Source organism: Lithobates pipiens, unplaced genomic scaffold (genome assembly GCF_037356315.1).
Source record: "Lithobates pipiens isolate NorthernLeopardFrog02 unplaced genomic scaffold, aLitPip1_a1.2 Scaffold_13, whole genome shotgun sequence".
Taxonomy (NCBI): domain Eukaryota; kingdom Metazoa; phylum Chordata; class Amphibia; order Anura; family Ranidae; genus Lithobates; species Lithobates pipiens.
In genome coordinates this window covers 406,237,191-406,381,369 of record NW_027507718.1, presented here as the reverse complement: position 1 = coordinate 406,381,369, position 144,179 = coordinate 406,237,191, and the positions used below count along the sequence as shown (strand labels likewise).

Sequence of the window (144,179 nt, the reverse complement as noted above, 5' to 3'; positions counted from 1 at the left end):
AGTAGGACCGTTATCACTGTCGAGGTTTCATAATCATAAGCCTTGACAGGAATCTTGGAATGAAAGGCCGTGGAGGGAAGGCATAGGCCCGATTGCATGCCCAGGGGGCTGAGAGGGCATCTAATATCTCCGCTTGGGGTTGAGGAAGCCTTGAGATGCACCTTGGAAGCTTGGTATTGAGTGCTGTTGCAAATAGGTCTATCTCGAGGGGACCCCACTGGTTCACTATCCAGTCGAAAATCTCCGGGTGTAGAGACCATTCGTTGGCATCCGCAAACTTGCGGGAAAGGCGGTCGGCCCTCAAGTTGAGATGGCCGGGCAGATAAACTGCCCTCAGGTCCTTTAGATTCCTTTCTGCCCAGAGTATTATGGGTTCCACCTCCTTCAGGAGGGACCTGCTGCGTATCCCCCCTTGCCGGTGTACATAGGATACCGCAGCCCTGTTGTCCATTCGGAGGAGAACAGGTTTCCCTGTAATCTCGAACCTTAGGGCTAGTAACGCAAGGTAGGCCGCTCTGACCTGCAGGACATTCGACACCAGGCCTGTTGTATGGAAGGACCATCTACGCTGCACTGAGATCCGGTTGCAGTGTGCTCCCCAACCTGCTGCACTGGCATTGGTATTAACTGTGATCCAGTCGACATGCCCTAACGGGCGTGATTTCAGAAGTGTCTGTTTCTTCATCTACCAATGCAGACTCCTGAGCATCAAGGTCGTCAAGTGTATGGGTTGGGATAGATACCACCTGTTCCACAGTCTTTTGCCAGCAGTAGAAGGTCGTCCAAGTAGTGGCATACCCGAAGCCCCAATTCTCTCAGAGGGGCTATGATGGCAATTGGGGTCTTTGTGAAGACTCTTGGCGATGCGCAGAGGCCCAATGGAAGACTCTGGAATTAGAGATGTACCTGCCCCACCGCCAATCTCAGATACTTCTGGAAAGGAGGGAGTTTGGGTATATGCAGGTAAGCGTCCTGCAAGTCTATTGACAACATCCAGCCCCCTGATTGGTCTACACAAATAATCGTTCGTAGTGACTCCATTTTGAATCTTACTAGGAAGAAATAACGATTTAGACTTTTTAGGTCTATCACGGGTCTCCACCCTCCATTTCTCTTGGGGACTGGAAACAGGGTTGAGTAAAAACCCGAAAATCTCTCTGATGGAGGCACTGGAACTACCGCTTGCTGTTACTGCAAGGAGAGAAGAGATTGCTGTAGCACTTCCGTTTTTTAGGGGGGAACCTTGACACCCTTGTCAGGGAGAAGAGGACCTTGGGAGGTTTGTCTAGGAACGGCCCAAAAAGGCCATATTTGACTGTGGAGACTACCCAAGAATCCCTGCACTTTTGCTCCCAGATCTTTGAGAAGTGTTTTAGCTTGGCCCACACAGGAATCGCTTGGGCTGGCCAGGCGTCGAAAGGATATAGTAGAATCCTGTGGGTTAGGCATTGGTCTCTGTCTTCGGGTTTTGAGGAACGTGGACTGTGTGCTTTCCCAATTATGCCTGAAGCCTTTTCCCTGCCTGGACTATCGGTAATCCTTATTCTTGGAGTATTGGAATATAGGTGCGATTGTCCTGGAGCGCCTAGATCACCTGTCTTGGGGTAGCAGGCCTGATTTTCCACCAGTGACTCGAGAGATGTCCTTGTCCAGTTTTTTTCCCCCAAACAAGGCTTCACCATCAAATGGTATCTTGCACCAGTTCTGTTTGGAGGCGATATCTGCTGCCCACGGTTTCAGCCACAAGGCCCATTTGGCCATAACTGTGTGGAGCATTGCCCTTGCGGAGCAACGAATTGAATCGATGACGGCTTCACCAATAAAGTCTGCTGAGAACTTCAGCTCATCCAAGGCCTTGATTATATCCTCCTCTGGGATGTCCTGTTGGACTGCTGACTCTATATTATCTGTCCAGACGCGTAGCGCATTGGACACTGATGTCAGGGCTATGACAGGTTTACAGGCGTTGTCTGCCATCTGGAGTCTTAAAAGAAGTTGAGTCTTCCGGGGGCAATGTGACATTCTTTGCCAACCTTACCACTGCTGCATCGACCACTGGAGAACCCTCCAGCATTGCGGAATCAGGCTATGAGAGAGGGAATAACTTTCCCAACCGATTAATAGAGAACATTTTCTCTGTCTTTTCCCACTCTTCCTCAATCACATCCCTGATCTCGTCCATGAGAGGAAAAAACGGAGATCTGACGTTTGAGAAAGGGGAAGTACGATTTAGACTTCTTAAACCTTTGTGTTGGTCTCTCCCAGCCGATCGCTTGTTTAGCTGCCTGTACATAAGGCTGGACCATAGCGAAAGCAAAGCCAGAGGCATCTAGGTCATCAGATGATTCCTCTGAGATGGCATTCTCTTCCTGATGTTTAGAGGAGGATGCCGGCGACAGACGAAAAATTCCACTTGTGGACATCCCCGGGATGGAAGCCTCAGCCTCAGCCGTTTGCTCCTGAGGAGGAGACGCTGGTTGTTGCGTCGTCATTGTGGCTACCAATTCCGCAAGGGAGTCCTTTACTGCTTTCTTAAGTAGGTCCGCCATTTGCAGACCTTCAGCTGCATCGTCCCTGAGGCAATCTCAAACAGATCAGTTTGTCTGAAAGTGGGGCAGCTCCACATGCCTGACATCTTGGAGATCTAGGTCTCGGGGAGCATGAGTGATGGCGCCTTTTTGGCCGATGCTTTCTGCCACTTCTATAATCCCCATGCCAGGACGACCTGTCTCTGCTGTGACTAGAGTCATCATCGCCTTCATGTCGCCTTGAGGTCCTCTTAGACATCTTCTGGCGTACAGGACTGAAATACATAAAGTACCAGCCTGAGTGCACTCTTTTTTTTTTTTTTAAAGTGTATCAACTTACCTGGACGTAGGTCCTTACCTCAGGTGTAGAGTAGGATCTTGTGCGGGTGGCGAATGGCTCATACTAGACGGATTAGCAGAAGCAGCAGCTAAGAAAAGAGTTTTAGAGGAGAAAAAACAACCAACCGTGTCCTTGACTGGAAAAAAGGGACTTTAATAAATACATCTAAAATACGTCTAAATCTACATTTTGTCCTCCTGTCCTTTTTTTTTTTTTTTTTTTTGGGGGGGGGGGGATTTAAATTATATATATATTTAAAATTTTTTATTTATTTATTTATTTATTTTTGTAAATAAAATAACTTATTTAATTATTATTATTATTTTTTTTTTGTAAATAAAATAATTTATTTAATTATTTTTTATTAATTTTATTTAATAATTTAATGTTTATTTAATTTTATACTATTTAATTAATTAATCCATCTTCTCTTTTTTTTTTTTTTTAAACTCAGAGTTGCAGTTCTCCCTGCAGCCACAGGCGTTCCACTGAGGCCATCAGGGAGATAAACAGTAGAACAGGAGAGGCAGGGCACGCCTCTATCCTGTCTTTGAGATTTTGAGGGCACAGACGTCACTGTGCCCTTATCAAAGATGGCCGCCGCGGCCTCCGAATCCACTGCGCATGCGCCGATCGGCGGACCAGTAAGCTAGAAGCCTCACGCCGCCGGCGCATGCGCAGAGCACGGCGGGGAACGCCGAAAGTTAAATAAAACGCCGGCGCTGAGCGCGCGCGGCTCCTATGGAGCCGGGAATGGCGACAGGGGCTAAGAGGGAGATTGTCTGAGAGAAACAAACAAATGGGAGGTCAAAAGAAAAGAAACAAAGAAAGAAATGGAAGGTTGGGGAGGGGAAGAGAGCAAAAGAGAGAGGGAAGAGAAAAGGGAAAAGATAAAGATATAAAACCTAAAAAAAGGGAAAGGAAAGGAAGGAAGAAAAGAGAGAAGGGGAAAAAACAAAGAAATGTAGAAATAGCTGCTGCCTCCGTTACCATGAATGAGCTGGTGCCTGATCAATTTGCAGATAAAGCTCTTACTTAAGAGACAAACTGCTTGTCCCAAAAGATCCTACAGAAGGGACTTCCAACCTTATAAGCGCGTTTAGCTGCCCAAGAGAAGGAACTGCGTCCGGGAGAGGCTTGAACCCGGACGGACGCTGCCGAATGCAGAAGGTAAGGACGCCGACCAGGATTCACTGCCATGAGGTATGAGGAAAAAAAGGAGAATGCGGGGGCTGTACTAACCTTTTCTTTTATAATATTCACTAGTCCTGAGGGAGGAGCCAAGGCGGAGCTTGTCACAGGTATGCTGCCATGGAGGCACCAGGAAAGATCAAGTTCTTCACATTTGGCTTTATCTGGAGACGTAAGAAAACTCAGGGTTGTCTCCATCTTACAGAACTGTAAAAATCTGTTACTAAAATTCTCCTTTGCAACTGCTATAATGCTAGAAAATTCCTTGTAGATTTCACAATGGTTTGGATTGTCTGTAAATGTAGAATTTTGCATTTTTAGATTTGGAATATATTTCAGCTGCCCACTTTCAAGGTCTCTTTCAAAAACCTGCAGTTTTCTCTCAAATGTTCTGATATCAGAAAACATCCTTTCTGCTGTTTTCCCTAAACCTTGCAGTTTTTTGTTCAGTACGTTGAAGTGTATTGTAAAATCAGTAAAAAACATGAGGTTGGTGAGCCAGGTCATATCAGTGAGCCTAATTTCATCCAAGCAGGCTACAAATCTCTCCAAGACCCGTCCTCTGCTTAGCCACCATACATTATTGTACATAAGTAAAGTATTATCAAGAAGTGCTTGAAACTGTCGACAATTAAAGTGGTTGTAAACCCTTACAACCAACTTTGACCTACAGGTAAGCCTAGATTAAGGCTTACCTGTAGGTCCAATAAATATCTCCTAAACCTATATGGTTTAGGAGATATTTACACGAAGACAGCCGCCGCTGTCTACGGCGCATGCGCCACAGACAGCGGCGTGCAGGCGCACTGGGGCAGGCCGCAGCTCGCGGCGATATGCCGCGAGTGTCGGCTCCTGTGCGCATGCGCGGGAGTGACGTCATCGCGGCTCTGGCGAATCACAGCACCGGAGCCGCGAGACCCGGAAGTCGCTCTGGGATCCATGGCAGCGGCGAAGAGGAAGACGGAGGACCGCTTCGGGGGCTTCGTTCTCAGGTAAGTTATTCATAATGAGCTAGTATGCTATGCATACTAGCTCATTATGCCTTTGCCGTACAGGGTGTACTTTAAAAAAAAAAATTGCCTTTACTTCCTCTTTAAGAGCATGAGCCATGATGTAATTCACCATTTTTGTGACATCCTTGAGAATATCCTCTAATTTTTTGCTGCTTTCCTTGGCACAAAGAGCTTCTTGATGTATAATACAATGAAATTGAATGACTGGATGCTTTGCTTCTTTAACAAAAAACTGTATGAAACCAGATGTTACTCCCACCATGGAAGGTGCCCCGTCACTAGTAACTGAAACCACTTTTTCTGGCCTTATGTCTTGTGACAAAAAAGCCTCCATCACAGCATTGTAGATATTCATCCCTTGTGTTCTTCCAGGCAAAGACACCAGTTTCATGAGCTCTTCTCTCATGGTGTCCCCAACAGCATAACGCAAAATTACTGCTAGCCTTGCATGATTATTTATATCTGTGCTTTCATCAAAGTACATGGAGTAACAGGCTGCCTTTTGTAAGTCAGTGGTGAGCTGCTGACTAACATCAGTTGCCACACGCAGGACTCGATCTTTAACAGTATTTCTGCTAAGTGGCATTTCAGAGATTCGTTGTTTAATTTTGTCCTTGTTTGGGAAATCATAAAAAAGGGAATTACTCACAGCCAACATGGCCGTTTTGATAAAATCGCCATCAGAGAGGGGCTTCCCGTGTTTTGCTATGCACAGTGAAATTTCAAAGCTGGCAGTTGCCAGATAATTTGTTTTAGAATGATAGTTGCAAAAACTACGACTACTTTTAATTTCCCATCAAGAAACTCTTTTCTTTCAGCTTTACCAAGTTCCACAACACTTTTATGGTTGGTATCAAAATGACGTCTGACACTTGATGTGCGAGATACAACACTTTCACTACACAGAACACATAACGCTTTCCCATTGTGTTCAATCACTCCAAATGACTGTGTCCAGGCCTCTTGGAATGATCTTCCACTATCTGTTTTTAATTTTGCTTTCTTTGATGTACTCATTTTTGGATGTTCAAGTCTACAAAAAACACAAAATTTATAAAATAAAGACGGATGAAGCACCCAATACAAATCTATCCCTACCTACCTATACCAAAAATATTATTGCAACATTTTACAAAAAAGGTACATAATAAACACAGAATTGTAGAAGAGCAACTCACAGTTTTGTAGACAGATATGCATCAGCCAATGTCTTGTGAAACTGCTGACACCGCTCTGTTGGGTCTGAAAGCTGCTGTAGATACAAAGGGCTTGAATGAAAAAAAAATGTTGTCCATAGGCCAGGACACGGGTTCAAATAACTACCATATGTTATATATATAGCGCCACCTTAAGGTGAACTGGACTTTAGGCCATTGGTCTCCAAACTTATGGCCCGCGGGCCAGATGTGGCCCTCGTCTTGCTGTTATTAGGCCCAGGGGGCACTGATTTATCCACTGATACTAACAATAGGTTATAATCCCCCCCACTCACACCAATAAAGGGGCACATTCCTCTCAATGACACCAAAGATAGGGGCACAATTCCCCCACAATGATGTTTCCCGATGACACCTATAATGAGGCACAATTACACCAATGAGGGGGGAAAATGTTTAACAATGACACTAATAATGAGCCCCCCCTTTTTTTTTAGATAGAGCAGCGCCGCTCTAAGCCCTTGTACACACGGTCGGAGATTCCAACGGAATGTTTCCGATCGGAGCGTTTTGTCGGATATTCCGACTGTGTGTGGTCTGCATCGGACTGTTTCCGTCGGAGTATCCAACGGACCAACTTTTCCAACTTACCGGTAAAATTTTCCGACAAAATGCTTTGATCGGACATACTCCGATCGTGTGTAGCCTACTCCGACGGACAAGGTGCCACGCATGCTCACAATCAAATTTGGACACGGAAGCGCTCGCTCAGGTAAAACTACTGCTCTCAATCGATATAGCACATTCGTCACGTTGCAATGTTAAAAAATCTTTCATGAAGCAAATTCTCTTGTTCTTTACAATGCTGCAAGAAGGAACTTCTTTTGATGCTCATAGTCACACACACTTCTCCCGAACGTATTTTTCTGACTCTTTTTTACTAATTTCAGCAATACAATTTTTGAAATCGTCACATCTACACAATTTTATTTTTTGTTTATTGTTTTTTGGGTGAATTTTGTGGTTTTTTTTTTCATGAACTAATTATCAAAAGAAAAATTGGTGGCCTGAGGAGTACATATCTCAGGGAGAGAAGTCTGGTCCAGAAGTCCTAGAGATCAGGAAAAGCAGATGCCATCTATGTCCCCAGGATGTGGTTCTTCAAGAGGCTGCATCTTCTGTTAGACCAGACTGAACCCTGGCTATCACTCTCTCGTCTTCCTTAGGCACTTCCCACCAGGCGTCCTTCCAGGCTGTGGCTGAGCTCCTGTAGTTGTGGCAGGAGGAGGAGAAGGAGGGCGTTGGTCGACCTCCTGGCTGCCACTTGCCACAGCCTCCCCCTGGCTGAGGTCTTCCTGTGTATGAAAATGGGACATAGTTTTTGTTTTTTGCTCATCAATCACACCATTTTTAGCTCATGACTGTTGCAAATTGAATGTTACCAAATAGAGCAGACTATCATTTTGAGCCCAGCATTTTTCATTCTCGTCCCAATCATTTTTGGTCACTACTGTCTATTGATATGTAAACCACTTTGTTAAATCACAACTTATTGATCAATAAGAACATTTAGTTAACATCATTAAATGTACGACAAGAAATATGTTCAACAATGCAATACCTGTCTCAAGCTGGGCCCCACCACATGTTGCTGCCTGGAAGGCCCAGGTTGGACATTGGAAGCCTCAGCTGGGGGTGAAGGAAGCCTTGAAGGAAGACTGGAGAGTGGTGGCCTGGATTCCCCCTAGTCTACCAGAAAATGCAGCCTCTCGAAGTAAACCATCCTGGGGTAATAAATGGCATCTGGATCTCCTGATCTCAGGGACTCCAGGTGCTTCTTTCTCTCACTGAGATATGTACTCTTCATGACACCAATTTTCCTCTTCACATAGGCCATGTTTGCCGTGGGGACCATGATCCGCACCAAAGAAAGAAGTTTCTCCAGCGCTGCGTTCCTCTTTCTTCGGTCGTGATAAAACGGGTTGTTGATCTGCCACAGGCAGGGCAGCTCCCTGTACACTTCCAGGAATAGCCCCATACAATTGGGGTTTTGGAAGGGATCCATCTTGTCTGCAAGACACAACACAAGACAAACCTTAAAATACTAATAATGCCATGATAAACCCTCCTAATCTTGTCCCAACATCGACCTAGACAGAAGCAGTCTAGTCTAGTGATGTACCAAGTTCAAAATTTTACCTTCGTTTGCACGATCGTCGCGTCAGCTCCTTACTCTGTTCACAGATCGTACGGACGACACACGCGCGTTGCGTTTTATATACAGTGCGCATGCGTGAAACTCCACCCGCCCCTGACGTTCTTTCTAGACTATTCCCTGCCCCTTCGCTTTCGGCACAGTGGGGAGAGCACATGCCGGAGTGAACGCAGGTGCGCAATCAGAGTTCCACTAACGAGGAGGAGGGTGAGGAAACCCCGGAGCCTGAAACATCTCGATCCAGGAAGAGAAGATTTAAGGCCTCAAATATGTCTTTTGTAGAGATATTGGAGATGGTTGACATATTGAACAGGACCGACTATGATGGGAAGTATGGACCTTACCCAAACCCAAATATCAGAAAGGCCAAGATCATGCTAAAGTTGTGAAGAGTCTTCAGAAGAATTTTGGGGTACGCCGATTCAAGGATCAACTGAGAAAACGCTGATCAGACCTGAAACTGAGGGAGCACGATCAGTACAGAAGGATCAAGCGTGTTCTTCAAAAAAGTAAGTAGTTTTCGTGTGTTCATATGATTATTCTTGCTTGCATACTGCTCCATGTGCTTTGATTTCATGTTGTGCAGTTTAAAATGGCCACTTTCAAGTTCATGGTTTCATTCGTTTGTAAGAAACATCGTTCTGCAGGTAAGTATTCCAGCTTAACAAAGTGTCCACAATAATGTTCTCACCGTTGAACTCGGCCAAAAAACACAATTGTACAACACTTCCAAGCATGTTTCATATTCCTATTTCTGCCCTCTGTGTGCCAATTATTCCTTTTTAACATTCTCATAGGGGAGAGAAGACTCGGCAAGTCTGAGGACACCAGGGACCACACCCCTCCCAAAGAAGGCAACATTCCAAAACCAGAAGCAGAGGAGCAGGAGGAGGAGGAGGAAGGAGAGATCGTTGAAGTTGGACAAATTGTCACCACAACAGGTGAGTGTCGGAGAACACAGCTTCCGGTAAGCTCATCAATGTATGTCGTCAAATTTATAATACATGGTGTGTTTTTTTTGCTTTGTTTTGTAGGTGATGTGGAAGAAGAATCCCATTTTACCAGTGAAAGTGCCCAGATCCTGATTGGGGAGATAATGGGGTGCAATCGGGATTTAGAAAATATACAGCAAAACATCAATGATGTTAAAAATAAAATGAAGAACATCACTGATGTTTTGGGGAGAGTGTGAAACAGCCCAAACTAGCTAGGGTTTTATTTTTTTGCTTTTAAACCACAACTTTTGTATTTTATAAAAATCCAAATTTGGAAGATGCACACAGTGTGTCAACATGCGCTATCTCCCATCATGGGGGATCAATGTACGTGTTTTGTGGAAAGTGGCTGAGATGAAGGGGTTGCAGCCCCAAAACATGTACATTGATCCCCCATGATGGGAGATAGCACATGTTGACACACTGTGTGCATCTTCCAAATTTGGATTTTCCAGGGGTGACACCCCATGTGATGAAGGCAATATCAGCCCAGTTTGTACATACTCATGTCTGATATTGTCTTCACTTTTCAAAGTTGAACTTTGTAAGTTCCTGCGTTCTGCATGTTATGCTTTGATACATGCCTGTTTACACAAAAACACCAAGTAAAAAAAAAATTACCTGAAATAATGTTTTTGATACACCCAATTTGTTGGTTTGTTGTAAAACCCTTTTCTAAACGCACATGTGAATGCGCTTTGATTAAAAAGTTAAATTATCAACAATGTGTGGCTTCCTTTTTCAATGCGCAAAAGCAGTATTTGAAGTAAAATTGTTTTCGGTGACAATGGGTGTTATTTACTAAAGGTAACTTCACTTTGCACTCCAAGTGCAGTTTCAGGTGTACTTTTGCAGTGCACTTGTAGTGCATAGTGGATGTGCCTTTAGTAAATAACACCCACAGTGATGTATTAATTTTCACAATCATGCCATTTTCCTGCCATGGTGCTGAAAATGAGCAAGATTTTGGTCAGTAATGCAATACACACATTAGTAAACAAAAACAAGGTGTGTGTGTGTAGCAGACCCACAACATAAGATTATCTGAAGAAGAGACTGTCGCCTCATCTTGCTCAGAACTTTGGTTTGCACTGTTGTTGAAAAAGGCACAACAAGAAAAAACATAAATTTACCTAGGAGACACCTAAAACCAAGCCAAGCAGTAAATGAAAACAAAGATTGCAGTTTCTGTTGAAAAATTTATTCCCAAAAATGCCTCTCAGACATTGTCTGGCATATGAATGGCCCCCCTACCCACAAAATACTCCATGTATTGGGTTCGGACCTCACGGGCGCTTTGGGGGGGCAAGCCAGGACGAGCAGCTTCAAGGCCCGTGACGTTCTCATTTTCAAGCAAGTCTGCTTCTTGGACAACTGAGACCGCATAGTTTGCAGAATGTCTTTTTAAGAAATTGTAAAGAACACAGCAGGCCAGCACAATGTGATTTATTTTGTATTCCGCCATGTGGATAGGCGTTAAAAAAAGGCGGAACCGGCGGGCCAGTATTCCAAAGGTGTTCTCCACCACTCTTCGGGCTCTGGACAGCCGGAAATTAAAAATCCTCTGGTCCGGGGTGAGGGTCCTCATCGGGAAAGGCCGCATCAGATGGTTTGCCAGGGCAAACGCCTCATCCGTGACGAAGACGAACGGGAGTCCTTCCTGATTCTCCTCTGGGGGTGGCAAGCCCAGACTGCCACTCTGGAGACGCCAGTAGAACTCCGTCCGTGCGAACACTCCACCATCCGACATCCGGCCATTTTGCCCCACGTCCACATACAAGAAGTCATAGGTCGCAGACACCACCGCCAACATCACGATACTATTAAACCCCTTGTAGTTAAAATAATACGACCCCGAGTTGGGTGGTGGGGCGATGCGGACGTGTTTCCCATCAATTGCACCTCCACAATTGGGAAAGTCCCAACGACTGGCAAAGTGGGAGGCCACAGTCTGCCATTCCTGTGGCGTTGAAGGACACTGTGGAGAGAAACAAGACAAAAAATTAGTAATTTAGCAAATCAACATTGCAAACAGATTAGACACCAACATTTTTGGCCAAGATCAGTATAACATTTTGGGAACTGAGTATTTAACCACTTGCTTACTGGGCACTTAAACCCCCCTCAGTCCCAGACCAATTTTCAGCTTTCAGCGCTGATGCACTTTGAAGGACAATTGCGCGGTCATACAACACTGTACCCAAATGAAATTATTATCATTTTTTTCCCACAAATAGAGCTTTCTTTTGGTGGTATTTAGTTACAGCTCGGAGTTTTATTTTTTGCTAAACAAACAAAAAAAGATGCAAAAAAAAAAAAATCATGTTTTAATAGTTTGTTATAAAATTTTGCAAACGGGTCATTTTTCTCCTTCATTGAAGTGCGCTGATTAGGCGGCACTGATAGGCTGCATTGGTGGGCACTGATGGGCTGCATTGGTGGGCACTGATAGGCTGCATTGGTGGGCACTGATAGGCTGCACTGGTGGGCACTGATAGGCATAGTTAAGGCGGCACTAATAGGCACAGATAAGGCGGCACCAATGGGCACAGATAAGGCGGCACTGATGGGCAAAGATGGGTACAGATAAGATGGCACGGATGGGTGGCACGGATAAGTGGCACGGATGGGTGGCACGGATGGGCACTGATAGGTACCACTGATAGATGGGACTGATGGGCACTGATAGGTGGCACTGATAGGTGGCTCTGATAGGTTTCACTGCTGGGCACTGATGGGCGGCACTGCTGGGCACTGATGGGCGGCACTGGGGTGCAGCACCTTTGAGGCAGATTGTGGGCACTGTGGGTGGCACTGTGGGTGGCACTGCTGGGTGGCACTGTGGGTGGCACTGTGGGTGGCACTGTGGGTGGCACTGTGGGCACTATGGGCACTGCTGGGTGGCACTGACGGGGGCACTTACTTTTATTCAGGATGGCACTGCAGGCGGCAGGTGGGCACTGGCAGGGGGCAGGTGGTCGCTTGTATTGCTGGCCGTGATCGGGACTGATGTCCCGATCACGGCCGCTGGTGATCGGCTTTTTTTTTTTCTCCTCGCGCTGTCAGCGCGAGGAGGAATAATAGCCGATTACCGGCTCCGTTCTATCACATGATCAGCTGTCATTGGCTGACAGCTGATCACATGATAAGGGGTCGGGATCGACCCCTTGCACGGATCGGTGATCAGGCGAGTCTCATGGACTCACCGATCACAGAGCGCGCCGCGCGCGCCCCTCAGGGGGCGCGCAGGCCGCTCGTACACGGGACGACGTCAATAGACGTAGTCCCGGAAAAGTAGGTCCGCGCTAATGCCGTCATTTGGCAATAGCGCGGATCCCAAGTGGTTAAAGCCTAAAGTATAAGTTCCCCTTATCAGAGTCATCACCCCCCCCCCCATCCCTCCCCCACCCCCATCCCCCCATCTGATGTGCCCTTTGTTAAAAAATGAGGGGGTGATGTTTTGGACAGGTACCCCTCTCCACTTGATTGAGAGCTGAATGCCTAAATAATGTGTGATACTTTGAGAAGCCCCTCCTTACTTACACTATTGGCAGCCCACCGGACAGGTAAGAAGTGTCACAATACCAAAAAAAAAAAAATGGAAGCACATTTTGACATTCTGCTATTACATATCAAGATAATAATAGGGGAAAAACCAAAAAAAAATGATAGCATTTGAAAGTATTGAGGCAGGCCCTTGCATTACATGCTTTGGTGAATTCGTCCATAAATGTGACCATCAAAAAGGTAGATATAGTGTGTATTGGGTTTGGTAAAGTCAGCAGATAGAGGATTGCTTGCAGCTGAGCTAGCAGTTGGGGGGAGGGGGGTTCCTAATGAGTTTGGCCCAACCAAAAAAAAATTTCACTCTGCATGAATTGAAGCACACACATCACATTTGTAGACATTTTAGGGGGTGTTTATGGGAAAGCAATACTATGGAGCTGACAAAAGACATTGGTAAGTGACTAGACTATAGTTTTATGGGCCAAGAAGAGCATGGTGGGGAAGTTAGTGAGGCAAATATGCATGAGGACAAAGGGGCAGAGCATATGAATTAGAGCATATTGCAATGATGGTAATTAGGGAATGAGGAAAGAAATGCAAGACATTAGCAATCATTAAATATATATAATGTGATGTTAAATGATCAAACTTACCTTCATATAGTCCTTCTGCAGGACCTGAATGATGGCAGAACAGGTCTCTGGAATAATGATCCCCAGAGCCTGGGGGAAGATGCCTGTAGAGAACTTGAGGTCCTGAAGGCTTCTCCCTGTCGCCAAGTAGCGCAATGTGGCGATGAGCCTCTGCTCCGGAGTGATGGCTTGCCGCATGCAGGTATCCTGCCTGCTGATATAAGGGGTCAGCAAAGCCAGCAGATGGTGAAAAACGGGGTCCGTCATCCGGAGATAATTCCTGAAATCATCAGGATTATTCTCCCGGATCCCGGATCTCACGGAGCAAAGGCATGTGCGAGAACTGGTCACGCTGGCGCAACCAATTCTTGGTCCACAAACGCCTCCCCTCCCTGTTCATGGACCGGGCTTGTGTCAAAGTAAGAACCCCAACACGAAGCCCCTGCACAGCACAAACTCTACGACGAGTACGTAGATGAAACATGGTTTGAAAACGGTCCGCTGGTCAGAACGGACAACAGAAAGCACTGATAAACAGCAATGCCTGAAAGAACGACCTGAATAGCAGAAACAAGCAGACAATAAGCAATGCAAATGAAAGCGTACTATACCAAGATATCATCCACAATGAGAAACAAATACTTACTGACTACACGCACTGATTATCAGATACGCAAAGACAAGCAGAAACTGAAGAGCAGTAGCGAACTGAATCACAAATCTGAAAAGCGCGAATCGTCTCTCACCAAACTTCTACTAATACGCGATACACACGAGATCAGTAGAAGGAGCCCAAAGGGTGCTGGACATGGTGCTGAACTTCCCTTTTCTATTCCCGTCGTACGCGGCTTACGTCACGCATTCTTGGCAACCCAAAATTCCGACAACTTGGTCCGACCGTGTGTATGCAACATCACTTCCGGACCTCGTCTGGAATTAATCCGTCGGAATAACTCAGACGGATTTGGTTGTCGGAATCTCCGACCGTGTGTACAAGGGCTAAGAGTAGTAAGTTAGTTAAAAAAGGCTTTATTCAGTTTATGGGCAGAATACTGCAGAGTATTGCATAGTATGGGCAGAGTACTTGTCATAGGATGCGCACGGTTAAAGCACTCCGGCGCACAGCTGTGTGCAAGAGGAATAAACGAAAGCACACAAGCACACACACACAGGGTGTGACCCCTCGCTGACCTATAAAGGAAGTGAGGTCATCCAAACACACTGCTGGTTTGTCTTCAGCTTCCTGTGATTCCCACGTCTGCTTCTGTTATCTGTATTACCCGTTGTGACCCGGATTGCCTTATCGACCTCGCTGATCTTCTCCTGACCCGACCTCTGGCTTGATCTTGGACTCCTGCTTTCTAACGTGTTTGACCCTCAGCCTGCATCTGGACTTACCTGCTGTCTCCTGTGTTCGACCCCCGGCTTGTCTTGGATTATCCTTCTGTCTCAGCGTTCCTGGTACTTGTCTTCTGATCTGGACTGTGTTTGACCCCTGGCCTGTCTCCTGGATTCTGTCTTTGCCTTACGGACTTGCTACCATTGCTTTCGGACCTTCCCACGGGACATCAGCTCTCAGCTCTGCTCAAGCTACCTGCTGATCTGCTAGCAAGTGACTGTCCTACTGGTAGCTTGTGCCTCTTGGTGCAACCACTCTCTGTGCCACTTTCAGGGGTGGTCTGCGCCGAGTCGCAACAGCGACCGCTCTCGGCATCTTGGCCTCGGTGAGTACATTTATATGATAGTACAAACCAGCCATGACAGAGGCCAACAGAGCGGGTTCGCCATTAGAAGTCCTGTGCCAACAAGTCTCTGCACTCACAGAAGCAGTACAGAGACTACAGGATGGCTATGCGCAGATCGACAGCAGGCTTCAGCGACTAGCCACAGCTCCGGCACCCACAAATCCTACGCAGGCCTCAGTCAGCGATGCCTCCACACCTCATGTCCAGCCTCCACCCGGTATGATGATGGCAGTACCCGAACCACGAGTACCCACGCCTGAGCGATTTTCAGGCGACCGAAAGAAATTCAGAGCCTTTAAAAATGCATGTTCCTTGTACTTGGCTTTGCAACCCAGGACCTTTTCTTCAGAGATTGTCAAGGTCGGGTTTATTATCTCTCTTCTGGCTGAGGAACCCCAGGCCTGGGCCCATAGCCTTATGGAACAGAGAAGCCCCTTGTTAAACTCCACGGACACCTTCTTTGAGGCTATGGGACAATTACATGATGACCCTCAGCGTACTGCCACGGCTGAGGCTACCCTGCATGCTCTCTCACAGGGGAGAAGACCGGTGGAGGATTACACCGTTGAGTTTCGCAAGTGGTCAGCTGACACCAGCTGGAACGAGGCGGCCCTGCGTTATCAATACCGGTTGGGGCTCTCCGAGAACCTAAAGGATGAGTTGGCCCGAGTAGAGACTCCTGCCTCCCTGGAGGAATTAATCCAGTTGGCTACAAAACTGGACAGACGGATGCGCGAGAGGCGCTCCGAACGCCTCCAGGCCCCTCGGCCTAGTTGGATGCTTCCTAAGGCCACTATCCCGTATCCGCCCATCCCGGTTCCTTCGGGTCCCTCAGCTTCGGAAGGGGAGCCCATGCAGCTAGGTTTGGTCCGTCCTCGTCTCACCCCAGAAGAGCGACAACGAAGACGCCAAGCCAATCTGTGCTTATACTGTGGGGGGCTTGGACATTTCATTCACAGCTGTCCCGTGAGACCCCGTAAGTTGCCCCCACGGTGTGTAATGAACTACCAGAGTGTTGGTCCTGCTCAAACTTATGTGACTCTCTCTGTTTCCCTACAGCTGGCAGAAGAGAAGATCCCACTCCCAGCCGTGATTGATTCAGGGGCATGTAGTTGCTTTTTGGACATCTCCCTCGCACAGCAACTACGCATTCCAAGCCAGAATAAAGCAACACATCTTCTAGTCCATTTAGCAGATGGATCTCTGCCACTCTCAGGTCCAGTAACACAGGAGACACTACCTTTGCTCACTATTACAGACTCTGGCCATAGAGAACTTCTACGCTTCGACCTAATATCATCTCCCATGTTCCCTATCATCCTGGGACTTCCTTGGTTGCAGGCTCATGATCCCCAGATCAGTTGGAACAAGAAGGAAGTGTCCTTTACATCCGCTTACTGTATGCAGCATTGTTTTGATTCTGTTCCAGCTCCTTGTATGACCGTGGCCCCCACCACTGATCACCTGCAGCACATTCCTCAGGTCTATTCCGAGTTTAAGGACGTCTTCGATAAAAAGAAGGCTGACCGTCTACCACCACACAGACCATATGACTGTCCCATTGAACTGTTACCTGGTTCTGAGATCCCTTTTGGACGAATTTTCCCCTTATCCGAGACTGAACTAAAGGCTCTCAAAGCCTACATTGATGAAAATCTTGAAAAGGGGTTCATTCGCCCATCTTCTTCGCCAGCAGGGGCAGGTATTTTCTTCGTGGGAAAAAAGGATGGATCCCTTAGGCCATGTGTTGACTACAGGGAACTTAATAAAGTCACAATCAAAAATCGCTACCCACTTCCACTCATCCCTGAGTTATTCCAGCGCTTAGGATCTGCCAAAGTATTTTCCAAACTGGACTTGCGGGGGGCCTACAATCTCATTAGAATCCGTGCTGGGGATGAATGGAAGACAGCCTTCAGATCAAGATTTGGCCACTATGAATATCTTGTTATGCCCTTTGGCCTGTGCAATGCCCCGGCCACATTTCAGCATCTAGTAAATGACATCTTCAGAGACTATCTTGATAATTTTATAGTGGTATATTTAGATGATATCCTTATTTTCTCTGCTTCTCTTGAACTCCACAGGGTCCACGTGCGGAAAGTCCTCACCATCCTCCGACAACATCGGCTGTACCTTAAGGCGGAGAAATGTGAATTTGAGATAACTACAGTTCAGTTCTTAGGATTCATCATTTCTACTGAGGGCATCTCCATGGACCCCCAAAAGATCAAGGCAATCTTGGAATGGCCTGCTCCAAGGGATAAGAAAGCCGTGCAAAGGTTTATAGGCTTCGCTAACTTTTATCGCAGATTCATCGCCGCGTTCTCTTCAATAGTCGCCCCCATTACTCAGCTGACCCGCCAACATACCCGATTTCAGTGGTCTCAAGAAGCCCAAGTAGCCTTTACCAAACTAAAGACCTTGTTCACCTCAGCTCCTATTTTACGGCATCCCGATCCAGTATTACCATTCGTACTGGAAGTAGATGCCTCAGAGACAGCCACAGGAGCCATCCTCTCTCAACGACAAGGGCCTAAAGCTTTGTTACACCCGGTGGCTTTCGCATCTCGGAAGCTAACCCCACCGGAGAGGAATTATGACGTAGGCGACCGAGAACTATTGGCCATCAAGTTCGCCCTGGAGGAGTGGAGATACCTCTTGGAAGGAGCCACTCATCCCATCACAATATTCACAGATCACAAAAATCTTGAATATCTGCGGACTGCCAAACGCTTAAGACCCCGTCAAGCCCGTTGGGCGCTTTTCTTTTCAAGATTCCAGTTCCATATCTCGTACCGGCCCGGATCCAAGAACAACAAAGCGGATGCGCTCTCGCGCATGTTCCCTGAGTCTTCCCAGGTAACGGAGCCTAGTACGATCTTGTCTCCTCACAACTTCCTTCTACTCCCACAGCCTGACTTACTTACGGCCATCAAAACAGCTTCAGTCCATTGCAATGACCCAGTCCTATCTACCTTGGAAAAACGTGACAATCTGTTTTGGGCCCGAAACAAGGTCTTCGTTCCCCTTGAGATTAGGACTCAAGTTCTAAGGATTTGTCATGATCACAAATTGGCCGGCCACTTTGGGACACAGAAAACAGCGGAACTGATCTCTCGTTCTTTCTGGTGGCCATGTTGGAGACAGGACTGCCAGACTTACATTGCCTCTTGTGTACCGTGCCAGCGTAGCAAGGGTCCCAAGATCAAGCCCTGGGGTCTGTTAAGGCCTTTGCCCATTCCTGACCGACCTTGGGCAGACGTGTCAATGGATTTTATTGTGGAGCTACCGCCCTCGGAAGGTTTCACCACAATTCTGGTAGTAGTCGACCGTCTTTCAAAGATGGCCCATTTCCTACCTATGGTCGGTACTCCCTCTGCTCTGGAAACTGCCAATCTCTTTATTAAGGAGGTTGTCAGGCTCCATGGGGTTCCCAGCAGTATCACGTCTGATAGAGGTCCACAGTTTACCTCTAGATTTTGGAGAGAACTCTGCAAGATACTGGAAATCAAGATCTGTTTGTCATCGGCATATCATCCCCAAAGTAACGGGCAAACGGAACGGACAAACCAAACCCTTGAGCAGTATCTTCGCTGCTTTTGTTCAGGATCTCAGAATGATTGGTCGGCCCTATTGCCATATGCAGAATTCGCCTACAATAATTCTATTCATACAACTACCAACCAGACTCCCTTTTGGATCAACTGTGGGTTTCACCCTTCTTTCCTCCCCAACTCCATCCCAGAATCCACTGTTCCTGCGGTCCAAGATCGGATAGCCGCCATCCAATCTAATTTCCAAAGGATCCAGGAGACCATACAGAAGGCCCAGGATGATTACAAAAAATACCATGATAGGGGAAGGAAGGAGAACCCTACCTTTAAAATTGGCGAGGAAGTCTGGCTATCTGCCACCAATCTCAAACTTCCTTGTCCCACACGCAAGCTGGGTCCCAGATTCATAGGACCATTCAAAATCAAAAGGGTAATAAATCCTGTAGCCTTTGAACTAGCCCTCCCTGAATCATACAGGATACACCCTGTTTTCCATGCCTCCCTTTTGAAGCCATTGGTTCCTAGTCCTTTTCCTGGAAGGGAAGTGCCTCCTCCTCCACCCATCAAGATCGATGGAGAAGATGAATTCGAAGTAGAAGCTTTACTAGGATGCAGGAAAGTCGGTAGACAAATACAATACCTGGTAAAATGGAAGGGGTATCCTTCAGAAAATAACTCCTGGGAACCATCCAAGAACCTTCACGCTCCCAAATTAATAAAGACATTCCATCAGCAACATCCGGAATTGATGGCTAGCTTGGGCGTCCGGAGGCCGCCCCTCGGGGGGGGGCACTGTCATAGGATGCGCACGGTTAAAGCACTCCGGCGCACAGCTGTGTGCAAGAGGAATAAACGAAAGCACACAAGCACACACACACAGGGTGTGACCCCTCGCTGACCTATAAAGGAAGTGAGGTCATCCAAACACACTGCTGGTTTGTCTTCAGCTTCCTGTGATTCCCACGTCTGCTTCTGTTATCTGTATTACCCGTTGTGACCCGGATTGCCTTATCGACCTCGCTGATCTTCTCCTGACCCGACCTCTGGCTTGATCTTGGACTCCTGCTTTCTAACGTGTTTGACCCTCAGCCTGCATCTGGACTTACCTGCTGTCTCCTGTGTTCGACCCCCGGCTTGTCTTGGATTATCCTTCTGTCTCAGCGTTCCTGGTACTTGTCTTCTGATCTGGACTGTGTTTGACCCCTGGCCTGTCTCCTGGATTCTGTCTTTGCCTTACGGACTTGCTACCATTGCTTTCGGACCTTCCCACGGGACATCACCTCTCAGCTCTGCTCAAGCTACCTGCTGATCTGCTAGCAAGTGACTGTCCTACTGGTAGCTTGTGCCTCTTGGTGCAACCACTCTCTGTGCCACTTTCAGGGGTGGTCTGCGCCGAGTCGCAACAGCGACCGCTCTCGGCATCTTGGCCTCGGTGAGTACATTTATATGATAGTACTGCAGAGTATTGCACAGTATGGGCAGAGTACTGCAGAGTATTGCACAGTATGGGCAGAGTACTGCAGAGTATTGCATAGTATGGGCAGAGTACTACAGAGTATTGCATAGGATGGGCAGAGTACTGCAGAGTATTGCATAGTATGGGCAGGGTATTGCAGAGTATGGGCAGAGTATTGCATAGTATTGGCAGAGTATGGGCAGAGTACTGCATAGTATTGGCAAAGTATGGGCAGGGTATGGGCAGGGTACTGCAGAGTATTACATAGTATGGGCAGAGTATGGGCAGAGTATTGGCAGGGTACTGCAGAGTATGGGCAGAGTATGGGCAGGGTAGTGCAGAGTATTGCATAGAATGGGCAGGGTATGGGCAGAGTACGGGCAGGGTACTGCAGAGTATTACATAGTATTGGTTGGCAGAGTATGGGCAGGGTACTGCAGAGTATTGCATAGTATTGGCAGAGTATGGGAAGGGTACTGCAGAGTATTGCATAGTATTGGCAGAGTATGGGCAGGGTACTGCTGAGTATTACATAGTATGGGCAGAGTATTGGCAGGGTACTGCAGAGTATGGGCAGAGTATGGGCAGGGTACTGCAGAGTATTGCATAGTATGGGCAGGGTATGGGCAGAGTATGGGCAGGGTACTGCAGAGTATTGCATAGTATTGGCAGAGTATGGGAAGGGTACTGCAGAGTATTGCATAGTATTGGCAGAGTATGAGCAGGGTACTGCAGAGTATTGTATAGTATTGGCAGGGTACTGCAGAGTATTGGCAGAGTATTGGCAGAGTATGGGCAGGGTACTGCAGAGTATGGGCAGAGTTTTGCATAGTATGGGCATAGCATTGCATCTCTATCCCTCTTCCCCTCGCACTGTAGGGTGCGCGGGAGCAAGATTTATGGACGCCCTCTCAGAATAAGCCGACCGTGCTGTAGCCATCTTTTGGCTATGGCCCAGTCGGCAATTGGTTATAAAACTCATATTTGAGAAATTGGTGTGGGGTCAGGCTCCAGTCGCTCGGGTGGTGTCAGGAGATTTCCCACGCAGGCACGTCAACAGATGCGTCAGATGTTTGAGAACGGGGGCGTGGCTTCAGCGTTCGAAGCATGCGCCATGCCCACTCGGACACGTCACCGCTATCCCCAGAGGATTGTGGGAGATGTAGTTCGTGGGAGCGGACGATTTAACGATGACAGTGTAATTGTCACGGCGTGCCCACAGAGATGGCTCAGCGTTCGCCATCACTGGTATAGGCTCATTGCTGTTTGGTCTGCAGATTCTGTGTGTCATTCCTGATACCTGTGTTGACCTCTGATCCGGCTTACTTCTGGCCTGTGTTTGTCTGCTACCTGCCCCAACCTCTGCTTGTCTTCAGATTCTGTTTCTGCTTGATCAATCTCCCATTGCTGATTTGGCTTGGTTTACTTGATGGGGAAGTTTTTTGCTGGGGGGGGGGGCTAGGCATAAAGTTGTAAAGCTCTGAGTTCAGCAAGCTCTCATCTGGCTCCTGCTTCTAGCTGCCTACTACAGTCTGCTGCTGGCCAAGCTCTGTGCCAGCTCATCTACTACCAGCCTGCTCTGCTGCCACATCCACCTGCTGACTGCTGCCACATAGAGTACTGGACTGATTACAGGCACTCATACCTTGCCGTACTAATGTGGCTGCTGTCTCACACATCAGGCTCACTGACTAGGTATGTGACAGAGCTGCACCACTGAACGCAGTATTTTTTTTCCAGCACACCCCATTGCAACACAATGGTGTGAACTGATTTCCTAGGAAACAAGGAAAATTGCTTTTTCTTTGTGTTGGCACTATGCTGGGCAGAGGCATGGTAATGTTTTAAACATTGCTAGGAGAAGGAGTTTGCTTGCTTCTGCTAAAAGCATCTTTTCTCTTCTTCCATAACAAGTTTTTAATTAGTGTACACTGCCTGTGGCACATGTGCCATCCAAAAGCAATAGTGGAGTGACATGGAAACCAGACAAAGTGGCAAAAAAGATGGAGGCACTAAAGGAGGAAGCAAAAAAGCTTCAGCTCTGTCCTGTCATTGTTGACAGGGCAAACAGGCAAGTGTGTCTGCCATAATCTGCAGGCTACTCAGTGCCATGCAACTGCACCTTTGTCTCAAGTAATCCTGACCTCTACACTCTGCATAGTAGACTGTACGTACATAGCATATGTCTAACCACTACACTCTGTACATTACATACTCCTGATTCGTTTACTCAGTACATTACATTACATACTCTTGACCCTTGCACTCTGAACGTAGGCTTAAGTTTTAAAGCCCTCCTGCTGTTAGTGATGTTTTTCCACACTTACATTACGCAGCAATGTTGAGTGTGCCACCTCATTCTTCTCCTTTGCATCCCAAGTGTGCGTATGTGTGTGTGTGTGGGGGGGGGGGGGGGGGGGGGTCAGGGCGTCTGTCAGGTATGTGTTATGGGACACCATGATTTGTAATGGCAGCCCTCCATATAGTGTTTCTTTCTTAATATCACTTAAATTAAATTAGCGCCTATTGTGCATGATGTAATATTGTACAATACGTATTGCTAAAAGAATGAAGTACGTGTTTATTTTTCAGAAACACAGCTGGGCAGTAACAATGTCCAGGTGTTTTTAATGGTTATGTCCTATAATGATGACATTTATCCTTTGGAATTGTGCTTCAACTTATTTCTGTTTTGGGAATCATCTGGGAATCTCATAATAAACCCTGCCATATGGAGAGGTACCTGGATTTTTTTTACAATGCCAGGTTAATTAGACATCAGACATTGCATTTTACTTAAAACAATGTGACTGGGACGGAAGCTTTTTTTTAAAGCTACTGTTCAGTATTTAAGCTGAACTCCGGGCAAGCGGCTAAATACACAGTTGGAAAACATACCCAGGGACAGTTTAACCAACAGGAGGACCAGACACTGGCAAACAAAAAATCTGTTGGCCAGCCCAGGATAACTCCCCCTATTTCCAGCATGGGTCAGTTTGTAGCAATACCAAGCGCATGATCATAAATACAAAGTACCTTAAGTTCCCTAATTGAGCCCAAAATAATTTTATGGTGAGTAAAAAAAATCCTATTTTCTTTCTGGTCTATTGAGGGACACAGGAAGTTTTTAATTTTTGGTTCTCTACTCCCAAATTCTGAGTTGATACCAGAACAGTCATAGAGGGGAAATCTTCCAATGGGTACATTAGTTCCTGTGAGCTGTTGTTGCCACGGGATACCCTCACTTTGAAGGGATTTCCTCTCACTTTCTATTTTAGTTATGGGACAGGACGTAAAAAGAAATCTCCCCTATGGGGTACAGATGGCAAAAAAAAAAAAAAAAGTGGTTATAACCCTCCCTTACGCTATCCAAAATAAAAAATACATTTTGCTTTTAGTTTTACTTTACCGGGGAAAAAGTGCATTCTTCGTGAATATCAGAATCCACCAATAAAGAGGACCTAACCCCAGGTGAACAGATTCCATAAAGTCAATCAGGCATTCCCTGTTCATGTCAGAGGATACTTGCAGCAGGAGACTTTTTTGTTCTATCTGCAAATAGTCCAGAGTGACACAGGGCCCTCTGACATTCTTCAACTGTAATGCAGGTTCTGAGATGCACTTGGTGCAAGAACCTCACTTCTATGTTCAGAAGCTACTAGTTGGTAAGAACTGGCCTCCATGGGATCACCGTTAAGAGATTAGTGCAGCTAAGACTAAGACTAATTGTATCATTCACAATAGGAACCAAACTACCTCTCCTGGTGCAGGAAGGACACCCATTCCTCTTTGTTAATGAAAACACACCAGTATCTAGATGGTGTCCCATTGTGTCTGAACCAAAAGGCTTGGTCAAGGAGGGATCCTGCGATGTATACAGGACCACCAGTGATGCAGATCCAGAATTAAGCACAGAAAGCAATAATTCTCCAATGAGGGGAAGCCACCAGAAATGAGGAGAGACGTCCTTATCAGCTGTCTGACTGGGAAACTAAGTGATCAAGCCAGGAACTACTTGACCCTTAGAGGTGGACACATAGGTCTTCTTAGGAAACCCAAAACAGAATAAGGGGTTGAGGTAGACTGAAAAGGAATAAGAAAATTAGAAGAGCCTTGGAGAGTATTGTCTTTCAAAACCTGATGCTCCTGCAAAGGTTGAGGGATGGGTAATTACAGGCTAATGTTGATGGCATGAGCTCAGACCTACTGTAGATCCCTCTACCAATGAACCAGACTGGCCAATATTACCAAGTGACAGACAGTTTCCAGTGCCAATACCAGAAAAAAACAGACAATTAGCCCTTGGGGAAAAATTGCTCACTAGCAAATAGTAATTGCTCTTTTTACAGGAGGTTACCTGAGTGTCCTACATTGACAATGCCATGAGAAGGAACTACATCAGACTCTAAAGTCAACATCCTTAACAGTACTTAATGTGCTTATCAAAACGGAAGATTCAGAGCCCTGTTATGTAAGAGACAACCATTGCTGACCCCAGTTAACCAGGCAGGCCAGTGGGTCCCTCTGGAGAAGTAAAGGACTGATGCCATTGATGGATATTAGGTCCCACTGTTGACATTAAATTCTCCCAAGGAAGAGAGTTGCTCTGAAGGAGAAGGTATTGGCCAGTGTGGGAAACAGTTTCTGAGGTCAAGCTAACACAAGAGTTAGAGCACGGACCCCTGGGTTGAAGAGCCCCTAAGGGAGTAGAGGAAATGTCTGTTAATTTGTAAAGTGGAGTGGAGGGTAGAGGGTAAGCAACTGAAAAGAGTGTCAGAGGCAAGAGATTACCCTGTAAACTTAAAGGGGCAGTCTCTGCACCTGGTTGCCTTAAGGGAAAACTACCCAAGGATCCACAAGAATTAGCAATCATGCACCCAATTGGAAAAGCTGAGGTCCATCTTCCTGCTGAGGATGCCTCTGAAAGCTTAGGGGGTTTCTTACTTTCAGCCTCAAGAGTAGGTGAAGGAGAAGAAAAAGGATGGGACTGTTCTTTTCAAAAGGTCAAAATGTGCCCTACAATGCCAATGCCATCAGAAGGTATTAGGACAGACACTGGAGCCAACACCCTGAGGAATACTTGGGGTGCAGAGCAACATTAGGAATTCAGAGCCCTGATAGGTAAGAGAACAATCAGAACTGATCCCAGCTAACCAAGCAGGATAGAGGGTTCCCTCTGGAGAAGGAAAGGGCCGATTACATTAATGAGTATCTGTCAGAAACCATGAATCAGACCGAGACAGAAGTACAATTAAATCACACTTGTTTATTAAATAAAAATAAAAAGGTAAATAGAAAAAGCGTAGTCAAAGCATAGCCAGAGTCCAGTAACCGTTTAGAGTAGTCAGCCAGGCCAGAGTTCAATAACCAGATCGGGTAATCAGCCAGGCCAGAAGTTAGGGATCCAAGTAGAGCAACAGCAAGCAGGATAAGGAGCCAGAAGGGATGTCAGCAAGCCAGTCTTTAACCACTTGCTTACTGGGCACTTAAACCCCCCTCAGTCCCAGACCAATTTTCAGCTTTCAGCGCTGATGCACTTTGAGTGACAATTACGCGGTCATACAACACTGTACCCAAATGAAATTTTTATCATTTTTTTCCCACAAATAGAGCTTTCTTTTGGTGGTATTTAGTTACAGCTCGGAGTTTTATTTTTTGCTAAACAAACAAAAAAAGATGCAAAAAAAAAAAAAAAAAAAATCATGTTTTAATAGTTTGTTATAAAATTTTGCAAACGGGTCATTTTTCTCCTTCATTGAAGTGCGCTGATTAGGCGGCACTGATAGGCTGCATTGGTGGGCACTGATGGGCTGCATTGGTGGGCACTGATGGGCTGCATTGGTGGGCACTGATAGGCTGCACTGGTGGGCACTGATAGGCATAGTTAAGGCGGCACTAATAGGCACAGATAAGGCGGCACCGATGGGCACAGATAAGGCGGCACTGATGGGCAAAGATGGGCACAGATAAGATGGCACGGATGGGTGGCACGGATAAGTGGCATGGATGGGTGGCACGGATGGGCACTGATAGGTACCACAGATAGATGGGACTGATGGGCACTGATAGGTGGCACTGATAGGTGGCTCTGATAGGTGGCACTGCTGGGCACTGATGGGCGGCACTGCTGGGCACTGATGGGCGGCACTGCTGGGCACTGATGGGCGGCACTGGGGTGCAGCACCTTTGAGGCAGATTTTGGGTGGCACTGTGGGTGGCACTGCTGGGTGGCACTGTGGGTGGCACTGTGGGCACAGCTGGGTGGCACTGTGGGCACTGCTGGGTGGCACTGTGGGCACTATGGGCACTGCTGGGTGGCACTGACAGGGGGGCACTTACTTTATTTCAGGATGGCACTGCGGGTGGCAGGTGGGCACTGGCAGGGGGCAGGTGTCCGTTTAAATTGCTGGCCGTGATCGGGACTGATGTCCCGAACACGGCCGCCGGCGATCGGCTTTTTTTTTTTCTCCTCGCGCTGTCAGCGCGAGGAGGAATACTAGCCGATTACCGGCTCCGTTTTATCACATGATCAGCTGTCATTGGCTGACAGCTGATCACGTGATAAGGGGTCGGGATCGACCCCTTACACGGATCGGTGATCAGGCGAGTCTCACGGACTCGCCGATCACAGAGCGCGCCGCGCGCGCCCCTCAGGGGGCGCGCAGGCCGCTCGTAACCGGGACTACGTCAATAGACGTAGTCCCGAAAATGTGGGTCCGCGCTATTGCCGTCATTTTGCAATAGCGCGGATCCCAAGTGGTTAAACAGAACCGCAGGAGATGGTTTCTTGTGATGTGACCAAGGCGAAGGCAGAGGTGAAGTCAGCTGGACAGCTTTAAGTAGGCAGGTCAGACGAGCATGATCAGGAACAGCTGGTAACTGTGGAGAGAGATGAGAGCTGGAAATTAGCCGACAGCTGAGCAACCAGCCCAGAGAAGGAAGGGCTAAGCCAGCCCTGACAGTACCCCATTCCTCAATGACCCCTCTCCCTCGGAGGGCCACCGGGCTTGAGGGGAAACTGTCTATGGAACTCGCAGAGGAGGACAGGGGCATGTACGTCCGAGGATGAAACCCAGGAGCATTCCTCCGGACCGTACCCCTTCCAATGCACCAGGTACTGTATGCACCCACGGAACCTACGAGAGTCAACAATGGATTATACCTCATACTCCTCATAGTTCTCAACCTGAATAAGGTGAGGGCGTGGCACCGAGATGGTAAATTGGTTACATACCAACGGTTTCAATAAGGAGACATGAAACACATTTAAGATGTGCATACTAGGAGGAAGGTCCAACGCGTAAGCCACTGGGTTAATCCTGCAAAGGATATGGAAAGGCCCAAACTTCAGTGAGGGAACACGAAGCCGGAGGTTGCGAGATGACAGCCAGACCCTGTCCCAAACCTGGTAGGAAGGTGCAGGCAGGTGTCTGCGGTCAGCATGGAGTCTGTACCTATCCTTAGCATGAAGCAAAGCCTCCTGGACTTGTACCCAAGTGGAACGAAGACCACGGAGATGCTCCTCTAAAGCAGGAATACTCTGCGGAACAAATGAGTCAGGCAACATGGAAGGTTGGAAACCATAATTCGCCATAAATGGACACAATCGGGAGGCAGAATTCAAGGCACTGTTGTGAGCAAACTCTGCCAATGGTAATGGGTCTGACCAGTTGTTATGGTGGTCAGAAATATAGCAACGTAGGAATTGCTCCAAGGACTGATTGGCTCGATCGGCTGCCCCATTAGACTGCGGGTGATACGCAGAAGAGAATGCAAGCTGGATTCCCAACTGTGCACAAAAGGCTTGCCAGAACCAGGAGACAAACTGACTGCCCCTGTCCGAGACAATCACCTTGGGTAGCCCATGTAAGCGAAAGATCTCCCGAGCAAAAATGGAAGCCTTTCCTTAGAGGTAGGCAACATCTTAAGTGGAATACAATGACACATCTTTGAGAACCGTCAACCACCATAAGGATAACAGTGTTGCCTTAGGAGTTGGGCAACTCCACAATGAAATCCATTGACAGGTGAGTCCAGGGCCTCTCTCCATTCGGTATGGGTTGTAGGAGGCCCACTGGAAGGTGTCGTGGAGTCTTACTCTGAGCAAGCTGGACAGGCAGCTATGAAGGCAGTAACATCAGCCCTTAGACTAGGCCACCAGAATTGTTGGGAAATGGCCCAAATAAGTTGATTCTTACCAGGGTGGCCAGCTGCCTTGGAAGAATAGTAAGTCTGGAGCACAGCAGTACGGAGACTCTCTGGGACAAAGCAGCGGTCACAATGTTTCTCAGGAGGAGCATGGACATGAGGAGCAAGAATTTTGTCACCCAAAGGAGAAGTAAGACTGGTGCGAACCGTAGCCAAGATATGATCAGGAGGAATCATAGGAACCGGAACCGACTCCGACTTGGAAGTGGGGGAAAATTGTCGTGACAAGGCATCAGCCCTTACATTCTTAGTACCGGGTAAGAATGAGACAATGTAATTAAAGCTCAACAAGAAAAGAGCCCATCGCGCCATTCTGGGAGAGAGTCACTTAGCCTCAGACAAGAATGTAAGATTCTTATGGTCAGTAAGAATAAGAACAGGCACAGTGGTACCTTCAAGGTGATGTCTCCATTCTTTCAGGGCTAAAATGATCGCCAACAGCTCTCTGTTACCAATCTCATAATTGCACTCAGCAGGTGCCAATTTCTTGGAAAAGTAGCCACACGGATGCATAGCGCTCTCAGAGTTAGGACGTTGAGACAGAAGGGCGCCAACTTCAGTCTCAGAAGCATCAACTTCTAGGATAAAAGACAATGTAGGATCAGGATGTGCCAACACAGGAGCAGAAACAAAGGCAGCCTTGAGAGTCTCAAAGGCCTTAATGGACTCCAGAGACAACTCTGTGGGTTACCGTCCTTTCTGGTCATATCAGTCAGGGGCTTGACCAGAGACGAGAAGTTACGAATACATTTCCGATAGCAGTTGGCAAAACCCAGGAAACGCTGCAGAGGACGTAAACCCACAGGTCAAGGCCACTGTAGGACTGCCGAAAGTTTCTCTGGGTCCATCGAAAAACCAGCAGTGGAAATGATATAGCCCAGGAATGTGACCTGTTCACGATGGAACTCGCACTTCTCCAGTTTACAATAGAGATTGTTCTCTCTTAGCTTCTGAAGCACACAACAGACATCTGTGTGGTGGCTCTTCAGGGACTTGGAAAATATGAGGATATCATCGAGATAAACCACCACACATATCTGTAACAAATCTCGGAGGACATCGTTAATAAATTCCTGGAAAACTGCCGGGGCGTTACAAAGGCCAAAAGGCATTACCAGGTATTCATAATGACCTTCTCTGGTATTAAACGCAGTTTTCCACTCGTCGCCCTCCTTAATGCACACGAGATTGTATGCCCCTCTCAAGTCAAGCTTCGTGAAAACCGTTGCTCCCTTGAGGCGGTCAAATAACTCTGCAATCAATGGAATCGGGTAGGCATTCTTAATCGTGACACGATTGAGACCCCTGTAATCTATATAAGGTCTCAGTTCACCGCTCTTCTTCACAAAGAAGAAACCAGCACGAACAGGAGATGAGGATTTGCAGATGAAACCTCGAGAAAGTACATCAGCAACATACTCCTCCATGGCCTTATCCTCCAAGAACGACAAAGGGTAAACCCGGCCACGAGGAGGTATGGCACCAGGTTGAAGGTCAATTACGCAAGCATAAGACCGGTGTGGAGGCAAACTACCGGCTTGACCTTTATCAAAGACATTGCTAAAATCGCAGTACTCCTCCAGCAGGGAGGGGAGTGAAGAGGTGCACAGGACCTTGGATACCTTCAGGAAGCATGTCTCACTGCATTGTGGTGACCAGGAGAGAACCTCAGCATGGAGCCAATCAAAAGAGGGGTTGTGCCTCTGTAACCAAGGATAACCAATAACCAGAGGAAACCTGGGTGAGGAAATAACTTGCAATTGGATTATCTCATGGTGAAGAGCCCCTACAGCCATGGATAACGGAACCGTCTCATGAGTCACATGGGCAGGCTGTAAAAGTCCCCCGTCAAGAGCCTCAATGGCAAGTGGAGTGTCACGCAGCTGCAGCGGAATCGAGTGCTGCGAAACAAATGCAGCATCAATGAACAGGCCTGCAGCCCCAGAGTCGATTAGAGCCTGTATCACGATGGACTACTCAGCCCAAGTAAGGGTGACCAAAACCAGGGGCTTATTATCCTTCTGGATAATTGGGGACGAAACAACACCAACTAAGGTCTGTCCATGACAGAACCTCAAGTTTCGGGCGTTCCCTGGACGGGTAGGACAAGACTTCAAAAAGTGACCTGCCTGGCCACAATAAAGGCACAATCTCTCCCTCCCCCTAAAGGCTCTATGATCCGCAGACGCGTGAAGCCCAGGTGCATGGGTTCATCTTCACAGACCGACTTGGTACCAGGAGGCATGGGAGGTGAGGGAGGCATGGGTGGGACTACAAAGCTCGGAGGCAAGCGTACAGGAGGCTTCCGCCAGCGCTCCTTAAGAGAAAGTCTTTCTCTGAGTCTGGAGTCAATGAGGATGGCAAAAGAGATCAAGCTCTCCAGCTCAGTGGGTATATCTCGGGCTGCTATCTCATCCTTGATGGAATCCGAGAAATCATGAGAAAAAGCAGCCATGAGGGCCTCATTGTTCCAAGCAACCTCTGCTGCCAGAGTACGGAATTCAATGGCGTAGTCGGCAACAGTTCTTGTACTCTGTTTGATGGACATGAGGCATTTGGCAGCAGAAGCGGAGCGTGAGGGAATGTCAAATACCCTTTTAAAGGAGGCCACAAACTGAGGGTAACTCAAGACAACAGGTTTTTGCGTCTCCCATAGAGGGTTAGCCCATGCCAAGGCTCTCTCAGAAAGCAGATATCACAAAACCTACTTTGCTTCTGTCCGTGGGAAACGCCTGGGGCAGGATCTCAAAGTATATCTCAACCTGATTGAGAAACCCTCTGCATTGAACGGGATCACCCCCAAATCGCTGGGGAAGCGGAGCAGAACCAGACAAACCTCTTATAGAGGTAGTACTCGAGGCGGGTGCCTGCACAGAGACTGGCGCAACAGCAGGGATGGCCTGCGACTCAGGTTGTACCGGAGCAGCCACCTTGGGGGATTCCAGGTGAGCCGTGTGACTCAGGAGCGTTTGTAACGCCATGGCAAACTGATCCATGCAGTGATCTTGCTCATCCAATCTGGAAAAAATATTACCAACAAGTGGATTGACTGTATCTTCTGAATACATGGCCTTCGCCTACTGTCAGAAACCATGAATCAGACCAAGACAGATGTATAATTAAATCACACTTGTTTATTAAATAAAAATTAAAAAGTAAATAGAAAAAGCGTAGTCAAAGCATAGCCAGAGTCCATTAACCAGATAGAGTAGTCAGCCAGTCCAGAGTTCAATAACCAGATCGGGTAATCAGCCAGGCCAGAAGTCAAGGAGCCAAGTAGAGCAACAGCAAGCAGGATAAGGAGCCAGAAGGGATGTCAGCAAGCCAGTCTTTAAACAGAACCGCAGGAGATGGTTTCTTGTGATGTGACCAAGGCGAAGGCAGAGGTGAAGTCAGCTGGACAGCTTTAAGTAGGCAAGTCAGATGAGCATGATCAGGAACAGCTGGTAACTGTGGAGAGAGATGAGAACTGGCAATTAGCCGACAGCTGAGCAACCAGCCCAGAGAAGGAAGGGCTAAGCCCGCCCTGACAGTATCAGGTACCATTTTTGACCCTACATGCTCCAAAGGAAAAGAGTTTTTCTGAGGGAGAAGGTGGTAGCCAGGGTGGGGCGCAGCTTCTGAGGTCAAGCTGACACATGAGTTAGAGCAAGTGACTCCCAAGGCAGCAGAAGGAATGTCTGCTTATTTGTGCAGTGGCATGGGGTTTAGAGGGAGAACAACTGAAGAGAGTGCCAGGGTCAAGAGATTAGCCTGTACAGGCAGTCCCCAGGTTACAAACATGGCTCTGTAGGTTTGTTCTTAAAATGATTGTATATATAAAAAAATAACAAGCATGTCTATACTTACTTGCTCTGTGCAATGGAATTCCACAGAGTGGCTGCAAACCTCCTCTTTTCGGGTCCCCCGTCAGTGCTCCTGGACCCTCACTTCTGTCCAGTGCCCCCATGGTAATCCATTTCCCATGGGGGCACTCGTGTGTGCTGGCACTCGACCCTGCTCCCTCGCCACTGGCTTTGAATGACAACACTGCTAGCCAATGGCTCCCAGTGCCCCTGCAGAGCCAGTGAGACCCGGAAGTGAGTGGAGAGAAGAGCTGTAGATGTGCACGGTGTTGGCTCAAATGAGGGCTCAGGAAAGTAAAAGAGGGGGTGGGGGGGTGCTGACACCTAAACATTTTTTACCCTAATGCAAAGAATGCAAAGGTAAAACATGTTTAGGCTTTACAACAACTTTAAGTTGAATTTGTATGTAAGTTGGAACATGTAAATTTTTAAGTGTAACTCCAGCCAAAGAAAAAACGAATTGGTGTTGGAGGGATTCTAGCTGTTGGTCAATTGAATCCTTAAAGGTTAGAACACCCTCTATTGGCTTTAACGGTTTCCCTGTTAAGGTGCGTCCCTAAACAAGTGGGAGAGGATAACAGATGGGACTTCAGAGGGTTGCCATTAAAAGATAAGTGTGTAGATGATAATTTAAGCATGTGAGCATGTTAATTTCATCACTAGGTAAGGTTGGGTGCTGAGGATTGCATCAATGGAGGTTGTAGTTTATTTCCACTTTAAGGCTGGCTATCCAAGTGGTGGATCATTATTAGAATTGGGAGGTTTCAAGGGAATGAGCAAGCAAAACTTTTGCTTTAGCCTCTTCCTATGCCCCAAGTCTTCTTATTAATCCTAAAGCAGAACTCCAGTAAACTGTTGTACATTCAGAAGTTTCATTAAAGCTACAGAGAGAGATGAGGATTATTGCATGCATTAAAAACAGCTGTCATGATAGCAATCTGTGCTAGATTCGTTTTGCAAACAGGAGTTCTGCTTTAAGGCTGACTATACCATTAGTTGATTAAGATGTTGTAGGGGCATGACCAAGCTTGTTTTTTTAGATTAAAAGTTGTACTTGCCTCTTCACATCTACCGAGTTTCCTTTTCATTTTTAAATCCTATCTAAACCCAAAAACGTAACATAAATACAGTATATATATTGCATCTTACACGCTCATAAAGTTACAACAATCAAGTTCTATATCTGTCCTTTAAGTTTAATAATTCAAAAGGATAAATATAATTTCACCAGTATATTGTCATTTCTATAGTACTGTATACCATGCACATTGTACATTAACAGGTCAGGAAACATTTTTTGTAAAAATAGTTTATTCCATCTTTAAATTCAAACTAATTATACATTGTACATATTAAAAAAAAATAACAAAAGAAAGTTGATCTAAATATTCATTAAATAGCTTATTTTAAATTTGAATTGAGAATTTTTAAGGCTTTCTCATCCATTAAGTAATATGCAGCATGTCAGCACATTCATACGCTCATTTATTGACCATAGACTTAAAATAAAATTGTTCTACAAAATTAGTGTACCAATAACATTCATTAATATAATATTTTACAATTCATACTTGAGCTGAACAGAGCCATATATTAGGTAACAAACATTTTAGATGGTCTGTAAGAGTCTTATTACAGTCACAAGCCTTCTCTGCATAGGAAAAAAAGGTTCCTTACACACACACATATATATATATATATATATATATATATATATATATATATATATATATATATATATATATATATATATATATATTATACAATCAGCAGTTCACTTCAAATTCCTTCAACTGTAATACCCCCATTTTGTCTATTACAGACATGTTTGTGAACCTAAAAAATTAGAGTTTCTACTTATTTATATGTTGGTGCTTTCCCTTGTGGTGAAAAGATGCATCTCCTTTTTTGCATGGGGACTGTATGAATTGTATAGACATTCATTCGGTACTTGGTGCAGGTCACAAATCTACAGGAAAAATGCTTGCATTTGGAACACATAAAGGTATAATCAATACACAGCCAATGTTAAAAGCATGGCTGCATCTATCAATGCAACCATAATGCATTCACTACCCAACAAACACATCTTTCAGTACATGCACAACCTTAATTGTTAATTTATCCTTTAAAGGTAAACTGTGGCTAGATTATGGACATTTGTGTATTTACATATTCTTAACAAGCAGTATATAAAATTTAAACCAAACCCTCACTGATCCCTTCAACTGTAAGCACTCTGGAGTAAATCATTCTCAAAGATCACAGCAGGGACACTGAAATAATTTTGATAAATCTCTCAGCAGTTCAGCTCACCCTCTCCTTTCCTCCCAGAGCTCTTGCTCTGTGCTTACATTAGAGAGTAACAGCTGCTTAATCACTGCTGGGTGGGGGTAACAAGGGAAGTTGAAAATATGTGAACACTTAAATGCCCATAGCCTGACCACAGATTCACTTTAAAGCAGACATCTAGGATTCCACAAAGAACGTGAAATAAAAATACATTACAGCTGTTGATGATTTAAATGTAAAATTTGTTTATCTTGATACACAATTAAGACATTGTAGTCCACATAGTTATAAATAACATATATTACATTTGTTTCCATTATGTTGCTATAAATAGGTACAACACTGTGTTCTTAATGACTTTACACGAAAATAATTACAAGCTATATACAATTTATTTGATCTCTATCAGTGTTAATACTACATCTGATAAGTGTGTGTCTGTGGATTGATTTAGACTGTTCACTTAGCAAAGTGAATTTTCACTTTCAGTGGAATTTTTCAATAGCTTAGTGAATGAAGTGATGCAAAGTGAGTTTTCACTTTAAATGTGTTCTAGTCCTTTTGTAGATCAACCCCTAAAAATGTGGCTGTAAAAAAAAGCGCAGATCTCAGTTTAGTACTAAGTGTACAGGCATACCCCACTTTTAATTACACAATGGGGTTTATTTACTAAAACTGGAAAGTGCAAAATCAGGCTCACTTCTGCATAGAAACCAATGAGCTTCTAACCTCAGCTTGTTCAATTAAGCTTTGATAATAAAACCTGGAAGCTCATTGGTTTCTATGCAGAAGTGAGAATGATTTTGCGCTTTGCGGCTTTAGTAAATAAACCCCATTGTGTACTTAAAAGTGGGGTATGCATGCCTGTATATATATTTAAATGTTAAACCATTTGTATTGCCCCCTAGTGAGACAATATCCCAAATAGGTTCTTGGTGATGGTATAAGTTGGTGCATAATGGGTGATGCACACTTCTTTGGACCCATAAATCTGTACAAACTGAGCTTGCGTAGTATTAAGGTGCCAGGTTTGCATTTTTGAATACAGCAAACAAAACAGTTACTGCAGAGTTAACTCCATATGTTACATGTCTCTTATTGACTTATTGTTTATTATTACAATACAGATTGCACAGGCATAAAACATAATTAATAGACCAAGCTTTGGCAACTAATATATAACAAGTAGCCAGTGTATTATTTATTGACTCCTGTTCTTCAACTGACATACAATTGGGCTTATTCAACAACTGAGATCAATAGTGAACCTTTGACTACACTACCCAGTCAAAATTAGACTTTGGGCCAATCTCAGATTTACAGCACAGATATCAAGATGTACTTTTCTTGCCATCAAAAGGAGCTTCAGATAGGGCTACAAACTGAAATTTATTTTGTTTCATCTATGAAACAATTTTGTACAATTGTCTCAAACAAAGATACACAGTACTATAATGTGTATCCATTTAATACTGGAATAGATTTGGGCATATTTGTAATCGGATATACAATTACATGTCAATAACATTCAAAATTCTGCATGTAACATGATTATCATATTTAGATTTCCATGGAACCCAGTACAATTCCATCAGTGATGTTCTGGCTGTGTCTTCTTATAAATCCATACTGCCATTAACAACTGTAGATCTGTTCCCAGGCTTGGCATTGATAGAAGGCATGCAGGTACACTACCAACCTCAAAAGTCTTTAGGAACTCTAGCTGCGAGTCACTCAGTGTCCAGATATGACATATGGCTCCCAATGATCCATACCCTGTTTCTGTAACAGTATAAAACTTTAAATTTTCAATAATTTTGAGGCCAAGCTATTTATGACTTGGTACGGAAACATCCAGGGAACTTAGTTCTGTAGAGAACTCAAATACTGTCCTTCAACGGTGCTCATGTAGAGCAGATTTCCATATTGTCAGTCTCTATTAGTGCATTGTGTGATGTTAACAGTTCTGAGTGTCTATACCTCAGTGCTCAGTTCGATAACAGCTTGATGTGTTTTTTTTTCCATGCAGCAGATATCAAGTGAACTTTCCCTTTTTAGCAGCTGTGTTTTTTCATTAGTGTCGTGTGCAGTTTCCGTGTCATCTGAGTGGTATCCAGACTGGTAATCACTAGTTTGGTTTGAGGATCCAGATGTGACTGATTCTTTGCTTTTACTTGGCATCAGACTACTAAAATGAATTAGAAATACAATAATTGCAACTGCAGTTGAGGTTTAATAAACAGCATACTATGACCAAAATTACTAAATCGGTAAACTTCACAAAACTACCTTTTTGAGTGGTAAGACCCTAGCAATTATTACAGACGTAAATATAGCTTTTTAGTGTGATTAAATTTGTCACAGTTAGGGGTACATGTACCGCTAGTGATGTTGTTGGTAGTACATTGCAGGGTTTCTGTGCAAAACTGTTCAGTGGTACCATATATTCTCTACAATAGAGGCATAACACCTGGATGCAAATTACTATAAACAAATAGTCCAAAAAACACAAAACGTAAGATTCATATTGTAACTTTTCATATTTTCAACAATACTGATAGGCCATTGCAAATTAAAAAATGAACTCAAAGTATAGCTTTCCATAAAGTAAGGGTCATGAATTATGAATGGCCATTATCTGGGTCCAGACATTTAAAAATTCCAGATTTAAGTTGGCCACAAAAAAGGTAGCTTTCAATGAGTGCTGACTATACGCTACTGAAACTCGTGCACGCTGAAAGGAGTTATTTTTTTTATGGAAAAGGGTCAATATCTTTATAGATTTTACACTATGTAGGCAAACTTGCTGTGAAGGAGTTAAAGTGATTGTAAGGGTTTTTTTTTTTTTTTTTTTAATAATAAACATTAAATAAATAATCATACTTACCTCCACCTGTGCAGCTTGTTTTTCGAGTGGCCCCGATCTTCTGGGGTCCCCCGGCAGCTCCCGCGGCTCCTCCCTACATCAGATAACCCCCTAGAAGTATTGCACTCCTGAGGGGGTTACTTTGCGGGAGCGCTCCCGAGTCCATCATTCGGCGTTCACAGCCGCAGAATCTATGACTTGGCCCCTGCCCCCGCCGCCCACATTATTGGATTTGATTGACAGCAGCGGGAGCCAATGGCTGTGCTGCTATCAATCTATCCAATCAAGAGCCGAGAACCCCCTGCAGAAAGAAAGCGCGTCACCGCCGGGCCAAGTTCCAGGGCTCAGGTAAGTAAAATGGGGGGGCTGGGAGGCCGTTCAATGCCAGGTTTTTTTTCACCTTAATGCATCCTAAACACAAAGGTTTACAACCCCTTTTTTGGACATTTTACCTGTTACACCAGTATTTAGGGTGTATTATGTAACATGGTGCAAATGTGATAACCGCACTCGTAATTGATTGACAATTCTTAGCCCTTGTACACACGGTCGGAGAATCTGACGGAATGAGTCTTATCGGACCGTGTCATCAGATAATCCGACTGTGTGTGGTATGCATCGGACTGATTCTGTCCGAATCTCCGTCCGACCCAATTTTCCAACATGTTGGAAATATTTCCCGACCAACTGGGCCGGACGGACCTAATCCGATCATGTGTAGAGCATTTTCACCGGACCAAGTGCCACGCATGCTCAGATCAAATTCCTACATCAAAGCTATTGGCTACTAGCCTGAATGTAGTCCCATCGTAACGAAATTACGTCATCACGTTCTGAAAGATCGGATTTTTCGCCAACTTGGCCCGACCGTGTGTATGCAACAGTTTCGGACACAATCCGTCGGACTAAATCCGACGGCCAAAATCCGACGGATTTGGTTGGCAAAATCTCCGACCGTGTGTACGTGGGCTTACAGCTCTCTAACTGAAAGTCCTTACCTTGGTATGGAGGAAGAGTCTGCACAAGCCTGGCTTTGCATCCGCGATCCACCAATCACTGTTGCAATGCTTTGCAGGTAAAAAAATATAATAAATGCACATTTTTTTCTGCAAATATATATGCATTTATTATTTTTTGTAAAATCTGGACTTAGCCTTTAACCTCCTTAGCGGTAATCCCAAGTGTGGCTCGGGTTGAATTTTCATTACCAAAAGCGGTGACCCTGAGCCACACCAACCCTGCATCGCATACTAGTCCATTATGTGACACTTACCTGAAAACGAAGCCCGCGCTGTCCCCTGTGCAGGCTGAGTCCATCTTCGCCCCTCTTCCTTTCCGGGGGCCACGGACTCCAGCTCTGTGACTGGCCGGAGCCATGTGTGGGAGCTGTCAGTCACGGCACATGCTGGGAAAGAAATGGCACAGTGGTCCGTTTCTTCACAGCACATGCGCCGATGATGACATTGGCACACTACAAGTGAAATATCTCCTAATTGGGCACGTTTAGGAGATATTTCCACTACCTATAGGTAAGCCTTATTCTAGGCTTACCTATAGATAAAAGTAAGACAAAAAGGTTTACAACCACTTTAAGTAATATTAACTATAATTATAGTATATTCACATATAATTCTGGGTGATATCATTAAACAGCAGGTCAAATAACTCATATTGTAGTTACTGGTTATTTGCAATCATTTTTTTTTGTGGTTTTAAGTAAGAACTGTTCATGTTACCCAATAACCACCAATCAGATTAGAATTTGAATTGGAAAACAGCGGGAGAAAAAAGAAGAGAGATAATTCAGCTGGTAGATGTGGAACAACACAGAACAGTTCTTTCCAAATAAAAGTGAAACATGAGGTCAAATATAATGAAAGAAAAGCCATTTAATCTACCTAAATAACTGTGCTTCCGTTTGTGTGCTCTCCAGTGTCCTCAACTCTTCTGATGCAAGTATCATCCCACTATCTGTTTGGTTATCCTAAAATACAAACAACAGTTTTAATACTTGGTGGACCATTCAAAGAATATTGCATTATATGAATCAGCATGCAAATCATCCTTACATCAGGGGCTACTCTCACTGCGGGCTCTACAGGGATGTCGTCAAATGTCTTCACACTGACAGGCCGGCTATTTCTCTTTGTATTTTGGATTATCCTGTAGACAATGATTGATGTTAGATATATTTTAAAAGAGCAAATAAAATCCAAACAAAATATGATCTGCTATTGCCTGCACACTGCGTCATGATAGAACAGATCATTATGAAGGTACAGTCATGGGGACAGGAATAAAAAGACAAATTCATTTCACGAAGCCCAAACTGAAAACAGTCCATCTGATCTGCATAATTCTTCTCTGTCCTGGGTCGCTGGCTCCCAAAGTATTGAAGCCATTCGATTATCATGATAGAAAGCGGACCTGCATTTTCAGAAGGGGCGGTCAGCAATAGCAGCCTACATAACGCCCCAATGTAAATTATCTTAAAAGCCTAAAAATTGTTGGCCTTATTTATTTCTGTTTGTGACCCCGCTGGGGATTTCGTCCTTCACTTATTATGATTGCTATGTGTTACAAGAAATGAAAGAGCTACCAGGATAACAAGACATGGACATTAAAAGCGACGTCAGAATTTCTAATCTTTTCACACGCACATTGGAGTAAATGCCTCCAACAGGAACACAGACAGTAAGGCCCCATGTACACGGGACGCTGCTAAACGTACGTTCAGAGGCAATTGGACGCTTTTTACAACTGCCCCTGAACTCATTCAATGTTATCCTATGTGACCATGTACACAGTCTTGTTTATTGCTGTTTTAGGCAGTTGCATTCAACGGTGTTTCTTCAAAAGCAAAAAGATGGGTTCAGACGCCGCAGATCTCTACGTTTCAGATGTCAATCGTGACTAAACGCGGTACCGGTGTTTAGATGCGTTTTCGTTTATAAGCGTTTTTAAAGGTACCCTATATTTTTATATTTTTATTTTTGACCTGATATGATGGAAAACAATGAAAAAACATAAAAAAAATAGTTTGAAATGTTTTAATTACTTGCGATAATTCATAGACCATATATAGCCCTTGATGCAATGCAATACACCACTAGCATTGCTGTATCCAAATATTAATTGGAATGTGGCAATGGACATGCGTGTGAAATTAAAAGAATTGTCAGGGTAGGTATGCAGCTGTACGTACATTTTGGAAAAATATCCTACCAACATTCGCTGCGCAATCAATGGATGGGTCCAATAGCGACCAACTCTGACTCTGGACCTCACATGCAATTTTCTATGTCGTTCTAGCCTCATCAAGAGCAACATCAGGAGCATTTCCTCACATATACTCATTATGGGATCCATTGCAAAAAAAAGCACAGAAATAGAGACAAATACAAGTATACAGCTGCTCTCTCTGCTGCTGCTACTCACTCTGGCCAAAATGGCTGAAATAGTTAAATAGCAATGTTTTTTGAGCTTGGGGAGGGTCTTAATGAGGTTATCTTAATAAATGCTTCTAGACGCAAATGCGGTAAAACGCTGCTAAACGCAGCATGCACATGCGGCAAAACTGGAGTTTCTAAACGCCAGTTTTAAGTTCATTCAGAGGAGTTTGTTCCAGCGTCCCGTGTACATGGAGCCTAATAACAACATGACAGAGGCTCTAACTAGTTCCTACTCTTTGCAAAACAAAAAATTTTTTTTAACTGGAGCCAGGCTTTAATGTAATCTTTTTTGACTTTTGAATTTCTCATAAAAAACAGGACTCCGCTCTATATGTTACTACATCCAAACAAGAGGCGGCATCAAAATTATAAATCTGAAAAAAATTATTTATACATATGTCATGTTTGTAGGAAATACAGGTTATAAATAGGTCAGTACCGTATTCCGGCTGTGCTATCATAGTGGAATTTTGCATCACACATTTCCTCTCCTTGCATACAGGAAACAGGTGAGGTCGGCATTGAGAGACATGAATCTTCTTCAATGTTCAAAGTCACTAATATTGGAATGTAGTCTTTTCCATCCTAAGATTAAAAATGGAAGCAGCTCTTACAAATGGCACATGGTAGAGTGTTAGGTTCTTACAGTAAATTGCTTTTTTGAATGCTATTGATCATTTTTGGAAATTTGTTCAAGTGAGGTGAAAACAAGAGAAAATTATTTACCAATTGCACATTTCTTTGCAAAACATTTCCCAGATGTTCCACTAGTTCAGTAAAGGTGGGTCTCTGTAGGGGATCTCCATGCCAGCAGTCTAGCATTGTTTGATATCTAGTGCCAAAAAAATGAAGTCAGTAGGTGAAACCCTTTTTACTGTTAGGTCTACCTGATGTTCCTTCTGCTGTGTGGGTGACTTACATTTCCACAGTTGCGTAATCTGGAGCTCTCATCCGTGTCCCCTCTTTTAACCTTCTGCAGAAATATTCATCAATCTGGACACCAGGATATGGGGATCCACCTAAAAGAAAGATGTTGTTCATTTAGGACCCATTCAGATGGTTGTGTTGCATAAATGTATTTATTTTTTTTCATTTGTTAACCCCCCTGACGGTATTCCCGAGTCTGGCTCGGGGTGGAATTTTTATACCAAGAGCGGTAACCCCGAGCCAGACTCGGGACTGCATCGCTGGATCCAGGAGGAGGTTTACTTAGCTTCTCCCTCGGATCCAGCGTTGTCTCCCCGCTGTACGAGCAAGCCGTGTCTCGCTCGATCTATCACGGAGCCGATCTCCGTGCCCTGCAAGCGTTGCGACGCACGGGGATGGAGATCGGCGCCAAATTCAAAAAGTGAAACAGACAGTATACATACAGTATAATGTAATCTTACAGATTACATTGCTGTATGTAAATATTTCACATCCCCTTTGTCCCTAGTGGTCTGCCCAGTGTCCTGCATGCAGTTTTATATCATAAAAACTGTTCTTATGCCTGGAAACTGGAGATTGTCCATAGCAACCAAACTGTCATTTTACATCAAAAATGGTTTTAGACCAGCTAGAAAACAGCGATAATAAATTGTAATCACTCGCAGAATTGAGCGATAGCGATTTGTGGGGAGATCCGTCATCAAATACTGAAAAGTAATGACAGTGACAATTCTGCAACTGAGCAAATTTCAGTGTTTTTGATTTGATTACATTATTGAATAATTTTTATTATTGTTATATTATTATTTGGTACAATTATTTATAGTTATTTATTATATTATAATTTATGATTTCATTTTTCAAACTTTATCATACCCGGGATGTCTGCTAGACTCTGGTTTGGACAGATTTAAGAGAGTTATTCCTAAGAATTACAGGACTACAATATAAAACGCCAAATTTGCATGCAAAATAATGGTACCGCTTTTAGCACCTAAAATCCGAAAATAATCGTACCGCCAGGGAGGTTAATGTGTATTATGTTATGCCCCGTACACATGATTGGACTTTCCGACAACAAAACCGTGAATTTTTGTTCGAAGGTTGTTGGCTCCAACATGTCTTGCATACACATGGTCACACAAATGTTGGCCAACAATTACGAATTTGGGAACCTGGTGACATTCAAGACGTACGACGAGCCGATAAAAAGGAAGTTCAATAGTCATGTGATATCTCCATTATGAATGCTAGTTTTACAAGACCAAGCGCTTCTAGCTCATACTTGATTCTGAGCATGAGTGAACTTCTGACACTGAACTTCTGAAGTCTGACAACCAACATTTGTTGGCGGAAAGTCCAACAACAAATGTTCGATGGAGCATACGCATGGTCAGACTTTCAGCCAACAAGCTCACATACAACATTTCCCGTCGGAAAGTCTGATCGTGTGTACGCGGCATTAATGTTACGTTGAAAAAACCTATTCATTTTAAATATGCTCTCAGTGCACTTCAGTACACAAAAAACAAACAAAAACAAAACACAAGCACTATTTGTGGCAGCACATCACATAGTAATCATATAATAATGGCTTTGACAGACTGGAGTTGGATCAACTTATTCGAATTAGCCAATAAAAATGATCTGTAAAGGGTTACAAAATAAATAATTAATAGTACACTATATCCAGCAACTTCTATGATGAATCATTAGGATTGGCATCATGGTCAGATTACTAATACGGATTTCCTGTGTATTTATTTTCCTCCACGAAAGCGGAAATATATTTGTGTGACTCACCTAATGAGAAGATTTCCCATAGTAAGACCCCAAATGACCACACATCGCTTTGTGTAGTGTAGACTCTGTCAAAAATGGTCTCTGGCGCCATCCATTTGAGAGGAAGACGAGCCTTCAGGAGGAAGTTGAGCAGTTAGAAGCAAATAATTAAAAACAAGATAGCAGTAGAAAAAATATATTATATTCTAGAACTCTAATTACTTACATCCCCTTTCCGTACATAATCAGGATCTTTATAGACATCACGTGCCAAGCCGAAGTCACAGATTTTGACCACGTTGTTGTCAGCCAGAAGTATATTACGAGCTGCCAAATCCCGGTGAATGCACTGTAAAAACAGCAGTATAGAGTATTAAACTATTTGTGTCTACAACTTATTAAGATTGAGATAAACAAAACATTCTGTTTTAGGCTCAATCCACACTGCTGCGACATGGGATCTGATTTGTGAGACCCCAAGTCGCATTCAATTATGAGAGCCATCTTAACTGATACAAAACAAGATGCTCCAACTTCGGAGAAGGTTTCTGCACTACTTTGGTACAACTTGGGTGCAATGACAGCCATTGAAAAGGCTCCTAAATAGCATCCAAGTTGGATCAGGAAGAAAGTCGCAGGGAAAAGTCGCAGGCAAAGTCGTACGACTTTGTCACTGCAGCAGTGTGAACCAAGCCTAACAGGATATTTTGTAGCAATAGCATATTTTATATCAGTTTAAGGAAGACTTTCATATACAGTAAAACCTTGAATTAGTTCTGGAAACGTGCTTGTAATCCAAAGCACTTATACAGTATACGAAAGGGAATTTCTCCATAGGAAATAATGGAAACTCAGATGATTCTTTGTACAACCATTTATTCATAAGTTCTTCAGTCTGTAGGCTATTTAAAAAGATTATAGCAATGTGACTTCAAGGCAACTTCAGGGAAGGCCTGGGTAATCTTCCTGTAATGTCGGATCCAAATCACATCAATTAAGATGAGGAATCCGACTTAGAGCTCATGCACACTGCAGCTCAAAAATAAAAGCTGCTTTTGCAGACATTTGAGTTTTTATTTCAGCCTGAAGAAGCTTGTGCTTTTTTGTGTTCTTGTGCACGTTTTTATTGAGCTTCTGCAAGCTCTTTTGAGCTCCTTTGAGCTTTTTTGAGCATAAACGGAATATAAAAGGAAACTTTTATAAAGTCAGGGCGACTTCAGTAGTGCTAATTAAGACAGCTCTCTCATTGACTAAAATGGGACCTGATCCTACTTGTATTGATAGATATCGCTTGTTTATCAAGTTATAATGTATAAAAAAAATTTGCTCCTCACAATCCAAGGTTTTACTGCATGTCTATTAACCATTTCAGCCCCGGAAGGATTTACCCCCTTCTTGACCAAGCCATTTTTTGCGATACAGCACTGCATCACTTTAACTGACAATTGCGCGGTCGTGTGATGTTGTACCTCACAAATAGAGCTTTCTTTTGGTGCTATTTGATCACCTCTGTGGTTTTTACTTTTTGCGCTATAAACAAAGAAGTACGACAATTTTGAAAAAAGCTAAATATTTTTTACCTTTTGCTATAATAAATATCCCAATTTTAGGCCGATATATTCTTCTACATATTTTTGGTAAAAACAATCGCAATAAGCATATATTGATTGGTTTGCACAAAAGTTATAGCGTCTACAAAATAGGGGATAGATTTATGGCATGTTTATGTATATATATATTTTTTTTTTTTACTAGTATGGCGGCGATCTGCGATTTTGTATTGGGACTGCAAAATTGCGGCAGACAGATCAGACAATTTTGACACACTTTTGGGACCATTGACATTTATACAGCGAACAGTGATATAAAAACAACTGATTACTGTATAAATGTCACTGGCAGGGAAGGGGTTAACACTAGGGGCGCTCAAGGGGTTAAATGTGTTCCCTCAGTGTGATTTCTAACTCTGTGAGGATGGGATTGACTTGGGGAGGAGAACGATCGCTGTTCCTATATACTAGGAACAACAGATCAGTCTCCTCACCCCTGGCAGAACGTGTATTTGTGTGTTTACACACACAAATTCCCTTTTTCGTTCTGTCAGGGACAGGGCGGGCACGCACACGCCCCCTATATTTCTTAAAGCGCCCGCTGTACAGCTACGGAGATTCGCGCACAAGTGCCATTCTGCCGCTGTCAATTGACGGCGGGCAGTTGGCAATCGGTTAAAGCGGAACTGCCGTCTGTTCACATAACTTGTAATAAAAACATCTTTGCCATTCTGAAGCTTCCCTCCAACCACTTTGCATATATTTTATATATGCTGTGATTCTGTACTTTCCAAATCTGCTGCAGAAATCTCCCTCCACTGAGTCTGGCTGCATCCATTTTAACTGAGGGCAGCTGAAGCTGCTGCCTGTTCCACTTCCTGGATTTACACAGGCACACCTCCAGCTCTTCAGCTCTCATTGGCCCTCTTGTGACTCATCCCCTCTCCCTTCCTGGCAAACTCTCACAAAAGTGACTGGGTGAGCTGAGTATGATGTCATCCTAGGATTTTTACCAGACAAAAAACATGGCGTGGGCTGTATAAGGCATTTACTGGCAGAAAAAAAATGTTTTACTATCCAAAGTTAAAACAACAAGGGCAAAAGATTTAATAGATGGGAAGTTGAAAAAATTGACAGAAGTTCCGCTTTAAACTATATGTAAAGCAAAATAAGTTTAGGAAACAGTTAGGACACTGTTTGGTTTTTATTGTAGCCTGTGTCCCTCCTAAGAGATAAGGCTGTTTTTTTACTTTGCATGGGACTTTTCACTTAGCGAAAAAGTGAAGTTCTGCTGACTTCAATCATCCAGTCCTTTGTGCTGCACCTGTGAAAATTCGATGTTAGCCCTACATTACAGTATATGGAATCTTCCAAACCAACACATGCTGCAGAAACACAAATAATGAGGTGCTGAGTCTTCCAGCAATATATTCTAGATTAATTTGAATATAATAATAACGTTTGGCTACATTTATAAATAATTTGTCTGCATTCAATTCTGCCGGTGACTGAATTTTCCATCATGGTGACCTTGAGGGACCAGCTATTTGTATCAAGGTCTTTAACGTTCAGATTAATGCTGTAAACCAATCATCCAATTACTTTTTTGCTTTAAGTTCTCAGAAAAAAAAAAAAAAGAAGCACCTACTTTACGTGAGGCCATAAACTCCATACCACGGGCCACCTGGAAGCTGTATGAGATGAGGTCCTCCATGCCGAGCTGGTTCTTGCAAACCTCTTCAACTTGGAATAGGAAAAATCCCATTAGAAATTGCATACTGTTGACAATCCTATAGGTCTCTAACTCTCATTTTGAAAGAACACTATTAATATTATCATATTGGAAACTTTGAGACCTCTGCCCCATGAGTCCTGAAGGAAATACCCTGTGATGGGTCATAGAGTATTAACATCAATATGAAGGTTTAAAAGTCAAATATAAAAAAACATTGAGCTACGCTAAATATAAATCTCTTACCTTCTTCTTCCTCCACATCACTCAGAGATTTCTCTTCTGCAAAACCAGAACTAGCTGAGCTCTGGCTGCTGGCAATACTGTCCAATCTCCTCTTTAGATCCCTAGGTGTTTCCACATAATGCTGTCTGGCCTGTCTGTACCTCACAGACTTGGTCTGCAAAATAGGAAAATATAAGCTTATCAGTCAGTAGAGGGAACGGCTTTCAATTTTTGAATATTCAGCAACATTTCTGTGTTCTGCACTTTTTACTAAGGTTCACTAAAGTATGTTGTTCACATCATATTCTATTACAAAGCAAATGTAAGAATATGTGGACACTATAGTGGCCAAGTGTGTTGCTCCCAAAGCTTTGTTTAAGGTGGTGTGGAACAGAGGGTCCTACAGGTAGTAGGAACAGAGGGTCCCACAGGAAAATAGATATATGCCTTTCACTGTTTTTTCTCCACAATGCAAAAATATACTGAAAAGTCAATTAGCAAGAGCTTTATCATAAATTTAGTCTATGTACAATCTCTGGCCAAGCAAGTCCACAGGTACAAACTTAACAGGACCAATACAAGAAACCAGGCACAATAAACTCAACTGCACAGCACTACTTCTTGTGCTTGAAACATTATTGAAATTTGCATGGGCTCACTGTTCAGCCCCACCCTTGCATTCCACTCAAAGTATCTTTATTACAGATGGGTGGTGTTTGAGTTGGAGGGAATTTATAGCATACAAGTCAATCAACTAACCCTTATAAGATTATATTCCTTCCAAAAGTACCTTAATCCTATTAATAAATAAATATATATTCGCACTATATATATCCATGACCTCTAACAAATGATCCCACGGGTCTTGGAATTATCTTTCTATATATATATCCATCAAGACAAAACACGTCTCCTTTTTATCCATACCCATACCAAGACAAGAAATGTGTCACATCCCACTCAAGATTCAGGCCTTGTGTGTCTCGTATCTCATGTCCTAATGTAGACACCCAAAAAAAACCATATTTTTATTCTCCTGTGTAGATGGGATAGGGTGCTTTCTTGAACCAAATCAATGAAGTACCAGAATAGAAATACGTAAACATGGCTTAATTTGGTTAAAATGTTTTAACGGGAATGGAAGAGATACCCAATCTGTTTATGTGTAGACACATTACTACAGTATCAAAATGTATAATAATTTTGCCCAGTGCTAAGGCTGCATTTATATGTAAATATATTTTTCTGAGTAACAGCATTTTGCTTCTTGTCTGTGGGATCAGACGGCGGAGACAGGAAAGAGGCCAAATAGCACTCCATCTTCAGCAATTTAGTACAATAAGCCTAAAACACTTAGGAATGTAAACACACTTAATGATTAAAAGAACATGTTATGTGTTTCATAAACTTATAAATACCTTGTACAGAACAAAGTCATTCCTTTTACTTCTTAAATATGCAGATAGGTTTCCAAACTGGCAGTATTCAACAATTACCATAAGTGGACCTGTAAGAAAGAAAATTAAACTTTTTGTATTCTCATACCTCCAATCTGTCCCTCATAACAGCTAAATCTTCATTGAAAATGAACCTTATCCCTTTCACTAGTGTTAAGGCACTATTATTCTGTGACTTCCCCATGTCCCTGATGTTTCAGACCATAAAAGATAAAACTCTCAAAAGAACATAAATAATAAATAATAATAAATTCTATAAAAACCCTGAATATGGATTGTAGAAGTACTTTGCAGTATTTTAAGAATTAAAGTAATCCACCAAAGTCTAGTCTATATGGCTGACTTCAGTGGTGGGTTTATTTATTTTGTTTGCACTGATCCAACACAGTATGTCCAATTATAGAATGTAAGTTTTAAAATAATTTACATTAAAATTGAGTTTAAGTTACAATGTTTGTTCTTTGATTTGGATGGGGAGGAAAATACTTATATTGCAAGATTATATTCCTGTGTACCCATTGGGTATAATTTCCCTTCATTTTTTTGTCCCAGTGACAGTAGTCACTGGAAAAAAAGAAAATTGGGGAAATCTTTTAAAGAAAGATCCAAGCATCATTGAAAACTTTTTTTAGTAGAAGGAAAAGCAAAATACAACCAATGTCTCCATGGCACTTCAAACACTGTCCATTTATGAAAACAATCCATTATTGCTCAATAAATATCCTATTTTACCATATGTATGTGGAGCCACATGATTGCAAAGCCTTTGGGGTATGTCTCTTCTTTTATGGGCAGTAGGTGGGGAATATTCAAGTGACTGACAATTAAAGCAAGAAGGGAGATACAGACAATTCGCACTATAAGACTGGGAAGAGGGGCAGGTTTAAGCTGAGCAATGTTGGAGCTACCTCCTGAATTACAGTGCAGGTGCATTAGAGCAGTGGTCATCAACCCATCAACAATCAGGGCCCACTAATAGGCCAGGATTTCAAGATAACTGAAATACATCACAGGTGATATAATTTGCTACTCAGTGATTGCAGTATTTTAGTCTGCATCTCCCCAAGGTAATACATAAAACCTGGCCTGTTAGTGGGCGCTGAGGACAGGCTTGATGACCACTGAATTAGTGGACGTGCCCAACTGGCCCAGTCTGAATGAATACTCAAGAGGTGGGGAAGCTTCCAGGTACCGCCAAGAAAGCTGATTGATTTAATTGGCAGCTACATAATGTTGTCAGTCTGGTACAGGAGCTCCATTACTAAACAGACAACTGGCAGCATCAACAGGCAATTTCTGTATAATAAAAAAGCAACTAAAACCTGAGCATAGCTTAAGAAACTGTTGAACAATTATTTTCTTGGCTGCCTGTGTCCCTGCTAGATTACTCTTATTCCCTGTCCCAGAGACAGTGATCAGCAGGACAGGGAGCAAAGAAAAATCCTACAATGTGACTCCAAAAGCAATAAAAGCTGACAGATGTCCTGACACTACCCAACTGTATTAAAAATATTCTGGCTAGAACCAAACTTGAAGCACAAATAATTCTTTATGTCAGGCTACTCGGGAGTAGGTTGGCAGTTGCCCATTCAGCATTGAGAAGGATATAAAAAAAATAGAAAGCTAGTAGACCGAATGAGGAGTCCTCACCTCCTGGTTTGGTGCAGGCTCCAAGCAAGTTCACAATATTCAGGTGATTACCAATATGACTGAGGATTTTTAATTCTGACATCAATGCTCTGTATTCACTATCAGTTGCGCCCTCTGTAAAAAAATAAATACTGTCATAAAAATATAAAATAGCCAACATTTTGTTAAGATTGGTTGTGAACTTCAAATTTACCTTTCAGCATTTTCACTGCAACAGTTTTGCAAGTGCCAGTTTTATCGATTCCAAATGCATCAGCTTCCACAACTTGCCCAAAAGCCCCACGACCAAGGGGTTTCCCTGTGTAATGCAAGATATTATAAATGAGAATTAATTATAAGGAAGGATTTCAGCCTTACAGAGTAAATGTCATCAAAATAAATCCAAGTCATGTCAAACAGGAATAAATGCTAAATTGCTTGTATCTGGGATAGACTCATAGCTCTGAAATGCATAGCATTGTGTTCTCAGAGGTATCACTGTTTGTAGAATCTGATATGAACAGTGGGATTAATTTACTAAAGGAATATAGAATATTGATTTAGCAAAGCAAATGTTCATTAAGCTTATTAAATAGTTAACGTGATAAACGTGTTTATTTCAATCGATCAATTATGTACTGACAAAAATCGTGTTCTTGTAACTCTCCTTGAAAATATTTCAACAGATTCACCTTATTAACTACCGTATCACTCCCTTCAATATGAACATACACTGCAATATTAACATACACTTTTCAAAGTGAACAGACTCTACTACTTTAGTAAATCAACCCCATGGTTGGTATACTCAAAGTGGTTGTAAAGGCACAGAATGCATGGAGGTGAAAAAACCTTCTGTGTGCAGCAGTCCCCCAGCCCCCCTAATACTTATCTGAGCCCTCTATCGATCCAGCGATGTCCACAAGAGCCTTGAACTCCTGCTTGGCTCACTGACTGTGATTGAAAGCAGCAGGAGCCAAAAGCCAATGGAGGGGCAGGGGGGTGAGCCATGGCCCCGTGTGTAAATGGATATACAGAGCAGCGGGTCCAGAGTGCTTGCTGTGGGGCCACCGGCAGGCAGGAGGAGCCAGTAGTGCCGGCGTGGGACCCGAGAAGAGGAGGATATGGGCTGCTCTGTGCAAAACCACAGCACAGAGCAGGTAAGTGTAACATGTTTGTTATTAATGTAATCAATGGAGTGCCTAATAGATATTAATTTTAGATTTATTTAAAGGTTGGTATCCTCATCCTCGTTAATTGAGACAAAGAAAAGAAAATAGGGATTAGCATGGACTACTCCAAGTATGTTGCCATGTAATACCAGTGGAATTGAGGACTATCTTGATACCAGAAATAGGACAAAGTTAGATAAAAAATTACAGCAATTTTATTGAAAAAAAGTTAAACATTAAAAACATTTGTTAATTGCCAGCCATTTTACAATTTATGTGGCACGGCCAATATAGCAACAGAATTATATTGTTGTGTCCGGCCCCCCATTCAACAGAGCCAGAAATCCACAAGCTTAATTCTAAAAAAAGAAGACTTTAATATCACTTTATATATATATAATAAGGTCAAAGAACATTGTGTGTAGTGTTGTGTTTCATAAATACCGTTTCTAAGTCACACTCAAAGTGGTTGCAAGCCCTAACATATACCCAGTGAAGTGACTATTCTCAGGTGATACACAGAGATGAAACAAATCCTCTTACATAAGTTGTACCAGCTCTCTCTTCTCTATGGCCTTCTAAAACTAAAATTTTACACAGCTGGAGCTTTCCTCCCTTGTCACCAATTATCTCAGAAGTGACTCATGCAGATAACAGAGGAACCAGGCAGCAGAGAGAAATTACACTCAGTGCTTTAGATAATTTATCTATAATTATAGATAAATATGCCAGTATCAGTATAGAGTATAGAAGGATGTGCTTTGTTCGTATTTCATGTCAGAGGTTTACAACCACTTTAATTTTTTAGGCTGCACTATGTGAATGGAAACTAAATCTGCTAAATGTTACTAAAAATCATGGCACTTGGCATTAAATTCTATCTAACCAATCAAACACAGTAAAACTGGCTATAGATGGATTGAAATTTGGCCAGTTCAGCAGGAACTGCCTGAATTTCGTTCCATCTATGGCCATTCCTGCTAGAAAGAAGTCTTGTTTAAAATGGGAAGAAGGGACGTTTTTCATTCAATCAGCACTGACCAGTGTATTCTGACAGCAGAGGAGACCCAGTGTCACAATACAATAATGCAGCTGGGAGGATTCCTTCATCCACCTCGATTGTCTGGATTGGGAAATCTGTTCTTTTATTTTTTTTGATCAGCCGCCTGGCTAATAAAAAAAAATAATAATAATAAAAAGATTCACCTATGGCCAGCTTAAAATTTGGATATTTTCCCGTGTTTGTGTGTGTTTTTTTTCCCCCCAAGAGTTTTGGTTTATGGCGGGCATCAGAGCATACATTTCTCTGATGGGCATTTTATGGATGAGTTAATATTTTTCACGATATTGATGTGCTATTGGCTAGTTGTAGTAATAATAATAACAAAATAAAATACCCTACCTAAATTGAGGCGATCTCTTGGAAACTCCCATTTTGCTGAGTCATAGAGTAGTCTTTCACACTGTTCATCAAGTGGTACTTCACTAGGGTCCATAATTATAGATAAATATCCAGCCTTGAGTTCCTCTTCATTGGGCTGGAAACACACAACACATCTGGTTAACTTTCCATAACAGTGAAATAAATGACAAAATAATGCCCCTTTGTGCCACTACTGTATAATACTGAAGAAGCAAGGCCACTATAGTTCAGTTCTACAGTCCCACACATTTCCCAAACAGTGTTCACACGGATCATAATTAACTTATTTTTTCATAACAAGAAAAGAAATGCCCAGGAATGTTTTCTTTATGGGCAATTGCAATTAAAACCAAATTAATACACCCTTAGTAAATCATGGAACAGTTTGATGGCATTGAAAAGGAAAATGTACAATGGGAAGGACAAGAAACAAAGGGCTTGCAGTCAGTTTTAATTTGTCATGCCAGGCAAATACTAATGGACAGTAGAGAATCTTGAATCATTACCCTCTTTACGGTCCGGAGGATGATTACAAGAAGCATCCAAAAGAACAAGGCAATCACACCGGTGCCAACCAGAATAATGAGCTCCAGATTTGTTTTCTCTTCAGAGCCTGGGGGGAAACAATTGGACATTTGACAGTTTATGTCTGCTCTCTGTTTTAGGGTAGCTGTAAAGTCATCAAACACAGTCCATTAAGTCTGAGCAAGGAGGATTACTGAGGAAAATGAGGCAAGCTATGTTGGTTCAACAGAACATTTCTCCTGTTTGATGAGTTTAGCATTGCATGGGGTTTACGTATAGTCTCGCTCTTAATGTCCTAGTTCTAGTGCTCCACAGTCCCATCCTATCTAGCAGCCCTCCCAGCTGCTGGTTAGAAAACTTCCATTATTAACCATTTATGAAACAATTATTAACTATTTATTAAAGTATTTGTAAAGCCAAAACTTTATAAGTTTTTTTATTTCACAATTTTCTCTCTGTTTTTCCTGGTGATTATTGTCACTAGGACTGAAAGTAAACTACAATTTTAAATTTTAAGTTCTCACTAGAACAGGAATAGAGGGGACATTTTTCATTAGGGACACTTGTCACAGCGAGAACTCTCAAAGAGGGGATTTCCTTCAGTTTGGAAAGTTTTCCTCTTGAATTAAGAGGACATGAAATAGGAATAGGAAAATAGGAATGCAATCTGGGTGGAGAACCTCTGGGGGAATCTAGGATGAAAAAGGATCTGGGGGTCCTAGTAGATTATAGGCTCAGCAATGGCATGCAATGCCAAGCTGCTGCTAGCAAAGCAAACAGAATATTGGCATGCATTAAAAAGGGGATCAACTCCAGAGATAAAACAATAATTCTCCCGCTCTACAAGCCTCTGGTCCGGCCACACCTGGAGTATGCTGTCCAGTTCTGGGCACCAGTCCTCAGGAAGGATGTACTGGAAATGGAGCGAGTACAAAGAAGGGCAACAAAGCTAATAAAGGGTCTGAAGGATATTAGTTATGTGGAAAGATTGCGAGCATTGAACTTATTCTCTCTGGAGAAGAGACGCTTGAGAGGGGATATAATTTCTATATACAAATACCATACTGGTGACCCCACAATAGGGATAAAACTTTTTCGCAAAATGGAGTTTAACAAGACTTGTGGTCACTCATTAAAATTAGAAGAAAAGAGGTTTAACCTTAAACTACGTAGAGGGTTCTTTACTGTAAGAGCGGCAAGGAGGTGTAATTCCCTTCCACAGGCGGTGGTCTCAGCGAGGGGCATTGATAGTTTCAAGAAACTAGGAATTATTAGATAAGAACCTGAACGACTGCAACATACAGGGATATACAATGTAATACTGACATATTATCACACACATAGGTTGGACTTGTTGGACTTGTGTCTTTTTTCAACCTCACCTACAATCTAACTATATAACAATGAAATGAATTCTCCTAATGGGAAAAATCTTCCCTACAAAAATGTAGAAAAAGTTTTTGCTTAAGATACATTTTACTGTACAAACATTGCACCCTGTACTCCAGCCTTACCCTAGGCTTTCACAGTTGCACAGGCTCCTCGTCTGTACTGAAATTGCTTTCTTTGATTTTGTGTCTTAGAAGCTGAAGCATGTCAGAGACTGACTTATTTCCCAACTTAAGGCCCCTTTCACACAGGCTTTCCGATCAGGTCCACCTGTCAGTTTTCCAGGCGGAGCTGATCAGACCCCTCCATTTACTTCTATGGAGTGGCGGATGTCAGCAGTGACGTGTTCGCTGACATCCGCTGCTATCCGGTCTGATCCTGTCCATGAAATCCAGATAGATGGTGACCCTATTTTCCATCCGCCTGGCAAGTCAGATGGGATCGGATGAAAACAGACAGGCGATCCGTTCTCATCAGTACTCCCATAGAGGATAGCGGGGCTCTGACAGGTTCATCTGCACAGTGAGTGGGGACGGACCAGTCATTCGCCTGTTCAGTGGGGATCAGCAGGCCCCCTGTGTGAAAGGACCCAAAGGACATACAACATCATCTAGCCCTACCTTTCCAGACCAAGGCTGGATTCACACCTATGTGTTTTTAGTGCTTTTTGCATTTTGCAGATTTGCACAACAGAAAGTGTCCCATAGGAAAACATCGTAAATGGACTGTAGTGCAAATCAGAAAAATGCAAAAAGCACAAAAAATGCATAGGTGTGAATCCAGCCTTAGGCCCCTTTCACACATGCGGTCAATTTGTTAAATTTTCATCTATCCATTGATGGAAAAAAAACTGACATCAATGCATCTCTATGGAAAAACAGATGTAAATGGATGATCATCCATTTGCATCAGTTTACATCCGTATCTGTCAAGATCGTTTTTTTTAAAAGGATCAAAGCTCTATTTTTCTTCTGTAAAAAAAACACAATGGAGAAAAAAACGGACGAACAGTCTGTTTTCCATCTGTTTTTACATTGGTAATGCATGTAAAAAAACTGATGAGAAACTAATGAGCAGCTGGTGAAAAACTAATGAGAAACTGATAAGCAGCTGATTAAGAAATGATGAGTAGCTGATGAGAAACTGATGAAAACGTCATCAGTTTTTTATTTGAAAAGACGTGACTGAACTGAAATTAATGGTCCGCATGTGTGTTGGCCCTTCCCTTTCATTCATTGACTGGATTTTAGATATTTCCAAAAGCTCCTACCAAGAGCCAGACCACTGCTTGCATCAAAGCTCCTAAAATAAGTACTGGGACAGGGTTCTTCAGGAAGGTATGTACAACATCCTGATGCCCCCCCCCCATCATTAAATCATGATCTGCCTGCATTACATAAAGAAGGACAGGTACCCAGGGATGACAATCTAAAATGCGTTATGTGAAGAAAAGAGAAACGTTTTATTTGATCTTTCCCCCTTTTTTTTAAAGTAAACTGATTCTTGTCCTCCTAAAATAATCGGAGGATCATGGCCATACACATTTCCTGCAGTAGGAAATTTTGTTGTAATTTTATCTGTCACCATGCAAGGGGCATTTTATAAACATAAAAAGTAATTACCGTATTTATCGGCATATAACACGCACTTTTCCCCCCTGAAATTAGGGGGAAGATCACGGGTGCGTGTTATAAGCTGATAATGTACCTCGGAGGGGAAGGAGGGAGATGAGTGCTGCCTCAATCACCGAGCCAACATGTCCTGTTTACTTGGCTCTGATGTCACACACACATCCCGCCTCCGCCACCGGCATTAAACCAGTGTTCTGTCAATCGGAGGGGCTGGTCCAATGGCGATGGCGGAGGCGGGACTGAGAGCCAAGTACTGTAAACAGAAGATGATGGCTTCCGGCAGCGCTCGCCCCCCTAATTTCCTGCACTGCATGAGAGATGGTGAGGCTGCAGATAGGCATCAGGCTGCCTTGGATGGGCGAAGATCAGGCTGCAGATGGGCATCAGGCTGCATTGGATGGGCGCAGATCAGGCTGCAGATGGGCACAGAGGGTGCAGATGGGCATCAGGCTGCATTGAGGCTGTAGATGGGCATTAATCAGGCTGCATTGATTGGCACTGGCCATTATTTTGCTTCAAAGTGGTTTATTTGAAAAAAAACGTTTTTTTCCTGAAACTTCCCTCCTAAATTGGGGTGCGTGTTATATGCATTTTACATTGATGAGGGGAAGTCAACACAGGAATATATATGTATATATTCAGAGAAAGAGAGAGAGAGATTGTAATTTTATATGAATCAGTACATACCATTCACTGTAAAGTACATTTCTGCTTGTGCACAACCCAAATCATTGCAGGCTCGGCAGGAATAAAACCCTTCATCTTGTTTTCTTACACGTTGTATAGTCAAGGTTCTGTTACGGTCCCTTAATATAACCCCTAAAAATAAAGAACAAAATCATTTGGATACAGTGATGATTTTGAAGCCCAATACTCAACATTTTCTAACTGAGTGAAGAATGGTTAGAACATCTGTAAGATTGCTATTTGTGTACCATTTTGGGGGAACTTCACCTCACTTCATGTCCCATCATGTGTAATGGACTTGACTTGACTGGACTTTTGAATAGTCTGGTTTATTGAAAGCCAGTTTGCTTAGTATGGACAGGGTGGTGAGGGATTAGAATCTCTGTCATGTTTTTATTGCTTTCTGTATTCTCAATGGCGTCCAGTCACCTTCTCTCCTTAAAGCGACATTAAAGGCAATTTTTTTTTTTTAAATAACAAACATGTCATATTTACCTGTTCTGTGCAGCGTTTTTTCAAAGGGAAGCCCAGATCCTCCTCTTCTCAGGTCCCCTGCCAGTGCTTGTTCCCTCCCGCTAACCAACCGCTGCACTGCGTGTCCATTCATGCACAGACCTGCAGCTCGCCCGCCCCCCCCCCCCCCCCCCATTGTCTCACCGGCTGTGAAAGACAGCAGCCAATGGCTCCCGCTGCTGTCTCAGTCAATGAGAAGGGAGAGTCCCATGCTGTGATTATTTCAAGGATGGCAGATAGCATAGTCATGTACAACATCCTCCATTATTTCAGTTGGAGCTGCTCTTTATTGCACAATGAGTTTAAAAATATGTATTTGAGCATGGCCAAAACTTTCTTTTTCTATTGAGAGGGAATAATGAGTCGTACCATGCACAAACCACAATTATTGACAGCCAGATATTGTGCTAAGTAATGACACTCCAGGCATTCATTTGAGGATGGACAAATATCTCCCTATCCATTGTTCTAAAATAGAGACATCTGCATGTGTAATAAATGAATCTGATATCTTTATATGAGATTATTTTTCATCTTTTGTTACCTGAGTCTCCAACCAGACCTTGGGAATTTTTGAACCAAATGATCCTTGGATCAGGAGTACCAGTGGCTTGGCAGCGCACCTCCACCGTCTCACTAACATTGGTGGTCTGGTTCTTCAGTTCAGGGGAAATGAAGGGAACTTTCAGTGCTGTGTGAAAACAGCAAAATGTAAGATAACATGCAGCACATTCATGTACTTTCATTATTTGCAGATGAATACAAATGTGTCTTTTTCATTACAAATGACAGTCTTACCAAGAATATTTAATTCTGTGGTAGAACATTCAGTCTTCTGCATCTTCCTATTATATGCCTTACACATATAGACACTCTGGTCACGCCAAGAGATGTTTTGTAAATACAACTCCGAGGTGATATTTACTCCATCTGTATCCACAATGGTGGAATCCATTTTACTGAAAGCATTCAAGTTTTCACAACTGACTTTTGACCCTGGTCTAGCAGAGCGCAACTTGAACCAGGCTAGCTTCTCATATGTGTCTCTATCAGCGGTGCATCTGAGGGTCAAGTTGTCCCGTTCGGTGAGCTTGCCTTCAGGGTTCATGCTGATGCTAAGCTCCCCTGAAAGACAAAAGTATCAGTAATCATCTTGCATTGTGCTGCCGACTGAAAGTGAAATTTGATTATTTTGGTTACTATATTGTGCATCATTATTATATTATTGTACATCATTATTGCTCCTTGAACTGCCTTATCAAAAACATAAAAATCGGCATGCCATAACTTTTAGTCAGCAGACATCTCAGTCATTGCTCATTGTCTTTGAATATTCTAAGGCTGAGCACCTACTACACCAACCAAAAGACGCCCATTACAATTACCACTGATCCCTACTATACCAGCTGCATTTGCTACGTATATTATTATGCACTCCATGGCTTCCCTACAGCCCAATTACCGTATATACTCGAGTATAAGCCGAGATTTTCAGCCTCTTTTTTGAGGCTGAAAGTGCCCCCCTCGGCTTATACTCGAGTCATCGCTGTCTGCCTGCTCGATCAGCGTGTCGAGCAGACAGACAGCGGCCATTCTATAATTCAAAAGCCGCGCCTCCGGCTCCGCCTTCGCCTGTGATAGGCGGAACACTGAATTTCCCAGCAGCCTGTGTTCCGCCTATCACGGACATCGTCTCATCCTCGTACTACGGACGAGGATGAGACGATGTCCGTGATAGGCGGAACACAGGCTGCTGGGAAATTGTGTTCCGCCTATCACAGACAGGGAGGCGCGGCATTTGAACAGGGGAATGGGCGCCGACGAAGAGCGGTGATCCTGGGACGGGACCGGACGGAGGCTCGGCTCGGGACGGGACCGGACGGAGTCTCGGGACGGGACCGGACGGAGGCTCGGGACGGGACGGGACCGGACGGAGGCTCGGGACGGGACGGGACCGGACGGAGGCTCGGGACGGGACGGGACCGGACGGAGGCACAGGTAGGCTGGACACACAAGGCCACACACACACACACACACACACACACACACACACACACACACACACGGATGGACACACACACACACACAGGGATGGATGGATGGATGGATGGACACACACACACACAGGGATGGATGGATGGATGGACACACACACAGGGATGGATGGATGGATGGACACACACACACACACAGGGATGGATGGACACACACACACACAGGGATGGATGGATGGATGGACACACACACAGGGATGGACAGGCATATCTCACCCTCGGCTTATACACGAGTCAATAGGTTTCCCAGTTTTTTGGGGGTAAATTGGGGGCCTCGGCTTATACTCGGGTCGGCCTATACTCGAGTATATACGGTACTTGTGGGAAGTAGGCAATCAGAACAATGGTCCTAAGTAGGGAAAACCTTCTTTTACTAAAGGACAACTGACCATAGATTGGACAATTATTTAGCTGACCCCACTAAATTAATGACTAATGTGAATGATTGCCTTTTCGAGAAATGAAACAAAAACTAAAGATTCTTTATCATCCTATACTACATATGCTAGTGATGTAGTATATTTTACAAAGATGTCACAGCATATCCCCATCCCACTACCATGGGTATTTGTCATAATTAATTTTGGTCTGCAGAGAATGATTTTGCATTATCATGGAAAAACAGTTATTTCTTTGCCAGGTTATTCATTTTCTATCAGTTCTGTACATGAAGGCAATTCATTAATGTGCACGTTCACTGAATCTTTGCATGATCCGACAAATAAACAATCCATCAATGACCAGTAGGTAACATATCTGAAAAATCATATTTCAGATGTGGAATCATGGCTGGTCTCACTATAATGTCTATTGTCCTATAATAATTTTATAGTGAAACTCAAGGTCTCCAGAACACTGAGAGGGGAATTTTATCCAAATTCTGCAAACTGCTGTTTGTATCAGGTACCAGATCAGGTAAAAGCGAATTTGACTTGCTATTAAATAAATCCAAGACTGATTGCCATAAATACACGTTACACTTTTTAATAATCTCAAAGATTTATTAAGAATAATGGAAATGTCATTTTTTTTCTTCTAAACTTACGTGTAACAAGAAAAGCAATGGTGTGTTCATCTTTTCCTACTTCATTTGTGGCTGAACATTTGTAAATTGCAGAAACATTAGCTGCTGCAATAAACAGCTTACTCACAGTCTAAAGAAAGGATACAAAAGCTGGGTATTAGTGATGCAGATATTTTATAAAGAATTATGTTTTCAAGTTACTTTAAAGCACCAGACAAGCAGCTAAATACACATATTATTTATATGTGTATGTATATATATATATATATATATATATATATATATATATATATATATATATATATATATATATATATATATATATATTCACTGTATATGGAAGCCATTTATCAGCTAAATGATTTGCATTTCTGTATTCCCCAACCTGACTTTCCTTGTGATAGTTGTAGACTCTACCACTGTAATGCCCTGTACACACAGTCGGAAATTCCGACGGAAAAGTTCCGATCGGATTATATTGTCGGAAAATCCAACCGTGTGTGGGCTCTATCGGACTTTTTCCGTCGGAAATTCAGACGGAAAAAATTTGAGAGCAGGATCTAAAATTTTCCAACAAAAAAATCTGATCTGACTTTTTCCTATCGTTTGTAGAGAATTCGGATGGACAAAGTGCCACGCGTGCTCAGATCAAATTACGAGACCAAAGCTACTAGCCTCTACGTAGTCCCGTCGTATGCAATGAACGTCACCACATTCGGAACGATTGGATTTTCCGACAACTTTGTCCAATCACAAGTATACAACACCAGTTTTGGACAAAATCCGTCTGAAAAAACCCGACAGATTTTGTGGTCGGAATGTGCGACCGTGTGTACAGGGCATATTTGTATGACTGTTGCTGTATAGGGAGGGGACAAGAACCTGATACTATATTTATTTCAGTTACTTACACAATTAAAATAAAAAAAAAAGATTTATTAAAGAGGAAATAAACCCTGATGGGTTTACTTCCTCTTTGTCTCCCTGCAAAGGTAAAGCATAATGGACTACTATGCATCGCATAGTAGCCCATTATGTGTCACTTACCTTCTTCTTCCGAGTATCGCTGCTCCGGCCACTCACAGTGCCGGAGCAGCGATGAAGTCACTCCTGCACATGTGCACGGGAGCCGCCACTAACGGCATATCGCCGTTAGCAGCGGCATGCTGTTAACGTCGATAGTGCGCCTGTGTGCCGCTGTCTACTGTCTTTTACTAAATATCTCCTAAACCGTGTAGGTTTAGGAGATATTTCTTGGACCTACAGGTAAGCCTTAATCTAGGCTTACCTGTAGGTCAAAGGGGTTTGTAAGGGTTTACAACCACTTTAACCCGGTTCCCGACCGGCGCACGCCGATGTACGTCAGCAGAATGGCACGGGCAGGCATATTGGCGTACAGGTACGTCCAATCTTTAATGCCGCCCTGCCATCGCGAGTGCGCCGCCGGCAGCGCGCTCACGTGCCGGTTGGGACCCCCGTGAGTCCAGTTGCGGGTCCTGCGGACTCGATCGACGCGGGCCTCGATCGACGCGGGCATACCCGCGATTGTCTCACGGGGCAGCTGAACAGAGAAATGCTGTTGTAAACAGCATTTCCCCCGTTCTGCCTAGCAACTATTGACGCTGATCTCTGCTCCATGTGATTGGAGCAGAGATCAGCGTTCACTAAATGACAGCCCAGCCCCCCACAGTTAGTAACACTCCCTAGGAACACTTAACCCCTACACTGCCACCCACTGGTTAACCCCTTCACTGCCAGTGTCATTTACACAGGAATCACTGCATTTATATAGCAGTGATTGCTGTATAAATGACAATGGTCCCAAAAATGTGTAAAAAATGTCCAATGTGTCCGCCATAATGTCGCAGTCACAATAAAAATCGCTGATCGCCGCCATTACTAGTAAAAAAAAAATATTAATAAAAATGCCATAAAACTATCCCCTATTTTGTAAAAGCTATAACTTTTGCGCAAACCAATCAATAATCACTTATTGTGATTTTTTCTTACCAAAAATATTTAGAAGAATATGTATCGGCCTAAACTGAGGGGAAAAATGTTTTTTTTTATTTATTTTTGGGGGATATTTATTATAACAAAAAGTAAAAAAGAATGTGTTTTTTTTTCAAAATTGTCGCTCTATTTTTGTTTATAGCGCAAAAAATAAAAACTGCAGAGGTGATCAAATAGCACCAAAAGAAAGCTCTATTTGTGGGAAAAAAAGGACGTAAATTTTGTTTGGAAACCACGTCGCATGACCGCGCAATTGTCAGTTAAAGCGTTGCAGTGCCGAATCGCAACAAGTGGCCTGGTCTTTGACCAGCAAAATGGTCCGGGGGTGACGTGGTTAATGACTACCTAGCTGCAATAATGTGTGCCTTCATATCTGCCTGGAGCTTAACCACTTAAGCCTCGGACCAATTTGCAGCCAAAGGACCAAGACCCTTTTTGCGATTCGGCACAATTGCGCGGTCGTGCGACGTGGCTCCCAAACAAAATTGGCGTCCTTTTTTCCCCACAAATAAAGCTTTCTTTTGGTTATCAAAAAATATCAGTACAGCGCAAATACAAAATAATACAAAAAAATTCCATAAAGTGAAACATAAAAAGTCCATATGGTGAATGATAAAATGTAAGGGAAATTCAGAAAGAGTCCACTTGTGCAATGTGTCTTCAATCAATATATCAAGTGACGATGTGATCCCTTCACCATTGAGCAAGTTGAACATCGTCACTTGATATATTGATTGAAGACACATTGCACAAGTGGACTCTTTCTGAATTTCCCTTACATTTTATCATTCACCATATGGACTTTTTATGTTTCACTTTATGGAATTTTTTTGTATTATTTTGTATTTGCGCTGTACTGATATTTTTTGATTTTGGAATGTGGGATTTGGTAATTTGACCTACAGTATTCTAGCTGCATTTTTATATATTTTCTCACTGTATTTGTTGTGTTTTTAGCGCTGGTTGATTTCTCACTTTATATATTTCTTTTGGTTATATTTGATCACCTCTGCGGTTTTTATTTTTTGCGCTATAAACAAAAAACTTTTTGCTATAATAAATATCCCCAAAAAATATATAAAAAAATTTTTTTTCCTCAGTTTAGGCCGATATGTATTCTTCTACATATTTTTGGTAAAAAAAAATTGCAATGAGCGATTATTGATTGGTTTGCGCAAAAGTTATAGCGTTTACAAAATAGGGGATAGTTTTATAGCATTTTTATTAATATTTTTTTTTTTTTACTAGTAATGGCGGTGATCAGCAATTTTTATTGTGACTGCGACATTATTTCGCAAATACCACCAAAAGAAAGCTCTATTTGTGGGAAAAAAAGGATGTCAATTTTGATGGGGAGCTACGTTGTCGCAATTGTCAGTTAAATCGTCGCAGTGCCGAATTCGCAAAAAAACGCTCTGGTCTTTGGCCAGCCAAATGGTCCGGGGCTGAAGTGGTTAATGAACGTTGCAGATTTAAAAAGATTGAAAATACTTTTGAAAGTGCTTTAACATGTTAATGTTTTTATGAGTGATAAAAATGTACCTATACATTTAAAATGACCCTTTTTGTCCCTTGTTGCCCTTTTATAGCATACCAATAATCAAATTATTATATAATTTAAAATTAAATTCACCTTTAGTTTTCCTTCTATGACACCTGTGGGAGTTTCATGCATCTCAACTGTATTGCCTCCATGTTTGTCCAGAATATTCCTCCAACTTGGGCAGCTGTAAGTGTTCCTCTTTTCACTGTGCACTCTGAATAAAAGGAAATGCAGATCTTTTAATAACACAAGCATTAATCAGCATACATAACAAAGATCTATAAAAGAAAAAGGACATTCAAGCATTATGTGGCACTCTAGATCAATGGAGCATGTGAAGATCAATACATGTTAAAAAAAAATAGTATTATCCGGGTGAAAAGGTGAACAGCCAACATCCTTTCCAAAATTAGATCCAATATTTGGATGGGAGGAAGCAGAGGCGGGCTCTCATAGAAGATAGAAAAAACAGGTTCATTCATAAGTTCTTAATTCTCCACGTGAAGCTAAATAGAAGAGCCGCATATGCCTTCTAAAAGACTTTTCTGTGGGATGGTAGGAAGTGCTATGGTTCCAAAGGAAGATGCTAAAGGAAGTCATCTGGTCAACAACAGCAGGAAAGCGGAATGCTCTGGTCTCCAAAGCAGGAAGCCTGAGCCTGTGTAGGGGTCTGATAAGGGAAGCCATGTGGGCTTAGCACCAGATCCTTGTCTGTCATCTGTGCATCAATCAGCACGTTTCCTCTGGGATGGCCTTTCACCCAGATAACATTAAGAACTGCGAACCTAATAATGACTACAAACTACTGTACCAAAGTAGACATGATAAAATGTTCATTCAGAAAGGAGTATCTATGGCTGAGTTGATCAGAAAGAGATCCATTACAGTAGTGATCTCTCATTCGGGAGTGTGCTAACTCTGTAATACCACTTAGTTGAGTCAATCTTAAGAGCATTAGAAGATGCCTCTACCATCATTAACAATATTAAACACTTCATGACCTTCCTTTTGGCTTGGGAATAGCTAGCTTAAAGTGGTTCTAATGGGTAGACATTTTTTACCTTGAGGCATTCCCTGCATTAAGGAAAAAATGTCCCAGTGTTTGTATTGCTCCCACAAACCCCTGTATACTTACCTGAGTCCTATATCAAGCCAGCACTGTGCTCACCTACAGCTCTCTCCTCTCTCCCCCCTCACAGAGGCAACAGCAGGAGCCATTGGCTGCTGTCAACAAACCCTGTGAGCAAAGAGCTGGGGCTTGGGGTGAGGGGGGTGAGAAGCACTGTGTAAGTCAAAAGACACATACTGTCTGACTTGGGATGAAGCCCACAGCTGCACCACCCTAGGGAGTGGTTTCATATGGTGGCACACCAGGAAGAGGAAAAGCCAAGAGCTTCGGTGGGGGGCCCCAGAAGAAGAAGTTGCGGGCCACTCTTTGCAATACTAATGTACAGAGCAGGTAAGTATAACATTAGTGTTATTTTAGAAAAAAAATGTACAGTAGTTTCAAATACAGTAAGAAAAATATGTTTAACACCTTGTAGCACATTTTGGTAACTAATCTTCACATTAGGCAAAAACAACTGTTTCATTATCTGACAATGGGACCCTGCTGTACTTGCCTATTACTTTTAGATAGGGGTTTATGCACAGGGTCAATTTATACTGTTTTTAAGGATTACAATAAACATTAGCTTTTACTGAAATATATGTATATTTGTACATAGATCTATCATGGAATATCTTAAACAATTAATTCACGACTGTCAGAAGGCTAATCACACGTATCAAGGTATCTAGAGGTATCTTCAATGAACTTTGCTATGGCTGAATGCTGGGCCACTCTGAACAGGCAAAGTTCTGACACTCTAGGTCAGTGATGGCGAACCTTGGCATCCCAGATGTTTTGGAACTACATTTCCCATGATGCTCAACTATACTGCAGGGTACATGAGCATCATGGGAAATGTAGTTCCAAAACATCTGGGGTGCCAAGGTTCACCATCACTGCTCTAGGTAGTAAACTTTATGCATGCTTGTAGCATGATCTGTCATTTTAATAGTAACCACAGACATAAGATGCCCCCTATTTGAAATGACTAAAATAGGCAATAGCTGTTGTGTGAGAGTACCACCAACAAAATGTGATGATGCTGGCACCACAAATACAGACCGAGTGTCTGTACACCTCATTGCCATTTCACGTTTATGGGTTCCTTTAGATTTTAAGCATCTAAAGCTAAACTAAACTTCTCCCAAATTGTTATTTTTTATTTCCCACAGAGTGAGTTAGGCCAGTTTCACACAGGCTTCATCTTGTATAAGATCAGTATGAACAGCGAGCTTTGTTGAAGCTTTCAAAGTACCATTCAGCTCCAGTTTGTAAATGCTGAACACAGATCCTAATGGGAGTGTTGATTGCCACTTTAAACAAGCTGCTGGAAGGCTTCAACACTACTGAAAAACTTGCTGAATGACTGCAGAAGACTGCTAACAGCTTGTTTAAAGTGACAACAAAATGGAAAAGCCAAGCGCAACCTTTAAAGTGACAATTAGCACCCCATTAAGATCTATGTATAACTTTGCCATACAGGAGATGAAAGGTGCTTTAAAGTTAGCCGCATGAAGATTGCTGAAAGCTTTGCAAAAGCTGTCTGAACGTTTCATATACTGCTATACACTGCACTTATGCAAGCTGAAGCCCATGTGAAATAGATCTTAGGAGTCTGAACTTGTGTCATGTTCATGCTGTTTGTGTAGTAACTGTAGAGATTTTCCCTCAATCACAGTCCTTGTGACATTGGGACAAGAAATGAGAGGTTTGGGTGTCACTTGCACAAAAAGATATAAAAACCCAGACAGATTTTCTAACCCTTCAGCATTATACTCAATAAAGGGGGCTTTTGTTCATGTTCATGTCCTCAGTAAAGACGTATCACATTTGTTTTTTGTTTCCTGTCCTTGTGATACTCTGTTAACCAGAAATTAAGTGGGGTAAGTCTCTCATGTACTGTAAATATATTACCAAATCACCGAGCCTACTTAAACAATAATCCTGGTGAATGCAGCTGCTGTCTAATATTTCTAATAGGAATTCTAACCAATAAAAAGTTGTCCCTAGGCAGCGTTTGCATTAATGTGCATAAAATAATCAAAAATCTACCATCATGAAATATCACAACCATCAAACTATAAATTCAAATATGGAAAAAATATATACAGTGCCTTGAAAAACTATTTATACCCCTTGGAATTTTCCACATTTTGTCATGTTGCAACCAAAACATTGCAAAATAGCTCAAGCCCTGTCAGATTGGATGGAAAGCATCTGTGCACAGCATTTTCCAAGTCTTGCCACAGATTCTCAATTGGATTTAGGTCTGGACTTTGACTGGGCCATTTTAAAAATAAAAAAGTCCTTAAAGTGAACTAGTGCAAATGTCTTTATAGAATATGAAATCTTGAGTGCTTGAGTACCAGGTTCCCAGGATACCCCATATAGTGAATAATCCACCTTGTGATTGGCAGAACACACTGCACTCACCAGATGTCAGTGACCCCCTTACTGTGCAGCAAGAGAAGTCATAAACACTTATGGGTCATTGGGAGACCTGTCCCGATCTTTCTGGTGGCTCCTGGTAGAAATCCTTTCTCCTCCTCAATGCGATCCTGATATTACTCCAGTATGGTCAATAGACAGGCAGTATGAATTAAATAAAAATGGAGAAGGAGATTCTCATACTATAAAATCTCTTTATAAATGAATTAAAAGTAGTTAAAAAGCACTACTAAATCCATTGAACATCATACAGACCAGTCCACATGTTACATCTAAAAAGATGGATGCTACCCATGGCCTGGCATGTGTTCCACCTGCGGACCGGAAGTAACACACAGGAACAACCCCTCAAAGCGGTTGTCCTTGTGCATTACTTCAGGTCTCATATTATTTAAAGACATTTGCACTAGTTCCTGTTGTCCGGTTGTTCCTGTGTGTCGCTTCCCGTTTCATATTCTATAAAGACATTTGCACTAGTTCAGTTTAAGGACTTTTCTATTTTTATATATATATTTTTTTCCCTATTTTTTTCCATATTTTCATTTATAGTTTGATGGTTGAGATAATTCATGATGGATTTTGATTATTTTATGCACGTTAATGCAAGCGCTGCCTAGGGACAACTTTTTATTGGCAAGTCTCTCATGTGACATAAACAACATAATCTTGACAAAAGCTCTGATTCTTACCCACTGAAATAAAAAAAGGTTTGGCTGAAGTTGGGTTTTAAAGGGTTACTAAAGGCAAATTTTTTTCCTTTAAAAAAAAAAACATGGTACACTTACCTGCTCTGTGCAATGGTTTTGCACAGAGCAGCCCCAATCCTCCCCTTCTTATGTCCCCCGCTGGCGCTTGGGGCTCCCCTCAAGTGCCCCATAACAAGCAACTTGCTATGGGGGCATTCGTGCATGCTCATTAGCTATGATTGACAGCAGCAGGAGCTAGATCGAGATCGGACTCGGGTAAGTATTAGAGGGGTTGTGGGGGACGATTCATACTGAAGGTCTTTCTAAACTTATACATAGAATGCAACCACTTTAAAGGGGAACTTCATATTTATAAGACCTGAGCAGTTCACTTACGGAGATGATGAGATGCATTCGTCCAGCAGCTGCCATGTCCACTGGATGTTAACTGGTGCCGGAATCCCAGATGCAGTACAAGTTAGGGTAGAACGTTTGCCAAACTTGATTGATTCCACAGAAGTAGATACTCCCTTTTCACATATGTGTGGAGGGACTAGAAAGAAAGATAACGTGGGTTTTATTCTCTCTTTTTACCTTTTTTCATTTATTTTCTAATAAAACATTTATCTATTTCTTTTCGATGGAAAGAATTAACTCACTATGCACAATGAGCTGGAAACTGTACTTCTCACTATCCTTTGTCCGAGGGTTAGTAAGAACAACTGTATAATTGCCAGAGTCCCTTTCACTGCATTCATTGATAGACAGGAGGTATGGCGTTTTGTGATTGTGAAAGATTTTTCCATTTTTGTACCTGTAAGAAAGACACGATAATATTACTTTTTGAATGAAACATATGAGTGCCTTTCGGAAGGATTTCAGGAAAAAGCTCTTACCATTTGGCCTCAGGATCAGGAAATGCTGTAAATTTTACTGGTATCTTGACACGATTTCCAGATTTCACTAGGAACAACTTCTCCATGTTGTCATCAATTAATATAAAGGGTTTTTCTGAAAATACATTTGTTTAGCAACTCAACCATGCTGCACTTTACACTACAGTGTGAAGGTACTACTGAAGTCACTTGATCAAATCATAAAACAATTAACAAAATGTAAAACATGTTTTAAACTGAAAACCTGAGCTGAGAAACGAGTTTATATATTTTTTCTAAAGTTTTTTTTTATGTCTAGGCATATTACATGCATGTGGAAATCACGTTCAACTATCCAATGTTTTATGTTTTGGCTGGAACAATGTAGGTTGCAATCGCCTGCTGGCTGTCTATTGTTGTTTGTAACCCTGGATAGTAGCTCTCTGTCTAAATGTAACTCTAATGTGACAGCCATGGGTCTGCTGTGGGCGGAGTTTCCTGGTTTCTCTCACCGGAGCACTTCCTTTTTGAATTTCTATGGAAAATCCAGCAATACCATAATGTACGTGTAAACCTCAGCTAGGCTGAGAAAGTAGAGATCCTCTGTTTGTGTTTCAGTTAATGGCATAACTATAGCCATACCACACCATACTACTGCCATTAGGCCAAGTTGCATAGAAGGCCCAAAACTTTCTGGCAGTGATTTATGGTAGCTATAGCATTCAGCATACATTTGAATGACACTAATGTGTATAAAGCGAAGAACCTTTGGTAAATGTGACACAGGCCTTCCAAAAGCCTGCATGGCTGTAGTATGAATATGTCTGTAATAGCCTAAGTGCCACCATTTTTTAAATGCTGACATGCATATTTTGTCATGTTGACATGCAAACAGTGGCTTTTAGTGGACCAAAGAATGCATCTATGTTTTCAATGCAATGCAAGTCAATGCATGTGATTGTTCCTTTATGCACTGCAACATGATGCTGGTTAGATTCAATTGTTTTGAGCACAAAAAGCAGAAAGAAACGAGCATGCAGTCTATTGCACATACACTATGGGGGGATTTACTAAAACTGCAGCACTAAAATTCTGGTGCAGCTGTGCATGGTAGCCAATCGGCTTCTAAAGTCAGCCATAGACAGTTTTACTATGGGCCAGTTCAGCAGGGACTGAACGAGATTCCAACCATGTATGGCCAGGCTGATTATGATTAATCAATTGATTTGGGTACAACCAGCATGTCGGATTTTAGGATGTGATTATTGTCAGCAGAGCCAGGGGGATTCCCCTATCAATGCTGACTGTGTTGATGGGGGATTCAAGTGATTTTTTTTTCCTGCAACTGTGGTATCAGCTAATATCTATGACCGGCTTAACTCCAGTTTGTTCAATGAAGTTTTAACAAAAAAAAAAACTGGAAGCTGATTGGCTTCGATGCAGAGCTGCACCAAATTGTGCACTCTCCAATTTTAGTAAATCTCCCCCTAGGAGTTGTGTGTGAAAACGCATGCTGCAATGTGAGCAGTAACGCTTATGGACCCTTAAGCTAAATGAAAACACGCAGACACAATAAATAGATATAAATAATATATAATGTTGATTATAATTACAATTAAATGTACAATTTTCTACAAATGCAGTGTATTAAGACAGCATATTATCTTTGGAAGAGACTAAAATTAAATTGACTCCTACAGAACACCACAAAGCTCCTCCATGTCTAATGGTATGTACCTGTAAGTGTGTTGGGATGACATTAAAAATGAATGTGCACTACATGTCCTCATGTCAAAAACAAATAAATATACATCCACATAAATCTGAATCTATAAATATACAGTTCACTGGGTCCCAAATAAACAAGTCCAATAAAAATAAATGAGCTCACAAAAAAGAACTACCAATTTTACCACAATTACAGACGTCAATCAGATGACCCTGAACAGTGCAGTAGCTCGGGAGAGCAAAAACGATAAACGAGTATGTATGAGCCAGCCAGTGCTTCCCAAAGAAACAGGCCCCAACCCCTGACCCAGAAGCATAGCTGGCCTTGTATAAATCCAACCCAGGCAATAGCCAAGACTGTGGCTCTGAGGAAAAGTGACATTATAAAGTACTCACCATACACAATGACTGTGGTGCTGTTAGTCTTATTCATTCTGCTTGTATCTGCTGTGCAGCTGTAATTCCCTCCGTCGTTCAAATTTACCTCTTCTATGGTTAGTGTACTTAACTGTTCCGTTTCGGTCGGTGCAGAATTGAGTTTCCCTTGTGTAACTCCATTAACCTAAAATCACAAACATCATACCCTTCACTTCAGTCGTGTTCTAACACAGAGGAATACAACCGTAATTTTATTCTATTAAAACAGAAAATACATTCTGTCATAGAGTAACTACCTGAAATTTAAGATCAGTCCTCTTTTTTCCAGCTAAGCCTCTTTGTCTTACAAGGTGTCAAATACAAATACATTAGCTGTTAATGATGGCAAAGACTTCAATGCTGGGGCATGTCCCTTGGACTATTGTATTAGTAAAACTCTGAATAATAATTATAATGTATTTGAACCTAAAGCTGGATACAGATGGGTCAAATTTAGGCCAGTTCACCAGGGACCGGTTGAAATTTGCTCCATGTGTGGTTGCTCTAACGATTGATTTCTGTTGAGCAGGCTTGTTGGAAAACTTTTCTCAATGAGCCAATGGGCTGCAACTGCTGATCAGTGTATTCTGATAGCAGAGAGTCTCCACTTTCAGAACACAATAGAGTTTATTTACTAAAGGGAAATCCACTGTGCACTACATGTGCACTTGGAAGTGAAATTGCTGTAGATCTGAGGGGACCATGCAAGAAAAATAAAAAACTGAATTTTTGCTTGCACATGATTGGATGATATAATTTAGCAGCGCTTCCCCTCATTTCAGATCTTCCCCTCAGAACTACAGAGACTGTACTTCCAAGTGCACTTGCAATGCACTTGTGGTGCACAGTGGATTTGCCTTTAGTAGATCAATCCCAATGTCTCAGTGGGGAGGATTCCTCTATCCAACTCAATTGTGTGCATTTAATTACCATTAATTTTTTTTCCTTTAGCCCGCTGGCTGTAGCAAAAACAAAAAATCCATCTATGGCAAGCCTAAGAAAACAGTTAACATCTATCTTAATTACATTAGCTAAACAAAAAAAACAAAAAAAAACACACCCCAAAATCACATGAAAATGCTCACGCTCAATTGTGAATCCATGCATATGTCCAATCCTTGTGGAACTTGTGGAACTAGTCACATACACACACAAACAGTGATGGGTCATGAGAACATGTAGAAGATGACTATTCTGATGGTGCATGTTTATGCCAACATTTTTAGTCTTTACAAAAAAACTGAAACTACAGGCAAAACATTTTTCCTTAGTTTTAGGAGGAGGAGAGGGACTGGAATACCTATCAGGCTTTTATTGCTGTGTCCCTGTAAGGGCAATTCACACCCTCTTCTGTGCTGTTTATTATGACCAACAAAAATGAAGAAAAAAAACTCACATTTTTGGTTGTCCCCAGAACATGAATATAGGGGAAATCTTCTTATAGAGGACACTAGTTCTTGTAACAAAAAAGGCATCCTCCCATTATGGAGGGATTTATTGTCACTTCCTGTTTTGGCTACGCTACAAGAAGGAAAGGGAAATCTCCCCAATAGTACACAGGCAAAAAAATACCAGGGGTTATAATCCTCCCTCACGCTATCCAAAATTAACAAATATGTTTTGCATTTACCTAGTTCTATTTTAAGGCGTGAAAGAAACAAACTATACACTAAATACCAACTATAATTACCATCATTGAAGGATAGTCCCAGCTGAATTGGGCTCTGACATTTAATGGCATGTGAGCTTTGCAGGTTATTTCCAATCTGTCCCCCACAGCCAGTTTGATCTGAGGATATGGATTCATTGACAGTCTATAGATCATATACTCTGACAACAAAAAATAAAATAATTATTAATTAATAATACTGGAGAACAAATGATAGCTTGTGGTTGTTACTGAAGAGCAACTGAATTGTTCTTACCTAGAACTACAATAATAAATCCGTGGGATCTGTATATTTCTTCATTGACAGTTGTCTCACAGAAGACCATATCCGCAAACCTCACCAATCTACTGGAGATAGTAAACCCCTTCTGATAATGCCACTGAATACTGTGTCCATTGGGAACAAACGTGTTGTCTGCGAGTTTCTTAGAAATAAACATTGTTCATTATTTACATGATCTCATGGAATGTATTCTTTCCTAACTAGTCACACCTAGTTCAGAGATAAAGCGGGAACATATATGATATTATGATATGCACAATGGTCTGAAAGAAGATTTGGAAAATTTGAAGCATGTCTAAGTACATGCACACAGATATGATGAAGTAGCTTAGCAGGTTAGCATAGAAGAGGGTCTCAAAATAAAACCTAAAATTAAAAAATAAATTATTTTTGAAAATTCTGAAAATTGATAACTATTTTTTCTGATTTACACCCAGCAAGTAAAGCTACTGAATCAAGCTTTGCATACAACAGAGGTATGTAGGCTACCCCTTGCGTCTCCTCTTAGGTGCCCCCCCCCTACTCTCGGCCAATATGACCTCTTCTCCCCTCTACCAATCGGGTCTAAAGATCCGCTTCCCGATCGGCCGGGAGGAGAAACAGGAAGACAATAGCGAATATTAATTCACTATTGTCAAGTGGGTAAGCCCACTCTTTTATAAAGCCAATTAGAGCCTCAGTCTCTAATCACGTGCTTGAAAAAAAAGAAACCCCATAGAAATCCATGCATCCAGTGTCCTGTATGTAGATTTGGAGCCGGGCGCATGAATTAGGGGGGCGGCCCTTCTGCACCCCTAATAGAGCAGCCGCTGCTGTAGTTCAGGGTATAGCAAAAATAAGAATTCCCCTCTACCTTCACTCAATAAGATTAATGTGGGACATCCCATTTTGTATTCTAATAACCAATACATATTTTTTACAGGATGATAATGCCCCAAACAGCACATACTTTCAACTTAAAGTGATATAAGGTTATTTTTATTTTTTTTATTATTAAACTAAAAAATGGGTTATACTCAGAGTGGTCCCTAAGGCTGGATTCACACTTATGCAGTTTTAGTGCTTTTTTAATTTTGCAGCTTGGGCTACAGAAACATGTTCCATAGGAAACAATGTTAAATGGACTTTAGTGCAAATCTGCAAAATGCAAAAAGCACTAAAACTGCATAGGTGTGAATCCAGCATTACTTTTGCTTCTGAAAATCTCCTGCCTGCGCTGTCTGCATCTCCCTGCCCTAGGTACCTCCTTAGCAAGACATGCCCTATGTGGTCACCCGTTCGGCCATAGACACACACACACAAAGCTCTGGAAAGCCATGACCACTGCTCCTTCCTGACAGGACTTTGACTGACATTAGCAGGAGGCTGTGGCTTCCGCTGCCCTCAGTGTCTGCTGTTAGGGCCAGGTCACACCATGAATCACACAGGAACGTTCTGTGTATTCCTGTGAAATTTCCATTTATTCTGGGTCCAGTGTGATTTCAAATGAATGGGCTGAAATTGCACCGGACCACACCAAAAGTAGTGTATGTACTACGTTACAAACTGCACAGCTGGATTGAATGCTACTACCGTACCATGGGAACTGGTGCAGGCAAACAGAAAGTGAGAGGAACGGTGCACTGTATGACACAGCCCAACAGTGCTGATTGCTCATTCATAAAATGTAAGCAGTATATGCTCATTCATAAAATGTATGGAAGAAAGCAGCTGCTCAAAGACAAACAGCACTGCAGGCTGTGTGATCATTGTGAATGGCAGCGATGCGTTCATAAAAAAAAAGCTATCAATCACAAATCCATGTCCTTTACAGTGACATTGTTGGATGAGAGAGGGAAACCTGTTTGAACGGGCTGCTTAGAATCCAAGGGATGCACTTGAACAGCACCAAGTGCTATATGTGCTCGGCCCCTGGAACATTACATACTATTAACATTTTTTTAATGATAGCTCTTCTTTAAGCTACTTAACCACTTCCCATCCAGGCCAATTCTGACATTTCGATCCTACATGTAAAATTCATAATTTGCTAGAAAATTACATAGAACCCCCAAACATTATATATGTTTTTTAGCAAAGATCCTAGAGAATACAATAGAGGTCGTTACAACTTTTTATCTGGCACAGTATTTGCGCAGCAATTTTTCAAACAAATTTTTTTTGAAAAAAAAAACATTTTCATGCTTTAAAAAAACAAGAAATTAAAGTTAGCCCAACTTTTTTGCATAATGTGAAAGATGAAGTTACGCAGAATAAATAGATACCTAACATGTCACGCTTCAAAATTGCACACACTCGTGGAATGGCGCCAAACTTCAGTATGTTAAAATCCCCATAGGCGATGTTTTAAATGTTTTTACTGGTTACAGAGGAGCTCTAGGTCTAGAATTAATGCTCTCGCTCTAACGTTCACGGTGATACCTCACATTTGTGGTTTGAACACCGTTTTCATATACGACACTTTAAAAAAAAGAAAAAAAAATGTTTTGATCACTTTTATTCCTATTACAGGGAATGTAAACATCCCTTGTAATAGGAATATGGCATGATCAGTCCTCTTTACAGTGAGATATGGGGTCAATAAGACCCCACATCTCACCTCTAGGCTGGAAAGCCTGAAATAAAAAAAAAATGAACGATCCCGGCTTCCCAGCCGAGGTGCCTCCATTTGTTTGAATGCAGAGGCCAGGCGTGATGACATAGGAGGTCTAGGTCTAGAATGAATGCTCTTGCTCTTACGTTTGTGGCGATACCTCACATGTGTGGTTTGAACACCTTTTTCATATGTGGGCGGGACTTACGTATGCCCTTGCTTCTGCATGCGAGCTCATGGGGACAGGGGAGCTTTACATTTTATTTTATTTTATTGTTAATTTTATTTTTATTTTTTTAGTTTGACACTTTCAAAAAAAACATTTTTTTTGATCACTTTTATTCCTATTACAAGGAATGTAAACATCTCATGTAATAGGAATATGGCATGATCAGTCCTCTTTCCAGTGAGATATGGGGTCTAAGACCCCAAATCTCACCTCTAGGCAGGGAAGCCTGAAATTAAAAAAATAAATTAACAATCTCGGCTTCCCAGCCGAGGCGCCACCATTCGTTTGAATGCAGAGACCGGGAGTGATGTCATAACATCACACCCGGCCTCCAAACGATCATAGAGACTCCAGCGACCATTTGGTCCGCCGGAAATATCTATGATTACCATCCGAGGCCGGCGGATCCTGTCTCCAACTCACCGAGTCGGTAGAAGCACGGGAGGGTGGCGAGAGGGGTGGTGCCCCCTCTTGCCGCCCGTAAGAACGATCGAGCAGCGGAACAGTCGCTATGATCATTCTTATTGTGTAGGGCAGGGATATGCAATTAGTGGACCTCCAGCTGTTGCAAAACTACAAGTCCCATCATGCCTCTGCCTCTGGCTGTCATGCTTGTGGCTGTGAGAGTCTTGCTATGCATGATGGGACTTGTAGTTCTGCAACAGCTAGAGGTCCGCTAATTGCATATCCCTGGTGTAGGGAATCGCCGGCACTAAAAGATGATTTCTGAATGATGTCTGTAGCTGCAGGCATCATTCAGATATACCCCGCAAAGTCAAGGACGTCCCTGGACCTTGGGCTGGAAGTGGTTAAAGAGGAACTGCAGTCTGCTCACATAATTTTTAATAAAAACGTCTTTGCCATTCTGAAGCTTCCCTCCAACCACTTTGCATATTATTTTATATATACTGTGATTCTGTACTTGCCAAATATGCTGCAGAAATCTCCCTCCACTGAGTCTGGCTGCAACCATTTTAATTGTGGGCAGCTGAAGCTGCTGCCTGTTCACTTCCTGAATTTACACAGACACACAGAGGCACACCTCCAGCTCTGCAGCTCTCATTGGCCCTCTTATGACTCATCCCCCCCTCCCTAGCTCTCACAACAGTGAGAGAGAGAGCTGTGCATGATGTCATAAGTCTAGGCTAATGACCATAGAAGAAATAGGAAGTGTATAAGGTATTTACTGGCAGCAAAAAAATGTTTTACTATCCAAAGTTAAAACAAGGGCATAGTATTTATTAGATGGAAAGATGAAAAATGTCTGAAGTCCTGCTTTAATGAAGACCAGGACCTATTAGTATTTATAAATCCATAATTCCACAGTCAACATAAAACCTGTTAGTGTGTTGCTTACCGTACGCAGAGTCATGTTGAGATCAGGTCTTGAGGCCAGGCATGGTATGGTGACAGATTCATTGCTGGAAGCGGTGCCATGGATGGTCACAACAATAGGATTATCAGTTGGCACAAATGGATATTCCTGGTCTAAAGATGACATTACATTGTTTTTACAAATGTTACTTTTTTTGCGGTATTTACTAAACATTTTTATCTGTTAGATATTACTAGTTCCTAGTTAGTGGGTAGATTTTATTGGGGTATTCTGAACTGATAGACTAACCCTGCATCAGACAAAAGTCGACAAATTTGCCGTTATAATTAGAGTGAATGTAAATAATCATATTGTATGCCTGACTTACTAGATTCAACTCTGGCTACAACTGGCATTTTCATATTCTGTCTACAGAAACTGTGCACTGCTGTAAAATCCATAATGATCCTGTGCGGATACAATGTGTACTAAAAAAATATTTAAAGTGCTGCGTGCTAAAAATAAATAAATAAATAATAAATATTTAGAGAGCAGGCACAAAATTTAGCCCATATAATAAGTCTTTAAATGTTGTTCAACGGCACCAGAGGTATTCAGATAGATTCAACTCAGAGAAACAGCAAGTGAAAAGTATTCATATAGCACGGAAAGATATGGGCTCTCCGAACTCTCACCTCCACTCCTTGATAAATGGCCTCCGTTCTCTCCTTTACCACCAGGGGGTCTTCAACTGTAAATAACTCGAAAATCATGGACATCCACACTGAGTGGCCGTGACGTAATACTGGAAGTGGCGTAAGACTGGCGGAAGACGCCAGGACACCATTTTCTTTGTGTGCTGTTTATTTTTTTATTAAATGTGAGAGTCTGATTCGTATTTTAATAAATTAAACCATTCGTTTTACTAATATACTACACTATTAGAGCCTTTCCCTTCTTCCTATATATTTTCATTGATCGGCATATATTCGTAGAAATCGCTACCTGGTTCACAATTCAGTTAATACAGGGATGAATGGCCCCCTGGTGGCCCAGTGTGGATGTCCATGATTTTTGAGTTATTTACAGTTGAAGACCCCCTGGTGGTAAAGGAGAGAACGGAGGCTATTTACTTTACTTGTGCTATTTTATTAAGGAGTGGAGGTGAGAGTTTTGAGAGTCCATATCTTTCCGTGCTATATGAATACTTTTCACTTGCTGTTTCTCTGAGTTGAATCTATCTGAATACCTCTGGTGCCGTTGAACAACATTTAAAGACTTATCATATGGACTAAATTTTGTGCCTGCTCTCTAAATATTTATTATTTATTTCTTTATTTTTAGCACGCAGCACTTTAAATATTTATTATTACACATTGTATCTGCGCAGGATCATTATGGATTTTATTTTTTATTGTTTGGTATTATGTGAATACTACTAGGTCCAGCTGCAGTTATTAGCACTTTATTTGCAATTTGCACGTGCACATTTATTTAGAGTTGATAACACTTGTTTAGTGTATTTAAATTGTATTCATTGTATCACTTATTTACTCATATATTTTTTTTTTTCTTGTATGAGGTCCATCACTATTTTTTCCTAGTCTTACACCTATAAGTAGTAGCGCAAAGGCCTTTTTTATTTTATTTACTTGTGCACTGCTGTAAACACTAAAATAGGAAGATTACTCCCTTTTTCTTAGTTCCAGCCCACAGTTGTGATTCCTAGAGTAGGTTGGGTTGTTAGTTCAGCTTAGTAGACTCGTTAAGTTGACTTTCATTGTACCTCATGTATCAAAGTGTCAGAATTAAAGTCCTGTTCACACATCACATAGCGGGACGGGATCCTGCTAGCGATTTAAAAAGCATGATTCATGCGCTGAAACACATTTTGCATATAGAGCAGCCCTTTCACTTGATGCACGTTTGTCATGCAAAAGAAACTCAGGGACCAAATTTTGGTTCTAAGCCAGGCATGATCTTATACACTCATGCTTTGCCGTGATTCTTGCATGGTTTGTCACACGACAATCGTGGTTTTGCCGTGATTTGAAATTCCCTATATGTGAACAGGGCCTAAAGTGTTAACTAAAAATTTTTTTTATTTTTTCACTTTGAAAAGGAGAAGAAAACAGGACCCCTGTTGGTGTTCCACTGGGAAAGGTTTTCTCGTTGGAAGAAAACCCCTCACCTCTGGGTCTGGTGACAACTTTAACATTTTAGATTTCCCATCGCTTTCTTTCCCTGTGACAATGGCCACTCATCTGTATAAAAAGAGAAGGTGAACCTACCCAGTGGGCACATAAATAGCAATGACAAGCCGGCAGATGTTCTAACTGTTCTCTATAGTATCCAAAATTAAAAAAGGTTCTAGCAAGACATAAACTGTAAATGACTGTTATGGGTTCAACAAAACAAAACTAATGCCGCGTACACACGACCGGGCTTTCCAGCAGGCTAGGTCCGATGGTCTTTCTGAACAAACGGACTTGGCCACACACAAACGGACTAAGTCCATTCGTAAGTCCTTAGTTTTGAACGTGATGACGTAAACGGGACAAGGAAGTTCAATAGCCAGTAGCCAATAGCTAGCCTTGCGTCGTATTTGGTCAGTCGGACCAGCACACAGACGAACGGTTTTGAAACATGTTCTATTTCTAGGTCCATCTGATTTTTTTTCGAAAAAATGATCGGACTAGCCCACACACGATCGGATTGTCCGATGGACTAATCCCTTCGGACCTAGTCTGCCGGAAAGTGCGGTCGTGTGTATGCGGCATTAGATTTACATATGCCCTGGAAGTTAACTGGAATCTAAAAGTTTAAATCAGAGTGGTAGTTCTGGATAAGGAATAATATAGCTTCCTGTCAGGTGTTATAGTAGATCGGTAAGATGGAGAGTGCTACACAGTGTGCACACAATCTAAAAGTACAACACAAATCCACTTACCTATGACAGACACATGAACAGTTGAGGTAGCATTAGTTCCTTCATAGAAGCACATGAATATTCCAGTGTCATTTGCTGTGATCTCTCTCACCACAAGGATTTGGCAATAGACATCCTCATTACACTGAATCAGGGATATACGGCTATCATCAGTGCTGAGGTTTACTGACCACGTCCACTCTACTCGCTGCTCCCCACTAGGAAATAAAGGACATATGCCATCCTATTAATTTTTTCCTAGTGTCCTTTATATACAGAATACAGATTGTATTAATGATGTAATTGTTATGTTAAAAAGTAATATGGAAGGTATGTTTTTCCTATTTAACCATACATATATATACACTTTAAGGCCAAACACAAGTAGACACCTGACCATCACACCTATATGAGCTTATTGAATATCCCAATCCAAAACAATTGGCATTTAATATGGAGTTGGCCCCTGTGCAATTATAACCGTCCCCACTTTTTAGGGAAAGCTTTGTACAAGATTGTGACTGAGCATTTGTGAATTCAGGTACCAATACTGGATGAGAAGACTTGGCTCATAATCTGCATTCAAATAATTCCATAGGTGTTCATTAGGGTTGAGATCAGAGCTCTCATGTTCCACCACACCAAACTCATCAAACACCATCCATATATTTATGGATATCAAACCAGGTGTTTATGGACCTGGCTTTGTGCAAAGGGCACAGTCATGCTGGAACAGTAGGCCTGACAACTATTGTCATTTGAATCATGGGATCCTCATATGGACAGACCATGACCAACCTGGAAGGCTGCTCTATGAAGAGACAGCCAAGGCATCCACAAACTCAAGGCTTCAGGAAATCCTCCAGAAACTGCCTAATAGCAGTATCCCCTTGGATCAAATCCTCAGAATGATGCATATGCTTTGCCCAAACTGAGGATTTGGCAAAATTCCCCATTAGAGACACTACCTCTTACAGATCTGCTCCCACCACAGGATTAAAAAGGGCCTCTAACCTCTCATCTGTGGCACCTTACCAGGACCTATTGAGGTCTCAAGCAGAAAGTGGCCAAGTCATCAGGTAGAGAACACTATTTTGTAGAACTCCATGAGGTACTGCTGAGAAAATTGCTTAAGTGGAGAAAAAAACCTGGGTGTGCCGAATTGAATGCACCATTTCCTGAGATGCAGAAAGTTTGGGATTCTTAGCTGCCAGAACCCAAATCCAGTTATTTGACTCCAGAAGCTACAGTCTCAGTTTGTTCACTCAATCCATGTCCACCAGGAAGCCCACTGTTACCCTTTCTGTTACAGACTACCACAGACCCTAGGTCTACCCTAAGTCTACGCCTGAGATGATGCAGACTCCTGATCCTCAACAGCTTCATCCTTCCACAAAGGAAAAGTGACGCAGGAGGAAAGCTCCCATGTTAGCACCCCAGAAGTAACCCCTGAGACTCAGTTATGCAAACCAGAGGGGGCTGCTGACAATTCTTCCCTAGACATAAAGAACTGGAGGAATCTACACCCCTCACAGTTGGCACGCCCCACAGGGAAAGTATCTCCCTATACCGTTGCCACAGGCTTGGAAGTACACAATTGTCCAAAATGTCTTACTGTTGCAGTAACATTAAGGCTAGGTTCACATTGCTGCGATGCGGGAACGCCGCGAATCCGCGGCGTTTTCCCGCATCGCATACCTCCCGCCGGCAGTTCACACTGCCCTATGCGGACGGCTGGGGGTGTCAATGTTATGTTAATGACACCCCCAGATCCGTCGGCATATCGCAGTGCGATCTGCCGACTCGCACAGGAATCGGATCGCATGGTGTGAACCCCCATGCGATCCGATTCCGTTGCGGACCCAAAAAAGGGTCCCGTGTGAGTTTGCTGCGGGACCGCTGCGAGTTCAGCCATACTATCTGTATGGCTGAACTCGCAGCGCTACGGAGATCGGATGTGATTTGCTGTGCGAATCACATCCGGTTCTCCCCCCGCAGCGGTGTGAACCCAGCCTCACAGTAAAAAGAAACACTTGCAGCAATCACTTCAGAGAACATAGATTTCCAGGCAGGAATTCAGAATAGAGCTGCACGATTAATCGTAAAAAAAAAAAAATTGCAATCTCGATTTAACCCCCCTTACAATCCTAATCCAGTATTTCCATGATACTATGTAGGCAAATGTTTATCATCATTGCTCAGCGCTAAGATATAACTATAAACATTGTATCATTTGGTTCTTTTAGATCAAAGGGTTGAACTTCTGTCTGCAAATTAGGTCAGTATAAACACTTAAAGTGGTTGTAAACCCTTACAAACCACTTTGATCTACAGGTAAGCCTAGATTAAGGCTTACCTGTAGGTCCAAGAAATATATCCTAAACCTACACGGTTTAGGAGATATTTGCTGAAAGACAGGCACCACTGTCTACGGCGCATGTGCCGTAGACAGCGGCGCACAGGTGCACTGAGCGCACCGCTGTCAACGACTAAATGCCGCGAGTGGTGGGTCCTGTGCGCATGCGCGGGAGTGACGTCATCGCGGCTTAGCCGAATGACAGCGGCGGAGCAGCGAGACCCACTGAGAAGATGGATGCTCCGGACTACAGGGGACAGCGGTGACTTTGCTGGCTCCTGTGTCAGGTAAGTGACACATAATGGGCTACTATGCGATGCATAGTAGTCCTTTATGCTTTACCTTTGCAGGGAATCAAAGAGGAAGTAAACTCATCAGGGTTTACTTCCTCTTTAAAGACTAAACCTTTTTCTGACACTGGCTGCTTACAAGTTAAAATCAGTATTTTTAGCTAGAAAAGTACTTAGAACCTCCAAACATTATATATATTCTTTTAGCAGAGACCCTAGAGATTAAAATGGCGATCGTTGGAATATTTTATATCACACTGTATTTGCGCAGTGGCCTTTCAAACGTATATTTTTGGGGAAAAATATCCTTCAATTCATTAAAAAATAAACAGTAAAGTTAGCCCAATGTTTTTGTATAATGTAAAAGATGATGTTACACCATGAGAATGGTGATCTTTATTCTAAGCAAAAAAATTGTGATTCTCATTTTAGCCAGAATCGTGCAGCTCTAATTCAGAATAACGGATGCTCTGGATCTGAGTGTTCTCCAAGCACTTGAAACAAACTGTGAAAAAGTATACGAAGAGCCGGCAACTTGAACATCCGTGTTCAAAACTTTATTGGCTACATAGCGGTGAGATTAAAAGAGCAGCTTACATGTTTCACCAAATAGCCTTAATCATAGCATAATACATATTGAACAAGCTTACCATTTTTACAACCCTCATCCATTAACAAACAGGCATAGATCATAAAACTATTAAAACAAATTGAAAAAACAAGTGGTGCGAGTCTGGGAAGCAACAAGCAAGGTGGTATAGCATGTCAAATGGATCACATTACAGAGAAAATGCTTGCAAAAAATGTACACATTGGAAAGAAAACACACAAAAAGTGTTCCAAAAAGAATTCAAATAGTGTACAATATATGTGATATAAATAATATAACAAAAGAAGGTCCAAAGGATCCTGGGATAATATCACTGGGAGAACTGTATCTAAAGAATTTTTTATTTTCTTTAGATATGATTCTGCCTTTTGTCAGTGATATTATCCCGGGGACTGCTTCTGTTATATTATTTATATCACATATATTGTACACAATTTGAATTACCGTATTTATCGGAGTATAACACGCGCCGGCGTATAACACGCACCCCAAGTTTAGGAGGGAATTTAAAAGAAAAAAAACTTTTAGGAGGGAAGTTTAAGGAAAATAACTTACATTTAAATGCCCATCAATGCAGCCTTATCAGTGTCATTTGCAGCCTTCCATTGCAGCCTTCCATTGCAGCCTTGTCAGTCATTTGCAGCCTTGTCAGTCATTTGCAGTCTTGTCTGTGTCTTTGCCATTTAAAAATAGTGCCGCTGAGATACAGAGCGGATTTCCTGTGCATCTCGGCGACGCTCGGTAGTTCTCGGTTGCTTTCGGGTATTTTCGGCCGCACTCGGCTGTTCTCGGCTATTTTCGGTCACACTCGGCCGAAGATAGCCGAGAACGGCCGAGTGCGGCCGAAAATACCGGGAAGCAGCAGAGAACGGCAGGAAGGGCTAGAAACAAAGGGGGATCGGCGTATAACACGCACCTCTGATTTCCCCCTGATTTTAGGGGGAAAAAAGTGCGTGTTATACGCAGATAGATACAGTATTTTTGGAAGTATTTTTGTATGTTTTCCTTCCAATGTGTCTACACCTGTTTGTTAATGGGTAGGGGTTGTATAAATCGTAAGGTTGTTCAGTATATATTATCCTATGATTAAGGCTATTCGCCAAAATGTGTAAGCTGCTCTTTTAATCTCACCACTATGTAGATAATACATTTTTGAATATGGATATTCGAATTGCCGGCTCTTTGTATACTTTTTCACAGTAACATTAACAATACCTTCACTGGAAACACCTAAACTCAATCCTTTGGGTGGGCCACATCATTATAGCCATATAATGTATGTGGTAGGTAAACTGCATTCTATTGCCATTGTGCAACCAATATTTTTAGACAAGTAAAACATTGAAAATGTCCAATCTTTTTTAGCTATTAGCTATGATACAAGATATCATACCTTCTGTCTATGAATATATTTTTTAGAAGGCTCTAGAAGTATTTAGCATTGGTTTTAACTCAGGGCTCAAAATTTCAAGTCCCGAGCTACTAGCCAGCCCTTATGAGTTACTGTCCACCAGTTGCCCCACCCGGCTCCTACCCTGCCCTGTCCTTAATCCAACCCCTACACACGTCCTAGTAAATTATCTCATGAAATTACACTGTTAAATGTTTGATGCAGAATTGAGTTACAAAAATAAATATTAACAACAACTTTAACAATATTAACAAAAAGCATATTTCATTGATCTGACTGTGATAAATAAAATAAGCATAAAATATGATTGGCTACTGTACACATCATTACTGCCTTGTTAAGTAAATATTTTAATGCTATATTAAAAATAGCATTAAAAAAAAAACTAAAACCAATGAATGGTTCTGATTTAGGATGCAAGGAGACTAAAGCCCGGTACACATGATCAGATTGTTGGCCAACAAAGCGTCAGACTTTTGTTCAAAGGGCGAGTGCCAGGAACTTATCTTGCATACAAACGCTACACAATTGTCAGCCAACAAACACAAAACATATTGATGTTCTACTATGAATTTCAGCTCTTGAGCACCACCCTTTGGGCACCTTCTGCTAATGTCATGTGAGCATTGATTCTGAGCATGTGTGTTTGTACTTTCAACTTTTGTGTGATGGACTTGTGTACAGAAGATAGGAAAATCTGACAACAGTCCAATGTCCGCCAAAAATATACTAGCTTGCCATCCAACATTTGTTGGTGGAAAGTTGGACAACAAGCGTTTGATGGAGCTTACTAACGGTTGGATTTTAGGCCAACAGTCTGTCATCACACAATTCCCTGCCGAAAATCTGATCGTGTGTACGAGGCTTTACAACAGAGCACAGCACTGGGCAGGGGAGCCTATAAACAAGCTGGTGATTGGTTGCTAGGCAGTCCGAGCAACCAATCACCAGCCTGTTAAGAGGAAAAGTAAACTCTGGCAGCTTCCACCCAACCCCTCTCCCCGCCCCCACCTCATCTAGTTCTTTACCGACTCTTGCTGAATGCCAGGCCCTGGTAAGAGAATGACAGTGGGCGGAGGCTGGGAGGAGATTCAGCTCCCTTTCAACTCTGCCTGCCAACTCCACCCATCCCCTACACCGATGCAGCTCCACACTCAGGGCTGTATTAACTGATGGTAAGTCACGAAGATCCCAGACTATAGTGATTCGTTTTCATACCCAAAATAAAACATTTCGTAAGAAAAAGTGTATCTAGCTGTACCAGCATATACCTACTATTTACCAGGCAAATGAGTAAGAGATTAAAGGCAGCCTACTATGACAGAAATATGTAGGTAGCCATTGCTGACTTCTGAAAATGCTAGTTGTCTACTTGGTCACTAGCTTCAATAGAGGCTGTCTTGGGACAGCCAAACAACTAACGTTTTCGGATAACCAGAAAAGCAATACATGATGTAGCTGGCTGAACTGTGACTGCATCCTACGAAATAAAGTCGCTCTTCAGCAGTGCCATCAGCCACGGATGCTTTCCGTGGATTGGGGAATCAATTGATTTCTTCTTCCTTCTCTTGCAGGCTGAATGGCTGAAATTCGAGTCATCTATGCCTGTCGTAATACCTGGTACACAAGATGAGAATATCTGACGAATGATCGTCCGTTTTTGGTGGTGGGGGGGGGGGGGGGGGGGTGGCATGCTAGTCCCAAATCCAAAACGAATAGGTTACTAAAGTTACAAAAATTCTCATAAAATAGAATACAATTTCGGAAGTGATGTAATATATTGTATTGTATTGTAATGTATTCTTTGTTTCCGAGCATGCGTGAACCTGGGCACAATATTTTGTTGTACAAGTACTATACGAATTACACAAAAATCATAAATTCTGTTATCTTACGAGAAAAGACGTGGGTAAAAACGTGGGGAAAAACGTGGTATGAAAGATCGAAGGATAGGGAAAGTATAGCCTATTAATGTATAACTAGACAAAATGAGCAGTTAGACAGGGGGGCTTTACCATGACGTGTGGTTCAGCCCCCCTGAATGGAAGAAACATTTTTTTCATGGAGTTCAGCTGTAAATGGGGGTCTGTCTTTGTATATCCGAGGAGCATTTTTACCCTAAGGGACCTATGTATCGGGTTTCTCAAGAAAGTTGCTCAATTTTTATATTATATTATATTTATATTATTATATTATTTTTTTATCTTTCATTTTGCAGTATCAGAGTCAAGCTGACTCTTGTTTCTCTAGGGCACAGGAAGGACCTCCTATTGCAGTGGTTAGCTTTAAAAAACCATCATTAGTAACAAAACTGAAGACTGAATCATGGAAAATGCATTTAGACCAACACATGGCACCCAACCCATATCTGAAGTACCAAATGACATACCTGCATGTGATGTTTAGTGTACTGTTTGACGGTATTACCAGATTATTCTCCTTAGTACTTAAAGTTGGAAAATCTGCAAAGAATTAAAAAAAAACAACAGGGTGTAAGAAAAAAGTGTGTGAAACATCCACATGATAAATTCTTCGCTGTGCACCTTCACCACTCAGCTTATCATAACAGGAAGGTGGTGCAGATGGTCCTGGGAGAAATGCAAAGCAAATCAATTCTTAGACTTGGGTGGAGTTCCTGTTATTCTGCCAGACTAGTTCCAATGTCCCTTATAACGGATGTGTGACATTGGAATTAATGAGTCCTCATCTGATGATCTTACTTGGTTTGGACCAATGCTAAAATACTTTTGATATAATAAAACAACTGTACCTCTAAATACCAGGCAGGCAAAATGGACCTGGCCTTATATTGTCACACTGAGGTAGCATGTGACCATTGTCCTCCTACCGTGATGTCCCAACACCCTTCCTATGTACTTTACAGAAAGTGACGTGTGCTCCGTACTTTCTCATCTCCTTTCCCGTAATGTTGCATAACGCAACCAGAAGATTAATAATACTTAATGCAGTATTAATAATTAAGGTGTAAAAAAGAAATATGATATAGACGACGGTTCTTCAAAAAATGTCTGAACGTTTTTAAACTCTTTATTAAGAATTTAAAAAACAAATGACTTCACTTTTCTACATAGTCGCCTTCCTTTGCAATGCTTTTTTTCCCAGCATCGTACCAACTTTTTAATGCCATCATCAGAACTCCTCCCGCCCTCACCATTTCCAACAAAAATATAAAAGTGCAGAAACATTTTGAGGACTATATATATATCTATATACATATAGATATCTATCTATCTATCTATCTATCTATCTATCTATCTATCTATCTATCTATATATATATATATATACAGATATATATATATATATATATATATATATATATATATATAGATATATAGATATATATATATATATATATAGATATAGATATATATATATATATATATATATATATATTTATTTATTTATTTTAATTTTTTGTTAGGAAGTTGGTGACACACACACACATATTTATAGATAGATATATATTGATATATAGTTTACATATACATATAGGTTACATATATAATACAAATGGAATAGCATAAATTACAGAAAAGTAAATGGTAAATGGACAGAAGTTTATAAAAGAGAATGAAGAATAACGAGTAAAAAGGATCTACACTTGTTATCCACACTCCATATATCATCCTTAGTGTATGTATAGGTTATAACATATTAGGAGTTTATGAAAAATACAAGATAATTTATGATAAAGGGTTTCATATGCTGCAAACAATATATAATATGATCAGGTGATGTACAATTCATCATGGTGGGTTGCGTTGTCCCTTATTTCTAAATACAGTTCTTTAAGATCTATCCAGGGGAACTGTGTTAGGATTTTGAACATTGAACAATTATACAACATTTCTGCTATGGGGATGTTGTAATTCATCCACACTGTTTAAAAAACATAATAATAATTTTGTTGTGATTTCTAAATATTTTATAATCTTATTTAGTAAATAAGCCTAGAGGATGTCATCCACTGAGATGGGGCAGTGATCATATGTAGGTACATATAATATGATCAGGCGATGTACAGTTCATTGTGGAGGGTTGGAGAAGAATCACATTTGTGTTCCGGAGGCTGGATTCACACCTATGCAGTTTTAGTGCTTTTTGCATTTTGCAAATTTGCACTTTCCATAGGAAACCATGTTAAATGGACTGTAGTGCAAATCTGCAAAATGCAAAAAACACTAAAAACTGCATAGGTGTGAATCCAGCCTAAGTGTCCCCTATTTCTAAGTACATAGCTCAGCAGAAGAGTGTCCTTACAGAACAGTCTTCATACAATTTATTCTAAAATCCTGGAAAGATTCTCCTAAAATCCTGGAACTATTTCTCTTGCTAGTTAGGGAACGTTATACTGATTTTTACTTATAAAAAAAAAAACTAGATTCTTAAATAAAAATCTAGGTGAAATAGCATTGAAATGAACAGCCCTGACAATACAATAGTACAATAGTCTCTGGAAATAAGTCTAGTAATATAAAGCAGCTAATATACACATCAGTGTGTATATGTCTATAGATTGTAAGCTCTGTGTAAACTGTTGTCGCTATGTAAATCGTGTATAATAATATAATGTATAATAATATATATTTCTATAAAATATACTTTTACACAAACCATCCTAGAGCAAGATACACTTTTTTTTTTTTTTACACATTCACATTGCCATATTTAACAAAATACTTATTCATTACTAATAGTTTCATTCATTGATCTCTCACCTGATGCCATCAGAGATCCGAGCAGACAGAAGTGCAGAATTCCCACCAGCATCATCTTAATCCTCAGATTGTCCATTGTAGACAGATTACATCCCAGTCCAGGAGCTCTCATGGACTGAACAGACCAGCAATATACAATATAGTAATGTATAGTTCCCCAGTACTAGATGATGGTCAGCTCCTGTGCCCAGTGATAGTCAGCTCCTCGGTGCCGCTCCCAGTGGTGGAGACGACCATACAACACACACAGAGCGTCTTTCTGTCCGGCTATGAAGCTGGATCTCTATGTGCGAGTCTAGCAGGCAGGCTCATCCACTCCCTGAACTCATCTGCCCCGCCCACACAGGGAGTCCCCGCCCCCTTTAAAGAAAGTAGGAGCTCCATCCTGAGCTCCATCCAGCTTCTCTACACTTTACAGCGAATCAGCGATACTCTATAACTTTCTCTCGCTTCTCTTTTAGTATAGACATCGAGGGAGATTTACTAAAACTGATGCACACAAAATCTGGTGTAGCTGTGCATAGTAACCAATCAGCTTTCAGGTTTTATAGTTAAAGTTTCTTTGAAGAAGTTGAAGTTAGCAGCTGGTTGGTTTTGCTAATTGCACAGCTGCACCAGATTCTGTGTGCACCAGTTTTAGTGAGACCCCCTTTCACACTGGGGTGGTGCCGGCGTTAGCTGTTATAGCGGCGCTTTTTGGCCACTAGCGGGGTTCTTTTAACCCCCTCGCTAGCGAAATAAGAAAGGGTTAAAAGCGCACGTGTTGCTGTGCTGCCGAAGCGCTTCTGCAGCACTGCCAATGTATTTTGTACTCACCACTCCCACACCGCCCCAAAGATGCGGCTTGCAGGCACCGCCCCAGTGTGGAAGCCCTCGGGTTTTCACACTGGGGAGGCATGAGAGGCGCTTTGCATGCGCTATTTTTTTAGTACTAAAACGCCTGAAAAAAAACCCATTATGAAAGGGGTCTAAATCTCCCCCCATTGTTTATTTAAAAGCATGTTATTCTGCGTGATTGCATTAGCCCCCTTGTGGTCCTTTTTGCACCATGTCAGTAAGTGGGCATAACTAGGATTCATGGGGCCCCATAGCAAGAGTTTGATGCTCACCCCAGCCATTTTTACCTCTCATTTTCTGTGTTTGGTGCCGACATCTTAACTGTGGGCATGTGGCTGTAACAGCTTGCAGCTTCCTAGCGGGGTGCCCACTGCGCATGCGCGAGCCGCACTTTGTGAATGGTCCTGTAACCTCCTAGGATCTGAAGACTGCGGGAAGGTGGTAGAGAAGGAAACTTCCACTTCCGATCGCCTAGAGCAGAAATAGGAGCTGGTACTTGTCAAAACCTGGGACCCGCTCCCCCCCATCCCCATAACTGCCATTATTAAAAGAGGAACAGGGGAGGAGGCCTTTTGGGCGGAGCTCTGCTTTAAAGTGGCATTACTATGGTTGTAAAGGCTTATTTTTATTTTTTAAAAAATGTTATACTTGCTGCTCTGTGCAATGGTATTGCACTAATAACTTGAAGCATTTTAATTAGTCACAGCACCAGTTTTTTTTTTCTCTTGGAATAAATAAATGAATAAACGCTGATCATTGTAAGCATCCCTGCTGCTTTGTCACATCCATATTACTGCTACATCTGCAGGAGAGCTTGTTCTGTTGAAAAACAACAGACTTACAGGTTGGATCACCAGGGAAATTTTGAAGAAAGCCTAAAAAGAAAACTAATGCAGCCATCACATCTAAGAATTGGTAAGCTGCAATATAATAAATGTTTACTTTGGGTGTAAAGAGGAGGTCCAGCCCCCCCCCCCCCCCACGAAAAAAAAGAAAGCAGCTACAAATACTGTAGCTGCTGACTTTTAATATATGGACACTTACCTGCCCAGGGAGCCCACAATGTCGCTACTCCAGCAGATCTTTAGATCGGCTGTCGTCGTCATCCCATTCCTGGTAAGGGAACCCGGCAGTGAAGCCTTTCAGCTTAACAGCTGGTTCCCTACTGCACATGCGCAAAGCGCGCTGTGCTTTCTAATTGATTCACCAACAGAGGAAGGAGGAGGGAGCCGAACTTCTGGGAGATGGGGCTGAACGGTACCTATCAAATACAGGTACCTGTTCCCCCCTCCCCCCTAAAAGGTGCCAGAAGGGGGGAGGAGACGGATAAGCAGAAGTTCCACTTTTGAGTGGAACTCCACTTTAATACCACTTTAAAGTGGTAGTAACGCCTAACTCTAACTAATCTTAGAAATGTTCCCTCCTCCTACCTATCCTGCATACCCTGTATAAAAAAGATCTGTGTACTTACTGATTTTTAATCTGGTCTGGTCCAGTCACGTCACTCAGTAGTTCCGGCTATCCCATGTAAAGGAGCGACCGACAACAGCTATGAATTCCTAAAACCGTGACGTCACCCATAGGTTCCCTTAGCCCAACCACTGTTGGAGCGCCCTTGTTTCCCCCGGCAACTGCTGCTCACTGACACAGGGGAGCCAGAGCTGCAGGATCACGTGACCAAACCAAACTGGATTAAAATAGGTAAGTACACAGATCTTTTATTTTTTTACATAGTTACATTGTTCCAGCTTTGACCATTGTTAAAGCGGGAGTCCGCCGTTTTTTTTTTTTTTTAAAAGCCAGCAGCTACAAATACTGCAGCTGCTGACTTTTAAAATAATAACACTTACCCGCCCAGCGCGCCCGCGATGTCGGCACCCAAAGCCGATCTCTCGATCGTCTCTCGGGTGCTGCCGTCGCCATCTTGGGTATGGGAATCAGGAAGTGGAGCCTTTCGGCTTCCTTTCCCGGTTCCTTACTGCGCATGCGCGAGTCGCGCTGCGCAATAAGGATGGTCCCCGCTGTCTCTGGGATCCGTGTGTTTCCCAGCAGGCAGCGGGGGACTTTCGGAAAGGGGCATAGATTCTGCAGAAAGGGGCGTACCTTCTGCAGAATCTACAGCGGAAGTGGGTGCAGATACCTGTACTGTACAGGTACCTGCACCCCCTTCCCCCCTGAAAGGTGCCAATTGTGGCGCCGGAGGGGGGGAGGATTCCAATGAGCGGAAGGTCCACTTTAGGGTGGACCTTCCGCTTTAAGTATACATATTTTATACCTGTGAGATCCCCTTGGAAGCTGGAAATCACTGTAGTAGCCACTGCTACTACAGTGATCCTCGCAGTCTTTGGGGGCCAGTGCTGCATAGTGAACACAGGGGGTCACTCACTTGGCATGGGAGCCATTCAGAGAGTGCTTTGCATTTGCTCATTAAATTTTTTTATTTCTTTATTTATTAGAGGTACTCATATAAAACCCCCCAATTTACAATTTACACAGTGCTTTACATAGAATATGTAGTTTGGGGTCAACTTGCCAACCAGGCTTTTTCTGGCTCTTTTTGTTTACAAGTTAAAATTTTTAACAGAGACGCTAGGGAATAAAATGGTGATCGTTGCAATTTTTTATGTATATAAGCCGTTTTTCAAATTTTGGGGAAAAATAAATTTTAATGAATAAAAAAAACAAAAAAACCCATAATATATACCCCTTTTTTTTGTAAAATGTGAAAGATGATGCTAGGCCAAGTAAATAGCTACCTAACATGTCACGCTTGACAGAGGAGGTCTAGCGTAGAATTATTGCTCTCGCTCTAAAGTTCGTGGAGATACCTCACATGTGTGAACACTGTTTACATATGTGTTTGCGACTTACGTATCGTGAGCACGTAATTTTAATTTTAATAAAAAAATTTAAATTTTTACTTAATTTATTTTTTTTTGTTATTTATTTTACTTTTTATTTTTTGATTTTTACACTGTCCCTTAAATTTATTTTATTTTATTCCTATTACAAAGAATGTAAACATCTCTTGTAATAGAAAGAAGAATGACAGGTCCTCCTTATGGAGAGATCGGAAGTAAAAAAAGACCCCGAATCTCTTATTTAACTTTAGAAGCAAAAGATAAAAAAAAAATAAAATCATGTACGGAAGTGATTTCATGATGTCGCTCCAGTCCTCCAAGGCCATAGAGGCGATCAAAGAGGATCTACTCTTTGATCACCTATGGGAGCAGCTTGCCGTGCCATCCAATTGTCTTTCGGGCAAACCAGTGGAGACAGTAAGCCCGAGAAACACTGACGACGGGGGGGGGGAGGGGGTCGGGGGGAGGGGTACACTTCAGAAAGCGATCCAGGGGCTCATGAGCCACTCAAACTACTGTAGCGGTGGCTAGTTAAAGTTATGCCTGAACTGCAGTTTGGTTTGGTTACAATTGTCTAAATTTAGACTTCAGCATCAGTCAGACTGGACTGTGAGATGTTCGGCCTGGCCACAGGGGGCACTGTCTCTTCTGGCAGGCATGGAACTATGGCCTGGTTAGGTGCTTAAGTTACTCTCTCTCGGAGCTCGCCCAGTGGGAGTGGCGCTCTCGCTGTGCTTTCTGGGAGAGGGTATTTAAGATGCGGATGTCAGGTGGTTCAGGGTTCCAGTCCAGAATGATGTACTGACTTCATGGTCCTGGTCCTCCTGACCAGCCCCCAGGAAGGCTATGGCCTGGGGTGCGGATCCACCCGATTTTGATGTCTCGGGGGAAAGCTAGCCCGAGACAAGGAAACTAAAGAAGGATTCTGAGGTGGTTGGGTGCCGTCTCTGGTTTGGAAGAGACCCAGTGACTTCAAGCATTCCAGGGGAGGACTCACCAGAAGAAGACAACATACGGGTTGGCTTCTTAGTTAGAGCTTGGAAGGGGTGAAGTAACCAAGAGAATCCGGTCTTGTGGATATTGCCAAGCTGGCTGAAAGATCCAGGTATCCCATAAGTGTTCCAAGCTTAGTTTTCCTACGTGTTCTACAACAACGTCTGTGGCAGATACTTGTTCCTGAGTAAACACCATGTTGGCTGCTAGGCCTTGTGAGAGAGGGACTGTCCAACCTGAGTGATCATCCAGTTGCGAATGGCTATTCTCTGGATGCAGTCAAAGTAAGCAAGTTCTTCAACAAATTTGACTTTAACACTTATGCCCCGTACACACGATCAGAATGTCCGGCGGACTTGGTCAGGCGGACTCTCCGCCCGTGTGTGGGTTCCGGCGGACTTTTTTTCCCCAAAAGTTCGGCGGACTTAGAAAGACGTTTTGACTCGGCAGTCCAGCGGACAATCCGCCCTTCTGTGTGCTAGTCCGCCGGACTTTTGAAATGAATGGAATTGCCCACACACGGAGAAAAGTCCGTTAATTTTGAACACGGCTCCAGGTAGACGGGACTAGCAAAGGAAGTTAATGTCGCCACGTCCATCGGTGAGATTGACACGTCGCTAGCCCTGTCACCTGGTATGGACTTAAAGGGGGAGCCCTATGCCAAAAAAACAGTGTGGGGGTCCCCCCAAAGTCCATATCAGACCCTTATCTGAGCATGCAGCCCGGCCGGTCAGAAAAGGAGGTGGGGGGCGGTGACAGAGGCGGCGACAGAAGACCGGGCCAACGCTAGTCCCGCGTTCAAAATGGCCATAGTCCGGCGGATTGTCCGCCGAAAAAGTCCGGTCATGTGTGGGCAGGTCCGCTCGTTGTCCACTGGACTATGTCCGCCAGATAGTCCTATCGTGTGTATGAGGCATAAGAGTACCTGAATTTCCTTTCCAACCCTCTGATCAAGAGACTGTTTCATTGTCTATGTTTTTGCAAATAAAATCCATTCAAGTAGATCTGTTGTCAGTCTCTAAGTTACTGGGCCATCTACCACGGGAACCCCTAGACGTACAATGAGGAAAACAGGAGGTAACGGTAAGCCCAAATCTAACCAGCTTCTCCTTTGGGTGTTAGTGCTACACTACTTTCATGAGAAAGCCAGCCACTGGCTGAAAGAAATAATGCTAGAATTAAGGCTGAAATCTTCAGCCATAATCCAGGCAAACTCCTTGCAAACTACAATGTGTATATGCATGTTGCTGTCTGCAAGTGGTTCAACTTTTTTTTATAGAACCTCAGCTGTCCTATAAGGTTTTAGCCGAGCAGAAACGTGGGCATTTGTGACTGTATTATGCATACAAGGCATAGGTGTGCACAGCCTATTGCATTAGGGTGTGCACCTCAAAGCTCAAACACACTGAAGCATAGTAAACTGTGTTTACTATGCATCAGTTTGTGAATGAACACTGTGAGTGAGTGTGTTCACTGTGTTCATTTAGAAAAGGAAAGGGCTGGTAAATTACATTTTGACTAGCCATTTTCCCTGCTCTCCATCCTGAAACATGGAGGGGAAGCCCAGGCAGTAGGGGGAGCCGGCACAGCACAGAGTGATTAGGGTATGCCCAGGCACACCTGGCACACCCCCTGCGCATTCCTATGATACAGAGTAAAGCTGGTCATAGATGGATCGAATCTTGGCCAGTTCAGCAAAGACATATACATGACAGAATATATAGTCACATACTGAGATATTATTGGAACTTTATGTCAGTGGACATTTTATACACATTTTGCTCTTTGTATTGCAATATAACAATGGCAATAACCCAGTAGACTGTGATGCATAGTAACATGTTTTGGTGTGCTGTGGTGCTGCTCATTCTGATTGGAAACCCAACACATCTTCCCAACACACCTACATTGTAGCGCAGAGCAACACGTGGCAACAAACTACTGTGGCTGTGAAGGAATGCAGAGGACCAGGCTGGTCCTTACTAGTTGTGAATGCAATATATATTTTTTTTCTATTTTATACTTCTGGTGTTCAGTCTGCATTATTTCTGCTTTTGCTGCATTACAAAGCAGTGTATAATAGTTTTCATACCAGAGGAGGAGTTGAATAGACATGTTTCCAAGAGGGTCATATGAGTGCCAAGGACCTGAGAACCAGAGAAACACTGGGGAAACGACAAGAGCAGCAAACTTTTAATGGTGCTTCCATTTTTCTCCACAATCCAAAACACACAGGTAGGTTAATAATCATCTTCAGCCCAAGGAAAATAAGATTAACTGATTCAGCCCCAGAAGATTTTACCCCCTTCCTGACCAGAGCACTTTTTGCGATTCGGCACTGTGTCGCTTTAACTGACAATTGCGTGGTCGTGTGACATTGTACCCAAACAAAATTGATGTCCTTTTTCCCACAAATAGAGCTTTCTTTTGGTGGTATTTGGTCACCTGTGCAGTTTTTATTTTTTGCGCTATAAACAAAAAAGGGAGGCAATTTTGAAAAAAATACACAATATTTCTTACTTTCTCTATAATAAATATCCCCCAAAAATATAAAAAAATATATATTTTTTCTCAGTTTAGGCAGATATATATTCTACATATTATATTCTACAGTAAAAAAATCGCAATAAGCGGATATTGATTGGTTTATGCAAAAGTGGATATTGATTGGTTACGCAAAAGTTATAGCGTCTACAAAATAGAGGATAGTTTTATGCCATTTTTATTATTATTATTTTTTTTATTAGTAATGGCGGTGATCTGTGATTTTTTATTGGGACTGTGACATTATGGTGGACACATCGGACACTTTTGACACTATTTTAGGACCATTGTCATTTATACAGCGATCGGTGCTATAAAAATGCACTGTTTACTGTGTAAATGACACTGGCAGGGAAGGGGTTAAACACTAGGGGGAGATGAAGGGGTTAAGTGTGTCCTGGGGAGTGATTCTAACTGTGAGGGGGATGAGCTTAAACTCACATGAAAGCGATCACTGCTTCCGATGACAGAAAGTGATCTCTGTCATGACACAAGGCAGAATGGGGAAATGCTTTGTTTACGTTCCCCGGCTCCATGACACGATCACCGGGAGACAGGCGGATATCAAGTCCACCAGTCACACGGGCGCAGTCACGCTGTACGCGGCAAGTGCGTGCGCGCCTGCTAGCCCCGGCTTTTAAAGGGGACGTACAGATACGCCCATTTTCCCACCACTGCCCTTGTGCCAACGTATATCGGCGTGCAGTGGTCGGAAAGTGGTTAAAAGACACTTGGAGAAAAAATGGTGTAAAATGATTGCTACATCAGTTAATATATTAGAGTTGAACTCCAGATAACTTGAAAATTCTCCCTTGCAGTGGGGCTACAGCCGCACGTCATCAAGATGGATGCAGGGTCCATAGGCCGTGATTGGACGTGATGACGTGATGATGCCCAGGGACAGTCCACCAATGACCAGGGACGTGCGGTGAGGTCAGTGACTAGTGAGGCACTGGCTAGTATCAGAGGCAGATACACACAGGCTAGGTATGCTTCGAACGGTAGAGCGAGAGCAATAATTCTAGCACTAGACCTCCTCTGTAACTCTAAACATGTAACCTAAAAAAAAAATTATGGAGATCTTTAAGTGCTGAAGTTTGGCACCATTCCACGAGTGTGCGCAATTTTAAAGCGTGACATGTTAGGTATCTATTTACTTGGCCTAACATCATCTTTCACATTATACAAAAAAATCAGGTTATCTTTAGGGTCTTTTTTTTAATATTCATGAAACAGTCTTTTTCCAAAAAAATGAGTTTGAAAAATTGCTGCACAAATACCGTATAACATAAAAAGTTGCAACGACCACCATTTTATTCCCTATGGTGTCTGCTAAAATAATATATATAATGTTTGGGGGTTATGAGTAATGTTCTAGCAAAAAAGTTCTGATTATTACATGGAAGAGAGAAGTGTCAGTATTGGCCTGGGTGGCAAGGGGTTAATTACCATATGTAAGTAATATACAAATAATTATTATATATTGTTTTTAAAGTAATTTACTATATTTTCAAAATCTGTACTCAAGCAGGTGGCTTAATGGACAAATTACTGAAGTTTGAAGTTATAACTTCCAACCAGTAATTTCACAGTAAATAGATAAATAATAAATTATCTTAAAACATATAGCATAATAATACATGGTTTAGCTTGAGTATCAGAAGCAGAAGATTCTCATTCTCTCTCTTAACTGTGTGAGAAAAACATGGGATTGTGGGTAAATCATAAACAAATACAATACAATAAAAAATACAGATCCTGTTCCCTTAAAGTATGTTATACAGCACAGTACTTGTGCTGTGTCATTTGGACCCCCCATCACCTGTAATACCGGGATGATCCTGCCTAGCTATGCCCTCCCCTCTGCAAACCGACCACGATAATCATGGCTACTGAGCCCTGATACCCCCCCATCACCTGTAATACCGGGATGATCCTGCCTAGCTATGCCCTCCCCTCTGCAAACTCTGCAAACTCTGCAAACTGACCACGATAATCATGGCTGCTGAGCCCTGATACCGTGGTCTATTTGTGTGATTCTGTCTCACCTGCCACCCACGTCCCTGCAAGTCCCTGCTGATATTGCAGGGGGGAGAGCTGCCCACCAGGGGAGTGGAGAATCGTGTAGGTAAAAGTGTTTTACTCTCCCCTAGTATAAACAACTAGTTAAAGCGTAGTTTCGCCAACATTTTATTTTTTTAACATACGCTTTGCTAAAGCTGATCATACATGTATAGATTACTTTCATTCAGCCTACAGGCTGAACAAAAGAAATCAAACAGGTTGCTCCATCCACACAATGTGGATGGACAAATCCCCCCTGCAAGGCTAATGTATTCTGGCAGCCAGTGCTGTCAGCTGTCAGAATACCCAACCAGTGCCTGCATCTTATTGGATGCAGGTGCTGTTCGTCTGACAATTTTCTGACAATTCCATTCTCAAAAGTTGAACAGCTAACTTTTTTTGAATGGAATGGTGTCAGCAGGGCCATACATTGCTCACATTTAAGCAGTGTATGACCAATTTAACCACTTCAGCCCCGGAGCATTTGGCTGGCCAAAGAGCAGATCGTTTTTTGCGATCCGCCACTGCGTCGCTTTAACTGACAATTGCGCGGTCGTGCGACGTGGCTCCCAAACAAAATTGATGTCCTTTTTTCCCCACAAATAGAGCTTTCTTTTGGTGGTATTTGATCACCTCTGCGATTTTTATTTTTTGTGCTATAAACAAAAAAAGAGTGACATTTTGTTTCACTTTTTGCTATAATAAATAACCCAAAAAATATATAAAAAAAATTTTTTTCCTCAGTTTAGGCCGATACGTACTCTTCTACATATTTTTGGTAAAAAAAATTCACAATAAGCATTTATTGATTGGTTTGCACAAAAGTTATAGCGTCTACAAAAGAGGAGATCATTTTATGGCATTTTTATTCATTTTTTTTTTTTTAATTGTAATGATGGCGATTAGCGATTTTTATTGTGACTGCGACATTATGGCAGACACATTCATTTCAGCAAAATCTGGTATTTCTATACAAACAGTTGTTGCTTTTTGCTCATCAATCCTTATATACACCAATCAGCCATAACATGATGACCACCCACCTAATATTAAGTATGGCCCCCTTTTGCTATAACAGCCCTTACCCATTGAAGCATGGACACCAAAGTAACATCCACATGAATGGCAGGACCCAAGGTTTAGGTTTCCCAGCAGAACATTGCCCAAAGCATCACACTGCTTCTGCCAACTTGCCTTCTTATACTGCATCCTGGTGCCATCTCTTCCCCAGGTAAGTGGCACACACGCACCAGGCCATCCACATGATGTGAAAGAAAACGTGATTCATCAGACCAGGCCACCTTCTTCCATTGTTCTGTAGTACAGCTCTGATGTTCACGTGACCATTGTAGAAGCTTTTGGCTGTGGACATGGGTCATCATGGGCTTCACATCCCCATACACAACAAACTGCTATGCCCAATATTTTTTTCTTCTTTCACCACATCAACTTCATGGACAACATGTTCACTTGATGCCTAATATATCCCACCAATTTTCAGACGCCATTGTAAGATATTTCCTTTTCTTTGTTATGGCTGATCGGTGTATGTCTGATAAACACACAAATAAGCACAAATCATAACAAAAGAAAACATTATACAATTGTGTACTATTTAGATAGAAAGAGGGACGACTATACAGACCCCATTAAGTACAGAGAAGAATGCTATGTAACGTTGTGGCCAGTAGGGGGCCTTCAGCTCCTTCAGAAAGGTACAATATTTGAAGAAAACTTATACTTAGAGAAATATGAAGGCTATCAATGCTGACCTCCTTGAAAAAATACTAGTATCTGTCTGGCTGTTTACTTTTTGAGACACTGGCCTGGAACAAGCTTATTCTTAAAGCGGACCTTCTATACCAAACAGAAGGTCCACTTTTTTTAAGTCCCATGTCCCCCCAAACTTGATTGGCTTTAAAAAGCTATTGATAAACAAACATATCCCCCAGAAAAAAAAATACTTACCACATCCCTAGCCTTCAATGCTTCCAGGAGGAACGGCCAATGTCACCATGATGTTACCATGATGTCACCATGCCTCACTGCTGCCTAATGTGATAACTGGGTGCTTAAAATCCTGCGAATATGCACCCTTGCAATGGGTTGGAGCGCTTTCTTGCAGGGCTTTAATCTCCAAGCTCTGAAGGAATATAGTGGCATCACCTGTGTCTAATGAAGGCATCTTTCCTTTTGCGCGGAAGTCCGCTTAAGCAAAGTCAGAGTGATGTCAGAGCCTTTAATCTGCATGCCTGATCCATGCCAATGACTTAGAAGAAGGTACTTCCCCTTTTTCCTTTAAAAAAACAAAACTACAGTATTTATACAAAGGGATGGATGCTTACTACTAAGATTTTGAAGAATACCCTATTCTCTTTGTACAAACAGATGCAATGGGGTTGATTTACTAAAAGCAAATAGACGGTACACTTTGCAAAGTGCAGTTATACTCTGCAAGTGCAATTGCTCCAGAGCTTAGTAAATGAGGAAGAGCTTTACTAACTTCCACCATCCAATCATGTGCAAGTAAAAATGCTGTTTTTTTTATTTTCCTTGCATGTGATTGACTACTCTTTAAAAAGTGAAGCTTTACCTCATTTACTAAGATCTGGAGCAACTGTACTTGCAGAGGGCAATTGCACTTTGCAAAGTGCACAGTCTATTTGCTTTTAGTAAATCAACCCCCTGGTTAAGATTGAGATGGAACCCGAGCTATATACACTGGTGGGTGAAGAGCTGGCATATACCCCAACTCCAATAACCCCTGTAGTCCCTAAGCACCACCATTAGAAAAGCCTCATTCACTACTGCAAAGTTGCATCTTGTGAGCTTATGGGAAAGATTCGGCCAACCTCCCTCTGAGATCATTTCTTTATTCGGAACCAACTGAAGGACAGCATGATCACCATTCACTCATGTCAGTTTTTGCAGATCGTGGATGTCCCTATCTACTGATCTGTCTTCACCACAAGCCTTTACGACTCATCAGGCATATGCCTTTTTGAGTCCGATAGTTCCGGTAAGCCTTCTCAATGTTGGTGGTGGCTATCTCCATTTATCTACTCTACTCTAATCTACTCTTCACACCTGTCCTCCTACTGATGTCCTAAGGAGGCCATCCGCTTACCTGGATCAATGCTATTCTATTTTTCATCTGTGGACTTTGTTTTTACTTTTTATCACATTGTGGACGGATCTCTCCTCTCCACCTCCAGCCGCCACTAAATTTGCATTAAAAATGATTTTAGTTGCACACATTTCTAAGTCCTAAAACTTACTGAGGTTACGCACATATCCTGTTTAACAGTCTATTTTGAAGGAGAGATGGGTGGGAAGAACTTTTAAAACTTAATAAAAATGATGTAATAATATTTTACATAGTATTGTACAGTATATAATGAATTGTTCTTAATCAAAATTAATTCTTGTTCAAATATTTTATTTATTTATACACAAACATCTAAAAAAAAGGATAAGTTTTTTTTTCAAAATGAATTAATTAGAAAACACGTAATTGAGTCTAATAAGATATAAATGTTTTAAGTTAAATTGTAACTAACCTATATTAAAATTGTTATGTAAATTTAAGTGTTGAATACAAAGTCTACTAATTATCATAAAAAGATTTGAGAAATGCATGATAAAAATACTCTATCAGTGTCATCAATGCTCCAAAAATGAGATCTCCCAGCCATAACTCATAACTCTTTTTATTGTTCCCCTGGTTGTGTTCGCTGTAACTCTAATATAAAATAAATCTACAAAGTCCAGCAAGGGAGTGGGACCCTGTAATAATGACCACAGTAAGTATACAGACTTAGGAATGCATGCAGATATTTTATAGCCAGATTTATGAAACTTTCAGTTATGTTGACCACATATTATTATTATAACATGAAATTATTAAATACAATGAAAAACTATTTAAAAAGTCAGCTAATGTAAAGCTGAACTTTACTGCTAATGAAATATTTTAAGGACATAAGTGTCTTCAGTTTACATTCTAGACAATTTATAATTCTGTTAAACTCACTCTAGATATTTGCTCAGATTGAAAGTTTTTCTCTTAAAATAATAGAGCAACTGGAAATCCAAGCAATTACATTTTTAAAGGTTATTATTTGTAAGTTTACCATTTTTTTAATTAAATGAGCTGAAAATTTTAACATTTTTTTTATTGTCAAATATTAGTAATTAGAAGGATTTATCAATAGTTTTATTATTTATTTAAAAAAAAAAAACTTTTTACACATTTATTTTTTATAAAACATAGCTTTTTCACAAAATAAAATTTTTGTGAAAAATCGTTAAGGTCTATGTAGAAATACAGCGAGAGTGAGCCATCAATAGGGCATACTCGCACCCAATACCTGGAAGTGCAGGATCACGTATATATGCATGATCCTGCGCAGCTCGGCTGCCCTGTAGCAGTAAATTTTCTTTAGGGAGGTCTCGGCAAGCGGTTAAACTACTTGGGACCCCAGGATGCACTAGCATGTTTATTATAAAGGTGATTTCGCACACAGTTCATTTTAAAGAAATGTAAATAATACATCTCTTTAAAGTGACATTTGCCTACACAAGCACATTTATGAGCATACAGAATTTCAAAAGCCAACAACAAACTTGAAACACTTCTACTCCTATTCTGTCAGTCCCTTCCCACGAATAAAGGACAGATGTCTTTACATGCCTACTATCCTCTGATGGCTGTTGTCACCTCATCTTTTTAAAGTGTGACACACATGAAAGATGAATAGAGCATGGTGACAAAGAATCCAATAGAGTGACCTGCAATGGTCAGTTTTCTTCTTCCCTATCAGTGGCTGGTTGGTGCTATGTACTAAATATGCACCCTAGGTGATTACATCCCAGAATATGATCAGTCATCACCTTTAGAAATCGGTGGAGTAACACTTGAAGGCTATGTTTTCAGGGAGAAACCAGTGATGACAACCTGCAGTTGTAGAAACATCATTCCAATTCAGTAGAACCCTTACAACAAGAAGACCATATCTTCAACTGTCCCATGCACTTATATTTTAGAAAGAAATTCTCTCAGCACTCTTTGTATTTATGTCCAACTTTTTGCTTTGGATAGTGTGTGGAAGGATTACATCCTGTTAGTTTTTTACTGCTATTCATACTTTTTAGCGGTACTAATATCCATTAGAGGGATCTACTCTCATGTTCTGTCCTACAGACAGCGGTTTACCAAACAGGGAACTTTTCAACAGCAGCACAGACATAAATTTAAATGATTTTATATCTGAGGATTGGTACAAGTTGTTTTTATTTCACATAAATCTTCTATTTCTTGCTATTCCCAAGAAAAGAATTTCAAAATACTCACCAGATGGTATAGAGACCCAGTCTCTTTACATTGTTTATTCCCCTCAGAACCTACAAGATGTTGGATATGCGACCATGATCAAGGAACCTACCTGCATATCTATTGGGAATGTACCCCGATATAACCGTTTTGGGACGCAGTGTTTGCAATCCACAACAGAATCTGAAAAAAGTCCCTGGCCTCTTCCCCAGAAATTACTTTGTTATCAATCCTTGAAGAAACAGAGTTTATTGGGACATTTTCTCTCTGTGGCCCAACAGGTTATACGTACCCATTGGATGTCCAACACCATTCCAAAACGTTCGCAATGGGTATTCATGGAAAGGAAAAAAAAAAAGAATTTTTCAAAAGTGTGTTTGTCTTATTTAACCATTTTGACACTTTCTTTGTGAAATGGTAGGGGTACTTTTGTACCCCCTTACCATTTCAAACAGGGGGGGGCAGGATCTGGGGGTCCCCTTGTTAAAGGGGGCTTCCAGATTCTGATAAGCCCCCCACCCGCAGACCCTCACAACCAACGGCCAGGGTTGTGAGGATGAGGCCCTTGTCCTCATCAACATGGGGACAAGGTGCTTTGAGGGGTCACAGACCCCCAAAGCATCCTCCCAATGTTGAGGGTATGTGGCCTGGTACGGTTCAGGAGGGAGGGGGGCCGCTCTCTCGTCCCCCCCTCTTTTCCTGCGGCCTGCCAGGTTGCGTGCTCGGATAAAGGGTCTGATATGGATTTTTAGGGGGACCCCCACGTCAATTTAAAAAAAAAATTGATGCGGGGTTCCCCTTAATATCCATATCAGACCTGAAGGGTCTGGTATGGATATTTAGGGGGACCCCACGTCAATTTTTTTTAAAATTTGACACGGGGTTCCCCTTAATATCCATGTCAGACCTGAAGGGCCTGGTAATTGAATTTAGGGGAACCCCCACGCTTTTTTTTTTTTTTTTTTATCAATGAATGAATGAATTGTCGGCTAATACAGAGAACACTCATTGAGTGTTCTCTGTATTACGGGGAGCCGACAATTTAGCCGCAAGTGATTTTAAAAGACTTTTTTTCCTGCACAAATGACACTTTGTGCAGGGACAGTTCTAAGCCCCAGAAACATGCGCCCCTTCACAGGCATACTATAGACACCCCCCAGCTACGAAATTTAAAGGAATATTACACTTTTATTGTTTCACTTTAATCATTATTAAAATCACTGCTCCTGAAAAAACATCAGTTTTTAAAACTTTGTTTTGCATTGATCCATGTCCCCTGATCCATGTCCACTTTTTAGGACAGTAACCTGCATATTACCCTTTAAAATGAGCACTTTAGATTGTGAACGTTCGAGTCCCATAGACTTTAATAGGGTTCTAAAGTTCACACAAAGTTTAGGTCTGTTCGCAGGTTCTGGTGCGAACTGAACAGGGGGGTGTTCAGCTCATCCCTATTCATGATCAATGATATTATGAGAAAGGAGATGTTAGTCTTAGCCCCTGTACACACGGTCGGACATTCTGCCAACCAAATCCGTCGGATTTTTCCTGACGGATTTTGTCCGACGGATTGTGTCCAAAACTGTTGCATACACAGGGTCAGACCCAGTTGTCGGATTTAGCGGTTGCCAAGAACGCGGTGACGTAAGCCGTGTACGGCGGGACTAGAAAAGGGAAGTTCAGCACCACGTCCGGCACCCTTTGGGCTCCTTCTGCTGATCTTGTGTTAGTAGAAGTTTGGGGAGAGACGATTCGTGCTTTTCACATTAGTGATTCAGATCGCTACTGCTCTTCGGTTTCTGCTTGTCTTTGCGTATCTGATAATCAGTGCGTGCAGTCATTAAGTACCGTATATACTCGAGTATAAGCCGAGATTTTCAGCCTCTTTTTTGAGGCTGAAAGTGCCCCCCTCGGCTTATACTCGAGTCATCGCTGTCTGTCTGCCCGATCAGCGTGTCGAGCAGACAGACAGCGGCCATTCTAGGATTCAAAGGCCGCGCCTCCGCCTCCGCCTTCGCCTGTGATAGGCGGAACACTGAATTTCCCAGCAGCCTGTGTTCCGCCTATCACGGACATCGTCTCATCCTCGTACTACGGACGAGGATGAGACGATGTCCGTGATAGGCGGAACACAGGCTGCTGGGAAATTCAGTGTTCCGCCTATCACAGGCGAAGGCGGAGGCGCGGCTTTTGAATTTTAGAATGGCCGCCGAGGCGCCGACGAAGAGCGGCGATCCTGGCAAGGCACGGGACGGAGGCAAGGCAAGGCAAGGCAAGGCACGGCACGGCACGGGACGGGACGGAGGCAAGGCACGACACGGGACGGAGGCAAGGAGGCAAGGCACGGCACGGGACGGAGGCAAGGAGGCAAGGCACGGCACGGGACGGAGGCAAGGAGGCAAGGCACGGGACGGAGGCTCGGGACACAGGTAGGCTGGACACACACACACACACACACACACACACACACATGGACACACACACACAGGGATGGATGGATGGAGACACACACACACAGGGATGGATGGATACACACACACACAGGGATGGATGGATGGATGGAGACACACACACACAGGGATGGATGGATGGAGACACACACACACAGGGATGGATGGATGGATGGAGACACACACACACAGGGATGGATGGATGGATGGACACACACACACACACAGGGATAGATGGATGGATGGACACACACACACACAGGGATGGACGGACACACAGGGATGGACGGACACACAGGGATGGACGGACACACACACAGGGATGGACAGGCATGTCTCACCCTCGGCTTATACACGAGTCAATAAGTTTGCCAGTTTTTTTGGGGGTAAATTGGGGGCCTCGGCTTATATTCGGGTCGGCCTATACTCGAGTATATACGGTATTTGTTTCTCATTGTGGACTATATCTTGGTATAGTACGCTTTGAAAGGCATTTTTTATTGTCTGCTTGCTTCTGCTATTCAGGTCGTTCTTTCAGGCCTTGCTGTTTATCGGTGCTTTCTGGTGTCCGTTCTGACCAGCCGACCGTTTTCAAACCATGTTTCCTCTATGTACTAGTCGTACAGTTTGTGCTGTGAAGGGGCTTTGTGTTGGGGTTCTTACTTTAACACAAGCCCGGTCCATGAACAGGGAGGGGAGGCGTTTGTGGACCAAGAATTGGTTGCGCCACCGTCACCAGTTCTCGCACATGCCTTTGCTTCGTGAGATCCGCGAGAATAATCCTCATTTCAGGAATTTTCTCCGGATGACGGACCCTGTTTTTCACCGCCTGCTGGCTTTGCTGACCCCTTATATCACCAGGCAGGATACCTGCATGTGGCAAGCCATCACTCCAGAGCAGAGGCTCATCGCCACGTTGCGCTACTTGGCGACAGGGAGAAGTCTTCAGGACCTCAAGTTCTCTACAGGCATCTCCCCCCAGGCTCTGGGGATCATTATTTCAGAGACCTGTTCTGCCATCATTCAGGTCCTGCAGAAGGACTATATGAAGCTAAGTTTTATCCTTAAACATCACATTCTATGTATTTCATGATTGCTAATGTCTTGCATTTCTTTCCTCATTCCCTAATTACCATCATTGCAATATGCTCTAATTCATATGCTCTGCCCCTTTGTCCTCATGCATATTTGCCTCACTAACTTCCCCACCATGCTCTTCTTGGCCCATCAAACTATAGTCTAGTCACTTAACAATGTCTTTTGGCAGCTCATAGTATTGCTTTCCCCTAAACACCCCCTAAAATGTCTCCAAATGTGATGTGTGTGCTTCAATTCATGCAAAGTGACCTTTTTTTTATTTTTGGGGTTGTGCCAAACTCATTAGTAACCCCCCTCTCCCCAACTGCGATCTCAGCTGATAGCAATCTTCTATCTGATGACTTGACCAAACCCAATACACACTATACCTACCTTTTTCATGATCACATTTCAAATGCTATTTTTTTTTTTTTAACACATTTATTTTCTTGCTATGCAATAGCAGAATGTCAAAATGTGCTTCCATTTTGTTATTATGACACTTCTTACCTGTCCGGTGGGCTGCCAATAGTGTAACTAAGGAGGGGCTTCCCAAAGTATCACACATTATTTAGGCATTCAGCTCTCAATCAAGTGGAGAGGGTTACCTGTCCTAAACATCCCCCCTCATTTTTTAGCAAGGGCCCATCATATGGGGGGATGGGGGGGTGATGACTCTCATAAGGGGACCTTATACTTTAGGCTTTAAATACTCAGTTGCCAAAATGTTATACTAATTTTGACCAAAAATGTGGGTGTCTAATCTGCTTGCAATGTTGATTTGTCAAATTACTAATTTTTGTACTTGTTTCACTACACAGTGTCCTTCAACGCCACAGGAATGGCAGACTGTGGCCTCCCACTTTGCCAGTTTTTTTTAAGTTGTGCCTTTTTCACCAACAGTGCAAACCCAAGTTCAGAGCGAGATGAGGGGACAGTCTCTTCTTCAGATAATGTTATTATGTTGTGGGTCTGCTACACACACACCTTCTTTTTGTAACTAATGTATGTAGTGAATTACTGACCAATATCGTGCTCATTTTCAGTACCATGGCAGGAAAATTTTTAAGTTGGTGCTTCACTAGACTAGACTGCTTCTATCTAGGCCGATGTTGGGACAAGATTATGAGGGTTTTTAATGGCATTATTAGTATTTGAAGGTTTGTCTTGTGTTGTGTCTTGCAGACAATATGGATCCTTTCAAAAATGCAAACTTTATGGGGCTATTCATAGAACTGTACATGGAGATGCCCTGCCTGTGGCAGTTCCACAACAAGTTTTATGCCGACAGAACAAAGAGAAACGCAGCACTGGAGAAACTGCTTTCTTTGGTGCGGATCATGGTCCCCACGGCAGACATGGACTATCTGAATCGGAAAATTGGGGCCATGAGGATTACATATTTCAGGGAGAGAAAGAAGCACCTGGAGTCCTTGAGAGCAGGAGATACAGATGCCGTTTATTCCCCCAGGATGGTTCACTTTGACAGGCTGCATTTTCTGGTAGACCAAGGGGTACCCAGGCCACCACTCAGGCCACCACTCTCCAGTCTTCCTTCAAGGCATCCTTCACCCCCAGCTGAGGCTTCTGATGTCCAACCTGGGCCTTCCAGGCAGTAACATGTGGTGGGGCCCAGCTTGAGACAGGTATTGCATTGTTGAACATATTTCTTGTGTTACATTTAATGATGTTAACTAGATGTTCTTATTGATCAGTAAGTTGTGATTTCTCAAAGTGGTTTACATCTCAATAGACAGTAGTGACCAAAAATGGTTGGGACGGGAAAGAAAAATGCTGGGCTCAGAATGATAGTCTGTTCTATTTGGTAACATTCAATTTGCAAAAGCCAGGAGCACAAAATGGTGTGATTGATGAGCAAAAAACTAAAACTATGTCCCCTTTTCATACACAGGAAGACCTCAGTCGGGGGGAGGCTGTGGCAAGTGGCAGCCAGGAGGTCGACCAACACCCTCCTCCTCCTGCCTCAACTACAGGAGCCCAGCCACAGCCTCGAAGGATGCCTGGTGGGAAGTGCCCAAGGAAGAGGAGTGAGTGATGGCCTGGGTTCAGTCTGGTCTGCCAGAAGATGCAGCCTCTTGAAGATCCACATCCTGGGGACAGAAATGGCATCTGAATTTCCTGTTCTCTAGGACTTCGGGACCAGACTTCTCTCCCTGAGATATGTACTCCTCAGGCCACCAATTTTTTCTATTCTAATTTGTTCATGTCTGCCCTGGGGGCCAAAGGCTGCACCAAAGTAAGACGTTTCTCCAGTGCTGCGTTCCTCTTTTTATTTTATAGCGACCAAAATAAAGGTTTTTTTTGTTTGATGAAATACTTGTGTAATGTGTTTTCCTTCCAAAAGGCCAGTTTATTTGTGAGCAGGCAGGTACATTTCAAAAATACAAAGTGAAAGGAATAACAAGGGGTACCAACACTAAACAAACTCCTGTAGATTAAAAAAAGAAAAACCAAAGATAAAAAATAAAATAATGTTTTTGTGGTAAGTTTACACACAAAAAACACCCCCAAAAAAGGAGAAATGAGCAAACTGTCTTTAAAGGAGATTTTTAGGGAATCACAAAAAAAAGCATCCAAAAAAGAATAAACAAAATCTAAAATTGTGTATATGTGACGCAAAATAAAATTGTATTGTTGAAATGGTTAAAAAAGAGTCATGAAATATGTTCGGGAGAAGTGTGTGTGACTATGAGCATCAAAAGAAGTACGTTCTTGCAGCATTGTAAAGAACAAGAGAATGCGCTTGATGAAAGAATTTTTAACATTGCAGCGTGACGAATGTGCTATATCGCTTACGAGCAGTAGTTTTACCTGAACGAGCGCTTCCGTGTCGGAATTTGAATGTGAGCATGCGTGGCACCTTGTCCGTCGGAGTAGGCTACACATGATCGGAGTATGTCCGATCGAACCAGTTGGTCGGGAAATATTTCCAACAAGTTGGAAAATTGGGTCCGACGGATATTCCGACGGAATCAGTCCGATGCATACCACACACAGTCGGATTATCCGACAACATGTTCCGATAGGACACATTCCAACTGATTCTCCGATCGTGTGTACAAGGCTTTAGGCAATGACACTTTTGACAGATTTAAAACCCTTTGCTACATAAGGATGCATTTAGCTTCCTCAGATACTCTGAAGACCATGGTTTCCACTTACCCTTCTTTTATATTCCCTCAAGAATCCTGACTCCCTGCAACTGAACAACGGACATAGAGGTTCCTTTTTTTTTTGTTTTTTTTTACACTGCCTATGCCAGCCTGCAACTCTCTTCTGTTTATTTTTCTTTCTTGTTTCACTCCGGATATACCATACACTCCAATGGAGTTTCTACAATCTACCCAGATCCGGTTGTTACTACTCTTGTTCTTACTACTTCCATTCTTACTACTCCTGTTCTTTGATCTACTCTAAACCCTTTTCCCTCTCATAATCTGCTACCTTTCTCTCATCCATTTAGGTTTCAGAGCCTGTCTTTTTCATATTTTTACATTATATTCATAGACTGTGACCAATTGACTTGGGCATGGTGTTTTGCAAGCATCGTTTATGATACAAATTTCTTCTTTTGTTTCTCTTGGCATATTGTGCCCCCCATTTGCTTATGGAGTACCTGTTATTATTTATTGTTTATGTGTTGTCTTTTGCCTCTTCTTGTGGTAATACTACCTTGACATGTTGCCAAGTGTCTTATGTACCTTGCACCCGTCCTTCTAATACTTGTGGTACATAAGTACTGACTGTTTATATTGTTCTTTTTTACTTAAAAAGGAATAAACATATATTTGCCTCTAAAATGTTTTTCCATAGTAGTGTAGGGGAGCCTAAAACCCCTGTCAGATTTATATTTCTGTCTGTGTCCCTGTTGATTTTCCATCACTTCCTATCTGGTTAGCTATGACTAAGCACCGTGTTCGGTGTGAAACATGTCAGCGGCTGTGCAGTTAGTCTGTTTACCAGCCTAGATGCTATGATTTTAATTACATTTTTGAAATAAAGTTGAATAATTTGGAGTGCGGCTATCCAGCTACATCTTTTCTACTTCAGTTCCTATCTGGTGAAACCATTGTCAGCAGGAGAAGGAGTAAGGGTAAACCTCTGGACAGCAGTAAACACTAGACAGAAGTTCTAAATCTTCCCCACTCTATACCAACTTGGAAAAAGGTTTTCAATTTGATTAACACTTTAAACCTAAACTACAGTTTTGTTATTGAGTGGAAAAGTAATAGGACCCTTTAAGAATTTTGTATGCTGTCTGTGTTGTAGTTAGGGGGGGTTTTCTGTCATTTCCTGTTCCTTTGCTACTAGGGCATAAAGTGAGACATGCAAACAGCAGAGAAGAGTTTAAACGTCTTTCAGGTTTTTATTTCTGTGTTTTTCTATATGTGATGGGACCTTTCTGAGCAAACTGAAAGTGTACATTACCCATATATTTTTTTTTACCTTTGCTGTGCGGCCTTGACTTATTGGGCGTACCAGTTACCTTCTCTTGGCCTGTTCTACCACGTCTAGGGGTTCCCAGGGTTGATACCCAACAACTCGAACGCTGACAAAGATGAAGTCCTCTTTCAAAGGTTTTATTTTGCAATATTAACTTCCAAACAACACAGTCTCTTTGGGAACAGAGGGCATGGGTGAAGAACTCAGGCACCTTGAACTGCAGGTCTAGCAAAGTTTCTAATTCCACCCAGAGAGCAGCCACTCACAGTTGGGTACTTCAAGTTTGAACATATCTCTAACCAGAGATCTTGGCAGTCAGCCCATTGACTCAAAACTTGAAACAGTCCTGTGAACGTGGACAAGTTGTAACCAAAGGCGAACAGGAACCTTTTCCTCAGTGCCTGGAACGTTTCCCGTCTCCTCAATGGTACTGGAAAAGCGTGAATTCGTCAGTGTCCTTCCCAACTCAGTAACCAGGCACTTCCCAGGATGCCACTAGCCGGCTCTCCCCTGAAGAGTCCTCCCCCGGTCACTTCCACGAGCTGTGGTGCCTCTCCAAGCAGAGAGCACACCCGGACACCTTGAATCCTCCCTCAGTTACTGCGCCTCGGACCAGCCGGGTCCGAGACTCGGGAACAGACAGATCCCTACCTCAGACCAGACGCGTCTATCAGGGGCCTTCCACAGCAACATGTTGCAGGGTGTCGAACACCCCATGACCGGGACCCCTCAAGGGGCTACCCCGGTCCTGCAACCAGAATAGACCACACGGGTCTCACGAACCTCTCCCCTCAAACACGTGACCCACACCTCTTAAGTACCCCTTCCCAGAATCCTCAGCGGGCCCCGGCATTCCCACTGATTGGTTCCGAGAAGGCTGATACCTAAACATCCAACCAGACCTGGTTCTGGCCTGTCATGTGCACCTCACCACTCACATGACCAGGCAGAACTTCCAAACACAGCCTGGCCAGACTGGTGTTAAGGCCTACCTACTCAATTAACCCTCAGAAACCCTACTGTTCTGATGCAAAAACCTAAATTTACATGCGTATGACATTTTGTCCAAAATGTCATCCGCTACATGTGTGTTCACATATATTTATTTGATAAAATAAAATCTCTATCATTTTAATGCATGTCTTCCATCTGAAGTACAGTACCTGGTTTAACCTCCCAGTCGCCTTTCTTCCTTGTTCTAAACAGCGGAACCCCCACAAAGAATAAAAGCTAGTTTGGGACTCTAAACCAAATATGCATAGAACTGGGTCTTTGTAAGTACATTTGTAACTCTAGACCAATGCTTCATAAAAAGAAACTTTTATTGCACATATATCACATCACATATATAGCACTACCCCCACAGGAGCTGCTCGTAAATGGTTCCCCAACAAGTATTTTCCACACGCATCCAGACAGTGGAAACAGTCTTTGAGATTGTTTTTGTTGTTTTATTAGGGGTGATAACTTGGGGTAAATGGGTTATGGGATGCCCAAAAATTATGAATGTGGACAACTTCCTCCCTATGTATGAAAATCCTGGACAGTCTTTGGTGATTAAAAGCAAAAGCCCCTTAAGGACTTGGAACTTTAGGTCCCTTTTAGAAAATAGCACAGTGTGTTGTAAGCTGCATTCAGGAGTATCTCCAACCCCTCTGTAGAACTGCTCCCAGCTCTACTGCCTGCAGGAACTATCAGCCCTCCTGGCTACATGTCCACCAGCCCACCTGACGGCTCCAAAGATCTCCCAGGGCAAGGAATAGGAAGAGTTTAGCGCAGCGCTGTCCTCTTGAAAGGCTTGCTACTTGTGGTAGTCTCTCCCTTTGTGAATCCCTGAGTGTGCTGATGTACTTACTGTGTCCTCTTTCAAACCGTAATGCTGCCAGGAGCTTCCCAAGCCAGCCCAAGACCAGCCTGGATGCAGAGCCAACAGACTCCTCAGCACTCCATCTTCAAAGCCCGACCCTCCTGCTGGCCTGGCTTGTCCACATTTAAGGGCTGAGCTAGCCACTCTGCCAGAACAATCTGCCTGGGGATTGGCTCACTCACGTTCCCTCAAATATGCAGTTCTCCTGATCTGCAGCAAACCCTGACCCAATTTCAGACTTACAAACTAACTATGAGTCATAACAATAATTTGCCTTTACTAACACTAGTAGCACATTAGGGGGTGCTACACATATATCACATGAACACATATAAAATCAAATATCCCCCTTAACACTCTTTCCATATTAATTTAATTCAATATGGCTACAGTATATAGCACAAAGACCTATATAAAGTCCCATAATGGATTCATATAGGAGGCTAGGAACAGCTGTTGCATATTTTATTAGATGAAGATGTGGCTTATGTATTGCACCTCTAAGCGCGTGTTTCAACTTCAAGGCAACATAACATCAAACTTAGGCATTCGGGTGTGGACATCCTCCCCAAACAGGTATCCTATAAAGTACACTTCGAAATACATGTTCCAACCTTCAAGGCAGCAAAACATGAAAGTTAGGCATATATTTAATGGGTACAAAATCCTAGGCTAGGATTGAAGGCACTGTATATTCACAATGGAGTCCATGGGACTCTTTCCCATATGTACAGCGTAATCTAGAGGAGGACTCAAAACTGAGACTGTGATTGTTCATTTCAGCCTCTCTCAAATGCTGAAATCAACCACTAATCAACTTGCATGGTACACTATGATGTTTGGGGCAAAAGCCACGTTGAAACCAAGGCTATTGGTGTCTAAGCTTTTGATTAAAACAGCCTTTTTATATGCCTGTATAATAGCCATAAAATGTTCTTATCACCACCAAATGTCCATCAATGAGGGATTCAGGACCAGAGTGGGTAGGAGGATCATACAATCCTATGCCATCCTGACCGGTTTCGCCGGTGCTCCCCGCAGCATCAGAGGTAAGGGCAGCTGTTATAAACTGACCACACAAAGCACACACGTTGATCAGTTATAGCATGGTAATATTCATCCTTTGCACGGTAGAGGTAAGAAGTACAGGACACTGTGCAGACACACAGCATGCCTGTATTGGGTAATTTGTTCCGCCAATATGCCCCCCCAACCAATTACAGCCAGCTTCTGACACACACCCCCTTCCCATTCACATCCGCCTCTTGAACACGCCCCCTGCTCAAGCACCGCCTGCATCTTGCCTCAGACTGAACAGACTATGTAATACAGGCATTGTTATGTGTCTGTCCTTGTTGAGCTGAGATTTTCAGGTCACATGATATTGACATCACACATGTGGGCGTGTATACAGATTCTAAATGACAGCCCAGTCCCTCCCTCCTCCTCCATGCCCAGTAACTAAAAAAGAACACAGTGGGTGGAATGTCATGTCTTGATCCATGGATTATCCGCTTCCCATAACAGCATGAGGACACAGGCTATAGTGGATTTCAAGAGGCAGTTATTCCCATAAAGGAGATAACACCACTTTACATGTTTTTGTAGTGTTCTTCATCAGTAACAGCCTGCAAACGTGCAAATGGGGTAATGTATTTCTCAAGTTTAAGTGTGTTTGTGTATGTACATACATATATGTAGCAGGCATGTTGTCATGGACCAATGAAAGACTGTTGTAATGCAAGTTCTCCTTTTGGCCACAAGATGGAGACAGAGAGATGCTGACTGGTCCTTCCAGAAAACTGAAGGAGAGAGAGAACACTGGGAAAAAGGGGGAGTGCTGAAAGGAGAGAGAGAGGGAAGTACTAAGGTAAAAGAGAGAGCGCTGACAGGAGACAGAGGAGAGGAGATTAAAAGAGAGGGAGATACCAAGGCTCAAAAAGTGCTTTGCTGGAACACCGTGACACTTAACAGTGAGTAGAAGAAGAGTGTGTGAGGGGAAGGAACTGAGGTGCCAGAGTGGGGAGAGAGACACACGCTAACACCAGGGACTTTGTGCCCCAACAGAGGAGGAGGGATATCCTGAAGCCTGGAAAAAAAGAGTCTGTGAGGAGAATAAGGAGAGCAGTCTGAGGAGAGAGAGAGGAAGAGAGGGAGAGTCTGGGGGGACCAAATGCAATTTTTTTTTTTTACATTTTAGCGTGGGGGTCCCTCCGAATCCATACTAGACCTGAAGAGCCTCGTATGGACCTGAGGGTGTCCCCATGATGTTTTTTTTTCACAATTTTTTTTTTGCCAGCAACTCTTTTTCTTACACTCAGCTGTCAGCAGGGAAGCCTGCTGACAGCTGATGACTCATCGGTTGTTAAGGACACAGCGAACAGCTTACAAGCCCCCTCCTTCACAACCAGTTATATACAGTGTATGTACAGCTAAAAAATAAAAATAAAAACACAAATCGCAAAATGCAAATCGTGGAAAAATTCCTATTACACGCAAAACGCTGCATTTTGTGGGAAAAAAGGCTCCCGAACCCTTTCCAAAAATGCAAAGGTACAAAAATGCATTGATGTGAAAGTGTTCCATATGAACCCATGTTAAAAAATGTCACTGCATTTCTGCAAAATGCATTAAAAACGCATTAGTGTGAATGGAGTCTAAAGCCTCATACACACGATTGGACTTTGTACAAACTCTCCCGTGGATTTTTGTACAAAGGGCGGCGGCCGTGAACTTGTATTGCATACACACGGCAGGACTTTTTCAGCCAACTTTCATCAAATCACATGTTTTTTCTGCTCTTTATCGCCACCTTTGGTCAACTTCTGTATTGTCTGATCTTTTGCATTGGTTCTGAGCATGTGTGTTTTCACTTTGTTCAAAATTCCTATGGTTTTCTGTACAGACGATCGGACTTTGCGCCATCGGACTTTTGTTGCCGGAAAGTTTGTCCGTTCGCACAGCCAACAAAAGTCTGATGAAAATCGAAAAAGCTTGTCCGATGGAGCATACACACGGTTGGATGTTGCCTTAAGACAGCTAATTTGCATGTTTGTTGTCAAAAAGTCTGATTGTGTGTATGGGCCTTTACAGCGATTAAACAATCAGATTGTGGCATGTCTGACTGAATTTGCTCTTCTTTCACGTGAGAAAAAAAAATAAGACATTGCTGGGGGTCTGTTTGAATGTTAGTTTGTAAAACAGTGTTTAGAGAAATAATAACTGCATTCCAATATCTCAGAAGTTTTAGATATTTACACAGCATATCTATGTGTTCTGTTTTAACATTGAATTGAAAATTCCATCATGGACAGTAAGATCACTTTCGCACTGAGATGGTTTTCAGGCGTTTTAGCGCTGGATATAGCCTCTGAAAAGCACCTGAAAAGCACCTCCCATTCATTGCAGTGTGCCTTTTTACACTGGGGCGGTGCACTTGCGGGACGTTACAAAAAGTCCTGCAAGCAACATCTTTAGAGCGGGTTGGGAGCACTGTTATTAGTGCTCCCAAAACGCCCCTGCCCATTGCAATGAATGGGCAGCGCTTCCAAAGCGCCTCAAAAGCAATTGGAAGCGACAAAAATTGGTCTTTTTTTGTTATATATGTGCATACATGTACACAGGAGGTGGTCTCAGCGGGAGGCATTGATAGTTTCAAGAAACTATTAGATAAGCACCTAAACGACTGCAACATACAGGGATATAAAATGTAATACTGACATACAGTATAATAACATACATAGGTTGGACTTGATAGACTTGTGTCTTTTTTCAACCTCACCTACTACCCTGTTTCCTCGAAAATAAGACCTAGCATGATTGACGGTGATGGCTGCAATATAAGCCCTAACCCCCAAATAAGCCCTAGTTAAACTCCTTGTAGGTCTTATTTTCTGGGTAGGGCTTATTTTCTGGGAAACAGGGTAGGGCTTATTTGAGGGGTAGAGCTTATATTGCAGCCATCACCGACAATCACGCTATGTCTTATTTAATGGGAAACAGGGTATGTATATAGTGCAGTGCTACTGGTGTGATAACTCTCAAAACCAAACCTATGTGCACATTTTTATATATAAATATAACAGGAAAAACATCACAAATAACAACGGCATTAAGTCCTTATTATAAACATATATAGAGATTCTTGATTGCTGTGAATGTCCTTGATTATCAATCACCACCATGCTTCTCTTTTTTTTTTTTTTAACAGGTAAGTTTTTATTTATCACCATTAAATGAATGAAACAAACATTGGTACAATACAACAGCGCATTGCACAACACAACATAACAAAGTGTTCAGTGTACAATCGGTTAAACAGACTTACAAATTAGCTGATGAAGGTCAAAAGGTATAGGAGAGGAAATAAGGCAAAAGGGAAAAAGAAGGGGAAGAGGAAGAGGGGGGGGAGGGGGGAAGGGGGGAAAGAGAGCAAAAGCCAAATCTCCAGAAATAGCTCATAGTGATAAATAATTCACAGCAATACCGCATTTTGCCCGCAGCATTCAGTAATGATCAAGTAAATACAGGAGAACATCCCGAAACCCACAACCACCCTTCCCGCTAGTGACCCATCTACACTCCCACCCAAGACCCCCAAATCTTATCAAATTTGGACGGGCACTTACGACTCATGTACGTCAACTTATATAGTGGAAGAGCGGAGTCAATCAACCCTTTCCATTGTGAAATCCCAGGGGGGTCCGCCCTCTTCCAGTTAAGGAGAATAGTCTTCCTGGCATAAAATGCCGCATAAAATACAAACAATTGTCTATATGTACCCACCACTACTCTGTCACATACCCCCAACAGCAGGACCACAGGGTCCAGCCCCACCGAGAGGCCCCCCACCGAATTCAGCACCCCCACCACCCCCCTCCAGAAGGTCTGAATAGCTGGGCATTCCCACACCACATGCATAAATGTCCCAACCTCCACACCACATTTCGGACATCGATCTGAGCTTAGTGGGTATATTCTCGAAAGTCTCTGTGGAGTGTAGTATGCCCTATGAAGAAACTTCAGTTGAATGAATCTGTCGCGCGCAGAGATCATCCGGGGAATGTAATTCTGGATGCCCTCCTGCCAGTCCTCCTCATCCAGTGATGGAAGATCAGACCTCCATTTGCGAAAAAGCGCAGACTCCGTCTCGGGTTCCGAAATGGAGAGCCTAAGGTACAGGGAGGAGAGGACCCGATCCGCATATTTGGATATGAGAAACTTTTCAATTTGGTTCGAGCAGACCGAGATTGGGGCAGGGAATTGGGCCCGCGACGCATGGCGCAGCTGCAGGTATCGAAAAAACATCTTATTCGGCAGCCCAAACTCCCTCTTGAGGGTATCAAAGTTTAGGAGGACCCCCCTAGGCATAATCTGCTGTATGGTCGTGATGCCATATTTGGCCCACAGGGCAGGATCCGGGATAGATTTGAAATGGCTCAATTGTGGATTGCCCCACAGCGGCGTATGGGGTGAGACCTCCAAAGGACCATTACGTTTCCTCGACACCTGCATCCACACACGCACCGTCGCCGCCATATTCGACGTGACCATAGGGTGAGCTTTAGGGCCCCTAAATACCAAATTACTAAGCGCAGCATAAGACCCCAGGATGGCCGCCTCTAGGTTAACCGACGGATTGGATCTCGATTGTACAAACCACCACCGCACTGTCACCAGTACCGCTGCCCAATAATATTGTTTCAGGCATGGCAAGGCCAGGCCCCCAGCCGAGAGAGGCAGCTGGAGGGCCAGCCTCCCCACCCTGGGCACCGCTCCAGCCCAAATAAACGTATTGATCACCCGGTCTGCCCTGAGGAAAAAAGAATTCGGGATCGGGGTAGGGGTGTTCCGAAAAACATACAAGAACTTTGGCAAAAAGGTCATCTTCAAGAGGTTAATTCTACCCACCGGTGACAAGGGCAAAGACTTCCACATCTGGCACCTAACAGTCAGGTCGTCTAAGATAGGGTACACGTTGTCAGCTAGATAGAGCTTAGGATCTCCTCGCACCAGAATCCCCAAGTAACGGAACCCCTGAACAAATTTCAGTGGCGTCGGCGTAACTTCAGCACGAGGATCCTGAGGGAGTGAGAACAACAAGGATTTATCCCAATTAATTCTAATTCCCGAGAAGGAAGCGAATTCCTCCATAATACCCAAGGCCCCCTGCAAGGAGACAGATGCATCAGGTAGGTAAAGAAGTGCATCGTCCGCATACAGCGAAATTTTTTCTTCAAGGGGACCCACTCGCAGCCCCACAAATGCCACCGATGCCCGTAAAAGAATGGCCAGGGGCTCTATGGCTAGTGCAAAGAGGCCAGGGGACAGAGGGCACCCCTGTCTCGTACCTCTACCCAACGCGAACTCCTCCGATACCGCACCGTTGGTTCGGACTCTGGCCACGGGGTGATTATAAAGCAGCCGAATCCAGGAAATAAATTTAGGGCCAAAGCGAAAGCGCTCCAAAACTCCCCAGAGAAATTGCCATTCGACAGAGTCGAACGCTTTTTCTGCGTCGAGCGACGCAACCACTCCCTGTCCTTGTCCCGCCCTAGCCCTAGAAACGTGGGTATAGAGGCGCCTAATGTTAATGTCAGTGCCCTTGCCCGGCATAAAGCCCGTTTGATCACCATGAACCAGGGTCAAAATAACAGAGTTAAGCCGATTTGCCAAAATCTTTGCCACTACCTTCGCATCGACATTAAGCAGAGAAATTGGGCGATAGGAGGAACAGCACTCAGGGTCCTTATTCGGTTTAGGGATAACGACTATCACCGCCTCGGACATCGTGGGGGGCAGACTCCCTTCAGTTAGCATAGTACGGAGTAGGGCGTGAAATCGCGGCGCAAGTGTATCAGCGTGCGTTTTATAGAACTCTGCCGGCAGGCCATCCGGGCCCGGCGTTTTTGAGCTCTTGAGGGAGACAATAGCCGCCTGAACCTCCTCAAGAGAGATCGGGCCCTCCAGGCGGGTACGGTCCTCATCAGAGAGCTGCGGGAAGTCAACCCGGTCCAAAAAGTGACCAAGTGCTTCCAGAGTAAAAACCTCCCTAGGAGCATAAAGGGCCTTATAAAATTGTACAAATCGGTCGTTAATTTGAGAGGGGTCTGAGATCACCTCATCATGTTCTCCTCTGATCCTGGCGATATGCGCCACAGAAGCCCTCTCCCTAGCCAACCAGGCCAAGAGTCTGCCCGTCTTTTCCCCCTGTTCAAAAATGCGTTGCGATTGGGCCAACAAGATCTTCCTACTACCCTCTGTCCTGAGCAAAGCAATCTCCCTGTGTATCGACTGCAAGGCAGAATAGGAGGCTCCGCCACCCCCCAGCGTGTACGCTCTCTCAAGCTCCTGCGCCCTCCTCTCCGCCTCCGCCAGCGCCAACCTAGAATGTTTCCTGGCCTTGGAAATGGCAGTCTGATACTGACCCCTGGCATAGGCCTTAAAAGCGTCCCAGAGCACCGTGGACGTCGCGGTACCAGCATTTACCCCCCAGTAAGCACCCAATTCCCCCTCCACCGCCGGGGCAACCCGCTCGTCCGCCACCCAATACCCGGAAAGCCGCCACATGGCGGGGCCCAAAGTGGGGCCCACCTCCAGCCGCAGCAGCATGGGAGCGTGGTCTGAAATACCCCTAGGCAGGACCTCCACACCAACCGTGCGGGGCAGTAGCAAAGCGTCAGCCAGCAGCAGATCAATCCTTGAAAAAGAAGCATAGGTGGCAGAGTGGCACGTGTATTGCTTGTCAGTAGGATGTTTCCACCGCCAGATATCAGTGAGCCCGTAAAGATCCATCCAGGTCATAAGTGGGGAGCTCTGACCCACCCCCCCCCGAAACCTATCTAGGGAGGGGTTCGGGGTCATATTAAAGTCACCCGCCATCAAAATAGCAGCACCTGGGTACAGTGCCATGATAGGGGTCAATTTGTTAAGGAGCTCCATGGTAGCCGGCGGGGGAACATAAACACCCAGCAGCAGCATCTCCAATCCATTACACATGGCATGGATCACCACATACCTGCCACCCGGATCCAAATGGAGATCCAATAGGTTGAATTGAATAGACCTGTGCACCAGAACACTGACCCCCCTAGCATACACAGAGTAGGTAGAATGATAATATGCCCCAACCCAGGGTTTCTTAAGGGCCAGCGTCCTTCCACCCGCCAGATGAGTCTCCTGCAGTATACAAATCTGTGGAGAGTATCGCTTAAGATACGTGAAAACCAGGGAACGTTTGAGCCTCGAGTTGAGGCCTCGCACGTTCCAGGACAGAATGGTTAAAGGAGCCATAGACTCATCTCACAGAAGTGGACACGGCCTCCCAGAAACCACAGCCCAGCACCCAGGAGACCCCCCAACAGCCCACAAATCCAAACCCCCCCACCCCCCCCCCCCAAAGAACCTCCCCCCCCCCCACATCAGTAAATAGACATTTCCAAAATTCCTCCCCTGACACATCAAAACTATACCAAGAATCAGACCTCAGCAACACAGATATACATAGAGAATAATACTTACAAAAGAATGTCCTGAACACAATACCCGAAACCCCCCCCCTCCCACCCCCCACCCCGACACCACCCCCCAAACTTCGGTGTGTCCTAACCCCAAACCAAACCGCCATGGTAATAACCATGGGGATGCATGAAAAGATGAGCACCATGAGTGCAACCGTCTGAGCACCGCAAGTCCAGCCCAGTCCATTTGTCGGATAAAAGGGCCCTGCAGAGGCATGATAGACTAAGTTCAGTTCACCCGGCCGTAGCCGGGGGCAGATTCTTGAAAGAAAAACTGTTGCAAAACAAAGGGAGCAAATCGCCACCAACAAAGGAAAGTCATAGTCAGAGTAGGCTCAGGCACAGTATAGACAGTCAAACTGGAAATAAAGTGGTAAAACACCGCCATTGCCACTAAGCGGATCTCAAGCCGGCCCATGCCCATCGAGTCCGGCTAGGGCTCCGTTCAAATTAAATGTAGGGTACAGGTGGAAGGCAAACAAACAGCACCCTAGGGGCAGCTCACCGATCATCCCTGTTCCTTGGCAAGGTTTCCAACCAGTTCGCAGCATCTTCCGGCGATGTGAAAAAACGAACCGTCTCACCATCTTGTACACGAAGTCGGGCCGGGAACAACATACTGTACTTAATTCGTCTATTGCGGAGGTTCAGCTTTACCTGGTCAAATGATCGGCGTAGCTTCTGGGTATCAATGGAATAATCCGGGAAGATCATCAATCGCGCCCCCTCATAGGTAAGAGCCTCCACCTTGCGTGCCTCCCGCAACACCAAATCGCGGTCCCTAAAGTGGAGAAGGCGAAGAATGAAGGTACGTGGAGGAGCCCCCGGAATGGTCCGGACGGCAGGCATTCTGTGTGCCCTCTCCACCGTGAAGAAACTTGAAAAGGGTGCCTGAGGCAGGAGCTTGCGAAGCAGGTTCTCCGTGAAGGTGTGGGGATCTGCTCCTTCCGCTCCCTCAGGTAGTCCCACAATGCGAAGGTTATTCCTTCGATTCCTGTTCTCAGAATCTTCCGCCCTACTTTCCAGTATCTTCACCCTGGTTTGCAACGTTCGGAGTGTCCCGGAGTGATCTCGCAGTACGTCCTCAGAGTCACCCAGCCGCCGCTCCGCCTCAGTCAGCCGGGTGCGGAACGAATCCATATCCCTTCGGACAAGGCTGATATCGAGCTGCACCGATTCGATCTTCCCCGTCAGGGTAGATTGGCAGGTGGTGATAGCCTGCATCAATGCCGCAAAATTCGACTGCTCCGAGAGCGCCGGGTCCGGATCTTCCGACGGGGACGCCATGCGGGCCGCAGGCTTCGGGTCCGGAGATAGGCCGGAGTTAGGCCGCGGCTTAGATTTGGCCGATGCGGGGGTCCTACGGCAACCGGAGCTACCCCTGCCCTTGGTCATCCCCTCCCGGGACCGTGTGCACAAGGGCAAGCTGCTCCACGAGCGGTATCTGCAGGGCTAGGAGTCAATTACAGCGGATGGTCGGCGGAGCTCTCAGCAAGTGCGTCCGCTCAGTCGGCCATCTTGGACACGCCCCCACCATGCTTCTCTTTAGACACTGCTAAATTGTGCACACCTCCACCTGCTATTTTATCTGCTCACCTCAACAATGAGTCAGATAGACTCAGACTAAAGATCTTTTAAGACCCGTACACATGATCAGACTTTTTGACAACAAACATGCAAATAAGCTGTTTTAAGGCAACATCCGACCATATGTACGCTCCATCGGACAAACTTTTTCGTTTTTCATTGGACAAATGTTGGCTGTGCGAACAGACAAACTTTTTCGACAACATAAGTCTGATGGAGCAAAGTCCGATCGTATGTACAGAAAACCATCGGAGTTTACAAACGCGCATGCTCAGAACCAATGCAAAAACCAATGGCTGTGCGAACGGACAAATTTTCTGGCAACCGAAAAAAGTCAGATGGAGCAAAGTCTGATCATGTGTACAGAAAACCATAGGACTTTTGAACAAAGTACAAACACACATGCTCAGTACCAATGCAAAAGATCAGACAACAATACAGAAGTTGACCAAAGGTAGCGGTAAAGAGCATAAAAACCATGTGATTTAGTGAAAGTTGGCTAAAAAAGTCAGATCGTGTGTATGCTTAACAAGTTCACGGGCAACGCCCTTTGTACAAAAGTCCACGGGAACGTTTGTATAAAGGACGATCGTATGTATGAGGCTTAACAAATGTTGGATGGCAGGTTTTAAAATGTTCTGCGGACAAACGTCTGTTGTTGGATCTTCTGAGCGTGTGTACACAAGTCCGTCAGACAAAAGTCCACAGTACAAACATGCATGCTCAGATGCAAGGGCGAGCCAGAAGCGGTCGGTCTTGTAAACTAGCGTTCGTAATGTAGAATTTACATTCGTGACGCCGCAAATTATAAATTCTCGAAATGCAGTGCACATTCTCTTCTTCTTTAATGGGATAATAATAATTGTAACGTGACCTTAAAAAAACAGCCCGCTGGCGCCCGAAAACGGAGCTAAAGCATGGCAAAAACAACCGGCGCTTTAGCGCTGTTTTAGCGGTACTCTGGTGTGAAAGGGGTCTAAGAGCTCTTGTATTGGATGCAGGAGTGATGGCTAGTGAAACAAATCTTACAAGCGATAAGCTTTAGGCTGGGTTCACACTGCTGCGGGGGGAGATCCGGATGTGATTCGCACCGCAAATCACACCTGATCTCCGTAGCGATGCAAGTTCAGCCATACAGATAGTATGGCTGAATTCGCATCGCTCCCGCAGCAAACTCGCACGGGACCCTTTTTTTGGTCCGCAACAGAATCGGATCGCATGGGGGTTCACACCATGCGATCCGATTCCTGTGCGAGTCGGCAGATCGCACTGCGATATGCGGACGGATCTGGGGGTGTCATTAACATATCATTGACACTCCCAGCCGTCCGCATAGGGCAGTGTGAACTGCCGGCGGGAGGTGTGCGATGCGGGAAAACGCAGCGGATTCGCGGCATTCCCGCATCGCATCGTTGTGAACCCGGCCTTAATGAGGTATTACAAGATATACAACAAGCTGGTGGGAGATCCTTCAGTATCTATACAATACTGGGATTTCAGTTTATTTTTCTAACATTGAAATAACTAGGCTATTGGAAAAACAAGACTATTGTTTTCAGGGCATCATTGTGGTTTGATTGGTATGTTAGCTTGTACAGCTCTGAAATCTGACATTGTTCAACATGTTTTGTTTTTTTCTATTGGCAGCTTGTTGCAGTTTCCAGAAACATTAAACTATTTTGTAAAAAAGTTTTTTTGTATCCAGCATGAAAGTATTCTGGTGTGGTTTCCAGTGAATCAAGCAAATAGAGATTTCCCACATAAGTATTATGTAATTCAGTGGCATAGCGTGGGGGGTGCCGTGGCCCCAGGCGCGACATTTAGGGGGTGCAATTTCCTGCCAGTAGTGTCACTACTGGCAGAGAGACAGAGACAGGCAGAGAGAGAGAGAGGGGGGAGAGAGAGAAGGAAAGAGAGAGGGGAGAGAGAGAGAGAGAGACACAGGGGGGGGGGGGAGAGAAGGATAGAGAGAGAGAGAGAGAGAGAGAGAGGGAGAGGGGGAGGATAGAGAGAGAGGGGGAGAGAGAAAAGGAAAGGGAGAAGGAAAGAGATAGAGAGGAGGGAGAGAGAGAGAAGGAAAGAGAGATAGAGGGGGGGAGAAGGATAGAGAGAGATAGAGGGGGATAAGGAAAGAGAGAGAGAGAGAGAGGCAGAGGGGGGGAGAGAGAAGGATAGAGAGAGGGGGAGAGAGAGAAGGAAAGAGATACAGGGGGGAGAGAGAGAAGGAAAGAGAGAGAGAGATAGAGAGAGGGAGGCAGAGAGAGAGAGAGAGGCAGAGAGAGAGGGAGGCAGAGAGAGAGGGAGGCAGAGAGAGAGGGAGGCAGAGAGAGAGGGAGGCAGAGTGAGCGAGAGAGAGAGCGAGGCAGAGAGAGAGAGAGAGAGAGAGGCAGAGAGAGAGGGAGGCAGAGAGAGAGAGAGGCAGAGAGAGGGAGGCAGAGAGAGGGAGGCAGACAGAGACAGGCAGAGACCCCAGCCCAACAGAAACATTCCATCTGGAATGCTGCAAACACCTCCTCCAAGTCCATCGGAGCACCTTCAACAGTGTTTGCCGATCTGAGTTGGGCAGATTTCCTTTACTTCTCGCAGTACAGAAGACCACCTACAAAACAGCAGTCCCAACTCATACCACCATAAAGCCTTACTGAACAGTAAGGACCAGTCCAAACCATGTGGCCTGCAACAACCCATCACCTTGTCTATTCCAAACTCTCAACAATGTGGCCTGACAAAATCTCAAATAAAAAACATAACGAATGACTACAAAGAAAAATATGTTGGAGAATGGAGAAACGAAATAACAAACTCCAAAAAACTAACTGTTTACCAGTCATTACAGAGAGACTACAAACTGGCCCCGTACCTGGAGATGCTACAAGACCCCAAAGACAGACAGACCCTGAGCCTGTACAGACTGAGCGCCCACAGCCTGGAAATCCAGTTAGGATGGCAGAGACAGACCTACAAGCCCAGGGAGAGTAGACTGTGCCAGCAATGTGACCAGGGGGTCCTGGAGGATGAGGACCACTTCCTGCTACATTGCGCAAAGTACTCATCAGTGAGGGACACTCACTTCCAGAGATTTTCAACCTTCAGGCTGGGTTCACACTGGAGCGATGCGGGAACGCCGCGAAACCGCAGCGTTTTCCCGCATCGCATGCCTCCCGCCGGCAGTTCACACTGCCCTATGCGGACTGCTGGGAGTGTCAGTGAAATGTTAATGACACCCCCAGATCAGTTCGCATATCGCAGTGCGATCTGCAAACTCGGATAGGAATCGGATCGCATGATGTGAACACCCATGCGATCCGATTCTGCTGCGGACCAAAAAAAGGGTCCCGTGCGAGTTTGCGGCAGGTGCGATGCGAATTCAGCCATACTATCTGTATGGCTGTACTCGCATCGCACAGAGATCGGATGTGATTTGCACTGCAGTGTGGTGCGAATCACATCCGGTTCTCGCTGCCGCAGCGGTGTGAACCCAGCCTCATACCGGACTTCACTTCTATAGAAGAGAAGAGGAAACTCCAATTTCTACTGGGAGAAGAGGAGCAAATGGTGAAGATAGCTGCCCAATATGTGACAGCGTGTCACCGACTGAGAGGGACCTGAAAGACTGAGGACTTAAAAATCCTTTACAGAGACGTATGCCCATTCCCCTTTATATTACCCATCACCCTTCCCCCTTTTCCCTATACAAACTCAACTGCTTTAGCAATGCTAACATGTATTTGGTCCTGCCAATAAAGCTTATTTGAATTTTTTTTTTTTTGAGAGGGAGGCAGAGAGAGACAGGCAGAGAGAGAGAGAATTACTGTAGTCAGGACAGTATAGTGGTCAGTGTAGTGGATAGTATAGTGGTCAGCATAGTGTAGTGGACAGTATAGTATAATGGTCAGTGTAGTGTAGTGGACAGTATATTATAGTAGTCAGTGTAGTGTAGTGGACAGTATAGTGTACAGTGTAGTACAGTGGTCAGCATAATATAGTGGTTAGTGTAGTGGACAGTATAGTGGTCACTGTAGTGGATAGTATAGTGGTCAGTTTAGTGTAGTGTACAGTATAGTGGTCAGCGTAGTGTAGTGGACAGTATAGTATAATGGTCAGTGTAGTTTAGTGGACAGTATAGTATAGTAGTCAGTGTAGTGTAGTGGACAGTATAGTATAGTGGTCAGTTTAGTGTAGTGTACAGTATAGTGGTCAGCGTAGTGTAGTGGACAGTATAGTATAGTAGGTTAGTGCAGTGGTCAGTATAGGAATCAGGTTGGTCAGTACTATTGTATTTGAAGGAACTCGGGGAGTGCTAAAAGTCCACAGGTTAGGGGGCGCAAATGACTTGCCTTGACCCGGGTGCTGACAACTCACGCTACGACACTGATGTAATTGGATAGAACAGTATATTAATGTGACACCCCTTTTTAACATGGATGGGCCCTTTCTGGGCTCAGGGAATCCCACTGATAATGGAAAATATCTACTAATTATGAAAATATCTACAGCTATCTAGTATGATAATCAGTGGTAATAATTCTCCTTATATTTGTGGTTATTAACCACCTCAATACAGTGCAGTTACACCCCCTTCCTGACCAGACCAATTTTCAGCTTTCAGCGCTCTCACAGTTTGAATGACAATTACTCAGTCATCCAACACTGTATCCATATGAAACTTGCGTCCTTTTTTCCACACAAATAGAGCTTTCTTTTAGTGGTATTTAATCACTAGTGGGTTTTTTATTTTTTGTGCTATAAATAAAATAAAACGTACATTTTGTGAAAAAAATGCCTTTTTCTTAGTTTCTGTCATAAATTTTTGCTAATTATTAATTTTTCTTCATAAATTTTGGCCAAAATTTATACTGCTACATATCTTTGGTAAAAATAACCCACATTAGTGTATATTATTTGGTCTTTGTGAAAGTTATAGAGTCTACAAACTATGGTGCCAATCACTGACAATTGATCACTTCTGATCAGGCCTTCAGTACATCAGGTGTACCTCATTTCTTGAGACACTAACAAGTCAGGAAAGTACAAATACCCCCCAAATGACCCCTTTTTACAAAGTAGACATCCCAAGGTATTAAGTAAGTAGCATGGTGAGTTTTTTTTAACATGTCATTTTTTCCCACAATTCTTTGCAAAATGAAGATTTTTTTTTTTTTTTTTTTTTTTACTAAATTGTCATATTATCAGGTTATTTCTCACACACAGCATATGCATACAACAAATTACACCCCAAAATACATTCTGCTACTCTTCCCGAGTTCGGCGATACCACATGTGTGAGACTTTTACACAGCCTGGCCACATACAGAGCACCAACATTGATGTAATACCTTCAGACGTTCTACGAGCAAAAATGACGCATCTCATTTCTCAACTACCTATTACACTTTTGAAGTCCCTGGAGTACCAGGACAATGGAATTTCCCATAAAATGACCCCATTTTGGAAAGCAAACACCCCAACGTATAATCTGTGAGGCATAATGAGTCTTTTGAATGGTTAATTTTTTTCCAGAAGTTTTTGGAATATGTGGAAAAAAATTAAAACGCATTTTTTTTTACACAAAATTGTCAATTTATAAGATATTTCTAACACATAGCATGTATATAGCAAAAATTACACCCCAAAATACATTCTGCTACTCCTCCCGAGTACGGCGATACCACGTGTGTGAGACTTTTACATAGCCTGGCCACATAGAGAGGCCGAACATTGAAGTAGTACGTTCAGGCGTTCTAGGAGCATAAATGACACATCTCATTTCATTCCTACCCATCACACTTTTGAAGGTCCTGGACCACCAGGACAGTGAAATTACCCACAAAATGACCCCATTTTGGAAAGCAAACACCCCAACGTATATTCTATGAGACATGGGCTGCAAATAGGTACTCGGGTACTCTGATGGGCTGGAGATAGGTACTCGGGTACTCTGATGGCCTGGTGACAGGTACTCGGGTACTCTGATGGCCTGGTGACAGGTACTCGGGTACTCTGATGGCCTGGTGACAGGTACTCGGGTACTCTGCTGGCCTGGTGATAGGTACTCGGGTACTCTGATGGGCTGATGACAGGTACTCGGGTACTCTGATGGTCTGGTGACAGGTACTCGGGTACTCTGATGGTCTGGTGACAGGTACTCGAGTACTCTGATGGCTTGGTGACAGGTACTCGGGTACTCATATGGCCTGGTGACAGGTACTCGAGTACTCTGATGGCTTGGTGACAGGTACTCGGGTACTCTGATGGCCTGGTGACAGGTACTCGGGTACTCTGATGGCCTGGTGACAGGTACTCGGGTACTCTGATGGCCTGGTGACAGGTACTCAGGTACTCTGATGGCCTGGTGACAAGTACTCAGGTACTCTGATGGCCTGGTGACAGGTACACTGATGGTTTGGTGACAGGTATTTGGGTACTCTGAAGGGCGGTGACAGGTACTCATATGTACTGTGACAGGTACTCGGGTACTCAGATGAACTGTGACAAGTACTCGGGTACTCAGATGGACTGTGACAGGTACTCTGGTACACAGATGGACTGGAACAGGTACTCGGGTACTCAGATGGGCTGTGACAGGTACTCGGGTACCCTGATGGACTGTGACAGGTACTCGGTACTCTAATGGACTGTGACAGGTACTCGGTACTCTAATGGACTGTGACAGGTACTCGGTACTCTAATGGACTGTAACAGTTACTCGGGTACCCTGATGGACTGTGACAGGTACTCGGTACTCTAATGGACTGTGACAGGTACTCGGTACTCTAATGGACTGTGACAGGTACTCGGGTACCCTGATGGACTGTGACAGGTACTCGGGTACTCAGATGGGCTGGGACAGGTACTCGGGTACCCTGATGGACTGTGACAGGTACTCGGTACTCTAATGGACTGTGACAGGTTCTCGGTACTCTAATGGACTGTGACAGGTACTCGGTACTCTAATGGACTGTGACAGGTACTCGGGTACTCAGATGGGCTGTGACAGATACTCGGGTACCCTGATGGACTGTGACAGGTACTCGGTACTCTAATAGACTGTGACAGGTACTCGGTACTCTAATGGACTGTGACAGGTACTCGGGTACCCTGATGGGCCGTGACAGGTACTTGGGTACCCGATGGGCCGTGACAGGTACTCGGGTACCCTGATGGGCCGTGACAGGTACTCGGGTACCCCGATGGGCCGTGACAGGTACTCGGGTACCCCGATGGGCCGTGACAGGTACTCGGGTACCCCGATGGGCCGTGACAGGTACTCGGGTACCCTGATGTGCCTTGACAGGTACTCGGGTACTCTGATGTGCCGTGACAGGTACTCGGGTACTCTGATATGCCGTGACAGGTACTCGGGTACTCTGATGGGCTGGAACAGGTACTCGGGTACTCAGATGAACTGTGACAGGTACTCGGGTACTCTGATGGGCTGGGACAGGTACTCGGGTACTCTGATGGGCTGGGACAGGTACTCGGGTACTCTGATGGGCCGTGACAGGTACTCAGGTACTCTGATGGGCTGTGACAGGTACTCGGGTACTCAGATGGGCTGGGACAGGTACTCGGGTACTCTGATGGGCTGTGACAGGTACTCGGGTACTCTGATGGGCTTGGACAGGTACTCGGGTACTCTGATGGGCTGTGACAGGTACTCAAATACTCTGATGGACTGTGACAGGTACTCTGATGGACTGTGATTGACAGGTACTATGAGGGGTGGTGACAGGTCCTCTTTATTGGGGGGGGGGGCAATCAGTATGATTGGTGTACACTGTATGCGGTAACGAGATGTTACCGCAATCTCCTCCTCACACACGATCGGTGTGTGAGGAGGAGAACCCGGTAACATCCGTTACCGCAGTTTGTTTACATTTTTGTGATCAGCTGTGAAAGGATCACAGCCGATCACGTGGGTAAACAGCTGGCCAATGGCTGTTTACCAGCGTCGGTGATGAGCAGTGTTCCCGGGGAACACGCCGCCACCGACGTGCGCACGCAGCGCGCTCGCGATCGTGCCCATGCGCCGTGCACGTTCGGGGTGTGACCATCTGTGATCGGCCGTGACTTCATCACGTGGTAAACAGCCATAACGAATGGCTGTTCACCCCCTTCGGTGGCGAGCGATGTCTCCGTGACACGCCGCCACCGAAGAAACAGGGATGCGCGCGCACGATCTCGGCCACGATGACGGCCTCCCGCCACAAAAGGTGCGCCGCCTGCCCGTCATTTGACAGCCGGCGGTCGGCATCTAGTTAAAGAGAACCCCCACCCCCTATAGATAGCTAAAACGATCATTGCTGTCAGTGGTTATTAATCTGAGAGGCAGCCGTTGCTCATTGCTCAAGGACCTCTAGGAGCCTCTGGAGGAAACTTAGGGTTCCACAGAACCCTGGTTGAGAAAGGCAGCTCTACACTTTGTTCCTAATTTATTAAAGAAATGTCACAAGAAAAATATAAAGGTCAATAGCACCTAGTAATTTCCTCTCGCTTTCCCAGATAAAGTTGTAATTAACCACTGTTTAAAGTCGAAGTCCAGTCTAAACCTAGTCTAATCTTAAAGTGGATGTACATAAAACCGGTTCATGAAGTTTGATCTATGCACATATATCTGTAGTGTTTTCTTATCTCAATCCAAAGCACTAAGTCCTTTGTGTTTCTGCTGTTTCATTGCTCTTTTATCAACATGATAACTTCTGACAAGTTCTCCAAAAGGAGAATAAAAGCAGCTGAAAATGTGTGTTGGGGGGCATTTGCTATAAATAGATTAGCAGAGAGCTTGTCTTGTCACAACATAGCTCTGAAAGTATGTTCGTTCTTATACCTATGTGGAGGGGGTGGGGGTGTGCCTTTCCTCCAATTAGCTGTCTCCCAGTGTAAGCCAAGACTACACTCCCTGTGCAGAAATGCAAGTAAAACTTATGTAGGATGATTTGTTTCATCCTTGTGTATCATCTGAGGCTGTTCATTGCACTGGGTATATGTGAGGGTTTACATCCACTTTAAACCTGCTCTCACCCCCATTCTAAATCCTTTACTAACTATTTCGTAGAGAAAAGATGTGTATACTTACCTATTCCCTGGGCGCTCAGGTATGGTCACATGATTGGCTCAGAACGCTGTCTTCAAGGTAGAGGAGGAACAGCCAACAATGGATACCCAATAGTATGTTTAGAGAGGATGTCACTGCCCAGACATTGCTGTCCTTGTCAGGAATCTCTCCTCTTTCTTGAAGTTGGCCACTGGGGAGATCACGTCACTGGACCGGAGCGCCCAGGGAATAGGTAAGGATACATATAATTACTATACAGGTGATTAGTATCAGACTTAAGGCCCATACACATGATCAAACTTTTTGACAACAAACATGCAAATTAGCTGTTTTAAGGCAATATCCGACCGTGTGTACGCTCCATCGGACAAACTTTTTCGTTTTTCATCGGACTTTTGTTGGCTGTGTGAACGGACAAATTTTCCGGCAACGGAAAAAAGTGAGATGGAGCAAAGTCTGATCGTGTGTACAGAAAACCATAGGACTTTTGAACAAAGTACAAACACACATGCTCAGTACCAATGCAAAAGATCAGACAACAATACAGAAGTTGACCAAGGGTGGCGGTAAAGAGCAGAAAAACCACGTGATTAGGTGAAAGTTGGCTGAAAAAGCCCTGCCGTGTGTATGCAATACAAGTTCACGGCTGACGCCCTTTGTGCAAAAATCCATGGGAAAGTTTGTACAAAGTCCGATCGTGTGTATGAGGCTTTAGAATGAGAGTGGGAGTAGGTTTAAGTTTAGACCGGATTTCTACTTTAAGGTCTACCTAGCAATTTCATTATAAATTTGCTTTTTGTTCTATATAGAATTTAAGCCAAAATGTGCATTGAAAAAAGCAACAGTAAGGCTATACTGTGGCCACCATTGTTTACTTCTCCTTTGAGAATGACAGTTTATTTGCAGCTATTCTGTTCTGGCCCACTTATACTGTATGTATTTTTTCTGTGTTTTATTAAAGTGCATCAGGTTGTTATTGTTCTGTATGCTTCCATGGTTTTTGGTCACTAGAACCTGTTTAGTTATGCAATTTGATATCTCTCTCTATCCTCCCCTCCTGTTTAATTCTATTTAGTCCAGTTCTAGCTAGACCCACACATTTTCTTCCATATTCCCTCAGTACGTCACAGACAGGGTTAAGAAGAGTCTTACATTTCAAAGGACTGTAAAAACATCCTCTGTACTGCAATTTGCGTAAGTAAAATTGTGTTGGATTCAACTTCTTTGTCCTATCGAGGTATTAAAGGCGTTGTAAAGGTTTGTTTTTTATTTTCTAAATAGGTTCCTTTAAGCTAGTGCATTGTTGTCTCACTTACCCTTTCCTTCGATTTCCCTTATAAATGTGTTTTTTCTTTGTTTTCTTTGTCTGGTTTTCTCACTTCCTGTTCCTCCTCAGTAAGCTGTAGGGTTGCCACCTGTCCAGGATTCACCCGGACAATTCGGGTTTGGAATCTTGTGTCCAGGTTTCAGTCTGCCTGAAACCCGGACACATTATTTAGACTGAGCTGTGGCTCCTCAAGTAACTGAGATAGTCACACAAACATCTGTTGCCATTCGTGAGCTGCGGGACGCTGTCTGGGGGCAGGTTTGGCATCACTAGGGGGGGGCATGATGTCAGCAAAAACAGTTTGGCCACACCCACTGTTTGCCGCAGCATGCTGCATTACCACTCTGCTTGGGGCACCCAAAGGTGTCTCAGGTCTTTTATAATCCTATAGTGTATACTACGAATAAAAATGTGCCCCGCTAAAGTGTTCGGGTTTGGCTTGAAGAAAAGGTGGCAACCCTAGTAAGCTGTTCAGTAAGTTGTTCTGGCTGACTAAACACCGCTCGGATGATGGTGTGAAGTTTACTGAGGAGAAACAGGAAGTGAGAAATTCAGACAAAGAAAAAAAACATTTAGAAGGGAAATCGAAGGAAAGGGTAAGTGAACCAACAATGCACTAGCTTAACCACTTGCCGACCGCCGCACGACGATGTACGTCGACAGAATGGCACGGGCAGGCATAAGGGCTTACATGTACGTCCTTGCCTGCCCGCGGGTCGGGGGCCCGATCGGGCCCCCGCCCGGTGCCTGCGGCGGTCGGTATTCGTTCGGGAGCGATCCCGGACGAGGGGACGGCCATTCATTCATGGCCACCCCCTCGCGATCGCTCCCGACGAATGAAAATGTCCGGTGACATCACTTCCTCTCCTGTAATGTAAACACAGGAGAGGAAGTGATGTATTCTCTCCTCCGTGTCGGTATTTTTCGTTCCGGCACCGAGGAGAGAGCATCGGTGAGTTGCACAAGCACTACACTACACAGTAGAACATGCCAGGCACACTCACACCCCCCCTTTACCCCCCGATCACCCCCCAATTACCCCTGCCCCCCCAGTCACAGTGACACCAATTGCTTTTTCTTTTTTTTTTTTTTGCATTGGTGTCATTTGTGACTGTAATAACTGTTAGGGCAGTTAGGGTTAGCCCCCTTTAGTTCTAATGTGCCCCCCTAACCCCCCCAATAAAGGTTTAACCCCGTAATCACCCCCCGTCGCCAGTGTCACTAAGGCTGGGTTCACATTGCAGCGGTTTATGAGAACGAATGTGATTCGCACCGCACTGCAGTGCAAATCACATCCGATCTCTGTGCGATTCGAGTTCAGCCATACAGATAGTATGGCTGAATTCGTGTCGCACCCGCCGCACCCGCCGCACCCGCCGCACCCGCCGCAAATTCGCACGGGACCCTTTTTTTGGCCCGCAGCAGAATCGGATCACATGGGTGTTCACACCATGCGATCCGAGTTTGCAGATCGCACTGCGATATGCGAACTGATCTGGGGGTGTCATTAACATTTCACTGACACTCCCAGCAGTTCGCATAGGGCAGTGTGAACTGCCGCCGGGAGGCATGCGATGCGGGAACCCGCCACGGATTCGTGGCGTTCCCGCATCGCTCCAGTGTGAACCCAGCCTAATAAGCGATCATTTTTCTGATCGCTGTATTAGTGTCACAGGTGACGCTAGTTAGGCAGGTAGGTATTTAGGTTCGCCGCAGCTTTTTATAGCGCCAGGGACCCCCATATACTACCGCATAAAGCCCCTTGATTTCCCCCTAGTTAACCCTTTCACCAGTGATCACCATATAACTGTTACAGGTGACGCTGGTTGGTTAGTTATTTTTTTATAGTTTCAGGGCACCCGCCATTTATTACCTAATAAAGGTTTAACCCCCTGATCACCCGGCGGGTGTCATTTGTGACTGTAATAACTGTTAGGGCAGTTAGGGTTAGCCCCCTTTAGTTCTAAGGTACCCCCCTAACCCCCCCAATAAAGGTTTAACCCCGTGATCACCCCCCGTCGCCAGTGTCACTAAGGCTGGGTTCACATTGCAGCGGTTTATGAAAACGGATGTGATTCGCACCGCACTGCAGTGCAAATCACATCCGATCTCTGTGCGATTCGAGTTCAGCCATACAGATAGTATGGCTGAATTCGTGTCGCACCCGCCGCAAACTCGCACGGGACCCTTTTTTTGGTCCGCAGCAGAATCGGATCGCATGGGTGTTCACACCATGCGATCCGAGTTTGCAGATCGCACTGCGATATGCGAACTGATCTGGGGGTGTCATTAACATTTCACTGACACTCCCAGCAGTTCGCATAGGGCAGTGTGAACTGCCGCCGGGAGGCATGTGATGCGGGAACCCGCCGCGCATTCGTGGCGTTCCCACATCGCTCCAGTGTGAACCCAGCCTAATAAGCGATCGTTTTTCTGATCGCTGTATTAGTGTCACAGGTGACGCTAGTTAGGCAGGTAGGTATTTAGGTTCGCCGCAGCTTTTTATAGCGCCAGGGACCCCCATATACTACCGCATAAAGCCCCCTGATTGCCCCCTAGTTAACCCTTTCACCAGTGATCACCATATAACTGTTACAGGTGACGCTGGTTGGTTAGTTATTTTTTTTATAGTTTCAGGGCACCCGCCATTTATTACCTAGTCTCACTAGTGTACCCCTAAATTTAGGGGTGTCTACTTTCCAAAATGGGGTCATTTGGGGGGGGGTTTGTGCCATCTTGGCATTTTATGGCCTTCAAAACTGTAACGCCCTTAGAAATCCTGAAGGCAGTGCTTGGTTTTCGGGGCCCCGTACGCGGCTAGGCTCCCAAAAAGTCCCACATATGTGGTATCCCCGTACTCAGGAGAAGCAGCAGAATTTATTTTGGGGTGTCATTTCACATATGCCCATGGCATGCGTGAGCAATATATCATTTAGTGACAACTTTGTGAAAAAAAAAAAAAAAAAAAAAAGTTTGTAATTTTCCCGCAACTTGTGGCAAAATATAAAATATTCCATGGACTCAACATGCCTCTCAGCAAATAGCTTGGGGTGTCTACTTTCTAAAATGGGGTCATTTGTGGGGGTTTTGTGCCATCTTGGCATTTTATGGCCTTCAAAACTGTAATAGGTAGTGAGGAGTGAAGTCAAATATTTACGCCCTTAGAAAACCTGAAGGCGGTTCTTGGTTTTCGGGGCCCCGTACGCGGCTAGGCTCCCAAAAAGTCCCACATATGTGGTATCCCCGTACTCAGGAGAAGCAGCAGAATTTATTTTGGGGTGTCATTTCACATATGCCCATAGCATGTGTGAGCAATATATCATTTAGTGACAACTTTGTGAAAAAAAAATAAAAAAAAATTAAAGTTTGTAATTTTCCCACAACTTGTGGCAAAATATAAAATATTCCATGGACTCAAAATGCCTCTCAGCAAATAGCTTGGGGTGTCTACTTTCTAAAATGGGGTCATTTGTGGGGGTTTTGTGCCATCTTGGCATTTTATGGCCTTCAAAACTGTAATAGGTAGTGAGAAGTGAAATCAAAAATTTACGCCCTTAGAAAGCCTGAAGGCGGTGCTTGGTTTTCGGGGCCCCGTACGCGGCTAGGCTCCCAAAAAGTCCCACATATGTGGTATCCCCGTACTCAGGAGAAGCAGCAGAATTTGTTTTGGGGTGTCATTTCACATATGCCCATAGCATGTGTGAGCAATATATCATTTAGTGACAACTTTGTGTAAAAAAAAAAAAAAAATTATTTTTTGTCATTATTCAATCGCTTGAGGCAAAAAAATAAAATATTTAATGGGCTCAACATGCCACTTATCAATTTCCTTAGGGTGTCTACTTTCCAAAATGGGGTCATTTGGGGGGGTTTTGTACTGCCCTGCCATTTTAGCACCTCAAGAAATGAGATAGGCAGTCGTAAACTAAAAGCTTGCGTAAATTCCAGAAAACGTACCTTAGTTTTTAGATGTGCCAACTTTTGCGCAAACCAATAAATATACAATTATTGACTTTTTTTTACCAAAGACATGTGGCTGAATACATTTTGGCCTAAATGTATGACTAAAATTGAGTTTATTGGATTTTTCTAATAACAAAAAGTAGAAAATATCATTTTTTTTCAAAATTTGCGGTCTTTTTACGTTTATATCGCAAAAAATAAAAATCGCAGAGGCAATCAAATACCATCAAAAGAAAGCTCTATTTGTGGGAAGAAAAGGACGCAAATTTTGTTTGGGTACAACATTGCATGACCGCGCAATTACCAGTTAAAGCAGCGCAGTGCCAAATTGTAAAAAGACCTCTGGTCATTTACCAGCAAAATGGTCCGGTCTGAAGGTGGTTAAAGGAACCTATTAGAAAAAAAAAAAGCTTTACAACCCCTTTAAGCTGCCTGTGGATGGTGCCAAGTCAGCAGATGACCATTCTGTCTGGACAGACTAGGTCTAAGGAGATATGTCAATGCATAAAGCGGAATTTGAAACAGAGTGTATTCTGAAGCTTACAGCATGCTTGCTATAGGACTGAAAGGTTTTGAAAACAGAGAAAACCAGGCTAAAAATATTTTCTAAAGGGGGCTAGCTGTATTAGAAACCATAACAGAGTCACTTCAACTTTGCTGCCAATCTGTTTAAGTAAAGTGAACAAAGTGTCAGGCACCATTCATATGCTTCTCTCTATGCTCTAACCATACCGAATTGACTTAAAGCGGTAGTAAAATGCACAAAATGTCCCCTGCAAATAATAGCATACTACCACATTATGAAAGACTTACCTTAGAACGAAGCCCCCCAGCGGGTCGCTGTCACTAGTGATGGACGAACTTCCGACGGGACGTTTCGCGAACGCGGACCACGAACGTGGCCGATAGTTCGCAAACCGTAACGTTCGCGGGGGGCCCCATTGACTTCAATGGGAGGCGAACTTTGCAGACCTACAGGTCAAATTTGCAGCCACAAAATAATTAATAGCTGTGCAAACATAGTCCCACCACATGGCCAATGACATAACACATGTATGAGGTGAATCTGGGATCGACAACTACAAGCATTCTTTTTTTATATGGGAAATTGTTGTGACAATTCAGGACTGTGGAGCGCATGAAGGCAATGGAGGAGAGGGAAGGTCAGGGTAGGCAAAGAAGAGGGTGCAGGAGATGATCACCAGCAGCGTGACATACAGCAATGACACCTGCACCATGATAGAGTCATCTGACAGCAGCACCGTGATAGAGAGCACTGACATCAGCAGCGTGACATACAGCAATGACACCTGCACCGTGATAGAGTCATCTGACAACAGCACCGTGATAGAGAGCACTGACATCAGCAGCGTGACATAAAACACTAACACCAGCACAGTGATATACAGCACTGACAGCAGCACCGTGATAGAGAGTACTGACATCAGCACCGTGATATACAGCACTGACACCTGCACCGTAAGCAGCCCCAGGAGGAAGTCAGCATAGCACAGGGATGGTGGGAGCCCCTCATAATGAGCATAGCACAGGGATGGTGGGAGCCCCTCATAATGAGCATAGCACAGGGATGGTGGGAGCCCCTCATAATGAGCATAGTACAGGGATGGTGGGAGCCCCTCATAATAAGCAGCCCCAGGAGGATGTCAGCATAGCACAGGGATGGTGGGAGCCCCTCATAATAAGCAGCCCCAGGAGGAAGTCAGCACAGCACAGGGATGGTGGGAGCCCCTCATAAAAAGCATAGCACAGGGATGGTGGGAGCCCCTCATAATAAGCATAGCACAGGGATGGTGGGAGCCCCTCATAATATGCACAGCAGAGGTACAGCCCCAGGAGGATGTCAGCACAGCACAGGGATGGTGGGAGCCCCTCATAATAAGCAGCCCCAGGAGGATGTCAGCATAGCACAGGGATGGTGGGAGCCCCTCATAATAAGCAGCCCCAGGAGGAAGTCAGCAAAGCACAGGGATGGTGGGAGCCCCTCATAATATGCACAGCAGAGGTACAGCCCCAGGAGGATGTCAGCACAGGGATGGTGGGAGCCCCTCATAATAAGCAGCCCCAGTTGAAATATGACACCGCTCAACCTCTTCAAAGAGGAGGGTACGGGCATATAGTACGGTGTGCTTTTTTTGGACAAGGAAGTGAGCCAAATCAAGAAAGAAGGTCTCTGTGCTCGATTAAAAAAATTGTTTATAGACATATACATGGTCTACTGGTCACATGTGTTGATTTCCTCCGAGATCCATGCCTCATTTATTTTTAGAAATGTGAGGTAGTTAACACTGTCGTGAGCTAGGCGAGTACGCTTATCGGTCACGATCCCCCCTGCTGCGCTGAACGTCCTTTCGGACAGGACACTGGATGAGGGGCAAGCCAACAGTTCGATTGCAAATTGGGCAAGCTCTGGCCAGAGGTCAAGCCTGCCCACCCAGTAGTCCAGGGGTTCATCACTCCTCAGAGCGTCCACATCGGCCGTTAACCCGATGTAGTCGGGCACCTGACGGTCTAGGCGTTCCCTGATGCTGGATCCGGATGACACCTGTCGATGGGTCGGCTGAAAGAATGACCTCATATCAGAAGTCACCAACACATCTTCAAACCGGCCTCTTCTTGCAGGCGCTGTTGGATTGGTACCCACAACTCCTTCTCTGGGAGTGGGAATTGCTCCTCTGCCAGCGCACGCAAAGGCAGAATGCAGCATTTCTCGAAGCAAGGCCTGGAAGTGCTCCATTCTGCCAGCCCTCTGTGACGGCGGTAACATTTCAGCCATTTTGTGTTTGTACCGGGGGTCTAAGTACGTTGCCACCCAGTACTGGTCCTTGACCCTTATGCTTTTTATACGGGGCTCCCTATTAAAACACTGGAGCATGAAGGCCCCCATTTGCAGTAAACTGGAAGCGGTGTGGTGGCCTGGCTCCTGCTCCTCATCCAGGATAATGTCGTCCTCTTCATTCTCCTCTCCCCATCCACGCACAACAGGGATCCCAGAAAGGTTTAAAGCATGCTCTTCTTGCTCCTCCTCATCCAGCATTGCGACTTCCTCATCTTCCCGCTCCTGCTCCTCCACAGCTTGATCAATGACATGACGCAATGCACGCTCCATAAAGAAGGCATAAGGTACCATGTCACTGATGGCGCCATGGCTGCGACTGACCAGTTTGGTGATCTCCTCAAATGGCCGCAGAAGTCTGCATGTGTCACGCATGAGCAGCCACTGGCACGGTGAAAAAAAACCCAGCTCCACAGAACCTGTTCTGCCGCAGAGTTCATACAGGTAGACGTTAACTGCACGTTTCTGCTGGAGCATCCTATCAAGCATATAGAAGGTTGAGTTCCATCGCGTCGGGCAATCGCAAATAAGACGTCTGACCGGCAGATTGTGTCGCCGCTGAATGCCAGCAAGGCGAGCCATGGCCGTGTAAGATCTTCTGAAATGGGCCGAGATTTTCCTTGCCTGCCGCAAGATGTCCTGGACCCCAGGGTATTTGACAACGAATCGCTGCATGACCAAGTTTAAGACGTGTGCCATGCATGGCACGTGCGTGATTTTGCCCTGTTTCAATGCGCTAAGCAGATTGGCACCGTTGTCACACACCACTTTACCAACTGTCAAATTGAGCGGTGTTAGCCACTGATCTGCCTGTGAATGCAAAGCTGAAAGGAGTGCCGGGCCAGTGTGGCTCTTGGCTTCCAGGCACAACAGACGCAGCACGGCATGGCAACGTCTCACCTGGCATGTCGAATAGGTTCTGGGGAGCTTGGGCGGTGCAGCGGAAAAGGAGGAGTCAGCCGAGGAGGAGAGGGAGGAGGATAGAGTAGGAGGAGGAGGAGAAGAAGAGTCAGGCCTGCATGCAATCTGTGGCGGTAAAACCAAATCTACACGGGTGCCACGGGTTACATGCTTGACGGCCGTCAGAAAGTTCACCCAGTGGGCAGTAAAAGTGATATACCTTCCCTGCCCGTGTTTGCTAGACCACGTGTCTGTGGTCAGATGTATCTTGGCACCAACACTGTGTGCCAGAGATACATTCACTTGCCGCTGAACATGGCCATATAGCTCTGGGATGCCCTTTTCTGAGAAATACTTCCTTCCTGGGACCTTCCATTGTGGTGTTCCAATGGCCACAAATTTGCGAAAGGCCTCCGAGTCCACCAGTTTATATGGCAGTAGTTGGCGGGCTATGAGTTCTGACAAGCCAGCCGTCAACCATTGGGCAAGAGGGTTATCCGGCGTCATCATTTTTTTACGCTCGAACATTAGGCCCACGGAAGCCTGCCTTTTTGCAGAAAAACGTGAGCTTGGCGTGATGGAAGGTGGAGTGGAGGACAATTGTGAGGAGAGAGGAGAAGGAGAAGTAGAAGACGAGGCTGGACGGTGAGAGCCTGGAGTGTGGCTTTGTGTGTTCCGTTGCTCCCACTCGGCTCGGTGATGGCTGCTCATGTGCCTTCTTAAGGCGGTCGTCCCTAGGTGAGTGTTGGACTTACCGCGACTAATGCGTTGACTGCAAAGATTGCAGATGGCAACGCTATTGTCAGCAGCAGACACGTTAAAAAAAGCCCACACTGCGGAGCCATGTGCCGGTATCCTGGGAGTGCCAGATGTGACCGTACATGGGCGATGGCTCGCTCCTGATACATTTGCAGTCTGCTTTGTCCCTCCTGTGCAATGTAAGTTATTCTTGCTTCTCCTCCCTATCTGCTGGTCCATATCTCCCTCTGAACTCCCCTCCTCTTCCTCTCTTGTGGGCACCCACGTGACATCACTAGACACGTCATCATCGTCATCACCTTCCCCACCGCTATAAGTAGAGATCTCGGAGTAGGCAGCAACACCGGGGACCAACCTCCTCCTTGGGCTGATCTGGGTACAGTCGTCAGACTGCTGAGTAGCGGTTGTTGCTACCTCCTCTTCCTGATCCAATACCAAGAGTGGCTGCGCATCAGAAATGTCTTGATATGGATCGGAAAATAATTCCTGTGACTCAAGCGGAAGGTATGTGGTGGTGGTGGTGGTGTTGTTGCTGGTAGTGTCTTTGGGGGTGCAAATAGCAGAGAGTAAAGAAGAGGGTGTAGATCGAGAGGATGAGGAGGGTGCAGAAGAGTAAGGCTGAGTGAGCCACTCAACCAAGTCTGGTGCGTCCTTTAAATTAATTGAACGCATCTTCTGCAACTTCCCACTTTGGCTCAAGCCTGTTGCTCCTGCCCTACCCCTACCACCCCTGCGGGAGGGCCTGCCTCTTCCTCTGCCT

At 43.6% G+C, this 144,179-nt stretch overlaps 1 protein-coding gene across 2 annotated transcripts; it reads right to left on the bottom strand.

Moving 5' to 3' along the window:
* Positions 1–35,858: 35,858 nt before the first annotated feature.
* On the bottom strand, positions 35,859–90,242 carry KDR (kinase insert domain receptor). Of its 2 annotated transcripts, none has more exons than XM_077477474.1 (30): positions 89,967–90,242; positions 87,615–87,687; positions 80,580–80,776; positions 77,672–77,802; positions 73,466–73,634; positions 73,231–73,370; positions 71,520–71,685; positions 69,417–69,531; positions 69,180–69,334; positions 68,917–69,073; positions 64,366–64,489; positions 60,741–60,849; positions 58,440–58,766; positions 58,186–58,332; positions 57,129–57,260; positions 53,403–53,509; positions 52,876–53,011; positions 50,516–50,620; positions 50,323–50,436; positions 48,634–48,722; positions 47,237–47,390; positions 46,907–47,001; positions 43,935–44,057; positions 43,730–43,841; positions 41,919–42,018; positions 41,726–41,831; positions 41,439–41,584; positions 39,617–39,710; positions 39,446–39,531; positions 35,859–36,869 (listed from the first exon to the last, which is right to left on the bottom strand). In XM_077477474.1, the coding sequence occupies exons 1-30, from the start codon at positions 90,076–90,078 to the stop codon at positions 36,656–36,658; spliced, it is 4,035 nt and encodes a 1,344-aa protein (XP_077333600.1). In that variant the 5' UTR covers positions 90,079–90,242; the 3' UTR covers positions 35,859–36,655. The 2 variants fall into 2 exon arrangements, with proteins under 2 accessions (XP_077333600.1, XP_077333602.1); XM_077477476.1 differs by having other exon boundaries at positions 35,859–36,866.
* Positions 90,243–144,179: the final 53,937 nt, after the last annotated feature.

What these genes read in the sequence shown, in the direction of transcription:
- KDR (XM_077477474.1), bottom strand. Translation starts at nt 90,078, where the DNA reads ATGAGAGCTCCTGGACTGGGATGTAATCTGTCTACAATGGACAATCTG. An exon ending in GGGACTATCCTTCAATGATG is followed by an intron (nt 71,686 to 73,230) that starts GTAATTATAGTT and finishes TTGTGATTTTAG; the next exon opens with GTTAATGGAGTTACACAAGG. An exon ending in CCTGATCCTGAGGCCAAATG is followed by an intron (nt 69,335 to 69,416) that starts GTAAGAGCTTTT and finishes TCTTTCTTACAG; the next exon opens with GTACAAAAATGGAAAAATCT.